Here is a 144,179-nt window from a genome sequence, read left to right as displayed (position 1 = left end):
TCAGCTTTTCATGAAGTATTTTTAGGTCATATTTTTACGAAGACTAAAAAGCACTAAGAAAATGCCAAAGCATTATTAAAAAAGAATGGAAAATTTTATATACAAGGTTAAGCTAAGAGCTCAAATATCCTCTCTACACCTCTGTCTTTTTGAAAGGATGCCAGACAGGGCTCAGTTTCATTTCAATATTGTAGATCAAGAAAAACATTTTGTTATATGCAGGGAAATAGGAAGAAATGGGAGAGACTGGCTATGTACTGAAATGCCTGCTAGTGAGGAAAGAAAATCCTTAAATAAGTTTTAAGGCTCTGAGATTGGAAATAAAACACAAAGTCCTATAATTTTAGATTGTTGCTTGGGTTCCAGGTCAGTCTTACATAGATAGAAACATATTTCCATTTGCTGGTGGCTTAGTAGCTACTGTGGGTTGGTCCACCTATTAAAGCCATGTAAAAATATCTGTTTAAAAATCATATTTTAAAGATCTGGTAAATTTTGAAACAAATTTTTTCTGTGTGTCTGCCATGTTAAGGTAAATATAGTTTTTTGAAAATTTCAACCAGAATAGTTTGGTCTTTTCAAAACATAAAATTAAGAATATATTGTTTTATTCAAATATCCATACTTCTGACAGATTTTTTCTTTCCATTTTTCTAACACCCACATACTTTACAGTTTTACATGGGAGTGGTTGTTGCATCAGGAGCATGCCATATTCCAATCCTACGAGTGCTGCTAAAATTCTAGGAGTAACTGCATCTCATATACACCCAGTGGCTCTCTGCAGCTATAATTATCAAATATTCCACCTCTACAGGGCATGCCCAAGCACAAGGCCAAGCACAACTCTCCCTGAAACTGCCAAATTCCACATAGCCACACAAATGCCAGAGAAATAAAGAAGCTGTCAGAGTCAAGGAGAGGACAAGAGTTGACTCATATGCAAGTGGACTGCAAAAAGAACCCTGTTGAAAGACCTGGCAGGGACAGAAGCAGACCTGGGCTGACTCTGTAAGGCAACAGGCCAGAAAGCGAGAGGGAAATTGCAGCGTAGAATAGAAGCAATAGAAAAGCTCAGCTTTGTGTTGAAAGAAATAAAAATGGCAGCCATGTCCACACTCATACTGTTTCTTTCAAGACATATCCCTTTCTCCTGCCAGAAGCATTGTCCCACCGGATGTACAGTAAATGCGTTCCAGAAAAATGGTCAGTCTACACTAGAGCCTCATTGTCATCTGCCACTCCCTCATTTTTCCTCTAGTGATGGTCTGGTTGTAGGCATATGTCTACCACAGATAAACATCACTGTTAACTGATGCAAAGACTGTGATAACAACTCAAGGTAGTTCTCTACAAGGCAGCACTTCTGGAGGCTTTTTTTCATTTCACTTTTTGAAAACCAAGCAGGTTTTCAAAAGAAAAAGAACATCTCTTTTTTTTGTTTGCAAAGTTAAGGTTCCAAAATGAGGAAATATAAGCATTCATCAGTGTATAATCATAATTCGGTCCTGTTGTCTACATAAGGAAGCTACCTTCACAATTTCACAATCATATATTTTCCTCCTTCACAATACATTATTCAGCACACATACCTCAAAACACTCTGGGAAGGCAGGAAAGCTCTGAAGTAAAAGTGATTATTGTTGGTAGCACCCATAATCTTCACAGAGACTGGGAGGTGTATGGCAGAATAAGGGACTGCAGGAGAAAAAGGTGTGGTCAGGGTTGAGGTTGAAAGCTAAACTGAATTCCTCTCTACCACGTATTTTCTACCTGAAACTGGAGAAGTTACTTGAACTAATTTTTTTTTTTTTTCCAAACGAGTGAAGGCTGCGTGTTAAATTCTGGGTCTCTGAACTGAAGTGTCAGCTCCAGTAGAAGAAATCTCATTGGTTCACAGCTGTAATTGAAGTTAGAGCACGCTACACTTTGAAGGTATGAAGTTCAATTTACTCCTGCAAATTCTAAAGCATGATTTCCTGCATGTCTTGGTATTGTCAGAACTGCACATGGTGTTAACAAATAGAACTGTACTGTCTCAGATGAGGCTAATTGTTTCTATTAATCATAAAACCTCCTGGAGGTGATAAGTTTTGCTTATCTCAGGGGCCTCTGTAAAGACAAACTACTGTTTTCAAAGCATTTAGGCACTGTAGAAAAGCACAGGTCATCTCAAAGCACGTGGTTTCTTGGTCATCAGACACAGTCCCTAAATGCCAAACAGAATAATGAGGCTTAAACAAAACACTGAAAACATGCTGTTTAAGTGAGCACTGTCTATGTCATGCACTAAGTGAGTCTGGGTTTCTGGGAGGGTGAGGAGAGAAGCAAGCATGTTATCATGCATTGAAGAAAGCATTGTAATCAGATGTATAAAGAAGGTAAAATTATGGAAGGACAGAGAAACCTGCCTCTTCTATTTCCTACTTTTTCAGTGTTTGATTTTGGGACTGTCATACTATTCTTTTCAAACTGTATGTCTATGTAATGATCAGTTTATTTCCCTTCCTAGTTAATTTCAAGTGGTTTGATCTAATTGGTTCTTATGATACTTAGTGGGGCACCTAGGGATATCTATCACCAGGTTAAAGACAGTGTCTCTGTGGGGAAGCCAGCAAATAAGCAACAGGGAGAGAGAGTACTGAGTATTAAGCTACTGAGATGAGTATATTCGCAGATGACCAAGGGTAAGGAGAGAGGAAAAAAAAAAAAAACAAACCAAAAAACCACCCCAACCCCCCCCCATTTTCCCTGGAATTTCCTGATTATTTACCAAGCTCTCATTTGAGCAAAACAACTTGTACTAGCCAAACTGGCTGCATCCTCTAGAACCTCAGTGCTGGCAAGATAGAATTGAATGGACACCACTTTCATCTTTTGGAGCATCTCTCACCAACAAACATCTTATCTCCTCTCAAGTATAGTAAAGCCTCTTGTAAAAGGGCTAAAACTGCTTTGCCTGCACTCAACCATCTCTAAACAAGCTTAGAAAATTCTGCTGTGATTTTCTCCTCCAAGGACCAATTTGACTCTGTGTAATAACATAACAATTTCAACTGAGTGCAGATCCAGACAATAGTTTCTACACCACACCAGACTGTAACCAGCATTCTCTCTAGCTGAGAATGGGAAATTACACCAAACCAGGAAAATCTTAGCTTCTGCAGGTGTTTTAAATGTTTTTCCCCTTAATTAGCATCCACTAAAGGCAGAGCAATCATGTTACATTTTGGTAAGAACCCACACAAAATATGAACTAGTAAAGATTCCTATGATTCAGACATACACTGGCTTTCAAATAAAATCCTGAAGCGGATATAAGAATTTGAAGTTTTAAAGGAATTAAGGAATTAGGCTAGAGAACCACCCAGTGTAATGTCTTGTCCTTGAGTGAGCAAGACGTGACGCTCTAATAGGGAAGGGAGGAAAACCTGTCAACATCTACTCTTTCAAATACCAGGAATCAAGCTATTTGTCTGTTCTACTTAAAGAACTCAAGACAACTCATCTAATGCCATTTCTAAAGTACTTTTCAAGTGAGTGTGATTTTTTTTCTTAATTAAAAAGGCGTTCATATTCCAAGCTGCCAATCCAGCATTACTCAACAGAAAATTAATTAACTTAGTAGCCTCTAATAGTGAAGTTCACTTTTCTGTTAGGTTTACTTTCCACTCTAGCAACATTTTATTTTTTATTTCCTGATTGCTATGTTCCAAGTACCACCAGTTTTGCCTCTTTAAGAGACAGGAACTTTATTTTAGTACCCTTCATATCTGATAGCTAATGATGCACATGTTTTTGCTGTTGTCTTTTGACTGGCATGAAACAAATGATCTTATGATGCTGTTTGGCTTTTGTATTGGATATACTGTACAATTTACATCTCAACTTTAAAACTACCAAGTAAAATACAAAACACATCAATTTCATTTCTCCATCCACCAATTTTACACAGCAAAATCTAGTCAATGTTTATTGTATGGGTACTTATAATGGGCAACAATGGCTATTTATTTAGCAGCCCATCATCATCAATTGACTCTAACTGCAGGCTACATTTAAGGATAAATTTGTCTGTCACTGCAAATACAGCAATTGATTGAAAGCATATTGTTTTGACAGGTGTTTATTTCAGATGAATATACGTAAGAATTTAAGGAAGAAGAACACAGTGACTTAGAATCTGACCAGAATTCTGGGTCCTGTTCTTAAATGCAAAGGAACATTCATAGGAACGTTACAGCAAGGTAGTCATCAGCACTCTGTACCCAGTTGATTTAATCCTGACTAAAGCCAAATGCACAGCCAGATGGGCAAAAAAGGTGGAGAGCCCTTCTCAGAGTCATGGGCAGGATGCAGCAAATTAAACTAGGTCCCCTGTTAGTCATCTGCACCCCAAAACTTTACTGCCCATTAGTCAAAAGCTCCTTATTCATGGGTGTTAATTACTACATTTCCATGGCATAAACCTCCTCTTCCCAGTCACACCCAGAGCTCTTTCTCTCACCCAGGAAATAAGCCACAAGCAGGATGCTTTGCTGCTTTTCTGGTTCCAACAGTACCTTATTTTGTAATGCATACACTATAATTATTGCTTGTTTCTGGCTGTTCCTGTAGTAATTTTCCAGCTAAAAAAAATTTCCAGAAGTTTATGATGCATTGAGGGGAAAAAAAGAGAAAGTAGGAAACAAGTGCTTATTTCCTCAAGTGCTAATGATCCTAACTGGTCTTTTTCTGCTGCTGAATATTTTAAAATAAAGTTTGCTTTGCAGAAATACAAAACCAGTCCCCAGATAGATGCATAGACATTTTGGTACTTGCAGTCCCTATGCTATTATTTCCCAGGCTGTTTCTGTGTCCTCTTGTAGGCTTGTATATTGTTTTTCGGCTTGCATCAGAAGCATTAAAGCATGTGGTACCCTCCTCAGAACAAAATCCAGAGTGATGTAACTCTTGCTTTGCTCTTTCAATTGCTCTATGTCCAAACACTAGCCAAAAGCAATCAATCCATGCCTAGAAAAATAGAATCTTAGATGATGATTTGCATGCAAGCTTCTCTGGAGAGAATAGGCGTAATACATGTTAAAACAAAGTGAATAAATGCAGAAAACAAATTGCAGATGTCTCTTTCATATAAAGTTGGAGTACAGAGGAGACAAGATTTGAGCGAGCTTGATCCAGTGAATTCATATTTCAAAAGCTGCTGGTTGCCAAAACAGTGTGCATGTGTTAATTGGGACCTCTATGTTGGTATTTTTAATCTTGACATACCTGCAGTGTAATGCCAGGTATATATCATATAACTGTGTGCTGTTGCAATTTCTGGTCTAGTTTGCACAGGTGTTTGGTTCGTCTCATTTTGCCTAAAAGCAAACAGAGAATGGTGTTAATAAAAATATGAAAGTGTCCTAGAACAGAGTAAGAGCTTTAAAGACTGAAAGTGTCTACGTCAATGTCTCCTGAATCATGTCATTACAAAACCTATGAGTACTTTATGATTAATCCAAAGCCCAGAATGCTCCCATTGGCCACAACAAGAGCCACCTTTGCAAGCAGGAAAGTAAAACTAAAGGCAACCCAGCAAGCTGAGGCTTGTTATTTCTTACAAGTTGGTTATGGTGATCCTGTAAGGGTAGAATTAATAACTGAGAAGTTATTAATTCTGCTGCCTCTGCCTGCTGTGACACTGAGGCATACCTCCTATTTTATAACTCTCCACTCATGTCACGGGAATGTTTACAGGACTCGCAGCAGAGCAGACTACATGTAAAGACAGCAGTGGTCTGCTAGCCTTCAAGCTTGCATAACTCAGTTTTCCAGATATGGGGGAGACATTTTTTAAGCAATTTAAATGAAGGAAATCAGTGTTTCTAAGTTAACAAGCACCAAGCCTGGGAAATCCCTGCTGTTCAGTTTCCATCCAGTAACTCTCACTAGCTTCAAGACAGTCAAGAGCCATTTCACAAGTTCTTAGGCTGAGATTTACCTGAAATTGAGAGCTAGAACAAGTACTTACTGTATTCATCTTGAGCACACCATGACTACAGTAAACGGATGGGGTTTTTTTTTTTTTTTTTGGCAGAATAGTTATGTCAGTGAAGCAGTGAAAGCCACAACAGTATTTAAAAACTAATGCTTATGTTCTCCTTACAGCCATTTTAAGAAAAGCTTTAATTTTTTAGAAACCTAGTTCTGCCTCACTCTAATTTTCATATTTGCAAGCGACAAGTGTGTATCATTGTCCATTTACACACAAATCACATGGACAGTATGCAGGCAGGATTTTTTTCAACTTACCCAGTGGTTTTTTTTTTCCTTCTGGTTTATATCAAGTGATTACTGCAGACTTAATATAAGCAAGAAATCCTCTCTCTTCTATTAAATAGCACACACACCAATATGCTCTCTCACACAGACACACCTTTCTATTGTAAATTCTTCCAATAAAATTATACATAAATAGAAGGAGATATAATCCTGATTTCTTCTGATCACTTCAGGTAAAAATCTCTAGTTAAAAAGTTTCCAGAAATTCAGTGAACATACCTTGGACCCTATAGTCTAAAGAAAAATAATTTTGAAAGAGACAACCTCATGTTTTTATTCTATCATTTAAAGTCCTCTAAAATATTACTACTTATGATTTATTAATTGTGATACAAAGTTGCTTTTTCACAAATTGTAGTTTGTATAACACAAAGAAATATTTGGGTTTGGTTTATGGAGTTATTCTGTACCAATTTAAGAATTACTTTTGTGAGCCCAAACAACTGGGAAAGTCCTCTGAGAAAGGAGTTGTCTCTTCCCTAGTGCACATTCATCAATTAACTATCAGAAAAAATATTAAATGGTTTGCTAAATTGCTCTCTTTCTTAAATAGTACATGTATGAATAATACTGGCATGACTTACAAGCCATGTATTCATTCAGGGTATTTTCTGCCTGTAGACAGACAGACGCACACCAATAGTCATTCAGCCTCACATCCTCCAAGCTTATTCAGAAGACAACCAGGCACATTTGGAAAAGAAAAGACAGCTGACTCAGTGAAAATGATCAGATTTCCAAAAATTATTCCCCTGTTGTAATAGAAATTTCTTTAAAGGAACAAACGAGTCATATTGCTGTAGCAGGACAACATTTGCATGCATTGTAGCTATGCAGTATAACCATGGAAAACTTTGTGGCAAGGGGATAATCATGCTTGTTTAACTCATGCATACAGGTTTTGCTATTATCTCAGTCTAGCTCTACACAATTCAACTTCCCTTGGTTTCGCTTGCTGTGAGCTATCACACACAGTACAAGACAAATTCCTTCACTGGCATGTATTGCATCTCTGGCCATGATTATTCCACCCAGAAGGACAGACAGTGAAGCCAAAGTGTACTGCAATTCCCTTGGCCCTTTCAAATGTTAACTTTGCTAATGCTACACTTATAAAAGGAACAGCTGCAGAAAGTGGCATCAATTGTTTAGAAGACAGGACTTTCACCTTCTCCCACCAAGTGTTATGCCTGAAAGGAAGAAAATAAGATATTTACACCTTTCATTTGCAGAAGACATCACTTCACTTTGCAAAACATGCTGCAGGCAGGAGGGTTATATCTACTTTCACTGATAAATGTTTGGCCCTTCCTTTCTCTGAGACTTGAAAAGGCAGAGCACTGATTCATTGTGAGACAGCAAAACCAAGAAATGGATGCTTACAAAGAACCAGACCAAAACATAGACTCATTCATACCTCAAAGACAAACCAGAAAGGATTCAGGGGGTCTCAGCTTAAGGGTGTGATCATCAAAAATCTTATCTCAACTTTTTGATTCCATGTAGACCTATGGTTTGTGCCAGTAAAATTATTTTGATTTCTGCCACTGAATATGCTCAGAAAGCCCAAATGCAAAATTCACTGAGATCGCAAGAGCTAAAAAGTGTGATCAGATTTCTTATTGGTGGGAAATATTGATTACTGTTCACCTAACACTGACAATAAGATAATCTTTATTTATGGGAAGTAATAATTAATAAGGGATAGACTTACTCCTGAGAACCACTCCAGGACACCCTTTCACATTAGCCTCTCTGGATGACTGTCTTTGCTTTTGAATATTGTGTTCTGGGCTACCTAGTGGCTCACTCAATACAGGTAAAGATAACCAGGTGCCAGTTTACCTTCTGGTCTATCTATGGCTTTTTCCCTGGAAGGGTGAACCCTTGTCAGAAGAAAGGACTGAACCAGAGTCTTCTACTGTCTGAGCAAGTCTAAGTGTCAGACTTCCTTTCAGAGGAATGCATGCTAAAAACCCCACCACCACTGAACCAGCATCCTGACTGACAAATTGGCCTCTAAACTCTAGAAGGTTTCTTACTGGGAATTTCAGGTTTTCATATACCTCAAGTCATGACTAAAGTAGAATTCCAAGCCCAGGAAAAAGGACAGATTTAAGAATTACTTCTCTAATGGCCTCTATCAGTCTGCTTGAACAACCAGGCTGGCTTCTAGCCCAATTCTCCATGCATTGCAAAATGTGTAATATCCATAGGTTCCTTTTTTTAACTGAGAATTCTGTCATTAGCTTCCAAGCTTTTCAGTAATTCTGACAGCCTAAAAGACTCAGAAATTACAGGGCATGAATTAGGAATATAAATGCTGGTACTGTGACAGCTATGTGCAAAAGATATGTGGGAAAATCTCTCATAAAAACATACACCAAAGTCTCTCAGTCTCTCTCTTCCTTCTGAAAGAAACAGTGAATTGGATTGCCCTGTTTGGAATCTCGTATTATCTCAAAATCTGTAAGGCAAGAGTGTTGCAAGTCAAGAGATGCCTCATTTGCTTCTTCATAATGTTCAGATGCTGTCTGCCAAGAAAAAATTACTTCTGGATTCCAAGTTCACTGGACAAGACCATTACAATCATAATAAGAACCTGATGAAAACCTGTATTCTTCCATCATGTGTAGCTAATATTTGCTCCATAAGACTTTACTGGAATGAGAAACCTCCTTGCATGCACCTCTGATCACAGAGTCTGGGAAGCCTCACATCCTGTTCTCCTCATGAGGACTGGGTTCTTCCTCTTATGACTTTGAGAAGGAAAAAAACAGTTTCCGAGTTTTGTCACCTTCTGTGCAATACTCTATTTCCCTCTGGGGTCATATCCACATTTACCAGCAGCTCCAGTTGAGAAATCAGATAACATCACTAGAGCATGATCTCCTGATTATGACCTGATAGATCTATTACATCAGCAGAAAGCACAATATACATGCAGACAGACATCAGCAAACGTTGCATTGTTGTCCATGGCTGAAAAGTAGGTGAACTGAGGCAGCATATCTCATCCTGGAAATGTAAGAGTTCTGGTTTTTTAAATGCATGTCCAGCTTGTCCAGCATGACATTAAGCCAGTGGAAGTATTAACCCATCTCTGTTTTTGTGCTCATGTTAATACTGAGGTGCAGTCAGCATTTCAAATAATTAGTTTCAAAGGAGACGTGATGTGCATGAAGAGGAGCTATTAATGTTCTACTTTCTTTGCTTACAGCAAAACTTATTGGTTTCACTCAGCTTCCCTTCCTACCTAGCTTTCATGCCATGCCAGTGTGAGGCCTTTGCTTTAAAAAAAATCTTCCATTGTCTTTAGAAATGTGTCTGGATGATCAAAACAAACACCAAAAAAGAAGGTCCTGAAAATTCCTTTACCAAAGAGATCTCACACTAACTGACCTATTCCTTTGGTGTTGACTATTCCTTTGACCTTATTCCTTTGGTGTTGTCAACTGATGACCTATTCTGTGTACAGAATGACTTATATCCTAGATCACCATGCATGAATACTACAATTTGCTGAACCATTAAAAACCAAAAACAAATTTAGATGACAAACCAAATAATTTCTGGACAGAAGGGGCACACTGGTGTTCAAAAGAGTTTCACCATTCATTTAAACTAGTAGTTATGATAATTCTGTCTTTTCTTATACACTGCCAGGCCAGAGATTTACATAGATAAATTATGGAATGAGGTGTCACTTCTGAATGAGTTTACTCTGAAAACAGTGTGCGTTAAAGATACTATGACATAGGCTGAAGTTTGAGCTAGCAACTTGTACAAGATATATATTGAAAAGGAGAAAGAAACTCATGTAGCAAATACAACCATCAAACCATTTGAGACTGAAAATTCAGTTGCTGAACACACTTTGATTCTCAGGGCCAGCTGCTCTGAGTGACTTTAGTCACCTTTGGAAGAACATTATACAAGAAACTCCCTGAAGTGGAAAGAAAGCCACACACCTCCCCAGAACTAATCAGGGGAGTTAGCTATGCAAACAAATTTCATTAGTTATCAGACTGTTTTGGATAATTAAGTCTCATGGGCCAGGGTATAATCAGTGGAAAATTCCCACCCTCTCCCCTCCTCTGTGTATAACTTTGAATAGACACCTCATGTGTCTTATTCCTGTTTTACTTTAGCTCGTCTGTCATACAACACTACTGGAAACAGGATGCAGAGGTGAATTGTTATCTCACAGGTTAAATCGTTAGACTGTAAAGAAGATACCAGAGCTCCTGTCCCAGTGAACTTAAGCTCTCTGTGCCTGAGTATTTTTGTACCCTGAAAAGACTCTGCAAAGATAACTTAATTTAACTTTATGCCCAGAGGCTGGGAGCCACAGAAGAAACTAGACAGAATACTGGTCTAGTGTCATGTAGGTGAAGGTCACCCACAGTTTTTGATCAGTCTGCAGACCTGCCAGCAGACCAGCAGGCAAATCATTGCATCAGGATTTTAACTGAGACCATGGGTCAGTTGCAACACAGCGGGAGGCTGCTAATCTTTTCCTGTGAATCAGAATTAGGAAAACAGTGCTTTGAATGAGACCAGCTTTGCAGTTCTGGAAACAGACCCAGTTGCCAGGAATGAAAGACAGGTATCAGAAAAGAAGGTAGTGGAGAAAGCATAAAACAGTAACCACAGACTTGTATGATCAACTAGATAGGGAAACACCTGAAGATGCTGTAGGGTTACTGTAACTAACTTCAAGGCAGCTGCATCCACACCAAGCTGAAAAAACTTGTTCACCCTGCACCTGCAAATGATCTCAAGCAAAAGAGTACGTAGCCCTGAACTTTGGGACTTTGCCATTATCATATTTATAGATGAAAATCCATAATTAAAAAGAAACCCTGAAACATTTGGCTTTATAAAAATATGCCTTAATGGCAGAAAATCAGTGAAGGAAAAACCCTACTCTGACTTGTAGTATTGGATAATAATGCATTAAAAAAAAAAAGACATCCTATTCTAGACTAAATCCACCCTGACAAATAAATATGGCAAAAAATCAATAAGGACTGTAAAGAAGATGCACTACTAGAAATATTTTTTCCAAAGCGCACTTATGATATTAGATCACTACCAGTAGATTTCTGAAAAATTGTCAACTGTGGCATCAGTCCGTACACAGGGAGGAAATGAGCAATCCTCACCTGTTCTTTAACCAAAAAAAATTTTCTCTCAGCATTAATAACTTTTCAAAAAAAACCAAAACAGGCTAGAAATTGTACAGCTTGATAGCTGAGAAACTCAGAGCCAAGATATGCTCCCTTTATTTTTATCTGATTTGATTACTAATTTAATTTACATTCTAAGAAAACTTACATGGCAAAAGTAAGCATCCTTGACATGGGCCTTATTTCTATTATTTAAATCAATATTACACTAAATTTCTGGTAAACCATACAGCTATAATTGATTCATATTACAATAAGCATGTTCTTTATGTCTCTCTATACCAACGTCTATAGCACGTCCCCAGGATTAACAGGCTTTGCGAGTTGTAGGAAAGTCATTTCAGACACTGATGGTTCTTCATGAAACAGCTCAGACTTTCAAGCAGTACAGAGGAGTCCAATAAAGGAATGTCCTGCCCAGGGAAACACGGTACTTTTTCTAATGGCAGCTGCCATTGAGTCATCAAGCAAAAGTGGTTAGGGAGAACATCTTTCTCAATGCCTTAAACTTCAGTGATTCAATGACACCAAGTACATAACATGTTGCTTCCTTTCAAAAATTAACCACAAAGCCCAAAGAATATTATGAAAAGAAATAATGTAATGTAGAAACTGTATCTAGGGGTGACAAACCAGACAGACTTGTGATGGACCAGCTGATGCATAAAAAATGCAAAATAGCTAAAAAGATTTCCCTTTTTATAATACTATTTTTGTATATCATAATGAGTTAAAAGTCCTTTTTTACTTAGAGCATTCTAGAAAACATGGCTTGGGCAAAACCTCCATGAACCTGCTAGCTAATAAGAATGGTGTTTAAATTGATTGTTCAACAGAGTCTTTTTACTACATATTGCTGAATATATAATTAGAACAAAAATTTAGGCTGAAATCTCCCAGACAAAGTCAATAGATCTGTGCAGGGTAAGATTAGTGGAGAATGAACCCTTTGTCAGACTGTAAAAAGGGAGTTATACATAACAGCTCAAGGAGTGCCTCTTAACTTAGTGTAGAAAAACTGTATTATTTATTTGAATAAGTAAAAAAAAAAAGTAGAAATAATGAGTGTAAAAAAGAGATCATAATATGCTTCCTACAAAATGAGATCACAGCAGTGGCTGGATACTACTATCTGGTTGTTATAGTAATGGGTGTTTTCAAAATGCATAGTTTCTGTGTTACAGTTTACACCCACTGCTTTACCAAGAAATCTCCAAAACTATATGTTCATACTAATAAATAGCATGCAAGCAAGTATCTGTTTGGGGAAGAGGGGAGAGGGTTGCTTTGGTTTGGTTTTTTTAAGTGCAGCAGCCTCCAAGATGGATCTCAGCAGCTGCTCAACAGCAGGCAGTAACATGGCACAATAAGTTTGAAACAACCCAAACTGAAGCTGTACAAGGAGCTTTCTAGGGAGGCTGGAGGCAATTAATCAACCTGGAACATTTCCCACAGCATGGTTTGCTATACAGCCCCTTCCCAGTCCTCTGCTTATTCCACTATTCTGCTGACTGGCTTTGTTAACTTTCCAGCACAGTCTTAAAAGCCAATCACTGTAGTACATTATACAGGCTTGGAAACTATTCAGTGCTACTATTTGCACTGTGCAAAGAGAGGGAACTTCATCTCTCCTTTCAGATGGGACAGTGTAGTTAAAATCTTGGTCAGATGTTCAACTTGGAAGAGATTTAAAATTAACATTCAAGTATGAAAGATTTCTCCTAATAACCCGTGGAAAGGACTGGAGAAAAAGATACCATTACTAAAATGGCAGAAGACCCAAGGATAACTATACTTATTGTTGACATGAGTGAAAGTCACTTGCTTCATTCAAATCCTCTCATATTTCACACAAAATATAAATTTGAATAGGCAGCACTTTGACCAACAGTAAAGCTGAGGCATAAAATAAGAGTGGGAAAAAAGACTTAAAAATGAAAAGAGAAGAAAATAACAGTGGAAGTGAGTGTGTTGGGAGAAAAAATTGGAGAACAGAGAAAGAAAAAAAGATAAATGAGACACACTAAGGGGAAGAGTAAGAGGAAGAAAAAAAAAAAAGAAGAAAAGAGATCAAGAGATGAAAGCAAGGCCATGGGGAAAGGAAAGCACAAGATAAGGCACTGGGATTGAATAAGACAAAGCAAACATCACCTGGAAGACCCTGGTCTTCCTAATGGATCACAAGCAAGTTTTGTAAACACTAACAGCTTTACATGTTCTACTAAAAGTGCAAAACCATCTACTAAATCTTCTACATATTTTTTTCCCAGCTTAATTACTTAGCTGGCTGACTACCAAGTGAATCTGCCATTAAAAAACTGTTGTCACCGTAAACCACATTAATCTCTACAACAGTGAAGCTGTGCAGTCTACCAACTAAATTACTGTAAATACTTTATATACTGTATATTGTTGACTGGAGAGTAAATACTGTATACAATGTATGAATATACATGGCTACATAGTGCACCCTCTCTCAAGGGTTACCCTCACTTTAGCACTGACTGTCACTCTAAATCTGTACCTATTTAGTGATGGCTTTGTGAAATAAAGTTTTTCGAAGTTAAATTTCCAGAGGTTGCCCTAATCATGTCAAAATATATAAGCACAATAAAGGTCTGTAACATTTCATTTTGCTCCAAAGGTATTCTTTTGACTCAGCCAATAAAGCTTTCCAGGATATCTCATCATCCACCAGGCTGCTGAGAGGGAGGGGTACAATTTTTTGAGAGCGCTCTTGTGTTCTCATTTATTATGTAGCTTCTAAAACAGTTTATAATGGCAACGTTAAAGACTGATACTTGGCAGTTACGTATACAACTTGAGGAAGATCTTGTTGCATCATAACCCATCCCACACTTGTTTCCTTGTTCTTGAAGAAGTAATAGCTGTCCAAGAAAAGAATGAACTCCTACTATAATGCCCTAAAAATAAATTTGGATTTATTTTGCCTTTTTCCAGGCATAGTGCACTTGAAAACTCAGTGTATTTCTTCTTACTTAGGCCAGTTCTGTGTGGCCTAATATTTCTCAAAAAACTTTTTTGAATCTAAAACCTAGCAAAGCAGAAAGTGACAGCATCCTGAGTTTGCTATACCTCTGGTTTTTATAACGGAGATCTAATGCAGAGACAAAATTAGACTGGTTCTAGTACACTAAGTATACACAGGCAATTACGGTAAAAATGAAAATTCATTTGTTAAGTGAAAAGATGGGTACATTATAAATGGATCTCAGACTACATTTCCCATCTATTAAAGCAGCATATAAGAAATTAACACAACAGTAATTTTGAAAGGCAAAAAAAGTCTCTGCAAAAGATGAGCTGGAAGGCTGACATTGTGCTAGGAGAATATATTTATGAAAATACAGATTAATCTTCAATAAAAGTTGAGATAAACTTGAAGAAACAAAGATAAAAACTGAGATTAAGAAAAGACTGGAACTAAAAGAGGCTGATCTGGAATTCAGGACACATTTTAACCTTGGTAAAACTGCAGCAAGGGAGGTTGCACATGGAAGACATAGTGCATTGAGCTCTTCAAAAGCTGCACTAAAAAGTGACTCACTCTTGGGAGCACCAAGGGCCAGAGCAGTCCCACAGGGACTGAAAACAGTGGGCAGAGCCAGGTGCTGGTAGTAAGTGTTTATCGACACTCCCAGGCAAAGCAAGTGATGAATGAGGTACAGGCCCCATCCAGGGAGTCCAGTCAGGAGCAGAAGACAGGGCCAGAAACAGGGCTATAATGTACATCCAAAGGGTCTGTTCCAGGAGACAAGCTGCCTACAGCCAAGGTCTGGTATCTGTAATTCACTTTTCTTGACAAATGGCTTTCTGCAGTCTGAGAAGCTTCATGAGGAATATGTTATTTAATATGCATAATTCTGGAGCTATTTCTCCAGGTAGGGACTTTGTTCCAAATAATTTGCCCAACACAATTATTTTCTGCATCTTCTCTCTATACTGACTTCTTGGTCAACCTGAGGCTGTTCCAAGGAAGTATACACCCTCAGAAATCTCATTTAAGCACACTGAAAAGGGTGGGTTTCCTTAAGAGTTCTTTTCTGGACAGATTTATACAGATAATGTCTTCTGATAGTGTCCACTAAGGTCTTCAGCAATACTGTACTTATGATTTACCACGGCTCCTTTGGAGGTACTGTGTCATCACATAAGCATAAGATCCAGCCAGCAAAATGCTTACGGATGCCAGAGCAGAGGAAAAGAAGAAAACTGCCTCAAGGGAACAAGATAAGGGAAAATGAAACTACTGCAATAGCAGAAAAGTGATATGAGAAAAGAATACCAGGCAGTCTGGAAAATAAAAATAAAACACTAGGTACACAAGGCTTGCTGGAACTGCAAAGGCCGGCAAGAGGTCTGACAGGTAGATTCTGCAAAGCAATCTGCAAACAAACAGAGGCCTTATGGCTCGTTCCATACAAATAAAAAATGAACGACCAAAGAACTGTTCTTTGGTTGCTTTCAGCAGAAATGTGCCCCTTGTTCTGGCTTTCTACCCCTAAACTCAATGACCCCTCAGAAAAAGATCAAGTTGATAGCTATTGTCTTGTTTTAGTTGGAGCCAACAGCCACAAAGCTGTGGTTGATCATCATATGTTTACCCAGCAGGCACAGCAAAGCAAGCTTCTGTTATTTCTGGAGTCTATGAAAACTACGGAGAAGAGCCCGGTGTTTGTAGGTCATAGTGCATTTTCGTTCTTAGAAACTGGAAATTGCTAGCATGCCATCAAACACATTGGCATATTGTAATAATTTTGCTGCTGAGACAAGAGCAATGACAGCACTTTTGTTTCTTAAAAACAAACTTTAATTAATGATTCAGTCAGATGCAGTAGCACTGCAGTAAACAGCAGAGAAGAGGCCTATTAGTTATGAACCACAATGGAACTTTTCTCAAGAAGAAATAGCAGTGTTTACCCTCTCTCTAATACACTGCTGTTTTTTCTTTAGCTTATTCACTGCCATAGGAATGAATGTGGTGCCTTAAAGATAATGGTTATTTTTGTGATTTGGTAGTGGATCTAAATGTCAAGGATGGAAATCCTGACTTTCTTGAAGATTAAGGATAGTAAATGTTTTATTCTATTATGTGCTAGAGATAAAAACAAGACCTGTGGAAAATTCAGGTCACAATAAGAAGCAAGTTTCTTCCAAATCTAGGGGACAGTTGTATTACAGGCTTTGATTCCTGTTTCATTCTCCCCATACTAGAACTTGAAAACTTATGAGTGATGTGTCTAATACCTACACCCCTACTTAGTTGGGGGCTCTCACAAATGGCTTTCATTTTCCAACCAACCTTTTCTGCATCACTCCAGCTGTTATAAGGTAACACAGTAAGTTAATACGTGGATTTTTTTAATCAGTCTTTGGTATCAGCAGTTCTCTTCCTCCTATGTCATTCTGCCTTCTGTCCCTAGTGCAGGAAAATTTAGACAGTTTTCCACACCCCTTGATGCATTCTAGAAAACAGAGCTTACTTTACATTAAATTGAACTGAACTTGCTTGGTGAAGTAGGTGCTATAGAATATTTTAACATCAGAATGTGAGGGTACACCTGCTTAAAATTCTGGCATATTCATGATAAACAATACACTGTGGAAATGCAGTGTGGAAGGTTACAACTGTTTCCAAAGCTCCAAAAAGAATGACTGATACCCCACTGGCATTTATCATGCTACCTTAGGGATGACATATAATAACATGTATTTGGTTATTATAGAGAAAAATCTTTCCTTCTCAAGTACCCACCCTACTGCTAATAATCCTGAAAAGATTGTCTTCTGTGTAAAATCCAGATTTTTTTTTCCTCCAGCTAAAGACCAATAGCAATTTTATAAAGAATCTGCCATACGGGGGATTGATGCCTGAATAACAGATTTGACTCTCTGAAATGTCAGAATTGAATAGAATTGCTGGAGAAGGTAAAGGCAGAGAATCATTGAAATACAGTGTTCTCATGGTGAATACACAAGTGCACAGCAAACCACACTATAGCAAACAACTTTTGATCAAGACCACTGGGCCTTTCTGTTAAAGGAAAGTCAGGTTAGACAGGTTGCTAGCATTTGGTATTGGCATCAACATATGACACTGTGAGCAGAAACTCATTTAGGTTCAGTAGCTCTTAAAAATGGAAAGGGAACTATGAAGATAAACCATGGTTTTGTTGCCTATAGCTTGTTAAAAAGGATTGCAAGAGATGCTCACTTGGGAGAATCTTTGCTTCTTAAACCATGCACAACTGTGTATCAGGGAAAGCAGTATATCTTTCTTTGCAGGTTTGTCCTCCACACATGGTGGGGCGATGTAGCATACTGCAGACATCCCAGAGTGGTGTGGAAGGCAAAAACTATACTCCTTTAGACTGAGAGAAACCGAAGAAGCTTCTTGTATCTTTGCTCACCACATCACACATGTACAAAGGCTTAATAGACTGACCCTTATTGCTCATATCTTTCTAAAACATTTCATCCAAATGATACAGGCAAAGACAAGTGCTTGTATCTCTTCAATATGTCTGAGGCATAAAGATGTGGCCTGATTCTTCTGGGATTTTAATTAAAATGATTTGGAAATATTTTCCTGTTCATTTCCCTGCGGAAACAGGCCTGTAACATCTGGAATGAATACCATATGCTCATGCCAGTGTTCAGAGGATAAGGCATCTGAGGAAGTTCTCCACCGATTCCTGGAGGAAGTTACCTTTAACCCAATACGATACTTATGCCTAATGCATTACACACAAGGCACCAAAAGAGCTGAAGTATATCAGCAGCCAAAAAAATAAAAACTGCAAAATAACAAACCATTCAGTGTAGACTGGGTATCTGGACTTAATAACTTGCCATTTTCCTCTGAGCCACATCAAAGTAACCTCTCATAATGCTCTACAATGTGACAACAGAGGGCTACAACACTCACACAGTGACACCACTTTATGGAGCAGAAAAGAGGTGCAGAATCAGTGCTATTTTCTTTGGAACTGAAATGGTTTTGTTTTTATTAAGTACATTGTAGTCAAGGAGGCATTGTTTTCCATCAACATGAACTGAAACAGTGCCTGGCTGGCATCCCAAGCACAAATTGTTCTTGCTGGGTACTTGAACTAGACCAGACAAACCACTGAATAACGTCATCTCTATCCTACTGATCACATATGCACTGAATAGAGTCCACATAAGAAATCTCAAAGACTTATTGCATTATTATCACAGTGGCTGGAGTGAAGGCAGTTGTACAAATGTTAACTTTTACTGTGGATAAAAACCCATGCAGAAGGGGCATGGAAGATAAGTGCTTTGTTCTGGAGCTCACTCAACAGTTCCTGAAACAGAGACAAGTTTGGCTGTGAGTCACTGAACAGCTCACTTCTTCCTCCATTCACCAGACTTGCTTTGCTTCCTACAGTGCCATCCAGTTCACCTGCATCTCCATTTTCGATACCCATCTCTAGTCTCTGGCATATGTTCCTCTTCTTGGAAACTCCATAACCCTCTTCAGCATGGTCTCCTTCTGCAACCTCCTATCTCACCTGCCAGCATGTACTCCCCCTCCAGACAATTTATCTTCCTTGGAATGTAATAGGAATTACATGTTCGTCTGTTCTAAAAATCAGGCCTCATAGTCTTCATTACATGACTGTTTGTATGAATTACAATCATGTTAATAATTGTTAATTCTTATTCCAAATAATAAGTTGGAACAGTACTGGGAAAAATCTAGTGTATGGCCTTTTAGAATCATAGAATCATTTAGGTTGGAAAAGACCTTTCAGATCATCCAGTCCAACCATTAACCTAACATTACCAAGTCCACCACTAAACCAATTAAGGGTAGAGTAGCAACCCCACACCTCATGGCTTGGTGGCTGGATCATTTATAATGAAAGTAAAAACTAGGAATCATTAAAGAGGATAATAATAATTTTATAGCAATTCATTTGCCTTGGTGTTTGAGATCAAGGGCATTCGTTTGATGATGTCATGTTCTTGGTTTAAGACAACAAACCTAGTGTGTTGTAATCAGCATCCACATGTACCGGCATCTCTTGCTTTTTTCTCTACTGTTTTCCTGCTGTAGTGTCAGCCTACTGTTCACTAAAGAAATGTTTTATTGTGCATGTGCAAAGTATTTAGAAGATGGCTACCTAATTATTCTTAGGTCTTGTAAAGTCATGTATGCTGGGAAAAGTCCATTTCCTTATAGTAGGATTTTCTTCTTTATTTATGTCTAGGTTGAGGGCTTTTTCATTTAAAAAAATAAAAAAATGCATATAGAGGAAGTAACTTTATTTCATATTAATTTACTATGTAATGGAGTTATCCTGAGGAGCACTATTTTTATTTCCAATCTAAATACTCAATAAAGGAGTCCAGTTGTCTTCTTGGCTGGATGTGTTTGCTATGAAATCAGAGCACACTTCTAATTTATTGTTTGCACGCATCTTACCCAGTTTTAGTAGCAGTTACATGTTTTTTAGTTCCTGATTTTAAAAAGTTACCGTATTTTCTTTCATATGCGTCAGTAAATCACTTGGTAAGCAGGCAGTCTTGAAAATTTGGGGTGAGATTGTTAGCAGTTTGGAGTTTCCTGGGCACCTACACTTGAAACTCAACAGTCATCTGTAAACATTTAGCTCTGTGCCAGGAGTTACTAGACAGAACTTTCCTCCTCTTTGTTTCATGATCCAAATCTCCAAATTATAGATAACAGTAGTTGATGCTGAGGATTGGATCAGATTTAATAAAAAGTGAAGATGAAAATGTCTCTTTCCTGCTGTTTCTATTTCATTGAACTTCAGTTCACTGCTATAAATGATCTGAAATCTATCAGAAAGGTAATCAAATCAAGCTATTCTCCAACAAGTCCTTTATTTCTCATTTTGAGAGTAGCGTGCAAGCTGATTTCTTACCTGTGTATGAGGCAGCCCTCTGTCAGGAATGCAGAAGTGGTATGTAGCATGTGTATCTTTATCTTCAGGACATGCACAGCTACTGATGTTATTAGAAACATGCCTCCAAGTCTAAGGAAAAATTGATTCTTTTTATATCATACATTGCAGTGAAAGTACAAAAGGTCCTGTCAAAAACCAAACATTCAATTAAAAAAAAAAAAAATCATTCAAGTTAATTCTCTAGGGAAACAAGAAACAGCAAGTCAAAACCTAACAGTGGTTTCTCTCCATGCTTATTCAGTGATGTGACTCAGTGATGAGAGTCCACTGTTTACACACAAGACTCAGTGTTATTTTAGACACCTTTGGATATCCCACATGGTCTCTAGCTGCCACTCCTGAAGAGCAGCTCTTGTCCCCTGTTGTTTTAGCTTTTTCTTTTTCTTTTTGTTTTAAACTAGGTGTAAAGGGCCACCACAATCCCAACATGCACCTTGGGGGGTAAAAAAAAAATTAAAACAGTAAAAGCAAATTATAAATCATGCTAGCTTCAACAATGCTGTATTTTATATATCTCTCAGTAAACAGCTTCTAACAAAGTGATTTGGCAACAGTTACAGGTACCCTGCTCTAAATTGTGAAACACAGTATATGCTTTACATTAATGAGTCCTGCTTTAGTGAATCTTGAAGAATTAAAACAGTTTACAGATGGACAAAGGAATTCTTTTCAAGGGGTGGCAAATCCTGCTGGATTACAGTGGGTAGTGAACAGTTTACAAAGGAGGAAATAAAGTAACCAAGTGTATTTGCTCCTAGGTATCATTTCAACTGTTTCATCATTTTTGTTTGAGCAACAGATGCAATGTTGCAATTACTTCCTTCAAATGTAATCAGGACAGGTTTCTCTTAGGCCTCCCCCAATGTTGTACCTAAACACACATACATTGACACACATACATTAAAGCAGAAATGTTGAAGCTTCAGCAGGGGAATTGAGAAGCCTGTCTCTGTTCATCTTGTAGCCCGAATCTGAAAGGCTTTAACAAATGTGGTTGAAATTGCAGCTAGCCCTCTTTACCAGTCCATGTCAGCACATAGAGAGATATACACATGCACAGGCACATGTGCAAATTATGCACACACGCTTTAAAAGGAGGTCCAAGAAGTAAAATTTCCTTTCTTAAATGTATTATGGAATATTAAAGTTTTGAAGTATTATTTTCTTCAGAATTTGCTTAAGACAATTACCTGGACAGAGATCATCTGCTTATACTTTATGGCTTAAAAAAAAATCCAGGCATTTCTTGATAATCAATAAAATAGATATAATGCTATACAAAGAAAGATGTTCAAGTACAGGTGAAAAACACTACTTTCTTTTGACTTTCTTTCATCTTTTCTACCCTGCACAATAGGGATTGTCTTCCAAAATAAAGATGTCTTCCTGCAATTGCCAAAATGTAGCATTTGGCCAAAACACCTCTCTCTCTCTCAGCTCAGATCTCACTTAATATTCAAGCCATGTGAATAACATTTAAGACACTTCTGATAGGTCAATTTAGTTTCATAAGTTTGTAGTGGCATCAGTGCCACCAGTAAAAATGCAATTGCTAATCTCCAGGTAAACAGTGAGTATTGACCTCCATAAGCAATGTTCTTCCCTCCTAATACAGCTAAGGGTGTCACAGACTAATGATTAACACAGTCATTATGTCAACACACAGTAGGGAAAAGCTGTCTTGTTTGAAAACAAAAGTATTAACACAGCAGTAGTTCTGTTGTGGTAAAACTGCAACCCTTTCCTTTGACTTACAGTCAATGAAACTAGCTGCATTGTGGCTACAGGCACTGGAATGGAACTATTAACAAAAATCTGGTGAAAAGGCGCGAATAATCACATTTCTTCTCCTCTGTTAGTATTATCCATTTCAATAAGAGGGCCTAGACCCTCTGTTTGTGGCCTTCCTCTGCAGCTGTCAGAGTGATTGAAGCCTGTCAGATAGCATACAAATATATAGGAAAAAGCAGCCAAGGAGGTGCCTTAGAGCATTGTTTAGGAGAATTTAGCACATCCCAAAATGTCTCTTCTGCTCCAGGCTGGGAGAATCATTAGCCCTTTTTATGGGCTTGAGTAAAAGATCACATGCTTTGAAGACTATGATAGCTAGATTAGGTTCAAAATAGGAACGGGCAGAGGGAGGACACCTAATCTGCCTGAAAAGCTGTAACTCTTCTATACTTATTAACAGGGAAATGCAAGATGTTATAAGATGTTATGACCAACCTGATCTCCTTTTATGACCTGGTGACCCACCTGGTAGATGATGGAAAGGCTGTGGATGTCATCTACTTGGACTTTAGCAAAGATTTTGACACCGTCTCCCACAATATTCTCCTTGGGAAGCTGGCAGCTCATGGCTTGGACGGGCGTAGTCTTCGCTGGGTAAAAAACTGGTTGGGTGGCCGAGCCCAGAGGGTAGCGGTGAATGGAGTTAAGTCCAGTTGGCAGCCGGTCACGAGCGGTGTTCCCCAGGGCTCTGTTTTGGGGCCAGGCTTGTTCAATATCTTTATCTATGATCTGGATGAGGGGATTGAGTGGACCCTCAGTAAGTTTGCAGATGACACCAAACTGGGTGGGAGTGTCGATCTGCTGGAGGGTAGGATGGCCCTGCAGAGGGACCTGGACAGGCTGGATCGATGGGCCGAGGCCAACTGTATGAGGTTTAACAAGGCCAAGTGTCGGGTCCTACACTTCGGTCACAACAACCCCATGCAGCGCTTACAGGCTTGGGGAAGAGTGGCTGGAAAGCTGCCTGGCCGAAAAGGACCTGGGGGTGTTGGTAGACAGCTGGCTGAACATGAGCCAGCAGTGTGCCCAGGCGGCCAAGAAGGACAACAGCATCCTGGCTTGTATCAGGAATAGTGTGGCCAGCAGAAGCAGGGAGGTGATTGTTCCCCTGTACTCAGCACTGGTGAGGCCACACCTGGAATACTGTGTCCAGTTTTGGGCCCCTCAATACAAGAAAGACATTGAGGTGCTGGAGCGTGTCCAGAGAAGGACAACAAGGCTGGTGAAGGGTCTGGAGCACAGGCCTTATGAGGAGCGGCTGAGGGAACTGGGGTTGTTTAGCCTAGAGAAGAGGAGGCTGAGGGGAGACCTTATCGCTCTCTACAACTACCTGAAAGGAGGTTGTACTGAGGTGGGTGTTGGGCTCTTCTCCCAAGTAGTTAGCAATAGGACGACAGGAAATGGGCTTAAGCTGTGCCAGGGGAGGTTTAGGTTGGATATTAGGAAAAATTTCTTTACGGAAGGGGTGGTCAAGAATTGGAGCAGGCTGCCCAGAGAGGTGGTGGAGTCACCATCCCTGGAAGTGTTCAAAAAACGGGTAGATGTGGCACTTGGGGACATGGTTTAGATTAGTCTACCCTTGATTGGCTTAGAGTAGACTTGGTAGTGTAGGTTAATGGTTGGACTGGATGATCTTAAAGGTCTTTTCCAACCTAAACGATTCTATGATTCTATGAGTCAGCAGTGTGCCCTGCAGCCAAAAGGGCCAACTGTGTCCTGGGGTGCATCAAGTACAGCATGGCTATCCAGTCAAGGGAGCTGATTGTCCCACTACACACTGCACTGATGCAGCCCCACCTCAAAAACTGTGTGCAGTTTTGGGCACCTCAATATAAGGACGACATCAAACTCTTAGAGTACGTCCAGAGGAGGGTGACCAAGATGGTGAAAGGTCTCCAGGGTAAGACTTATAAGAGGCAGCTGAGGTTGCTTGGTTTGTTCAGCTTAGAGATGGCTGAGGGGTGACCTCAACACAGCCTACAACTTCTTCAAGGAGGGGAGGGGAGGGGAGAGGGAGGTGCTGATCTCTCTCTGGTGACCAGCAACAGGACACGAGGAAATGGAATGAAGATGAGTCCAGGGAAGTTCAGATGGGACATTATGAAAAGATTCTTCACTGAGAGGATGGTTGGACACTGGAACAGGGTCCCCAGGGAAGCACCAAGCCTGTCAGAGTTCAGGGAGCGTCTGGATGAAGCTTAGTCACATAGTTTAGTTTTAGGTAGTCCTGCGAGGAGCAGGGAGGTGGACTTGATGATCTTTATGGGTCCCTTCCAACTTGAGATATTCTATGATTCTATGATCCAGTTCTGCAGGAAGTGCCATACAATGACCAAGGTTTCCATCTGATCCTAATTCCAACAGATCAAGGCAAGTTAGTGTTTACTATTCCATCTTTATTCATGTCAGGTGCTTTCTGAAACACTTCAAAACCAAACGTCAAACCATCAAGCTATATTTGTATATAAATTCAAGAATATCTACATACTAAAATAGCTCAGTGACTATATTTACACTTAAAGAGATCCAGAAAGTCAGAAAACCAGGCTGCTCAGTCTGCCCTCTGCTGGCCTTTCTGTATTTCAGTTTTCCCTTTAAAACAAGTCTTTCATTGACTGAAATGGTTGAAAACAGTGGCACCATCAAGGCTTATACCAAGCAAATCCACCGGTGAGGAGTACATCAGTACCTTGATTCTCTATTTCTGAACAATGATTCAGTGAACAGCTCTATGTGCAGAGATTAACAGGCTGATTAATATACTTTCTTGGAAACAAATTTTGGATAAATATGCATGTATTTCTGGCAATTTACAAAATACAGCAAAAGGTAAAAATGCACTTCGTGCACTTTCCTGTAGAAGAACATTTCATTCTTCATGCTACATTACTATAGTCAGAAAGGAAACTGATAGGAGACACACTGAAGATACTTCTGTGTTGTGCTAACATCCTTTAAAGCTACTGCAGCACTGCTCATCTTCCTTGGACCTTGAGATCAATGTCATGCTCATCTTAGATATACTCCTTCTTCTGCAAGAACAATACCTAGCTGGCTTATTTTTTAAATAATTGCTAGGACTTTAAATGACACATTCTCAAAGGGTTTGGCCTTGCCTCTTAAAACCATCAGAGAAATCTCTACTCAACTCTGTCAATTTGTCTGAATTTAAAAAGGAAACATTGATAAATTAGAAGTTTCTAAAACTTAACCTAGTACGCAAAGACTAAAAGGGAAGGATCAGAACGTTTAAATTACTTTGGAAGGGTTATCAAAACATTAATCTCATTTTATTGGACTATCATTTAGCTAATACTCGGAAATTTTAAGGAAAATGAAAAACCATCATCACCATAAGCATACAAACAAGAACATACACTGAACAACCATATTTTTCCACCTTTCTTACTTACAAAGTACTCTGTGACTATTCACAAATAATTCAATACCTCCTTAAACAAAAAAACAGAAATGCAAACAGCAGTCTACAAACAGGGATTGGGGAACAGGAAACTGCAGGTGCTGGGACACTTCTTAAATGATAATGTTTGATTGCCTATTAGCAACCTTCAGGGTAAAGGAAACAATAGCTATTTATTTCTGATCCATGATGCACTATAGTACTAGATGAGAATCTCTTCTGATCTGGGAAACTCAGACAAATATTAAGAGTGAGTGGATGGCTAGTTAAATTTTATTAGTTGTGCTGCAGTACTTCATAAGAAGTGAAGGGATATTTTATTTCAAAGCCTTGGAAAAAAAAAACATTCTCTAATTTCAAGAACAAAATAGGATGAATCACAGCAGTTAAGGCAAATCAGCCATGAACAAGAGGCCAAAACCAGCCCTTCCACAACTTGAAAGTGGTACAGAACATAAGTTGAAATATTACCTACACAAAAGGCAGCAGAAGTTACTCTCATCACTAGAATAAATGGTCCAATGATATAATATTTTCTAACCTTGCAGCAGTACAAACAACTATGAGAATTAAGCACGAAGTGAACATATAGCTCAAGAGTAGTAGTGTTCATAGAATCATAAAAATGTTTTACACTGGAAGGGACCTTTAGAGGTCATCTAGTCTACCCCTTCTGCAATGTGCAGGGACATCTTCAGCTAGATCAGGTTGCTCAGAGCCCCATCCAACCTGACCTTGAATGTTTCCAGGGACGGAGCATCTAATATGTCTCTGGACAACCTGTTCCAGTGTTTCACCACCCTCATTGTAAAAAAATTTCTTCCTTCTATCTAGTCTAAATCTACCCTCCCTTAGTTTAAAACCTTTACCACTTGTCCTGTTGCTATAGGCCCTTTTTTATAAGCCACCTTTAAGTATTGAAAGGCCACAATAAGGTCTCCCCGGTGTCCTCTCTTCTCCAGACTAAACAACCCCAACTGTCTCAGCCTGTCCTCATAGGAGGACATAGGCTCCAGTCCCCCGATCATCTCTGTGGCCCTCCTCTGGACCTGCTCCAACACATCCATGTCTGTCTCGTACTGAAGACTCTAGGGCTTGACGGAGTACTCCAGGTGGGGTCTCACCACAGTGGAGTAGAGGGGCAGAATTACTTCCCTCGACCTGCTGGTCATGCTTCTTTTTATGCAGCCCAGGATACGGTTGGCTTTCTGGGCTGTGAGTGTACGTTGCTGGCTCATGCACAGTTTTTCATCCACCAGTCCTTCTCAGCAGGGCTGCTCTCAGTCCCTTCATTCCCCAAGCCTGTATTGATACCAGGGGCTGCCCTGACCTAGGTGCAGGACCTTGTTGAACCTCAGGAGGTTCACATGGGCCCACTTCTTGAGCTTGTCCAGGTCCTTCTGAATGGCATCCCATCCCCCAGACATGTCAGCTGCACCACTCAGCTTGGTGTTGTCTGCAAACTTGCTGAGGTTGCACTCGATCCCACTGTATCATCAGTGAAGACATTAAAGAGTCCTGGTCCCAATACAGACCCCTGAGGGACACCACTCATCACTGATCTCCATCCAGACATTGAGCCGTTGACCACTACTGGCTGGATGTGACCATCCAGCCAATTTCTTATCCACTGAATAGTCCATCCATCAAACCCACCTCTCTCCAATAAGAGAGAAGGATGTTGTGGGGGACCATGTCAAAGGCCTTACAGAAGTCTAGATAGATGACAACAGGTGTCCTAATCCCATGAAGGATGGTTTCTTGCTATGCTATGCTCTTGAAAATAACTCTCACATAGTCATAGCAGTTCCATTCAAATTCCCCCTGTGGTCCGTGTCCTAACAGTTTTCTTCTAAAAAAGAGCACCTAACTTGCAGTAACATTCAATGTCAATTTACAATCCTGCATTCAAGTTATATAGGGTCATCCAACTGTGTGAGACAGAGGGCTATTACATGTATTAGTCTGCAAATGACACCTCCAACAGTACCACTCACTTCAAAGAATGCTTGCTCTTGATCTAGTACTACCACAACAGTTTAGTGGGTTACAGAAAGGGACAGCTTGGTTGAATACCAGAACAGAGCCTGTCTCTTATTACAATCCGTCTCCTGCATTCTTTTCTAGCTTACGCAGCTGTATGGACTGCATGGGGTCTGGAAACAAATGAAAGAGGATTTTGAGATAGACATAGACATGACATTCGTTGATAAGCAAGTCAACGATGTGCATTCTTTGAATACTTCAGACAATGCTTCTACATTTTAGGAAGGGGGGTGAGCAGGGAATCATTACCAACAACGGAGACCTAAGAGACCCAGTTAAAAGCGAAGATAAACACAGTTGAATTAAAAAACAAAACAGTATGAGCTACCAGTTCAGTCACCTATACATCTTTTAGTGTCATGTAACCTGATTGCTTACGGAAAAACTGCCTGCTTGGCAAGAGGACTCCTTGTAACATGGCTTCATTCTGCCAAAAGACAACACTGGGATACTTTTCAGCTCCTCAGTCACCAAAGCTGTAAAATGTGTAAGCTGTCATGTTTGCCACATCTCAGCTGTGCCTTTTCTTATGCAAAGTTTTTAATTCTATGCTACAGCTTTTCAAATCCTTGAAGCAGAGTGGTTGTGAAAGATACCGGATTGTCCACCTGTGAGAGCAAAATTCTTCTTCATAAAATTCTAAAGCACAAATTATAGAAATTAAGCTTCCCAGTGGCTGTTCCTGGTCTTGCCCATTTTTGGCTAACATACAAGTAGATTAACCTTACTCCGATTAACCCATGTCTGAAACTGCCAGGATAAACTGAACAGTACTGAAAGGGGCTTGCAATGAGTACTTCTGACAGAAAGAGACCAACCCATCTGACCAGTTGGCACTGGTCATTGTGCAACCATTATTTACTATGTGCATTATTTCCACTGCTTTCAAAGAAATTACAATAATGCACAACATTTTCAGTGGATTTTAGGGAGGAAAAAGTACTTGTTATGGTCTGATGTAATCCAGGACAAAAACTCTGTAGAAAAATGAGAAGTCATACAAGAAAATCCAAAAAAGGAAAAAATAATAAAAATAATAAAATCAGTTTCAAACCTACAGGTCACCACCATAAGACTATTACACCATCAATCCTAATGGCACTTTTCTTTATTTTCTATAACCTTATGGCACAAATTATTGCATATGAAAAACACATCAGGCATGACACTTAGTTCCAACAATTCTGAATAAGTTTCCCCCAACTCACTCTGCAATTGCATATACTTTAACATGATCAATATGCAACTTTCTGTACAACACAGCACATAAAAGCACGTGTTTAGACTTTCCTTCTTGGATTATTTGTCATATTTATGGCTTCCTACTCAACTTTGAAATTCTATTGTATCCAACAGGACTAATCATTAGTTGAAATAAGAGTGTCTACCGTATATTGTATGGATGGAGATGAGCATGTGGACAAAAGAATTAGGTGAAAATAGCACTGATCATTCACTTTGCAGGAGTGAGGTTCTTTCAGGGACTATGTGTAGGAAGATTAATTACAGAAGTTTTATGTCATAAGGAATGCATTGCAGGAAAAAAGATCCCAAAAAGTCAAATATTCTGACAGTGTAATTAGGGATTAAAGTGTGACACACAGCTCAATACTTGCCAACAGTCACAAAGTCCAAAATAGCTACCCTTTATTTTTTTCTAACTACGCCTCTTGCAAAGAAAAATTATATGAAGAAAGTAATTTTCCCCAAGCATATCCTAGAGGCAAACATTTCCAGCAGATGTTAGCAAAATCCTTAAATTTTTTTTTGTTTCTTGAATTCTTCAAGACAGTGGGTGTCTTCATGGTATTTCTTGCTTAGGTATGTAAAAAAAGATCTTGACAGAAGACATTTGAAAGGATAAAACATGAAAAGTTATATTTTTTTCATCTGTGAAATTTTTACTTCAAGGCAAATTTGCTTCAAATGTAAGCATAACCACTTCATATGGTTGACTTTCTGGCTCATTTTATCCTTTGCCCCCATTCCCAAATCCCTAAATTCTTCAGGAAGATAGTCAATGTTTTATTTTAATCTGTATGGGCAACTGTTTGTTGTCTCACTTCTGCTAAAGTTGCAGATGTTGCCAAATGGTATGATTACTCTGAATTAAGGAGACCTGACTGCTATCATGTCTGAATTCTAGAGATTTCCTTCACAGGCTGATGACTGACAAATCACATGCATACATCTTTATATCAAATAATAATGCTGGCAAGCAGGCAGGTGTCAAGAAATTAGAATTAAAGCTTGTATTAGCCTTACTGAGATTTGCCTAATTCAAAAGTTGTAAATGTTTATTTAACCTGGAGAAAAAGTCGCATTGTCTTCACCTGTTTGTGTTGAACAGGAAAAGTATAATGTATGTACTAGTACCCACATGAATCAGACATGATAAACATTCTATACTTACATACAATAGTGCCTTCCAGTGGCTCCAAAAGCAAAGCATACTGACTCACACTACATGAACACACATACATGCAAAACTATAGTTGTACACATCAGTCATGCAGCCCTTAACTGTGGCCAGACAAATAGTAGGATATACAAACGCTGGGGAGCACACAACACTAGACCACCAACTACAAGAACGAAGAACAGTATATCAGATTTTAAATGTCTGCAAATTCTCTTGGGCAGAGCAAGATTTTGCTGTGTAAACAATGAGAACTTCTTGTACGTTATTAAGGACACTACATAAATTGGTGGGGTTTTTTCCCCTTCAAAGTAATATGGGATTAACAAAGAACTTTGGAAAAATTCAGGGTTAACCATCTAAAATGGTAAATTAATCTTCAGCACCCAATCTTGAATATAATTTATTAGTGAGAAATTCCTGGAAATAGAGAATGGATATGTCCATTATGGCACAGTAAACTAGATTTGGTAATCAAAATCTCTCCCTACTGTTAGATTAGTATTTATGAAATTTATGATATCAGAATAAGCCAAAGAAGCAAACTCATGTAGCAAAAACTCTAAACTAAAGTTTTTGTCTTGCAATTAGCTTTTTACTTATGGCAGCAGCTCAGCAAACAAGTCCTCCAAATCTTTAAAAAAGTGCTTGCACAAACTAGAATAAGACAAACTCCCAGAATTCTACTGACAATTTATATTCTCACCAGGTCCTGTAAATGCAGTTATTTCATTACAAACACATACAGTACATGGTTCCATATTTATATATAAGAAAACAAACAATCTACTCCTGTTAATTTGAACTTCAGGCCACTGCACTTAAGCCTCCAAGTTACAATTCAATGTACACTGACTATGAAACACTTTCTACTTACATCTTTATTCTACCCATGCAAAGAACAGCATTAATCAGCAAATATTCAGTGTGCAAAATTTGACCTTTCTTACTGGAACCTCTGTAAGATTAAGAGATCAAAGCTAAATTTTCATCACAATACTGCTGGCACAATTAACTTGGGTTTTAAGTTAACCACAGTATATCACAGAGCACCTGAAAAAAAAAGTTTATATTTTACGGTACTGAAGAAGATATCTGAGATGGGGCAACTTCTAAATTTAAAAAATGTAACTGTCTCCAAATTAAGTCAAAGAAAACCTATCATTAATTACTTTTTTTTTTTAAAACACAAAATGTTGTTTTCACTAGATGTTGGTTCCATCAAAAACTAAAAATCAGTGATGCTGAGATTCCATCCTTCCATCCTTTAGGGAGAATGCATTTATTCAGGCAAGTTTATCCTCCTCTCTACCCCTCTGCAAGGCATTAGATTATGCAGTTATCTTAAAATACTGGAAAAAATGGATGTACCTACAGTTTAAAAGTGTTTTAATGAGTTCTAATTATACAAACGAAGCTGTGGATTTCACCAGATTATTTCATATTTTGAGAAATTACTATGATCTAATTTAGCCTTTCTCATAATTTCCTGTCATTTCTTTTCCCCATTCACTTCCACAGTCATCTTGTTTTCTTCAATGTAGCTTACAGTAAAGGAGAAGATAAAGAACAGTTAAATCTGTGATGTAAATGAAATTATGCCAAAACTTTTTCGGTTTGTAATGTCTTTGTTCTTATATAGGAAGCCACGGAAATATCTGTCCAAAATCTTATAAACCTTTTTTCAATGTAATTTGGATAGAACAACATGCCAGAAGCATCTTCTGAAAAATGAAAAACAATATAACTCAGTTATCTCAGTATTGACCAGGACTCATAGCAGCACGTTGCTCAGTTATAATTCTTGCTTTCCTCACTCTAAAAGCTAGATATTTAGCCCTTAAATAAACCATCCCATCTCAGCACAGGAAAGACCCCACCTGGAGTACTGCGTCCAGCTCTGGAATCCTCAGTACAAAAAAGACATGGACCTGTTGGAGCAGGTCCAGAGGAGGGCCACAAAGATGATCAGAGGGATGGAGTGCCTCTCCTATGAGGACAGGCTGAGAGAGTTGGGGTTGTTTAGTCTGGAGAAGAGAAGGCGCCAGGGAGACCTTATTGTGGCCTTCCAATACTTAAAGGTGGCTTACAAGAAAGATGGGGACAAACTTGTTAATAGGGCCTATAGCAACAGGACAAGGGGTAAGGGGTTTAAGCTAATGTAGTATGTTAACTTGAAAGTCTTTTAGCTTTACAGTATAAAACCTGGTCATTGCAAAAGACTAAAAGCAGGAAAATGAATATTTTTTCATGTTAATTCAATAAATTAAATATTTTAACTGTCCATCTCACAGTAACTATTTACTCATCTACACAGAAGAACAACCCCAAGTACATAACAGTTATCTATGTTGTCAAAACAAGAAACAATCTTCACTGAGTTTAACACAAGGCAAGCCGCACTGGATTCTCTATGTTGGCTTTCAAGGTCTCCAGAAACCTTGAAGCCAGTTCATCATCTACCACTCGCCCATCACTTGAAAGAGTCACTGTCATGAGTTGATGCTGCTTAAGTTTCTCATTCCCTTCTTCGTCTTCCACAATCTTGAGCTCTGGTCTTGCTCGGCCCACAGCTAGGATGCAGGCCTGCGGAGGGTTTATGACTGCAGTGAAATCATTGACACCAAACATGCCCAGATTGGAGATACTAAATGAAAGAAAAAAAGAATTACCAGTAATGTCAGAAATTATATATCCCCTAGAAGAAATAATCTATATTCAATGACTACTATGACCTAAATCTCTCCCAAGGCCAAACCCATTAACTTTAAAATAGATCTGAACTGGATTTCAGTTGGACACATTCAGATTCTCAAGATTTTGGCAGTTACAACTAATGCACCTTTTTAAAAGTCTTTACAGTAATATATCCTTGCATTGCACACACTAAAGGCAGAAAGTAGGACACGAAAGTGGTATCTTCAAACAAACTTTGCCTGTCCCTGTTCCAAGCCAAATGTCTTTTAGACTGAACCTCACAACTTTAAGTTACAATGGCTGCTGATAATGAAGTGATATAATTTGGGAATCACTCAGGCACGGGAAATCCTCATCATGCCTTTCTCCCTTGAACATTTTTGTCTGTGTTACCAACTGGGAAGTGGTATATTAGGAAACACTTGGACTCTTTTATGACAGATTGTCTATAGAGAAAACTGGCCCACCATCTCATCCTTTTTGTTACAGTTACTGCAAAGAGTGGAAAAAAGATTAATCTATAAAATCATGGAATGGTTTGGGTTGGAAGGGACCTTTAGAGGTCATCTAGTCTACCCCTTCTGCAATGTGCAGGGACATCTTCAGCTAGATCAGGTTGCTCAGAGCCCCATCCAACCTGACCTTGAATGTTTCCAGGGACGGAGCATCTAATATGTCTCTGGACAACCTGTTCCAGTGTTTCACCACCCTCATTGTAAAAAAAATTTCTTCCTTCTATCTAGTCTAAATCTACCCTCCCTTAGTTTAAAACCTTTACCACTTGTCCTGTTGCTATAGGCCCTATTAAAAAGTTTGTCCCCATCTTTCTTATAAGCCCCCTTCAAGTACCGAAAGGCTGCAATAAGGTCTCCCTGGCGCCTTCTCTTCTCCAGACTAAACAACCCCAACTGTCTCAGCCTTTCTTCATAGGAGAGGTGTTCCACCCCTCTGATCATTTTTGTGGCCCTCCCCTGGACCTGCTCCAACAGGTCCTCATACTGAAGACTCTAGGGCTTGACGGAGTACTCCAGGTGGGGTCTCACCACAGTGGAGTAGAGGGGCAGAATTACTTCCCTCGACCTGCTGGTCATGCTTCTTTTTATGCAGCCCAGGATACGGTTGGCTTTCTGGGCTGTGAGTGTACGTTGCTGGCTCATGCACAGTTTTTCATCCACCAGTCCTTCTCAGCAGGGCTGCTCTCAGTCCCTTCATTCCCCAAGCCTGTATTGATACCAGGGGCTGCCCTGACCTAGGTGCAGGACCTTGTTGAACCTCAGGAGGTTCACATGGGCCCACTTCTTGAGCTTGTCCAGGTCCTTCTGAATGGCATCCCATCCCCCAGACATGTCAGCTGCACCACTCAGCTTGGTGTTGTCTGCAAACTTGCTGAGGTTGCACTCGATCCCACTGTATCATCAGTGAAGACATTAAAGAGTCCTGGTCCCAATACAGACCCCTGAGGGACACCACTCATCACTGATCTCCATCCAGACATTGAGCCGTTGACCACTACTGGCTGGATGTGACCATCCAGCCAATTTCTTATCCACTGAATAGTCCTCCCATCAAAGCCATCTCTCTCCATGTTAGAGAGAAGGATGTTGTGAGGGACTATTGTCAAAGGCCTTACAGAAGTCCAGATAGATGACATCAGTGGCTCTTCCCTTGCCCGTTGAGGTAGTCACTCCATCACAGAAGGCCACTAGTTTGGTCAGGCAGGACATGCCGTTGGTGAAGCCATGCTGGCTGTCTCGAATCTCCTCCCTGTCCTCCATGTGCTTGAGCATATCTTCTAGGAGGATCTGTTCCATGATCTTCCCAGGCACAGAGGTGAGGCTGACAGGTCGATAGTTCCCAGGGTCCTCCTTTCTTCCCTTTTTAAAAATGGGCACAACATTCCCCTTTTTCCAGTCACCAGGGACTTCACCTGACCAGACAGTCACCAGACTGCCATGACTTTTCAAATATCATGGAGAGGGCTTGGCAACTCCATCAGCCAATTCCCTCAGGACTCTGGGATGCATCTTGTCAGGTCCCATAGACTTATATATGTTCAGGTTCCTCAGGCAGTCCTGAACCTGATCTCTTACCGTGGGAGGGACTTTGCTCCCCCAGTCCCCGTCTTGTGGTCCATCCACTCAAGAGGTGTGGGAAGAGAGGTTGCCAGTGAAGACTGAGGCAAAAAAATTTTTTGAGTACTTCAGCCTTCTCCTCATCCACCGCTACCAGTTTGCCAGTCTTGCTCATCGAGGGTATGCACTTTCTTTCACCTGCCTTTTCTGGCTGACATACCTGTAGAAGCTGTTATTATTATTCTTTGCAATCTTGCCAAATTCAGCTCCAGCCTTGCCTTGACCTTCCTGACCCCGTCCCTACACAATGGGGCAGCATCCCTATACTCTTCCCAGGATGCCTGTCCCTGCTTCCAACTGCCTGTGCATTTCCTTCTTGTCCTTTAGTTTGACCAGCAGGTCTTGACTCATCCATGCCGGTCTCTTGCCTTCCTTTGCTGACTTCTTATACCTGGGGATCAAAAGCTCTTGCACTCTATGGAAAGTGTCCTTAAAGATCTGCCAGCTCTGTTCTGCTCCCTTGTCCCTGAGGGCAGTTTCCAAGGGGGCCCTATTGACTAATTCCTTGAATAGCTGGAAGTTTGCTTTCTTAAAATTCAGGGTCCTGACTTTACTCTTTGACTGACCCATATCCCTCAGGACCGTGAACTCCACCAGTGCATGATGACTGCAGCCCAGGCTGCCTCCAGTCTTGACTGTCACTGATTAGCTCACTTGCGTTGGTGAGCAACAGATCCAGTATCATATCCTCTCTGGTAGGGCTGCCTATTACCTGGCTTAAGAAGTTATCCTCAATGCATTCCAGAAGTCTCCTGGGTTGCCTACCGCTCACCGTGCTACTTTTCCAGCAGATGTTCACGGTGGCTAAAGTGACCCAGGAGGACAAGAGCCTGTGAGCCCGATGCCTCCTGTAGCTGGAGTAAGAAGGCTTCATCAGTAGGCTCCCCTTGATCAGCCTGTAGTAGACACCAAATACAAGGTTCCCTTTGTTGCCTCTGTCTCTAATTCTTACCCTTAAGCTTTCAACCTGCTCGTGGCGATACTTCAGAGACAGTTCTTCACAGTCTATCCATTTCTTGATGTAGAGGGCAACCCCTTCACCCCTTCTTCCTCATCTGTCCCTTCTGAACAGCCTGTAGCCATCAATAGCCACACTCCAGTCATGGGATTCATCCCACCAAGTTTCAGTAACAGCAACTAGGTCATAGCTTTCTAGCAGCATGGTGGCTTCCAGCTCCTCCTGTTTGTTGCCCATGCTGCGTGCATTGGTGTAGAGGCACTTCAGCTGGGCTGTCAGCCATGTCACCTTCTTAGAGGAACACCCCTTAATTCCTTTGAGGTATTTCACTGATGTTTCTCTGTTGGCTCCCGTGACCTCAGAAGCCCCTGTCTCATCTCCAGTCACTTCAAGTGTGCTCCAGTGTAGCCAGCACGTCTCAGAGCAATAGGCTGAGGGACCTCACTAAGACCCCATCCCTCTAACGCTGGCGCGTCATCCCACAGCTTGTCATGCCAAGCCTGATATTATCCCCCTCCCCCTTCAAGTTTAGTTTAAAGCTCTGTCAATGAGCCCCACTAGCTCACGAGCAAAGACCCTCTTCCCCCGTTGAGAAAGGTGAATCCCATCTGACACCAGCAAGCCTGGGTGCCATGTGGGCCATCCCATTATTGAAAAACCCAAAATTGTGACACGGCCACATTGTGGCTCCAGCCACGGAGCCATGTATTAATCGACTGGCTCCGTCTGTTTCTTCCAGTGTTGCTGCCCACAACTGGAAGGAGAGAGGAAAAAATAACCTGTGCTCCAGATTCCCTTACCAACTGTCCCAAAGGTCTGAAGTCTCTTTTGATCACCCTTGGACTACACGTTATGGCTTCATCACCACCCACATGGAAGAGCAGTAATGGGTAATAGTCCAAGGGCTGTACCGGGCTAGGAAGTTTCCTAGTGATGTCCTTAACCTGGGCCCCAGGGAGGCAGCAGATTTCCCTAAAAGGAGGGTCTGTCTGGCATATTGGACCCTCTGTTCCCCTCAGAAGGGAGTTGCCTACAACTATAACCTGTCTTTTCTTTCTCATGGAGGTGGTCATGATACGGGGGTAGGCCTTTCTGACCTTGGCAACACCTCTAGTGTAGATGGACCATCATCCCCATCATCCATTGACTGGCCTTCCACATTCAGAGCCTCATACCTGTTGTACAGAGGCACCTGGGAAGGCAAGGCGGGCAAGGAGGGGGTTTGCCTGCCACCCCAAAGCATGGACTTGCCTCCATTCACTCCTTTCCTTTAAGCTACTGTCTTCAGCCTGGTGGGGGGAGGATACAGGATCCCCTTGATCTTGTTTTTTTTTCTGGTGGCTGTTCCTGTTTCTGTCTCAGGGAGGGTAGAGCACAGTTCCACCAGTCTATCTCTTTCTCAGACTCCCTGATGGTCCTTAACCTGTCCACTTCCTTTCACAGCTCTGCCACCAGGCTGAACAGATCATCCACCTGGTCACACCTCACACAGCTGTTCTCACTACTGCCATCTGTTACCAGTGAAATGCCCACAGTTATTCACACTCAAGGGGCCATTTGTGTTGATGAAGACATCCACTGCTGCATTTCCATACATTTTTTCTGCTGAAAGGCTTAGAGATTTTTTTGACCACTCCTCCCAGTACGAGAGCCACATACTCCAGACAGCTGGAACCCAGGCACATTAATACACATTACAGGAATGTTTCTGCAGAAGTCTGTAGTATTATTCTCATCACAATCATATCTTCTAGAATAATTTAACATAAGCATTCAGAATTAGCTTTTTAAAAATTGACAAAAAGTGAGCTAAGCTGAAGTTTATATAACAAAAAAGCTTCTTGATGATACTGTGTCATAAAAAAATATAGTACATTAAAACTTTTAGAAACTTCGGGAGTGTAAAAGTCAGCTGAGAAATTAATTGTGCAACTGTGTTACTATATGCTAGTGTTTTACACATGCTATTTATTTCTCATCACTGAGTTCAGTAGCTCTTTTTGCAGAGTACATTTTACAGACGAAAATATTTACTAAATATATGCTACTATTTAAAAGTGATCTGCTCAGTTTTTAATGTTTCAGTTAAAAGTCAATTATAAGAGTTAACACCATAACTTTGCTGTAACTTTTTTTTTTTGCCCCTTTAGAGACATTCCTCTGAAGAGTGAATTGAAGACAAATGGGACATCACTGTCTGCTGCGATACCTCTGCCAAACAACTCCTTTTAAAACATTTATTTTAAAACTATTATCATGGGTTTTCCTAACTACAGAATGCAATTAAAAAAACCCCACAACATTCTTCTGCAATTAGGAAAAAATAGGTGCAAAAGTAAAAGTCATATCAGTCTCAGTATGAAAAACATGAATCTCACACTAGGCTAAGATGAAAGAAACCTGTACCAAGATAATTTTTTCCCCCTGATACAGGACACTCAGCCTAGGTTTGGCCCTCAGAATCATCACATGGAGCATCACCCTACATGGAGCAAGATTTTAAAAGGCAATGCATTAACACAGAGTGGAATAGCTGAGGATAAACCATTTCTGAACCCACACTGCATGTATTAAATGCTGCTAGAGAGTTTTACCTAAAAGATCCTCCCTGGTACTCTTCCGGTAACAGTTTTCCATCTCTTGCTTTCTTTGCTAGAGCCTAAGGAAAATGAAAGAAGAAAAAGGAGAGAGAAAAGAAATTAAACTGTTGTAATAGACTAATTCTTTTTACTTCAGTAAGACATTATAAGTACCATAAAGCCATTAAAAAGTCATCTGCTTTTGGATTTAGGGAAGCATCTCAGCAACATTGCTGTTGTAGCTGCAATGAGTTAGCAAAGAGACCAGGACACAAAACTTCATTTTCTCAACAATACTGGCTGTTCAATAAAAGCTGTTCTCTCACCTTACAAACCTTGCTCCAGTTTTCACAATGGAACCACCATTCTCCCTGATGTTTTTAGATGATAAAAAAAAAATGTAGAAAAATACTGATGAGACAAGTTCACAGTATTCTTCTTAACATATTTGTTTAAAGAAACTGCCATGTACCACTTCAGAACTTTCTAGCAGATGGAGAGAATGTATTTCTTCCAGCTAAACATTCAACTACCTTAAAGACCACCCTTCCTGTGACCTCCATTTCATTTGTGAGACCTATCTACTTCTAAATATAATGGAAGAAACTGTCCACAAACATTTTGTTCAAAATACAGCCCAGGAAGTTCATACAATGTTCTAAGATAAGATCACAGAGAAAAAGAACCTTATCCCCACCTAGGATGTTTCTAGTTCAGAGGTGTCCTTAGATGGAAGCAGTGGGAATACGGGATGAATAATTCTTACAGTAGTTGTCACATAAGGAAGAAAGGACTGTGTGGACCTCAAGAGAAATGGCACTCATTGGTGGGTCAAAAGCCAGTTATTCAGCCACCAACCCATTCCTAACACCTTGTGAGTACCCAATGGAAAAGGTGGCGACTGTAAATGTGTCAGATGACTTCTCCATCGGTGCCAACCTTTTCAAAACAAGGAGCTCTACTGGCAGCAGAGACTGAAGTGGGAATATATGCAGGACAGATGATCTATCCTATTCATGCATGTCCTGGTTTCGGCTGGGATAGAGTTAATTTTCTTCCTAGTAGCAGGCATAGTGCTCTGTTTTGGATTTAGTAGGAGAAGAATGTTAACAACACACTGATGTTTTTAGTTGTTGCTAAGTACTGCTTATGCTAGTCAAGGACTTTTCAGCCTCCCATGCTCTGCCAGGTACACAAGAAACTGGGAGGGGGCACAGCCAGAATAGTTGATCCAAACTGACCAAAGGGCTATTCCATACCATATGACGTCATGCTCAGTACATAAACTGGGGGGGGTTGGCCGGGGAGCAGCGATCGCTGCTCAGGAACTGTCTGGGTATCGGTCGGCGGGTGGTGAGCAATTGCATTGTGCATCACTTGCTTTGTATATTCTTATTGTTATTATCATTATTATATTGTTATTATTATCATTACTATTTTACTTTATTTCAATTATTAAACTGTTCTTATCTCAACCCAGGAGTGTTTCTCACTCTTACTCCTCCGATTCTCTCCACATCCCATCGGGGTAGGGGGAGTGAGCAAGCGGCTGCGTGGTGTTTAGTTGCTGGCTGGGGCTAAACCACGACAATGCAGAATACATTTAGTGATTTTGGCTTATATCATATGTATTCCGCAGATGGAAAAGCACATGGAAAATGTCACATTGTGACAATTGCAGCATTATAACATTTGAAGACAAAAATAACTGTTTCCAAAAGCACAGTCAGGGAAATAGACTCAGGTCTGCTTCTGGGAAGACTGATAAAAGCAACACAGTCTGTTTATATTTTCCTTCTTCTGGTAAAAATAATAAAACTAATAATAGTTTCCAATCATTTAATTATATTAGGAAAATTTTGGTGGAAGTAAATAAAAAGCAAACAAAAAGAATTTATGTCATCACAACATAAAAAAAGTGATATATCACATTTGTGAAACTTTCTTGGAGAACGTTATTCCATGAATCCCCCCTGTTTTCTAGGCATTTTCCATTCCCTTTTTAGGTATTCTACCACTGTTTTCTAGGGTTTTTTCCATGTTCCTTCTAGGAACTGACTAATTTTTTAATTTTTTTTTTTTTTTTTTTTTCATGTCTAGATTGCTTTTCCCAGGAATTGCCCATTCTGCTTTCCAGGGATTTTCTATATGCATTCTATGAATATCTTGTCAAGCACTCAATTTCATTTACCAAGAGATAATTTCTATGAAACCTCACCCCTGCCTTTAAGGACCAGAGTCAGCAAGTGGAAACTATGATTGAATTGACTTCTTTTTGTTTGCATGTGGGTGGAGGTAGTCATTACGAGATAAACTTCTGCACAAATAATGCATTGGTTAGTAGCTATAGTTGTGACATGGATTAATCCCCTTTCATGTTGTAATATAACTCTGCTGGTCATCGTAACAACTGTCTTCCCTGTATACATTTCTAAACACCTTTCTGGCAAGGGTTCTGAAAGGCCACAGTAGTTTAACAACTGCAATGACTTCAGCTTCGAAATAAACACCAAGAAGTTGAAGAGAATCTCATTCTAATGAATCGCCCCCTAAATAATTCAATGTTACACCAAGTTTTATGAAACTTTGTCACCCTTATTATGAATTTAAAAGGATACACTGAATTTTATTTTAGGCTTTTATTCATCTCTGAATAATTAGTGAACAAGAAGGTAATAGCCATGGGAACAGTGTTTACACAAAAGGGTCAATATAAGTGTAATGCATATGTGCAATTGCATTAGTTGAATGATGAAAATATGGTGCTAGGATGCACACGACCTGGAAAGAAGTTAAAATTAACATGCAGCAGAAGGGGACGTATATAGGCAATCTACACAAAGAAAGCGCCTGCCAAACTACAAGGAGACTGGTAGGGAAGCAGCTGCAGTTTCAGTTTGTGCCTCCCGCATGTGCCTGTCAGGTACATATTTATTGCAATTCAGTGAAGAAGTTGAAAAGCAAAATGATGTTGGTGTGGACACCTGCAATCTATGTGACCCAATGACTTTCATATTGAGTAGCATGACCTATGTTACACACATTCCATTTGAAATGAAAGGGGAATGCTTACTTTATCATAGCTCTATTAAACATAACGCAAGTCTACATTCCCCTCATGGGAACTACAGGACACTAGTTTATGGTAAAAGAGGTTTGTAATACTGCATCACAGTGTCACAGGTATTGGGGATGATAATGAAAGCACAACGTATACTTCACTTCTCACAATGCTCCTCTTCTTGTCATTCTATCTGTATGAGGTTTAACAAGGCCAAGTGTCGGGTCCTACACTTCGGTCACAACAACCCCATGCAGCGCTTACAGGCTTGGGGAAGAGTGGCTGGAAAGCTGCCTGGCCGAAAAGGACCTGGGGGTGTTGGTAGACAGCTGGCTGAACATGAGCCAGCAGTGTGCCCAGGCGGCCAAGAAGGACAACAGCATCCTGGCTTGTATCAGGAACAGTGTGGCCAGCAGGAGCAGGGAGGTGATTGTTCCCCTGTACTCGGCGCTGGTGAGGCCACACCTGGAATACTGTGTCCAGTTTTGGGCCCCTCAATACAAGAAAGACATTGAGGTGCTGGAGCGTGTCCAGAGAAGGACAACAAGGCTGGTGAAGGGTCTGGAGCACAGGCCTTATGAGGAGCGGCTGAGGGAACTGGGGTTGTTTAGCCTAGAGAAGAGGAGGCTGAGGGGAGACCTTATCGCTCTCTACAACTACCTGAAAGGAGGTTGTACTGAGGTGGGTGTTGGGCTCTTCTCCCAAGTAGTTAGCAATAGGACGACAGGAAATGGGCTTAAGCTGTGCCAGGGGAGGTTTAGGTTGGAAATTAGGAAAAATTTCTTTACGGAAAGGGTGGTCAAGAATTAGAGCAGGCTGCCCAGAGAGGTGGTGGAGTCACCATCCCTGGAAGTATTCAAAAAACGGGTAGATGTGGCACTTGGGGACATGGTTTAGTCTAGTCTACCCTTGACTGGTTTAGAGTGGAATTGGTAGTGTAGGTTAATGGTTGGACTGGATGATCTTAAAGGTCTTTTCCAACCTAAACGATTCTATGATCATATCACACAATAATGTAACAATCTCAGCTGACCTTCCTCCTTGGCTGGCTATTATATTAGTAAAAGGAGTTCACAACACATTTAACATGAAGTAAGCAATATGGACTGGAAAAATCTTAAAAACATCCAATTATGAATGTTTTGTGGCGTGACTCTTACACCTTTTTCTGCTACAACTTTGTTCACTGTTCTCCTCTGCCAACACAGACTATTATAATTTCTGTAGTTTTTGGTAAATGACAAATTTACGAAGTGCAGCTTATGTCTAGTTTTGGGACTGTTTTATGCCCTAGCAGCTACTTCCGTTGCATTCCTCAGATACTTTGATTAGCACTCATTAAATGACAAAAAAAGGACTGTGTTGGGGCATTTCATCATTCATTGTATTTTTGCCTGCCACAAAATACTTCTCTGTGGCTGGCAACAACTGCCATAAATTCAAGTCAGTCTAACTGGCACCTGGTCTATGCAAAATACTGTTCATTAGTCTGAGGTGTTTAATGTTACCTTTTGGGTGACATTCCCAATTGATATTGAAAAAATGCAGACAGAAGTAAGTGCCATAATATAACTGCACATAACAAGCAGCTACAAGCAAACTTCTGGGAAAGAGGGGAATAAAAAAAACCCAACCCCTCCAAAACAAACAAAATCTCAAACCCAAAGACCAGAAATACTAAAGAAATTAACATTACCGAGCTTTCCCATGAGGATTAAAGAAATACAATTGCAGAATTCTGTACAGGTTTATTTTTCAAACAGTCCAGCCAGCACTCAACTAAACAACATGACGGCTAAGTTATTGTTAATTAAAACCAAACAGAGTTGCAAAATTAATACTCATTTTGAAGTCTAAGAAACATTGAAACTGCTTCAGATCCATTTTGAAACTGCCTTTACTATTGCTGATGTGTATCTGGGTCATGCTACATTTTCTGCTACAAAAAACTACATAGCTGCTATATTCCTCAGCCTACTGTACATTTAAGACCTACTTTTGCAGAAGCAGCAATTTCCTTTATTCCCTTAGCAGCAACATCTTTGATGATTGGTGTAATGAGACCTCGGTCTGTTGCCACAGCAATAGAAATGTCAATGGACTGCAGCTGCCTGCAGACTTCTCCATCCCAGGTTACGTTCACATCTGGCATTTGCTATGAGAGAGAGTAAAAAAAGATAGCTGTTAAAAGAACAATGATGCAATCGATTATCAAGAAAAAGGAAAATCCTTTAAGGCACTGTCCTGGTTTTGGCTGGGATAGAGTTAATTTTTGTCCTAGTAGCTGGCATAGTGCTGTGTTTTGGATTTAGTAGGAGAAGAATGCTGATAACACACTGATGGTTTAGTTGTTGCTAAGTACTGCTTATGCTAGTCAAGGACTTTTCAGCTTCCCATGCTCTGCCACGTGCACAAGGAACTGGGAGGGGGCACAGCTAGAATAGTTGATCCAAACTGACCAAAGGGCTATTCCATAACATATGACATCATGCTCAGTATATAAGTTGCGGGGAGTTGGCTGGGGGGCAGCGATTGCTGCTCGGGAACTGTCTGGGTATCGGTTGGCAGGTGGTGAGCATTTGCTTTGTGCATCACTTGCTTTGTATATTATTATCACTATTATTATATTGTTATTATTACTACTACTACTATTTTACTTTATTTTTAATTTCAATTATTAAACTGTTCTTATCTTAGCCCAGGAGTTTTTCTCACTCTTACTCTTCTGATACTCTTCCCCATCCCATTGGGGTAGGGGGAGCGAGTGAGTGGCTGCATGGTGTTTAGTTGCTGGCTGGGGTTAAACCACAACAATCAGAAATGTTTAGCCTTTCTAGGCATTTACCATATAGCTAAAAGGTGTGATCACTGTGCAATCAAGAAGGTATAGGTAACAAATCCATGGCAATACCAAACTGCTTCAAATTTACATTCGTTCATTGTCACACATAAGTACATTGCCTTGATGATGAGGGCAAACTCCCCTGGATAGTTTGAGGATCAAGCATGTGTCCCCCTTAATTATCCTTCTACATTACAGAGATCTTTTCCAGCTGTTAGTGATCAGAAAAACACACTATTTCTTCCTGAACCTTAAAAATACTGGTCTTCAGGCTGGTCAGAGGTCCCACCTATGAGTTATCCTAAAATTAAGTGCAAACTGAATTTAAACCAAAACCACTCCACATCTACATGAAACCATCACAGTTTGTTTTTTTTTTTTTTTCCACAAGTTTGGAAATAAGACTAATTTTATATTATGTTTTCCAAGTGATTATATTTGAGACACTCTGGACTAAGAGGAGACAGGTCCAAAGCAGGGGAGAACTAAAGAAGGATCTCTGAAACCTTTCAGTTGCAAAAAAATTCAGTGGCACTGGGAGTGTTTTTCAAGCAGAGCAATCAACAAAAATTGGAAGGCGATGTATCCAGTTCTACCCAGAGAACATGCAAATAGATTATGGAGACTGTGAAGCCTCTGTAGTTTGGCATGGAATAAGTAGACCCTAATGAAATTTAAAATCTTAACTTCAGGATGTATTGCAGTCTTCACTTTTACATTGACAAAGGGAACAATGACAATTCTTAGCAATGAGCAAAGATTGGTTGCCTGAAGAATTTTTAATTCAAAGCAGAGGTTACTGAATATGCCATCAGAATACAACTGAGGTAATACACAAGATTAGTATAAGATTTGGATAAATATTTGTTTATAACTGTAAGAGAAAATAAGATGCAGCAGCGAAGAATAGAGGACTTATCTTGCCAAATGCTTTAGTCTGCTGACAAAGCTTCTACCATTACCTGCAGACTGTAGTAAGTAGACCTTTACTAAGAAGTTCTCATTTTTATAGTCAACAGCATAGACAGTGTAGAGAATTTTCCATGGAGAGCTTAAAAAAAACTGGCAATAAGTGATAAAGAATTACAAGCTTTGCTATGATCGCATTCATATCTCCTTATAGGGTCACAAAATACTTCTCTTGTCTCCTTAGTAGTTTACTATAAAACGTATTTTTTTTCAAGTCAGTTATTCACTTACCTTCAGAGTAACTGCGGTTGCCTTGATAATAAAGTCATTTACAGATACTTTAATGTCATCTGCAAAAAGAAAAAAGACAACAATCATTGCTCATAAGATTTGTGTATCAGCATTTGTGTGATGACAAGATTCCAGTGACTCAGCAGATTTGCTTCCTTGAATCATTGCCAGAAAGTAACTCATCTTCAAACTACAACCATAAAAGCAAGAAAACCTTTCTTCTCCTTGGGACAAAAGGAGTATCATCAAGGAAAAGTCTCCTGAGCAGAGACATTCTTGCTACCTGTTACTAGAAGGTCCAAAAAGCTGCAAACTTGAGTGTTACTACTCATTCTTGTAAGTAGCAGCCTGTATGTGTTTTATGCTTTACATATTTACTGTCTATGTAGAAGTCTACTGTAGGATCTAAGTATACAGAGACAATACTGGAGACTACTGTTCTTTATGTGGCGTGATGCATAACTTGAATAATTGCAGACATCCACTTTTATTGAGCTATGAATCAGAAGTATGTTATTCTCCAGGGATGTCTGGGGCCTTGTAATGTAAGAATTAGCAAGGTGAAGGCATCTATCAATCCTTAAAATGAGTTAACAATATATTCTAAAGAAGGCTGCAAAATAACGAGTGACAAAGTTGTCAAATTAAAAGCAAAGCTACACACACACAAAAAAGGCAGCATTAGCCAGAAGCAGATAAAATAACCTTGAGAGGACTGGATTTTTTCAGTGTGAGCCTAAGAAATACTGTGTAACACTTAGTACATTTGCTTCCTTTCCCCAAAAGCTCAGGATAAAGGAGGGATGGAAACAATGGCTATATTTGTTCTGCATTATTTTTTCCAAGTTTTAGGAGACTGAAAGTACTAACTAAAATCAGGACAGACAGAAGCAGCAAAGACTATAGATACAATGCAGAATACGCCACAGTTGCTACAAGATTATTATGAAGATGCATGATATTTACACAATATTAAATGCATCACTCTTACAACAAACAAGCTACATTACCACCATCATCACTGCTGTCAGCTGAACAGATCAAGAAGTAAAACTACTTCATTTTCAAGTTTGGTTTATGGCATGTAATACACATACCTTTAGAAATGCTTTTGTAAAGGGAAAATTCTTTATAAATAATCAAGTGAAATCTTAAGTGATCATAAATTTGGAGAACGAACCAAGTATCCACTTACCACATAACTGACCTGCAATGTTTGCCATGATTAGCAATCTATGTATAAAAAGAGAGCCAGAATTCTAATGTTGCACAAGGGAATTTGCAAGTACTGTGTTGCACTGACAGAATTTCACATCAGACAAATCTGTTTCTTGGTCATCAAATATATTTTGTTATTTTATATTTTGATTTATATTACATACCTAACCCTTGGCAAAAATGTCTCTGTCCACTAAGGGGGCACGAATACAGTGAAAATATGGGACTACAGTTAAATGAAGTATGTCTGATAATATCTTACCCTCAGTCATTGAAGTTTACAGTAGGGATAAGTGCTATAATTGTTATATTTTACCCCCAAAATAATGAAGCTTACAGTAAGGAATGCTGCATAAAGCTTCCACATTATGTCTCATCATGTAGTAGAAACCACCATCATTCCGATCAGGAGAGGAAAAAAAAAAAGCTACGAGGACCATCTGTGCAATTCAATTTTATGCAAAGACATATGACTCTTTGCCACCCCTACATTTTTAAAAAATACTCATTAAGAATCCACAGCAGCAGGAGATGCAAAAAATTTTAAGGGAGCATTCCTAAGACAGTTTTTTACTTGATTTCTTACGACCTGCTGCTGTTTAGAGAAAACATCAACATTATGAATTGTCTTTGACATTAACTTGTGAATAAGATATCATTAAAAAAAAAAAATCAGGTAGAAAAATTACCTGAGTACACTTGCATTAAAAAGTAATCATTCAAAACTCCAGTGAAAGGACAAGCCACTCCTGCATGACCATCTAGAAAATCTGAATATACCAGTCTAATTTAATTTAGGATCTCATAAATGGATAAACAAGCATGGGCTAGTCACCAGTACATAACAGTAGCCCTCCAATGTCAGCATTCTAGTTCCATGTGTACAGCTCTGTGACACTAAGCTGACAGAAAACTCACTCACAGGGTAACGCCTCAGGAACAGCCAATGACCATCAAGTACTCTAACACTCCTGGAGGGCTTATGTCTTGTGCTATAATGCCACATAAAAAGGTCTCTATGTTGGGATACCCCCAGGAAAAACAAAACAGTCTAAATTGCTAGAAATACCCGGTTGCAAGCAGATCTTTTGTTGTATCAACAAAAACATGGGTCAAGGAGAGAAAAGAGAGTATCAACTCCTTTGTCAGACAGGTATATCACTACATGAACACTTATCTGTGTCTAAAACCTAGCTGGTGCCTCTGTATACAGAACCTTTCAAGGCCAACTTCATGAAGTTAACCTTGAAAACCCTCTTCTACACATCCACGTGATAACCCATTCATGTAAAGAAATTTAACATGGACCTTGAAAATAGTTTTTGGCGTTGCACTGTGATAACAGCAAAGCTGTTTTTTAACCTTGCCCCAGAGACAAAGTGTTCAGTAAATCAAAAATCCTTCCACTGTTGAGCACTAGCGTCTAGATGACCCAACTCAGGGAATGCTATTAAAGATTTAAGCTGGACGAGGTGCCACATATAAAAGCTAGAGTATCATTCCAGGGTGGTAGGCGTGATGCACCAACAAAAAAAACCCACCTACCTACAGCTGTATCTGGAACAATTCAGAGTGAATATTGGATTGCTAATGTGCCTGCCTTTCCCTGAAGACATTTGAGTTATGTCGGTCTTGTCATACCAAACATTTACAGATGGGACCAAGAAAGCTTCTGCAGACCTAGGCATTCTGTCTAGGACAACTACAATACCATTACTTTGGAAGACACGCATACAGCACCCACCGCCGCCACCCCCCCACCCCCAAAAAGCCACACCCCCCAAAAAAACATAAAGGCCAAAGATTTCTTTCAACTCTTGTTCTACTGCTACTCTCCATCATGCTAGAAAAACCCCAACAAACAAAAACAAACTCATAAGAAGAAATAAAGACAGGTAAACAGCACCAATAATGTTTTGGTCAAATCACTGAAAGATTTTATCATAATTTCCTTGAAGAACAACTAATTGTGGATCATCACCCAAAGCTACAGTAATAAAAAAATACTACTCTAAAATTACCAACTCACATTGTGTCACTGGTCAGAAGTATTTATGTGACTTTAGAGTCTGTATTTCATTGACTTAAAACTGACAGTTGTCTCCTGAGTGATAGAAAACCATATTTTGCTCTCTACCAAATTATTTATTACAGAGAAGTTATTTAATGCACATTGTGCAATGAGTACTTTGCACCTAAGAAGAAAGGGGCACTTGAAAGTGTATCTCTCCCTGGGATACCAAGAAATGCCAACTCCTACCTCCCTGTGCTTTTGTACAAGTGCCTTATCAATGAAAGATTCACACCCACCCATTTTCCAAAGTTCAGTACCCAGTTCTTTTCTTTCAAGAACTGAAAAGGGATGTGACATGAGGATATCTATTCACAAAACCACAAACTGTTTTATTACTGCTCGTTGCTAGCTAGAAAAAAACCACACCCTCTCTGACTCTTCTCTTATCTGACATCAGTCCAAACTGAATCTTCTACCTCTAGGATGCTCAAACACATTTCAAGTTGCAGATACCCCAAAAGATCACCTGAAACACTATTTGGACTCATCATTTCTGTAAAACCAACGTGTTTTCTTTTAGATTCGCTTGAATTAATTTCAATTACCAGTAAAGCTTCAAATGAAAAACAAGCTTTATTTTTATAAATCATATTGATTAAAATACTTGTTTCCAATTATGTATAAGAGAATAAACTTAACATTAAAAAAATTTAAATATACATGATACACATTTTTTCCAAGCTGTCATTCAAAGTTTCTCTAAGACATTGCTTAGCTACTGCATTTTGACAGAACCACACCTCAGGGGAACCATCCTCTAGAACAGACCTCAAAAACTGATTGTGGGACCCATCAAATTCACTATCCCAACTCCAGAACTACTTACATTGAAAGCCCTCCAAGCTGACACCTTTTCTTCCTTTAGTCTTATTTCCTTCTCATTCTTATTTTCAAGAAATGCAGCCTTCAGATGTACAGCAAGACATTGTAACAACTGCTATTTCCTCCCCTGTCAATGTTTCAAGCTCTCTTCCTTGTCAGATTGGATTAAGTTCTTCATCCTTTCAAGTTTTATTAAACATAGCCCTACTTACTACCTAGAAACTTTAACTTAAAAATGTCCTCTTAACTCTCTCATGACTTTTCAAAGTCATAACTATATTTTGCTTTGAAAGTAGTAACTGATGATAACTGAAGTCTCAAAACTGACATAAATGCTGAAGATAATTTAGAATTCTAAATGGTAGATTTTTCTTTAGTATTACTATCACACGCAGCCTCTGAAAAAATTGTTCAGTAAAACATTATGACTCAAGTTGAATGAATGTGCAATAATTGATGATTAACAGTGTTTCTCTTTTTACAGCCTAATGATCCTTGTGATTTGGGGTCAGTTTTCTTGGCTAGTGTTCAGAACCCTGTAACTGGCTTGTACAACTGTGAAGATATTTGTAGCCTGATTCGGTGAGTAAAAGTCTCTAGGTTTTTCACAGACCTTAGAACTTGCAGCATTTCTCAGAACTGGACCTAATTTGTGCAGGTTAAATAAAGTCACAGCAATGTCAGCAACAGGTGGCCCAAGCTTTCATGCTCTTCTCTGAATGCTTCAATAAAGGAGAGGAAAGCACTTGGTTTCTCAACCAGTACAGCAATAAAAATGTAAATTAAAACTATCTTGCTATGCTACACTGAATGCAGACTGCACATGGCTTCAGAAAACTATCATTTGAACCTGAACCTATAAGCTTTCAAACCATGACAGCAATGAATAAGCTTTAGAACAAAACTTGAAGTGCCACATGTCACTGCCTTAGACCTATAAATATTCACTTTTCATTATTGTGGTAATGTCTAAAACAGCATATACTATTAATTCTATTTCTACTACTTGGTGTAATAATGAGGATACACATGTAAAAGCTGAACTATTGAGAACAAATGATTGAAATGGTACCAGAAAAAAGGACTAATTGAACAACACAAACAATCTCCCATGGATTCTTTTTGGTGTACCTTCCTCTTGTGTAGACAGCTGTATTCTCCCATGAATATCTTTAGAAACAAACTGTGGTCTTTAAAAAAAGAAGTATTGTAGGAGGAAAAAAAAGACCCTGTTTCTCCTCATTATAAAATAATGGGCCTTCGGAATTTTTTACCCAAGTAACAAACTTAGTACCAGGCTATGAGGTCTATGTGCGCATGTCTTCTTCAGCCAACAGAACTTCACTACTTGCTTATGCAGCCTGAACAGTGTGGAAAATGAGGTTTCATAAAATGGAATGAATGATGAATGAAAAATTTATGAAGTGAGAGAAATTAATCTGCATGCCTGGAATAGTATACAAACCTTGTACATATCGAAAAGTCAAGTTTTGTAAACAAATAAATGATTCTTTCACCAGCATAAATAGCTAAGCCTATTCAAAGAAAAAGTCATCAATATTTTCCCAATTTCATTTGAAAAGGGATCTCTCCTCTAAAAGAACAAAAAATAATTTAAAAAGCTATGCCTAATTAGTTTGGCTGCAACTGATAAAGCAGACACCAACTGATCTCAACTGATTTCCAGCAGATAAAACGCAATAGATGTCATGTCATTTTAGGCAGAAATAAGATACTGTCAATTCAATAAACAATACTGCTAACCTCAGACACTAGAAACAAATATTATTCTTTGTGAAGAATATGCCACATTTTATAGAAATTTAAGACCAGAAGAATCACTTACAGATACTGCAAGTCAATCACACTACATGACCTTGACTAATTTATCAAGTTCTGCCTTAAAATCAGACCAACTTCTTGAGAAGGCTACTCTTCCTGGACAGCTGCAGCCAAACCTCATTTCTCAATGTATCAGAATTAGTCAGAGCTCCATGGACAAGCAGGAAATTGAAGGCAGGCATTGCCCCCACCCAGGCCTGTCTCCCTTCCCCTCAGCTACTGCTTCCTTACTTAGCAACATCATCTCAATTGTTCTTGTGTAACTGTTTTACAGGTCTGATGCCAAAATGTATCAGTGGATTGGGACAGCTTAAATTAACTCAAGTTTTGGCATCAGAGGGAATGAAGATACTACAGATACAGAAACATGCAGCACAGTTTTCAACCATTTAATCTAGCTTTTCTGTGAAGAAAAGTATCTCCAAAAAATCTAACCTCTGCAAGTAGCTTAGGAAGTAAATCAAGATGGAAGATGTGACTGAAAAAGGACAGTAAAATCATTCATTAATTTTTTCCACAGCTTACCATATTGATGACAGAGATATGGTCTTGCTGAGAAAAATACAGTCTTATAGTGCAACTGCTCAACAATTCTCTCTCTGATCTTATTCCATTACAGTCCTTTAAATTCTTGTTCAAGATGTGTATTTAATGGAAAATAGCCTTATAAATGTGATGAAAAAAAGAAACATTACATTATAAAATAATTTTTTCTCCTCAGGCTTAAATATCTCTGAGTCAAAAGACAAAATTTTTAGAAAAGCCTCTATCTTAAGGTGAGTTACTGAAGAGCAATTTGCCCTAGATTAGCACAAGTCTAACCTACTCAGCTGTAAATCTGGTTTGATCAAATTAACTTACAGATGTCAAAGCTTTATGAAAACATTTGTTTCCATATTTCTGACACTGGTATTTATAAATAGATTGCACTGTGTTGGTGTCCTCTTTACAGAATATTAAACCAGCTACCAAATAAAAAAACCACAAGAAAAAAAAAGAAAAAAAGAAGGAAAAATGCTAGTAACTGCAGGCAATCGCAGGAACTGACCTAATATAAAACAATGCTTTCCTAAACAGTTTCCACAGGTTTTGGTTTAATACCTTCACAAACTATGTAATTGGAGCCACTTCCTGTAGACAACATTAAAATCAGTATATTGACCAAATATTTCTAAATATAATAAAATTTACTTAACTAATAAAAGTAATAAAAAAATTCATTTGGTTTTTTTACCCAATGAAGTAGAAGTCCTTAAACAAGAAGACACTAGGCAAACAACACTTTTGTGATAATTTGCATGAAAATGAAGTACCTGCCTGAAGAGTGTTCTATTGAAAAATCCTCTTTTTTTAAATGCATGTCATATATATTTTGTTGAACTGAGATTTAGGAAAGAAGATTCTATTCTCCATAGTTAATTTTGAAACTATTAAAACATCCTGTTGCCCAGTACACTCAGCTGATTTTAGCAAAAACATAGCAATCTTTAATTATGACCTTAAAATTGAAGAACTTTTTTAGAAAAAGTCACTTCAGTGAATACAAGTTGAGACAAAAAGGGAAAATTTAATTTCTTAATCTTATACATAAACATTTCTGTATAAATAAGACACAGTGGACACGTTTTGAAAATTGGGATTTACACAAACATATATATTGAGATTTATAGCTTTTAATCCAATTCTCAATGTGTATTTTAAAATTATCCAGTTTTCTGTGGGACAGATTTCTACTCCAACAGCTTAACATATCTTTAAGCATATATATAAATTTCAGTGACAGAGATAACCCTGCCTCCTTCACATTAGTACCATTACTTTGCCTTCAAGAGGAATTTACCATACATTGGTTGGCATGTGCTAAAAACTCGCCTTCTTTCCTCACCATGGATAAAGCCATTCTCACCCAGAATTTGAGAGGTTGCATTAGCTTTCCTTTTCCAGTAAATTCAACAAAGAGGCCAGCAACACTAAATTTTAACATTGTACCTAGAAGGACAGAGCATGAGTGCATTTTAATTTGAAGCTTCCCCTATTATCTTTCACATGAATAATTTGAGATTTTAACCAACAAGAAGCTAAATATTGCTGCATCTGGATGGAAGGAAACAAAAACCTACCAGACAATGCATAGTCCTGTGTTAAATTGCAGTTGTGGCAAGTAACACCTGTGTCTTCCTACACCTTTATAAGTTGTCCAATTCAGTAATCACAGGGAACGACAGCTCGAATCCAACATACAGAATACTGAAAAAGATTATTTAAATGCACAGTGTCCTGCCTATACAAAAATCTACACCTCCTGGGCAAGATTATGTAAACAAGACAAACTATGCATTAGTACCACATGTTACAGTAAGTCAGTTTAATCACTAACCTTTGGCCAATTCTTTTCTTAATTTCAAAATCGCATCAATGTCACAGTCAGCAGCAGCATATGCATGAGGTATAGTAGTTTTAGACTCTGTTAATCTCTTAGCAATAACTCTTCGGATGTTGCTAGCTGGGATTTCTATGAACGTGCCCTGAAAGAAATCGTATACTGCATATTAAATATCAAGAGAGCAAACATACTTCCCCTTTGCTGAAACAGTGCTCCAGCATTGATGCATTATCATCAGTGACTCCTGCTCACTTTCAAATATCCCCTGGATATCAAAAAGCAATACATTCCAACTACTGAAATTAATATGATTAAGACCATTGAGTGTTCTAGTCTATTCCATTTAACTTGGATCAACACAACAGGTTTTATAGAATACAGTTTCACTTTACAGTATAGAATTCATCCTACTATTCTAGCAGAATGCTTCAAAACATATATTTCCAAATATTCAGGCATTAATTCTCAGCCAGAGTATATATAAGCACTGTTCCATCTGCCAGACCTGGCATATTGCTCAGAATATACTTTTTTGCATTTAAATGATAATAGAATATTTCCTCAGTAAGCTAGGCTTTTCCAGTGTCCCGAGTGGTTCCTTAAAACAGGCTTTACTGCACATCTTTTTTTATTCTTCCCTCTCCTTCCAGATACATTCAGTAATGTTTCAATGCAGAAGTCTTCCCAACTTCTTCACAGAAGCAAGTCAACTTTCAAGGAATCTCTCGAAGTATCAGTGACTACAGAGAGCAAGTGATTCTGTAAAAAATTATTTTGTGTACCTAGTCTATAGCACATATACTACACATACTGAGTAGTGCTCAACACACAACAAATTGCAGTATGTATGTTCTAGTGTAATCACAGAAACATTTTCTTGCTGTAATAGAAAAATATCTAAGTTTGAGTCTGTGCTTTGTTTGGCTCTTTGTACAGTGAAAAAAAAGCAGCATTTTCTGAATATTATGAATTGTAGCTACAGTGTAACCTTTACGATGAGAGGAAATGCCCTCAAGCTGCGTCAGAAGAGGTTTAGGTTGGATATTAGGAAAAATTTCTTCACAGAAAGAGTAGTCAAGCATTGGAACAGGCTGCCCAGAGAGGTGGTGGACTCACCATCCCTGGAGGTGTTCAAAAAACATGTAGACGTGGCACTCTCAGACATGGTTTAGTGGGCATGGTGGTGTTGGGTTGATGGTTGGACTGATGATCTTAGAGGTCCTTTCCAACCTTAATGATTCCTAGTTTTTACTTTTATTAAAAAATAATCCAGCCACCAAGCCAGGAAACATGAAGTTACCACTCTACCCTTCACTGGTTTAGTGGTGGACTTGGTAGTGTTAGGGAAATGGTTGGACTGGATGACCTTAAAGGTCTTTTCCAACCTAAATGATGATTCTATGATTCCATGATTCAGCCTGTAAAGATACTTCAAATGTAGTTCTAGGGCCAGAAAGGTTTTTTCCCCCATTTTTCACAAAAGCTTTTCAATTTCTACTCATATGCACTTTGGCATGGGCATTTATTCTTTAAAAAATAATTTCTGGTATTTCTAACATTTCAAATTAACATAGAAACTGTATTTAGGTGCTAGAGTTTGCAAAATCAGTCTTCAAAGCAACCACTAACCCCTTTCCTGCCTTGCTTCTTGACAACTCATCAATGGACATTTACACATACTTATATTGCAGGAAAGAAAATTAATGAAGTACAGTAAAAATAAATCAGGATTCAAGTTTCTCCAAGTCTGGAAATACACACTGACATACTGATCCTGCAGGGACTGAGGGAAAGGGTGTATTGTTAATTTCCAAACTAGTGGCATCTACTTGTTTGGGACTGAAATAAAACTGCTACCTCTCTGACTTTCCCCTTTCCAAGGCCTGCAATATAAATTTTTTCATGGCTCCAATTTTCAAGTTACACAAGGTAGTGTGCAGACCATAACTTCAAGGGCTCTGCAGTTTGAATTACACTGCTTTAGAATCACATAAACATACTAAAAAGTGCACATGACTGGCCTTAGCATCTGGGTGGCCTTAGTTTCCTTTATCACTCCAGTTCTGGAAATCTCATATAGCTACTTAAACAGCCATAGCAATATTTAGCTGTAGCAATGTTGAGGACTTAACAGAAATGTTACCAGTGCAGCAGGTTGTCCTGGTGTGGAAACTGGTGGAACTGCTGGCCTTGGATAAGCAGAAGTCACAGCTGTTGTTTGCAAAGCAGAAGGTACTGCAGTAGGCTGGGGAGGAGCTGGAGAAACCACAGGTTTCAATCCACTGGGTTTGCCCTGCTGCTTCTCTTGCAGAAGTTTAAGAGCATCCCTGGTGATTAAACACAGTGAAATACTGAAAACAAAGAAACCATTTCAAAAATTCCCAAAGTATTACTACTCCATCACTTATTTTAATTAATTGGCCACTTTGTGCATTTAAATTTCTGTTGTCAAACCAAACATTAAGAAGGCGATTATTATTAACTGATAGGAATTTTGTGTCTCTTGTGATGCTGTTTTAGCAAATTCTCATTAACGTCTGTGAATAAAAGGGCTTGAATATGCAGTAACAGAAAACATTTGTGTTAGAGAAGTATAACATTCATCATCACTAATTTTGAGTGTACAAGGTAACTTGTATCAGAGTACACTTACTTAGTCTATAAAGTCTCAAAAGCTGTTTCATCTGTTATATTTGTAATCATTTGAATTTGATGTAATTAGTCGTCTCACAAAAAATTTAGTACATTTATCATTCATTTCCCTGTACCTTTCTGATATAAATATGCACAAACAGGTGTAGAAAGTATACAAGTCCATACTTCATAAGCAATTTGAAAGATAGCACCACACTAAAGAACCAAAGCCAAAAACTGAGTAACATCTAACCTCATCTACTCTGTAAGCATTCTCCCAGGGTCTTTATACTGATACAGCTCCCACCACAAAACCTCCCTCTTGTGGGCACAGTATAACAGATGTAAGTAAACTCCCATCCTTAAACTATAGTACCACATATACCCTAGGGTGCATTGTATTTATAAAGCAACATGCTAAAGATTAGCACCTACAAGTCTAAACAGAAAAGTGCATTTACACCATCACTGTCAATTGCAAGGGAAATAACCTATAGTAAAATTTCTGTTTGCAGTTGTAACTGTACCTACACTAGCAACTTGCTAAAAGAGCTGTGCTCCAGATCTGATAACAAAAGACTGTATCATATACTCTAGATAAATCTCTATCACTTCATGAAGACATCACCACAGCATATACACAAAAATTTATGTACACAAAGTTTTATTACATAAACTGGCAGAGGAAATTAAAAATAAGTGTAAAAATCAGACTACTTAAAACCATACCATGGCTCCAAAACATAAGCCATAAATACTTGTCCTGGTTTCAGCTGGGATAGAGTTTTCTTCCTGCTAGCTGGCATAGTGCTCTGTTTTGGATTTAGTAGGAGAAGAATGCTGATAACACACTGATGGTTTAGTGTTGCTAAGTACTGCTTATGCTAGTCAAGGACTTTTCAGCTTCCCATACTCTGCCAAGTGCACAAGGAACTGGGAAGGGGCACAGCCACAATAGTTGATCCAAACTGACCAAAGGGCTATTCCATACTATATGACGTCATGCTCAGTATATAAGCTGCGGGGAGTTGGCCGGGGAGCAACTGCTTGGTAACTGTCTGGGTATCGGTCGGTAGGTGGTGAGCAATTGCTTTGTGCATCACTTGCTTTGTATATTATTGTTACTATTCTTACTATTATTATTATATTGTTATTATTATCACTACTATTTTACTTTATTTCAATTATTAAACTGTTCTTTTCCTAGCCCAGGAGTTTTTCGCACTCTTACTCCTCCGATTCTCTCCCCCATCCTACTGGGGCAGGGGGAGTGAGCGAGCGGCTGCGTGGTGCTTAGTTGCTGGCTGGGGCTAAACCACAACAGTCCTTTTTGGCACCCAACGTGGGGCACGAAGGGTTTGAGATAATAACAGATTAACCAGACTGTATTAAGGAATCTGTTAACAGTTGCTGGTCACAATATTAGTTCATCTTATCTGCACCATGCTCCTTTTTTTGCCGTACATGTTAAAGACTGGTGTTGGTTTTCGCAGTTTCCTGTGCTCTGCAGTGGTTAGTGATGTTTTGTCTGGGAGACTTTTTATTAAAAACACTGACCTTGAGCATTATTTGGTATTTGCGTTTCGTACTGAAGCCATTACAGTACGTCGGGTACCACCTCATGGAGAGAATTAGCAATTATACCTCAATTATATGACAATACTAAACAACAAAGCTATCCAATTTCATTAGATTACTGCCTCAGTGAGAGTATCCTTGAGTTACAGTCAATAGTTTATGTGTTATTAACTTTTTGTAGAAAGGACAAAATCTCAGAACATTATGCATTCTTAGTTCTTCCTAACAAAGTAGCACTCCAGAACCAAGAACTGAAAACTAAAAAGCTCTGTAGGTTCTATATAATGCCTTTTAATGATTGCTGATTTACTTCAATTTATTTTTTAGCTTCAATACATACTTCAGCAAGTGATATTAAAAATAATTAAAAAAGAAAAAAAACCCTGAGCTCAGGATGTAAATTTGTCATTATTAAAGTTGTTACTTGGTCTCCCAAATTAACACATTAGCCAAAATTTGTTTTAAAAATAAGTGTTTAGTATTTAACATAACTACTATATCAGGGAAAAAATTAAGATTTCATTGAATGAATATCATCCCCTAGCATTACAATTTGAGACACACACACAAAAAAAAAGTAACTGCATGACCCAATGCAACCTTCCTAGTTAACATATTAGAAGCTATCAAAATTAACTTAAGGGTTTTAACTTGGCAGTCGCAAGACAGACCAGCTGCTCATTATATTCCATAATACATAAAATAAAGCTTTTATAGCTTCTTATATATTTTAAAGCTAAGGAAATGCTTTAAAATTAAAATTACTTCCAACATATTACGCAAATGACAAAAAACCAGATGGTCCTACCTATCATAGCCAAGTCAAAACGCTTTAATAATTTTGGTGGCTTGTAGTCAAAATTGAGCTTATTTTTAGATTAGAAGATTCACTCATGAGTTTTTGAAACTCATACGTGAGTATGAGATATAAATATATATAAAATATACATATATAAAAATCACATTTCATATATATTTATATTTCATATACTATATAAATATTTGTTATACATACATATAAAAATAATTTTCCTGGTTTCAGCTGGGATAGAGTTAATTTTCTTCCTAGTACCTGGCATAGTGCTGTGTTTTGGATTTAGTAGGAGAAGAATGCTGATAACACACTGATGGTTTAGTTGTTGCTAAGTACTGATTATGCTAGTCAAGGACTTTTCAGCTTCCCATGCTCTGCCAGGTACACAAGAAACTGGGAGGGGGCACAGCTAGAATAGTTGATCCAAACTGACCAAAGGGCTATTCCATACCATATGACGTCATGCTCAGTACATAAACTGGGGGGGGTTGGCCGGGGAGCAGCGATCGCTGCTCGGGAACTGTCTGGGTATTGGTTGGCGGGTGGTGAGCAATTGCATTGTGCATCACTTGCTTTGTATATTATTATTACGATTGTTATTATATTGTTACTATTATCATTACTATTTTACTTTATTTCAATTATTAAACTGTTCTTATCTCAGCCCAGGAGTGTTTCTCACTCTTACTCCTCCGATTCTCTCCCCCATCCCATCAGGGTAGGGGGAGTGAGCGAGCGGCTGCGTGGTGCTTAGTTGCTGGCTAGGGCTAAACCACGACACCACCACCAATTCCACATGATTTAACCTGTCAAGAAAAATAGGTACAGCAATGTTATGACTGTCATGGATGCAAGACTGCAAGCCTACACATCAGTAGAGTTGGAGGAGGCACCAAAGCAAATCAAATTAAACACATTTCAGTACAAGTCAGGCAAACAGATATTTTATTAGAACTGGAAAAGGAAGGGGTGGACACATGTTTCCAACTACTCTATAAACTTCTATCAACAGAGGATAGTAATGGAGAAAGATGAGAGAGAGAGGTAACAAACATGGAAGAGAACAGTCTGCTCCCTAGAAAAGACACCAGAGTTTGGTAAACATTTATTTAAAAAAATATGCCTTACCAAACTGTTGTTATTAGTAGTATGCAGATTCTGGAAACTCTGTTACACTTCAGTTTACCGCTACTACAGAAGCATGTAGTCTTTCCAATTCATGTTAGCCAAAATCCAAAGAATGGCCAAAGTAAACTGAGTATTTTGTGCTCAAAATATACTTTGAAACGGACAAGTCAGAGGTTATACACACACCTAAAAATCACTAAGGATCCAATGGTGCAACAGGAGATGCACAGATTGACACTAGCTTCCTCTAGTGGCAGTTATGGTTACTAAATTGTCCCAATCCCCTTTCATCTGAACATCCAATTAGTCAATTCATAGAGGATCTCCTGGAAGAAGGAAAAAGGTGAGCAGAGAATGTCACATATCAGAAACTTGCAGCTATCAGACTTACTGCACTATCAATTTTATAGAAGGAACTCATTCCTCCATAATGGCAGCTGACAAATTGCACACAGCATAGATCGCACTGAAGTCTGTACTCAATGCATACACATGAAATGACTCTGGAAAACCACTACTACATGTGCATACTGTGCCTTATTTGCAAGCTTAAAATGCAAATGCCTGAGCAGCTCTGAAATCCCAAATGACACTAACTTAGTTACAGCTCGTAGAAAGTACAGATGGGAGGAACACGGCCTCATTAAGACACAGTTATTATTGGTAACTAGCCCCCCCTCCTTTTTATGGTTGCATTTATAAATACCTAGATCACTAGTAAATAGGACAAGAAAGGGCAGAAGTAGCCTGAAACAATCAACAATTTAAACATAGCTCTCCCAAACACAGTGTCTGAGCTGATGACTAGGAACATGGTGCAATCTTTGATGGAAGCTGTGAATTACTTTGTAGTGACACACCAATTTTCTAGTATATTTCTGAAGAAAGCAGAGGATATTGCTTAAAAATAAAAAAAGCTGCCACTCCATAAAACAAAAACAAGCAGGAAGACAACAGTAATTCAGCCTTGCACAGACACACAAGAGGAATGAAGTATGAGCCTACTAAGGGAGTAGATTATGACAGAGAAAGCTATTAAGTGAAAGCTCCTATTGCTGTTAAAAGTTTTACAATTAATTGAATTTAAAGATAGAAAGTCATGAGGGAAAGAATCTTGCTTGCTTATGTAACTCACTATTTTTCTTTGTTTCTTGCAATCTGGTGAGCGTGAGCCCTGTTCAATAAGGAAACTCGGAGTTTAAAAGTGAGAAGTGAACTTGCAACACTCCCTCAAAGAATCAACTTGAGGGAGTCTACTCAGAAAAGAGACCATGAGTCACTCAGCTCTAAAGCATGGAATGTATTTTAACAGTAATCTGAAGTTAGCAGAAGAAATATTTCCTGAATATCTGTAGCAGCTCTCTACAAAAATCTGCAAACATTTTGTTTCAAATTGAACATAACAGCAGAGCCTGTAGGCATCTGGAAGATTAACACCATTTCAAAACAATGGTTAAAAACCCCCCAGACAGTCTGTATCTTAAAATGACATTTCAAAGTCGAATCTTTTGTATGGAAGAAAGCAGTTTTGAAAAAAAGATTTTGTTAGATAATTCTTATAGCTACAGGAGAAAAAAAAAAAAACCCAAACAAAAAAAAAACAAAACCAAAAAAACTTTGCTACATCTCCAAGACAGCTAGGGAATGTTAATTAGGTAGCTCAAAGTCCTAGAGGGTTTCCACCTGCCATAGCCTAGTAATGCACCACAAGTTACCATTACACTTACATAATTAAGAAAAAACTACCCCTGATAATTTGCCATTACATAGCACATTATACCTATTCACATCCTTATTTTATCTCAACTCAGCCAAAGGCCATAGGAAAAAGTTTTGGAAAACCAGTAGACTTCCACTGTCTGCTTCTCTGGGTTCAATTCCCAATTACACCGACCTGGTTGTCTTTGAATGGAACTAAAATTACAGCAGCTAACAAGGTCTGTGTAGGTGAATGATGGCATTTGTCAGAAGGAGTAATTTTACTGAGAACAAAAATAAGCATTCCTGCCAAAATCCTCATCTCAAATAACACATATGTTAATGTGAAGATAATGCACTATTTCAAGGCTAAGGGCTCTGGATCTACTACAACATGTTTTTAGACACAAGTTCCTCACTCCAAGGCTTGAGTGCCAATCATTACATCAGAATACTCAAAAACTACAGTAAGCTACTAGAAGCCTGATCATAACAAACCACAGATTTGTAAACAAATATTCTTTAAATCAAAGACAGAGGAAAAAAAACAAGGATGGGAGAAAAACAGAACTCTGGATTTCTTACCATTACACTTCATTGCTCTCCCCAGTCTAATATAAATCCTGACAGACTTCATAACTGAACTTCAGTGAAAGAAACAGAAGATCTGAACTCCCCAAAGAAAAGTTGATGAAACCAGGCCACTGGTATTTTATTTTGGCTCTGAATACACCTCCGAATAGCAAAATTCTTGAGATCCACAATGGGAGCTAACAGTGGTGCCTAGGAGTTGATTGCCACCATTAAGCTGAGCTGCAGGAAATGTAACACCAGTACCATGCATCTCAGATGGGACATAAAAACAAAAAGATTTTTTTTTTTTTTAATTAAAGGCTTCTTACAATATTTCCTAACCTATTCTCCATATTTTCTCAACAGGTTTTTCGGATTTAATTAAGCCACTTGCCCATAGAAAATATGGAACAAAAAGTTTTCAGCTTTTTAAATAAATGGACTTTTCAAGTTCATGGATATTGCTCAAAGGAAGAAATAAGGGAATATGAGGTTGTAGCTTTATCGAAATATCTACATACTCTTTAGTGAAGACTCCTCGAGGTCCAGAAGGTGTGATATTGCTTGGATCTAGTCCATGTGTCCCCACAATGTTGCGAGCTGCAGGACTTAAGCGAACCCTAAAGAAATAAGGAGAAAAATAAACTATTTAAACAATAAGATTAACTTATTTCATTTAATATATATCAAAAGAAACTAGACAATATGTGCTCTATTTCAGAAGCAACAGCTGGGGAAGAAAAGAGTTCTATACAAAGGCTGTGATCCTAACACTGAAGTCAGATTATGCCCCTTCACCAAGCTTTAATGCAAGGTTGAATTTAAAAACAAAATAATGACCTTAAAGAGATCAAAATAAAGAGTGGAAAACTCATCTCCAAACTTTCCTCTTACAGCAGCGATGCAATATACTTGTGGATTCTTCTGGAAAATGGTCATCAGTGAAGAACCAAGTACATTTTTTAAGACCAGCTTGTTATAGTAACATTAAAAAATGAGCTTTAGGAGCTCAGACAAGAGGGTTGCTCATCTCTATTATTTGTCTGGCTAGCTGTAATTGCATCATTAATGCAGCTTAATTCTAATTATAACATTACTTTTGCCCTAGCTTCAATTTTATTTTATAGGATTGATTTAATGGAAAAGCAAAAGCCATACAGATGTAGTTGGATAATTCATTATCTGCTTTAGAAGACTAAATATTAAGCCCTCCCACACTCAAACATTTTGATCAGCAAATACCTAGGATATACTGTAACACTAGTAAACCTGTACCTGCCATCTTGACCTAGGTCTGGTATGCTAAATAGTAACATTTCTGCCTGGAAACAGAAACATTGATCAACTACAAAGCACAGTACATAGTTACAGAGCATCCAGCGCACCTTAGAATGATTTGCTTTCTGAAATGAGGGAAAAAGCCAACATGTGGAGGAGAGATTTCAGAATTCTGAGATACAAAAGCAGCAACATTTTCATAAAAGAATAAACACTTGGTTTCAGGTCTTTTCACAAAGTCTCCAATTCATTATTTCCTAAAGCAGACTATATTTGCACTACATTGAGTTTTAAGAACTGTCCATAAGCCCTTGCAAAAAAAAACCATGTCATAAATGATCACTTGATTCCAAAGATGCTGGCACATCTCTAATTAATAATTGCAGTGAAACAGACACACTTCTGATGTTCTTTGGTACTAAAATGCAAGTCTTAACTTTCCTTGGGTCATCCCCCTACTACAGACAACATTTGGGCCTCAATTAGTTGTCTCCCACTTGCACGAGAAGGGCCTAAATGCTGACAGCAAAAGTAAACATAGCAAACCAGATAGAAAGGTAATGAGGTTTGGGCATGGGACCACCAAAAAAACAAACAAAAAAACCCCAGAAAACCCAAAAAACCCCAGAACAACCAAAACCAAACAGTTTGCGTAGCACATGTTACCAAATTAACTTCCTATTCTTTTCTTTAATAGGCTGTAATTTTACAGCTTTTGTGTTACCACAATTCACTCGGAATAAGAGTGACAGCTCTAGATAAGGTACATCCTGTGACACAAAACAGCGATTTATGTATTACTGTATGTATTACTGTATGTATTACTGTAACACTTTGGGGTTTATTTACTCCTGCTCCAAGATGTTTGCAATGCTTAGAGTACCCTAACAAATCAAAACAACAACAAACTAACAAAGAGCACGTAAATCCACAGTTTTGAGTTTTTCACATTCCGCTGTTATGAAAATAAGAAATCTTTTCTGATATCAAAAGTGCAAGAGCTTGGAAGGGGTTTAGAGTGAGAATCATAGAATGGGAAGCATAGAATCATAGAATCATTTAGGTTAGAAAAGACCTTTAAGATCACCCAGTCCAACCATTAACCTAACACTACGAAGTCCACCACTAAACCAATTAAGGGTAGAGTATGCCATTTGTTTGTTTATTTTTTCTCCTAAAAAAGAAACAGAAAACAACTTATAGGTAAACCGAGCATCTGATGCATAAGCATTAGTATCCATCATATATACACACAACGTCTTCTTAATCCAAGCTTAGAATCCCTCATAAAGCAATTGTACGTCAGAATAAAAGCACATCCATAGAAGGTGTTCTAATAAAACTACATTCTTCAAATTGACTTACTGGGCTCACAAGCAAAGAAATATTCTGGGCAGGCAAGCTTTATTACCTCACACATACTGAAACACTCAAACTAACAGCTTAATACTAGGTAAAAAGGGACAAAAGATTCTTCTTGGTTCAGCTCTACTGATCTAACTAAATAAGAGTTCCATTTCATAACAAACATTGAAACTTACTGCAATTTTCCAGGTTGATGTTCCAGTTTAGAAGGGGCTGAAACTGAAGTACCTGCTGGAGTTGAGGTAAGCACAGGCACTGGTGGGGCCAGAGAAGATGGATCATTACTATCAGCTGGTATTTCAACTTGCTTCCAGTCCTGTCCTTCCTCTACCAGCAGACCAATTAGTGAGCCCAAGGGCACATTTTTGCTTCCTTCTTCCACCTAAATTTAAGGCAATGAGAACATTAAGTTACATATTGTTCTGTCTAGACTAATATGACTAAAAATGGTAGATGCGAAAATTTCAGGCATATTAATGACACTTCATCAAGAAAATACATCCCATTTTATTCCTACTATTAATAAGATGACTCATGACTGAAATTCATTACAATTGCTATTATAAGGTGAGGAATATTAACTTATGCTCCAAAATCCCATACATTTAAAGTTAGCATTCAGAAATCAAAGCAAGCAAGTTAGAGACTACTGAGTACCTCCAAGAATAAAGTCACATTAGCTACTCAAAACAAATGTGGATGCCTAATCTTTGCAAACAAAGCCTGAAAATTTTGCTGGACACATTGAGCAGATGTACTTTGAGGTATGTACCCTGTATCTAGCAGTGTTACTTTTTGAAATACAAGCTTGTAAATCCAGAAGCTAAGGGAACAGACAGAGACCAAAACCCCACAACAACAACAGTGACCCATTACTTCTTTTTGAAAAAGATAACATTCACTTTCCACTAAGTTCCACCTCTAAGTTTGTCTATTTTAACACAACTGGTGCCAAATAACAAGTCTGTCCACCAAGGTGATAGCACTTATGTGGTAAATCACTGTTTCAAAGAACATCTGAACAGAAACCTTACAGAAAGATAAATCTAATCTAATATAAATATAATCTAATTAGATTGGATAAGGGCAATCTATTCTAGAAGTTCCTTTCAAAACAAAAAGATATTTGTATCACAGCCAAAATATCTCTTTGACACTATGGTAAATAAAGGTACGGCAGTCATGTTAACTTAATAACCTAATGAAGGGCTCCTCCTACAGTTTCTGAAATGGTTACAAAAGTACAACTCTTCAGTTTCTCAAAAGCAATAACATTTCCGGGGCAACAGGCCAAATATAAAGATAGCCCTTTAGGACCACAGGTAGTCAAATACGATTTAGACTGTACCAGCCCAAACAGAGCTGATTTCCTAACATAGGAAACCGACATTCTATTTCCACCATAAAGCCATATTGCACATACATTTGCCTCAAATGGAGCTGGTATGTATCTACAATGCTGACAAGAAAATGCAAATCACTATCATTTGAAAAACCCAGACAGACACACAGAATAAAAACATACATAGTATCGGGTATCACACTGTTCTTACTACCTTATTGGGTTTTCTAGGCAGTTAAACACTGATGAATAAACCAGAGTGCTGTAAAGACTTTAATAGGCAGATGAAAATACTAGAATGTTATTACTCAGGTAAGATTGTTGTCTGCACACTGTTAACTCCACTGACAGCATGTATCAGATTTCACAGGATTACCCAGCTCCCTCGCTACAAGGGCCAACACTAGACCTAAGGAAGGAACAGCAGAGGCAATTTGTTCTCAGTATGTTCCAATTAAAACATCTCACATTTACAGTTTTGTCAGTTCACTTCTTTTTCCCCTCCATGAACACTAGGTAAATTCTAGTGTAATACTTCTTTAAGAGTATTTATTACATGAAAAAAAATATTTAAGACAGTTCAATATTTCTTCTTCTGATATCTTGATGCATTCTTCTCCATTAATATTCTGAAAAACTGCATCTGAGAGAAGGAAATTTAAGAGTCCATCAAGATTTGATCATATTTTATTTTTATTGAGATGACTTTAAAGTACTTGGGGATGACAGAATACCAACCAAAAGTTCTGCACTGATTTGTCTAAGGCTAAAAGATCCTATCACAGAAAGGTTCACTGATAAACAGATTTGTAAAACTATGCATAATTGCAATGTTACTACCATTCATAATCAAATAAAACGACAGCTTGAAGCCAGTACAAACAAAACCTATCTAACCTAGTCACTGAAACACAAAAACAGGGAAAAACAAAAGAAAAAAAAGCTATAAACCTACAAAATACTGAAGTTAGTCACTCTAATAGTTTTATAGCATTATCATACTTAGCACCGAACAAGGTATTTAGAAAAACTATGTTCATCAGCATAATACTCAGATGTTTGATCCATACCAATGATGACGCAAAACAGAAATGTCCCCCAAGTTCAAAATACTCCCCATAACATATTAATATGCAGCAGTTAACATTTTTTTCCAAAACAAGAATAAACCAGGTATTTTGGCATGTCTTCTCTTTCCTTTACAAAGGCTTGCACATACAGAGAACACTTTCATATTTATAAGCAGTCTACATATTGTACCTGAATAGACCAAGAAGCACTGCAACATGCCTGTGGTGTCAAGTCCTTACCACAATGTTGGTGTCAGAGTGCTTTAACGGTGCTATGATAACACATGCAGAAATCCAATAGGGATGGTCGAGCCGTCAGAAACATAACACAACACTTGTACTAGATAGGGCTTTGTTTATAACCCAGCATTATACAAGCATTCAAAGCCATCAAAGCAAGCCAGTTGTGCTTCTCATGTTCACCATTCCAAGACAGTTATGTGAAAACTCCAGCATTCCTTATTTTCCAATATAAGTTTCCAGCCCAGATGACTGCAGAGTTTATACTTTTAAAAAGCGTACGCATGTATTTTTTTAAAAAACATGTTTTTAAACACACAGCCTTTGCAGGTCAGAACTAGAACAGACAGAGAAAAATTATTATTTTGCTTAACTTTTCATCTCCTGGATTTTTGAGTCACTTCTACAGTTTCATAATTCACAATACCAGAAAACCTCTCTGCATAAATCTCAATGAACCCGAGAATCTCAGATGTAGAAAGAGCTGAAATAAGTAGGTTCACAATACTTCTATTACTGTGTGTATACATAGCCAAGAAGAGTCAAAAAGATCCTAACTTTGCTGACAAGCCAACAAAGCACAGGTGAGCCATGACAGGGAGAAGAAAATTGGAGGAGATGAAGTACACAGAGGAATAAAGTTCCCTCAGACCTGTTGCCACTGCAGCACAGTGCTTTAGTCACTAACACACATATATCGAAGTAGATGTTTATTTCCAACACTGGGAAGAAAGGTAGATGGAACTTAGGCTGACTTGCTCTGCAGTGGAAGTTTTATACAAAGTAGTTTCAGTTCATACCTATTCTCATTTTGGTCATGAATGAGAAAATGGTAATGGATATTAAATCCAATTCTTAAACAATCATTCATCATCTGGTTTTGGTCCAAATTGAACTAATAAATATTTTAGGAAAAAAAAAAAAAGTCAGGTTAATTTAAGAAGCAACTCTACTGAAAGAATAATTATCATTCTGAAATTACCCTTCTAGTACTTTCATTCAGTCATTTAATCTTTTACTGCATTTTACACTGAATCAGACGTGACCATTAAAAGACCTATTCAGACAGAAAAGGAATATATGCATGAGTATCTATTTCACTGTTAGCCTGCTCTTAAACCACACATACTTACATTATACAGTCAAGAAAAAACAAGAAGGGTTACAGAAGTTGAATTAATTTAATCTAATGAACTTTCTATTTTTCAAGGTAAAAAACAAAGCATTAGGCAGTGTGTTTATTTGACTCCGTTTTCCATACTGAACTCAGTCAAGATGGTGCAGAATTGTAGTTGGCAAAAAACATAAAATTGTTGCCTCATTTCTTTTAGGAAGTGAGTAAACTTCAGCCAGATGCTGGTAACTCAGACACATCAAACATTCTTAATTTCCGATCAACTACATCACATCTGAAATTTTTGAGTGGCCTTTGGAAGGACAGTCTTTTTTCAATAAGAAGGCATTTCTCCATCCACAAACCTGAGATAGCTTAATGTTATAAACCTTACACAAACGTCTACTGAGCACCTAATATATATGTGCAGAAATATCCACAGGATACTGCAGAAAGTCACCTAAGGATCATACTTGAACTGGGGGCAGGGGGCGGGTGGGAATCAGAAAATTTCTGATCTTATTGCTCCCCTATTATTTCAGTTGCCAAAGCATCAGGTTTCTTCTGTACTTTTTAGGAGACTGAATAAAAGCCTGTTTGTGTATCTATTCTGTACACTAATACTTAAGCCCAACATTTCTAAATTCCAAAAAGGGGGATTAAAAGAATACCTTACAGATTGGGTTTGCATAATAATCTGTTCACATTACTCCAGTAAAGCTACCTCTTTTCCCTTAATCTGAAAGACTTTAGTCATTTTTCACCTCCTGGCATTTCCTTCTCAGACCCAGCTCTTGGCGTATGATTGTTATTGGATGATGTGAATATATCTTGGCTAAGGCTGAGTGTCACTGCTCAGCTGTGATAACTGATATCACATAGTTGCTGGACAGTCTGGTTTTGATCTATCAAAAACCATGCCACAACAGCAATACACACAAAGAAATTTTGGAATTTGGAATAAATTTGGAATACAAGACAGGAAACAGGAAAACACAGCTTCTGAAATACTAATGCTACTTGTAGTGATCATGAATTACTATTAAAGAAACTTCAAAACTCAGTATTGGAGTCTGCTATTCTTAATGTCTCTCTGGCAATCATTCTTTAATACTTTTGACAGAGACAATCCCCATATCTCCTCTTCACATAATCTAACAAAGCAGTATCTGTAAATGCAGAATAGGTACGTCATTTTTAAAAAAATGAAGAGGTTGGACAAGTTTTTGTCAATGCTATTAGAGCAAAATAATTTTCAGAAACATTCAAAATTGGAGAGAACTAAGAACAGTGAAAGCATCACTCACCCAGCAATTATTAAAATAAATATATGGGGACTAAAAACCCATTTAAAAATATGACTGATGTGAGATTTTGTCCGGGGATAGTAGAATAGATTCTCTGAAACTTATTAGATGTGTTGCTCCACAGTTGAACACAAAAACTCAGAAGTTTCAAGGTGCTACAAAAAAATAGAAAATTTGGGAAAAATTACTATTTAGCAATGTAATAAAAGAAAGATTTACAAAACTCTTACTTGTTTATATAAACTAGTATTTAAAATGCAAGTCATCTTGTAGAAATTAAACACTAACGGCAATTTCTTGTAAGCCCTGACAGACTTCACTTGCAGCTGAGTTCCATCTTATATCACTTCTCCTCCTCACCCAGCCCGCCACCTATTTTGATGCTTTCAGTTTTGCAAAGGATGTTCCCTTTGCTTATACAAAAAAGCAAGATACTAAACAGACCATCACTTCTTAAATGCTGCCACACAGGAAACTATTCTCCCTTTTTTTGCAAAGGATAACTATGCAAATACATGCTGTTGTAAGAAAATGCAACTGTAGCAGAGATAGGCAACCTAGTATACCAACGCAAATGGCTTTTGTAATAGCAGCAGAAACATGCATCTCAGTGTGCATAGGGTAGAATTTTCTCTTGCCCACTGATAGCTCCAGGAACTATTCATAGAATCATAGAATCGTTTAGGTTGGAAAAGACCTTTAAGATCATCCACTCCAACCATTAACCTAACATTACCAAGTCCACACTAAGCCAATCAAGGGTAGACTAGACTAAACCATGTCCCCAAGTGCCACGTCTACCCGTTTTTTGAACACTTCCAGGGATGGCCATTCCACCACCTCTCTGGGCAGCCTGTTCCAATGCTTGACTACCCTTTCCGTGAAGAAATTTTTCCTAATATCCAATCTAAACCTCCCCTGGCGCAGATTGAGCCCATTTCCTCTTGTCCTATCGCTAACTACTTGGGAGAAGAGACCAACACCCACTTCACTACAACCTCCTTTCAGGTGGTTGTAGAGAGCCATAAGGTCACCCCTCAGCCTCCTCTTCTCCAGACTAAACAACCCCAGTTCCCTCAGTCACTCCTCATAAGGCCTGTGCTCCAGACCCTTCATCAGCTTCGTTGCCCTTCTCTGAACACGCTCCAGCACCTCAATGTCTGTCTTGTACTGAGGGGCCCAAAACTGGACACTGTATTCCAGGCGCGGCCTCACCAGCACCGAGTACAGGGGTACAATCACCTCTGTTCAGTCAAGAATTTTCGCTTTCAAGTTCATTCCACTGATCTTGTTACATTCCACTTCTCAGTTTCTACACTTTTTCCACTCCTTTCTCTCCCAACATACCAACTTGAACTAAACATTTTGACAAAGGGTTTCATAATGTTACACATACAGCAAAACAATTTCCCATAATTTTTAATTTATTGTACTCAAAGTTCTTCCAATTCACCTTATTGTTTAATTATTGTGAAGGAAGGGAAGAAACGCTGCAATACTCCACCAGCATGGAAATGAGACTGTTCTGAAATTTTCAAAAAGTGAGGATTTTGGGAGAGAAAAGCAAAAGAAGTGAAGAAACAAAACTTTATTCCTCCCAAGCAAACCACAAGGCTAAAGTCTTGTGAGGGTAAGAAATACAGACTACTCTTTACATGAGTTCTTTTCTTTCAAATGAGGCATAGACTAACCTATAAGCACCATGAAAATTTGGAAAATGTGGTTTGCAACAAAAAGTATATTACAGCTTTATTAATGATTTCCACACACAAGAACATCAAAAGATCATTACTGTATTGCTGGAAAGTCAAACGTTCAATCAGCACAATTTCTCTATATGTATCATTTAGTCTTTAATAACATGCTCACTTGTATTCCATTTTCTATGAAGCTATATCAAGATTGTACAAAGCAATAGAGTTTCGTCTCTAGGACATTCCTGCTTCATCATTTTTTGCAGCCTTTCATTTATGGTTGGCTTTTTTAATGATATTAAAAATATATAAGGCAAAGAACTGAATGGGAAGTATCAGAGACAACTGAATCTTGTCCTGGAGAACCGAAATTTAGTCCTTTCTGTTACCGAGTTCCCACACAATACAGGGGCAATCATTTAAAACCAGACTTTTCATATGAACATTAATGGCACATTCTTTTTGTCTTGAATGCAGGAGTTGAAACTGCTGTACAAGTTGAAGTATGAAAACTTGCAGTTGAAACTACAACAGTATTTAAATACCAACCCCAAGAAAGACAAAAGTCCTCTGTGTTCACTACAACAATATGGTGGGTAAGAGTGGCACCACACAGCTGCATAGTCATGCATCCCCTCTGCACGAAATCATGCTGGGCTGCACCTCAGTAAAGGCAAATATCCATGCCTGCTGTATGGTGTTAATTTCAAGCCAGGTTCAACAGCACTTTGTAGATGCAATTGGTTGGCCAAGCAACTGAGTGGTATGCAAGGGTAAGGAGCCAGAGAAAGGCAAACACTACAATGCTGGAAACCCAAGTTATTAAGCAATGCTTCAAGACACAAAGGATCCTTTGAGAGAAAGAATACAAGTGAATTAATAGTCTTGGAACAACCAAACCTGATATACTGCGTGCCAAGACAGCCAAAGTGTCTGTCAAACACTCTTAGAGTTAAGACAAAGTAACAGTACTAACATTCATTTTAACATGTCTACCACCAAAAAAAAGCTAAAGTTGCGCAGTGATTCAAGTAGATTTCTTCAGTATCTTATGGTTCAAACATTACAAAGCGTGTCATAACTTTTCTAGGAGACACTAGCTCATAGGTAGGATGTCTAAGTGTGGCAAGAAGCTCTTTATATATTAGTATACACATTAAACCTGAGAAATATTATGCTGCAGAACCTTGTTTCCCCATTTAGCTGCCTATTTGACTGCACAGTTAGATTTTCTTCAATTGTAATTGAGCAAGTTGTTTCATCTTAACCAAACTGCAAATTCATTGCAAAATCATATTTAAGATTATTCATGTTTATATACCCAGTTTCTAAAAGGGAAAAAGATATTGATGTTCGTGTTGGAAGTGCTAGAGGCTAGCTGACAGTTTAAGCCTTCACAGGATAAATAAGAGAACTCCACAGATTTGGACGTTGTATGGGGAAAATTTTAGAAAAAGTGGTGAATACTGAAAGGGAGGGAAAATCCTTTCCCTGTCTTTTACACAATAGTAACAACTTTCATTCCCCTCCCTAAAGATAAGAAACTCTAAAACACATTTTCCATTATACATATTTAATGGACAAGAAAAATATAGTCTCCCTTAATTTTTAAGCATCAATATCGGCTTTCAGAAAATGTAATATTTACTTTTACACAGAAGCAGCAACAGAAGGCCTCAGAATTACAGCCCCACCCTTCTAAATTATGATGAGAATTAACATCAGGTCATTTTGAAATAAAAAACATTTTTCAAAAATGTTAGAAAAGAGGAGGAGGAGAAAGGCGAAGACACAGAATTTGACTGGCATTTTTAGAATACAGTATGTAAAGAATAGCACAGGACTTGCAAGCAGACCTTAAGCAATGCAGGGTTAGAACTGTCCTTCATCCTGATCTCTGTAGTCCAGTTGTTATTGCTTCCATCTTGGTACAGAACAGGATTTAAAGCCAAACATAAACAAGGAACCCAAACCAAGCATTATCTCTGTTATATATGCACATACACACAAACACTCCAAAATGATGCTCACAGAACTTCAAATTCATTCCAGTTCTCATTCTTTAAGCCTAATCAATCTAATTTTAAGAATACAGGAAATTAATAATTCTAAGAATTGTCCTCTGGCTCCGCCCATCTTGTATAATGCACCATCTTCAATGGCCAGCACAAGATAATCTAGCACGGAGATCACACATCCCGGGTAGTACCATCCAAAATTCCATATTCCAACTAACTGATCGTAACTTGTTTTTCTATAACTCAGAGTAAGAGATGTCATAAACTGCAATATTTTGTGGACATAATTCACAAGGTGAAAAACATACAAAACTACGTAATTCAATGAGGTTAACTGAAAATCCATTAAACATATATAGAATCATGTACCCGTAGTCTGGTACATGTACGAAATAGAGCAATTATTTCTCACTCAGAATGCAAGTAAGTGCATTATTCTAAAAGCTAAGCAGAAGGAAATTTAGTCATCTAAACCAGTTTTTGAGGCAATATGCTAAACTACAGTCTGAAGAGAAGTTATATCATCCTACTCAGAAAGGCAGAATCCCTACCAGTATTTTAGCCAATATGCCATCTTCACTTGATTCCATGGTAATCACCGCTTTGTCTGTTTCAATTTCACACAATGCATCTCCAGCATTCACCATTTCACCTGCAAAATATAACAGAACTTAAGAATACTTAGCCTAAACTTCCTTTCAGATCTATTTAACCATGGAAGATAGATATTTATCCATGTAATACAGCCAACTTACATTCTTTAATATACTCTATAGGTAGTTGATCCCCCATCATTATTTATCATATTATAACTTCCATTTCCAAATAAAAACACTAAGATTCAGAGACACAAACTGCTGCAGCAGAACATCAACATCCTCTAAAGACTGATGTTTACAGCAGGTTTTCCAAGAGGAAGTACACAACACCATCACTCAGTAACAGTGTCATGAATAAAATCTTGAGCCTTCCATATTCACTGCTAGCCATAAGTCAAAGCAAGCTATTTAAAACTGTAATTTTTTAAGACAATGGTTGCAGGCAACAACATCGTTAACTAAGTATCACAGTTCTCTAGTTTGTATCTACACTATTAAAGATATTGAAATAAAAAACTCAGGAACTTTAATCTCTTTGGAAAGCATGTCTGCAAGCTTGTTTCCTCAATTTCCAATATAGTTAAAAAAGGTACTTTGTGAAATAAAAATATGCACAAGTGTTAGAAATTGCTTTCACTACATTACACAAATCTATGACTAATTTTGAAGTATACTCTTCCTCTGCTTTTGAAGAATATCTATATCTGCTAGCACATGACAAAGATACTATGGATCTGGATTTTTTCAACAGATCAATACTGACTAGTTGGCCAACATTAAAATTGAAATTACATTGAAAAACTTTGAGGTAACTGAATGTTTCGGCCTCCAACAAAACATGACAACCTTTTCCTTACAGAGCACTGAAAAATAGGGACAATACATACAAACCTAATACAAGGCTACAATTTTTGCATGAAGTAGAATTTTAGTATTTTCCCATTACCAGAAATGCTGCAACAGTATTATCTGTCTAAGCATTTAATTTAACTCCTGATATCACTCTCTGTTGTACTTAAGCATCAGAATAAACCTAGTACAGGTTACCACCTGTATTTAAGTAAGAGATAAACATTTTTTAAAATAATTATTTCCTGTTTCAGGACTACCTGAATTAGAAGGGGAAAATGAAGCATTGTATGGTTAATGTTGTTAACGTAACGTATGGTTAATGGTTGGACTTGATGATCTTAAAGGTTTTTTCCAACCTAAATGATCCTATGATTCTTGTGATCTCTGCAGTAGTAAACAAAGGAAACATTCAGAGCTCAGTCACTTACATAGTTTTCTAAGTCATAAATGTTCCTGTTACAGAACTTGGCAGGGGAGTACACAAAGAAGCACCTGATCTTTTGAATTTCATTATCTAATTGCCACACCATACTTTGCAATAACTAGAGCATAAACAGTTTATAACAGGAAGTAAAAATTCCAGGCTCTATACCAGTGTTTTCATTCCACTGGATTATTAATTCAAGTAGCCCATATATGAGATCACTAGTTAGGCACTTCATAGATGTTAAGAAATCAAATTGTTGGGCAAATTCTGTAACCTACAGAGCTAAGACAGGCAAGCAGAAAGGAGCTTAACTCCATATCTTAATTATTCTCCTCTCCCAACCTGCAATCAGACTATAAGTGTTCTGCACCATTAATAAGAAATCTCAGTGCTAAGCAGCCTGCAGCAGTAACTCGAACAGTGCAAGCTAGCCAAAGCAAATACCTTCATCCATGTGTGACATATCTCTTAAGTTGGGTACATGAGGCTGTTCACAGAAAGCTAAGGATTCCTTTGCACAGGGAAGGCAAGAGGAAACGTCTTCAGAGAGCTGAGCAAACCACTTTTCCACTACTTTTTTTGTTTTCCTTTCGCTGTTGCAGCCAAGAAGTGGTCATAAGGTTGGAAGGCAATTGATGAAATGCAATTTTAAGAATATTTCATAGCAGTATTCAAAAATCTCATGTGTGTTTCAGTACCCAAGCGCAACAGAAAGGATAATAGTTATTTTCATTACAGATTGCAAAATCTGCGATAGCTCCTAATCAATGCCCACTTTGATGTCAATTACAAATCAGCTTTCCCAATACATAGGATTGGAAAGAACACTTTTGCAGAGCGTATCTTTGCTCTTACGCTTTCTAATGAGAGCACAGTATTTGCAACAGAAGTTGCCTGAATGGCAGCTCTCTGAGATTATATATAATGTCCTTGAAAAATCTTGGGTGGGGTTTGTCTGGGTTTTTTTAAATGATTATGTTCTCACACTAGGCTGAATGATTAGGATCTCTACTGAAGCCAAGTTTCCCTCTAGGAGATCACACCCAATTGGCATTCAATAGCCTATGCGCTCTGGTCAATTACTGACAGACAAGTATCCAAATCACAAGATACAAACTGTGTTCCTTGATGTAACTCTTTGCAAATCAAATCAAAGTTGACTGAGCATAGAGACTTAAGTCCCTGGAGGTGATGTCTCAGAAGGCGGCAGTTACACTGCATGAGGAAATTGCTAGCACTGTTGCATATTCCGTTTCCTGCCCACAATAACAAGAGGATTTCAGTCTCCTGGGCTGTCAATCTATCATCTTTCATCAACATTGAATTCATACATAATAAATACAAATTTTTAGAAACACAGTTATATTTTTATGAGAACTTTATAACCCACAGAAATCAATATGAAACTGTGTTAACAATGAGAAGAAAATAGTAAAGCTGTCAATTAAATTCAGCATTTTTCTTTGTGCAGTACTGAAATCATCTGTCCATCCTGTGAAACCATAAAATGAAAACATTAGATATTTACACAAAGAGCAGAAAAATTATCAAAATAGTATTCTACTGAACCCTGCTGTTTATACAGTGGGAAAAACATTTCATATGCAATCATCAGCTTTCTTTTGTCAGTTGCTTTAAAATATTTATTTTCTTGGATATAAGATTATCAAATATTTATATTCAGTAACTCCACTACATTTAGATGGCCAACTCAGTGGAGGATCATGTAGTCATGAGCATCCCTTGCAGACAGGAGTATAAGCATTAAATCGCTTTGCTTTTTTCTTCAAAAATTATCTTCAGTTTTTTTAATGTTGTCATTACATTTATTTTCCAGATTGTCAAAGGAAAAAAAAAAATCCATAGGAACTAATTATGGTCACAGATGTGCCAATTAAGACAATATACTATATTCAGTTTTGGTCTTGTTTCTAAATAGAAAGCAAAGCAATAAAAATGCTAAAACAGTTTTCTGTCAAAGTCCAACCATCAATTAAGATTTTATTTTAATTTAATTAAAATAGGTGTGGAGCTTTTTTTTCCTTTTGTGTTGGGGTGGAAATGTAGTGGAAAGACCAAGAAAAAACACTGTATAGCTATTGTGTCCTAAGACCTTTTTATGAGGAAAACTGATTCATTCATGTTGTGGAGCAAACTGGAATCTACTTCAACTCCTATCATGCTCTCTTCTTTGCTTTCTCATGCAATTTTGAATGCTATATTTATTGTAAGATAGACTACTGTTGATTTGTAATGTCTTACAGTTATTGATAACTAATGAATAGAAAAAGGACTTTGGATTGTTCCTTTCTGCAGTCTTGGACTTGATGCTTTACTAACTGAGGCTTCAAGTTTCAAGAACATTGGTGCAATTACTTTTTACAGGCATAGACTGCCATACTGTTCCTATTAAATTCTGCAGAAATTCTTACTAGAAGTTTTAAAAGCAAAAGGTCATGTCCACTACTGGAGCAACAAGTTGCCTTCCAGCCACCTCTCAAAATGTATTCAAAATGTTTAAAAGCAAAGTACTCCAGTAACACAATGATGGGGGCTGTATCAACACTTAGAGGGTAAACCAAAGAAAACAGCTTATCTAGGCAGAATAGTCAAAACACACATTTAGCTCATCAAATTGTGCCTATCAACAATAATATACCTTAAGAGATTTTCTTTTCTCCAAACGTGTTCATCTCTTTAGCAAATTTAAAAATGTCCGAGAACAAGACATATCGCTACAGTCATCTAAAATCTGCACTGCATCCTATACCAATGGACAACTGCTACCTGGAATCCAAAACTATAGTCAAAATCCAGTTTTAATACTAAATTGGAGAGAGGAAAGGGTAGGAGGAGAGGGGAGAAAGGTCTCCTGACAGAACAGGGACTGTCGATTCTTCTGCAGATCATTTTTCATTTACATGCAACCTATGCAAAGACAAAACATACACTCAGACTATTTATCTAGCTGCTCCAACATATTTTAACAGAAGTACATTACTTTTCAGTTGTCAGAGCCCAGAGAACCTAAGATAACCAAGGCTGTTAGGGCTTTTTTTGGAGGAGTAGTTTGGTTTCTGGTTTAGGTTTTGGTTCGGCTTTTTGGTTTTTTTTGGAAAGAGATTTCCCCATTTGGAATTTGGGTTAGGAAAGTACTTTAAATTCTTCTATCAGGTTTAATTGTAGACTGTAATTTAGATATTTAAAAAAGTAAGCCTTGAATAGTAAGTATAAAAATACCATATGTTTCATGTTAATTTGTAACACAGCAGAAAAATGAAATGGAGACCCTCCCCAAAGTCAAAGGCTCTCAGACTTCCAAAGTTACTGATCGGCATGACAACACTGGGAATTAAGAACACCACACATGCACACTCACACCCTGGAACAGCCTAATGGAAATTTTTCAAAACTATGATCAATGCAACCTTTTGGAAGGCAACTAAAGGAACAATGTTTCAAGAACCAACAATTTCAAAGCGGGTATTGTTCAAAAAGACAGTATACATACACCAAACGCTTTGCTTCAAAATTTTAAGGTACAACCAGAAAGAACGATCTTATTCTTACGGATTTATATAGCTGAAGAATTACAACAAACATGGCCATAGAAAATGTTATTTTACCTTCCTTTTTTAACCATTTCACAATGTTTCCTTCTTCCATTGTAGGAGAAAGTGCAGGCATGAGAATTTTAATACCAGGTGTACCTGTAAAACAAGCACATGATTATCTAGACTAAATACTTTTTCAGTATAATTATTTTCTCAGTTAATTGCTTAACACAAATGAAACTAAAAGTGCATGAATCTGAAAGACAGTTGAACAAAAGATACACTACGATGCTCTTCTTTTAAGCTTACATACAAGCATGCACTCCCAAGAGCACCAAGGAAAACAAGGCACTAATTACAGAACCTATATGTTACACAGAGAACAAGGGCCAACTTGAGTATGAGGTCATAAATAATACAAAGTATTAAGAAAATTAAACTCTATCTTAAGTAAAAATATGATATAGAAACTCTGGATCTGATGAAGACAGGAAGATGTGTTTTGTTTTTTTTTTTTAATTTACCCCTCACTCCCAAAATGCTATAAATTTCAAAGCTGAGCCAGCTTATGGATCAGGGGCATACAGAATCATAGAATCGTTTGGATAGGTTGGAAAAGACCTTTAAGATCATCTAGTCCAACCATTAACCTAACACTACCAAGTCTACCACTAAACCAATTAAGGGTAGAGGAATAATTAATTTCATGTTTTCTGGCTTGGTGGCTGGATTATTTTTTAAGGAAAGTAAAATTAGGAATCATTAAGGTTGGAAAGGACCTCTAAGATCATCAGTCCAATCATCAACCCAACACCACCATGCCTACTAAACCATGTCACAAAGTGCCACGTCCACACGTTTTTTTGAACACCTCCAGAGATGGTGACTCCACCACCTCTCCGAGCAGCCTATGTACTAAACCAAACCACATGTCCTTTTTTGGCGGCTTTCCACACATGGCCCTGCATATGCTTAGTTCTGCCTCTGTCAGGGTCTCTGAGCAAAACCTAAGTTAAAATGCTGTGCCACAGCCTCTCATTTACTCCAGGACACAAGTGAATGAGACAAGTCTCAAAGACTTGTCCTCTCATTTCCTGCTTGCTTGGCAAGAAAGGAAGTCCGAACATAACACTTGTCAGATATAAGCAAGCCCAGAGGACAGAACACACACAGACACATGCATGCACATGTACCTCAGTCCTCAAGAGAGGCCAAAACTGCTGCAATCACGAGAAATTGGGTGAGAGGTATTGATATGTTCCCTGCTGATGAACAATGATGTACTACAGAGGACAGTACAACTCCACCCCCAAATTCCTCAGTTGTATTTACCCTAGTTTTTCTTCCTAGTTATGCAGTATGTCAGCAGTATGATTATGAATGTATGACCAGAGTACCAGCCAGACAGGCATCCTCTCTTCTGTCTCAGAGTACTTACCCACCCTCAGGCTTCTAGTCATAGGCATGCAAGTGTGAGGACAGAACAGAGTGTAAATGTGCAGAACATATCGAGCCAATTGTTAGAATCCCTTCCGACTCTTAACCAAAGGCTAGATACTTATAACTTGATTATGACCTCTGTCTTAATGCTGAACTGCAATATTAAGAGCACGCCAAGGCAAAGCCTGTACTCCCATTCCCCCAAAGTTCAAAAATTAAAAAAAGAAATGGGAATTCAGAGTCCTGAATCAGATCAGAAGTTTTATTGGTTTTATCAAAATCCACCACAAATGCTACATCCTCCTTTCTCCTCTTCTTTGCCACAGGCTGTGGAATTTTTTCCAGATTACAGATTAAGGCATATCTTTTAAATTAATAAAGCCCCCCTGATCCTAGTACTCCAGACACTATCGGTCCACCTCTTTCACCGATAAACTTTTCCAATATTTATTTACCCTCTCTGCTAGGAAACTATATCTACTTTACAGACTGAAATTGCCCGATTTCAAGTTTCAGTGAGAGGATCTTACAACTCTGTTAAAAAGCTTTAAAGATTTCTCATTACAGAGATCCTTCTCATGGGTAAGTGTCTATATACAGAGAGCAGGTAAATTGTTAGCCTTTTCTTTCCTTTGGCCAACCAAATAAAAAGATCTGAAAAGTCCAATGTATTTAAGCAACACACCACCACCACCTCTCTGGCCCTGCAACACCATGTACTAGACACAGCTAGCAGATCAGTTCAGTCTGCCAATTGACTGAATCTGCTTAGTAAATCCATACACAGAGAGAAGTGGCATTGCACAGCAGCAAGCTGCATATCACTTAAGTGGGATTCTTCTGAGGACAGGGCTCATGATACAGCACATTCCTTGGCTTCATAGCACACTACATCTCTTGCAATTTGATCCAGTACACCAAAATAGTATTCTGACAAAGCTTGTAATAGAAGAGATACTATCTTTCTGAATTTTTAAGGACAGGTATGAAGCCAAATATATCTTTTTACATACTATTTTGTAAGAGTAGTTTACCACTACCTGACTGATTTTTGAGGCTCTTTCTTGAACTATTACATATGAATCTGTATTCAATTACAGAACAGGAACAGACGCATAGAAAGCACATTGTATACAACAGCAAGAATCAACTCTGCTTTATATTTCCTTTTCTCTAATACCCAGCATTAAAGCTTACTATCATTCAATAGGAAACAATACCACATTTCTCCCAGTTGCTGTATTGCTTAGAGTAAGCAGGAACAGCTTTAAAAACTTAGAAACTAATCCTTTTTTTTTTCCCCCTCATTACCCAGAAGAAAAAGGGAAAGGAAAAAAGCTACAAGAGTTTTGAGCTGAAAAGCACGTGTCACCTAGAGTGAGAATGCTTCTCATCCTTACTTCCAAGTCCTAAGAGTTACCACGGTTAAGATCTCAGAGAAGACAAAGACAGATGTAAAACCTCAATTAATACACAATAATTTAAGGGAATTAAAAGTGTCCACCCATGTTCCGTAAATCATTCATGTTAATACATTCAATAAATATGACCTTGTCTTTCTCATTGTTACAGGATTATTAAAGAATAAATCATCACACTTGTAAAAGAATGTAGGTATTCAACCATAAATATTTCAAAGGTTAGGTAGAATTAAAGACATTATATAGAAATAATGGAAAAACTATTTCCATTGTTTCCACTATTATTTAATCTCTCTTCCCACACCTCTTGAGTGGATGGACCACAAGACGGGGACTGGGGGAGCAAAGTCCCTCCCACCGTAAAAGAAGATCAGGTTCAAGACTGCCTGAGGAACCTGAACATACATAAGTCGATGGGACCTGATGAGATCCCGGAGTCCTGAGGGAACTGGCTGATGTAGTTGCCAAGCCACTCTCCATGATATTTGAAAATTCATGGCAGTCAGGTCTCTGGTGACTGGAAGAAGGGAAACATTGTGCCCAGTTTTAAAAGGCATATGTCCTGGTTTCAGCTGGGATAGAGTTAATTTTCTTCCTAGTACCTGGCATAGTGCTCTGTTTTGGATTTAGTAGGAGAAGGATGTTGATAACACTGATGTTTTTAGTTGTTGCTAAGTACTGCTCATGCTAGTCAAGGACTTTTCAGCTTCCCATGCTCTGCCAGGTGCACAAGAAACTGGGAAGGGGCACAGCCACAATAGTTGATCCAAACTGACCAAAGGGCTATTCCATACCATATGACGTCATGCTCAGTACATAAACTGGGGCGGGGGGGGGGGGGGGGGGGGGGAGTGGGGGGTGGTTGGCCAGGGAGCAGTGATGGCTGCTCGGGAACTGTCTGGGTATCGGTCGGCAGGTGGTGAGCAATTGCATTGTGCATCACTTGCTTTGTATATTATTATTATACTGTTGTTATCATTACTGTTTTACTTTATTTCAATTATTAAACTGTTCTTATCTCAACCCAGGAGTGTTTCTCACTCTTAATCCTCTGATTCTCTCCCCCATCCCATTGGGGTAGGGGGAGTGAGCAAGCAGCTGCATGGTGCTTAGTTGCTGCCTGGGGCTAGAAGCTATGCTAAGGCACGTGGAGACCACAGAGGTGATTCAAGACAGCCAGCACGGCTTCACCAACGGCATGTCCTGCCTGACCAAACTAGTGGCCTTCTGTGATGGAGTGACTACCTTAACGGGCAAGGGAAGAGCCACTGATGTCATCTATCTGGACTTCTGTAAGGCCTTTGACAATAGTCCCTCACAACATCCTTCTCTCTAACATGGAGAGAGATGGCTTTGATGGGAGGACTATTCAGTGGATGAGGCATTGGCTGGATGGTCACATCCAGCCAGTAGTGGTCAACGGCTCAATGTCTGGATGGAGATCAGTGATGAGTGGTGTCCCTCAGAGGCCAGCATTGGGAGCAGGACATCAATCTCATAAACAGCGGGATCGAGTGCAACCTTAGCAAGTTTGCAGACAACACCAAGCTGAGTGGTGCAGCTGACATGTCTGGGGGATGGGATGCCATTCAGAAGGACCTGGACAAGCTCAAGAAGTGGGCCCATGTGAACCTCCTGAGGTTCAACAAGGTCCTGCACCTAGGTCAGGGCAGCCCCTGGTATCAATACAGGCTTGGGGAATGAAGGGACTGAGAGCAGCCCTGCTGAGAAGGACTGGTGGATGAAAAACTGTGCATGAGCCAGCAACGTACACTCACAGCCCAGAAAGCCAACCGTATCCTGGGCTGCATAAAAAGAAGCATGACCAGCAGGTCGAGGGAAGTAATTCTGCCCCTCTACTCCACTGTGGTGAGACCCCACCTGGAGTACTCCGTCAAGCCCTAGAGTCTTCAGTATGAGGACCTGTTGGAGCAGGTCCAGGGGAGGGCCACAAAAATGATCAGAGGGGTGGAACACCTCTCCTATGAAGAAAGGCTGAGACAGTTGGGGTTGTTTAGTCTGGAGAAGAGAAGGCGCCAGAGAGACCTTATTGCAGCCTTTCGGTACTTGAAGGGGGCTTATAAGAAAGATGGGGACAAACTTTTTAATAGGGCCTATAGCAACAGGACAAGGGGTAATGGTTTTAAACTAAGGGAGGGTAGATTTAGACTAGATAGAAGGAAGAAATTTTTTTACAATGAGGGTGGTGAAACACTGGAACAGGTTGTCCAGAGACATATTAGATGCTCCATCCCTGGAAACATTCAAGGTCAGGTTGGATGGGGCTCTGAGCAACCTGATCTAGCTGAAGATGTCCCTGCACATTGCAGAAGGGGTAGACTAGATGACCTCTAAAGGTCCCTTCCAACCCAAACCGTTCCATGATTCTATGACTTTTTTTTTTTTTTAAAATGTGAAATGGAAACATTGTTAGCAAACCTCTAATAACCTCAGCAGCCATCAACCATCTTGACATTTTAAAATGCACCAAAAGCAGGAAGCAAGTTATTTATTCTCAAAAGTCGCCAGAAAAGCAACACAATCAGGATCACGCTCCCCAAAACACTTTAGGTGTGGAAATGAGCCCAGTGTATGCATGGGTCATGTTTCCAGAAGACTGCATGAGGAAATACACGTATTTGTCTCAGCCTTTCCATGGTACTTAAATGCTTATCAGTTTAATATTACTCATTAGTGTAACGCTTAGAAATGTATCCAGACAATGTTCTTCATAACAGTGGCAATTCCCATCTGAATTACATCCAAGGATTTTCTTTAAAAAGTTTCTTCTTGCAGTCTCTCATCTTGGACCAATGCATAGAATAATGATGTTAATAATGTGTATTATTATGTGAATGCCTACCTGTGTTCATTTACCAAATCATGTTTTGTCTATGATCATTTTCAAATACTACAAATTAAAGCATGAGTTCATAATTTTCTTTACACTATTTATGTTCACTCAAAAAAAAAAATTATAGATAACAGCAAGTAGAAAATAATACACTACCCGATGCAGAGAAGTGTTCTCTGTTTCATTTGTCTAACTTGCCAAATCAACTTTGACAATCAAAACATGATTTTGAAGTCATGTCCCACAAATACCTAGGACTATCTAGAACTAGTGGACATACTTCACTGAAAAAAGTGAAAGCATTACACATTTCTAATGAGGAAAAAATTAAGTTTTTAGACATGGTGGTTCACGTTTCACTTTAGTAAAGAGTCACTTGATCCATTTTCCAGAATATGCTCCATACTTTGGCATAAATGCAAAACTGAGCAACAAATTTGTGCCACTGTAACATTTTCCCTTTCGTGTTACAAGCAACTACCACAAAACATACCATCCATTCTCATCCTTTGATCAAGTTAGGATAGAAGATCCAGCAGCAAGTACACATGAAGTGTGTAAAAAAAAAAAAAAATAGGACACAAAGCAGAAGGAAGAATCCAAAAAAAATCATGGCACATGTCAAATCTGAAAATGACAAACTGCCATTTTCTATACTACTGTGCCTCACTGCAAGAACAGTAACTGTAATTGAGGAGCAGCACTCAAACTGACCTTAGAAGGTATATATGACTATGCCTTTAATAGCCAATACAGCAGGCTAACATTCTTCTCAGGCAATTAACGACTTATTACTAACAGTCACACTGAAACAAAACCACACCACACAGAATAAACCTACTTGTCACTAGATAAAAACTTTGCAAAACCTCTATTAAGTGGGATATCAGACAAGTACTCACAATGGTAACTAAAAAAATTCTTTCCTTCATCCTTCCCCAGCTTTCCACCAGGCACGGAATATTTGACTTGTAAGGCCCAGACAACTAATAAAGACATGTTATTATTACATAGAGGAACTTTTCTGCTACCTGAGAAAGACCAATATATCATATAGCTCAAAGAAAAATTCTTTTTTGGAAAAAAACCAACAGCGTACTGCTACTCCTATTTGGGAGGACATGGGGAGCCGAGGGCTGCTCAGCAGCTTCGGCAGGCAAGAGAATATAAACCCTCTGAATGAGATAGTTATCTCCGTATCGCCCATGTAAATCTGAGTGCTAGCAGAATAGTTCACTCTGGATCAGAAAGCAAAACAAAAGTAAAGACTGTCCATCTTTCCACTCCTAGTCCCATGATTTATGCTGTAAATAGAGTATTATAACTCAAATAGCCTTCTTTCCTTTCTCAACCTACGGAAACACTTAAGTGTAATTCTATCCTCATGAAGTATGGATATTCAAGTAAGTATATACTTGAAGTATATGCCGCAAGTATATTTAGAAACTGTAAGAAAAATAAAGTTTAAAAACTAGCTCTATGCTTCACTTTCTTTGAAGATGCCTGTCCTGGATTCAGCTGGGATAGAGTTAATTTTCTTCCTAGTACCTGGCATAGTGCTGTGTTTTGGATTTAGTAGGAGAAGAATGCTGATAACACACTGATGGTTTAGTTGTTGCTAAGTACTGATTATGCTAGTCAAGGACTTTTCAGCTTCCCATGCTCTGCCAGGTGCACAAGAAGCTGGGAGGGGGCACAGCCAGAAGAGTTGATGCAAACTGACCAAAGGGCTATTCCATACCATATGACATCATGCTCGGTACATAAACTGGGGGGGGGGCGGGAGGCAGCAATCGCTGCTCGGGAGCTGTCTGGGCATCGGTCAGCGGGTGGTGAGCAATTGCATTGTGCATCACTTGCTTTGTATATTATTATTATTATTGCTATTATTAATAATATGTTGTTATTGTTACTACTACTATTTTAATTTATTTTATTTCAATTATTAAACTGTTCTTGTCTCAGCCCAGGAGTTTTTCCTCACTCTTACTTTTCTGATTCTCTCCCCCAACCCATCAGTTGCTTAGTTGCTGGCTGGGGTTAAACCACGACAACGCTAAATGCAAGACCTTGCAAGTTGCAGGTAACAAAGTTTATTACTACCTGGAAGGCTGCTAATATTTTACCTCAAAACATAATTAGATATAAACATTATACTACTCTATGTGGTTATTTCATTCAGAAGAAGAACCATCTCGCTGTAAAATCCTGCAAATTGTCCCTGCAGACTTAAAACAAATTGCAAGACAACCACTGATCTCACAGATGTTTTCCTTTAACCTGTTCACTGAAAGTTCAACATACTGCCTAAATTACAAAATAATCTGCATATGGAAACATGTTGTCTCCCAAATGGATTCAAACAAAAAAGAATTTGACAGATACATCATAGGTCTTAATTTTAAAAGAAAATAACAGTTTACTTATAGTTGCTAAGTGATAGCATTTGAAATTCTGCTGTATTCTCCCACATGGGAGTTACATACATTTTCAATCTATGTTATTGTTTGTGGTAATTATAGCTAAATGTTGATTGTTAAATAACAACTAATGTATATTGAAAAAAAAAATTTAACATGAATTATTTAGAAAGTCATTGCAAACTTCTAGTCACCTGCAGCAAGTCATTCAGAAAAAACACGCACATTTTTATCTGAATCAGCAGAGAGCTGAGAAGATTTTAGCTCTACAGTGGAAAAATGCATCCAGTTTATTGCCCCCCCTACTCCCATACTCACCAGAAAAACTTAAAGATCTATTTCTAGGCTGCTTTTGCTGGCATATCACAGAAAGAAAAATACTCCTGACACTGAGAAAATTTTAGGGGCAGAGGACTTACGAGAACACTAAAAAAAAGTAATAAATTATCTCAAGTCATTTTTAAATTGGGCTTTACTTCTCCCTCAGCATCACCTACCCTCATCCCTTACTTAACGTCGCAACGCCTCCACATACACCTGCAGCAGGCCAACAGCACTGATACCCGACTAACAACGAAGGGTGCAGGATCCAGCCCATCACTCACCCAGTAGCTCTCGGGTCGTATGCAGACGCCTCCAGCGTCCTCGAGCGGGGAAAGACACGCCAGCACCCAGAGCTGGCCGCCCCCCCAGCAGCAGCCTCGCCACCCCCTTGCCGCCGCAGTTCAGCCACAAGGAAGTTGCCATCTTGCTACTCCTCGCTTCCCTGCCCTCCCCAGCGCCGGGGCTGTCTATCTCACTGCCTGAGCAGAAAAAAAGCGGCACGCCCCCACATCCCGCGGCCAAGTCGCTTCAGCGTGGAGGAGCGGCTTCACCAAAGCCCCCCACCCTGCCACTGGCCCACTGCCGTGGGCGCTCAGCCCCTCGCCTGCTCGGGCCTAACTGCCTCTATGACCCCAGGTACGAACAAGCGCCTACCACAGACGCATCCGCACCTCTCAGCGCTGCCTGCCTGTCTGCCCCTGGGGGTGCCCCCACATCTCCTCTCCAGCTACTCCCGCTACTGGCCCTTTCCTGCCCTCCCGACCTCGGGGGCGGGCGCGCTGGTCTCTCCATTCCGCCCCAGGCAGTCTGCCTCTGCCCCGGGGTAGGTCCCGCGCGGCCCGCTAGGGTATTGCTCGGGTCGATGCCCCACTGTGGGAGTAGGCAAGCGCTCGCACAGCCCCGGAAAGAGGTCCCCGAGAAAGGACCCCCGCACTCGCCGTCCGACCGGCACCATGGCGGCTAACAACCGCGACACAGCACAGGTAACGAGAGGCTATGCGCAGGCGGCGCCTGCCCCTGAGGCGGCGTGGGCTTTAAAGGGGCGCAGGGCTTGGCAGCGGGGCGGGCGCGCACGCCCCGTCCCGACAGTGTCCCATTTAAGCAGCCGCGCGGCCCACGGTAGGGGTTCGCCATCTCCTGCAGGCGGGGCCGAGTACCCCAGGGTCCTCTCTCCGGCTGGGAGGGACTTCGGGAGGCCTGAGGCTGGACAGCGAACCGGCAGCGGCCTTGCCGGTGTGCCTGGGCCCTGCCGTGGCCACCTGTGCCACCCCGGACGCTGCTGGCAGCCCTGCGCTCTGCCTGCGTTCAGCCTACCGCCTGGCTAGGGGCACTTTGCATCAGCGGGTGCTCCAGGATAGCAGTTCGCAATTGCAGTTGTTCAGGCTATTCTTGTAACCTTGGTAATCAGCTAGTAACCTTCATAGTTACTAATTAGCAGAGAATATAGAGAAGTTATGAAATTTACTGCACTTCTCAAAATGTTGACAGCTGACAGTCTGGCTGTAGTTACAGGACTCGTGGCCCTATTTATTTATTTATGGTAACTGGGGTTTTTAGTTTGTTTGGGGTTTTTTTCTGTGTTTAATTGTTTGGGGTTTTTTGTAGTTTGGGAATTGTTCATGACTCTAAGTCGTCACAACTTGAACATCAGTCAGCAGTGCTGTGCTTTATCAAACATGCTAGAGCGTATGGGAGCATCACCTGGACAAGGCTTGAAATACCTGTCCTGTTTGTATGTGGAACTGGTCAAGAGACCAACCCAAGCATCAAGAACAGTGTGGACCAACAATAGGGAGATGAGAATCATCAGCAGATGATAATAATAATAATGATAATGTGGCCTGTCAGAAAAGAGGAAAAAAATAAGGAGCAAATGGAGTTGTCATCTTAATTTGTAAAATGTTTTCACAGAGATGAAAGGGAAGAATGTCTTCTGTATGTCCATAAGTGTTTGGTAAGAGATAACAAGCTTAAATCTCAGCAAGCAAGGTTTAGGTTAGACATTAGGAAAATATTTCTAACCTGGGACAGTTGAACAGGTTGCCTAAGGAGTTTGTGACTCACTGTCATTGGACGTTTTAAAGATGAGGTTAAAGTAGGAGCTTCCAAACCTTGTCAAACTTGCCCCTGGCTGCCGTCTCCATCACTTCACCTTCCCTGTCTCCTGCCTGAGAATCATTGCCACTGTCTTGCACCCATGCCATTTCTGCCGTGCTGCTGCCACTGCCTCCCCCACGCCTGGTTCTGCAAGTCCAAGACCAACTGGAAGCTTTTTCCTGTGGTATGCAGCCCCCTGCAACAACTGCAACAAGATGCAAATGGTCTGTCTGTCTGTTCAGAGGGGCTGCATTAAACAAAGCCTCTGCTTGCTGTGATTCTAAGGACCAGGAGACAATCTTGAGGGGCTCACAAAATCCCAGTTCCCCTTTGCTTAAGTCTTACGGTCTTACTTTAGACCATCAAGGATCACTCAGTCTTCAACTTTAGAGTCACTGTGATATTGGGGTGAGGGGAGAGAACAGTGACAACACCACTTTTTTCTTAATGTTTCAGCAAAGGTATTGGTACTAAGTAACTACCTGCCTACCAGTTTTGGTATGTGCTACTTATTTTTTGCTTTTATTCTCTTTATTCTGTGGGTGTTAACAGAATACCTCCCCTAATGTGGGTTCCTGCTGCTAAACAAACGTTTCTCTTGGAAATGTCCTTTCATGGGCATAAATGACTAAGCTGAGCAGTAGAGCAGCTAATCACTTGTCATTTTTAAAAAACTAGTAAAGCTTCCAATTACTCCAATTAAAAAAAATTCAAAACATAAAAAAGGCACACCATAAATCATCAATTTCAGTTGGAGGTCTGTACTTACTATAAAAATTGACAGTCTGTGACTTATAAGCAGAGTAGGAATCCTCACCACATTGCTTTCCTATCTCTTCATTACAATTATTTCTTTTTCCCACCTAAAAAGACTCCTTTTGCATTGTGCAATCCTTGTATGGTACTGAAGGTGTTGTAGAAAATAAACTTTTTTAAAGGATCATGACATTATTTTTGCTACTTTAGTTTATTTGATCCATTTCTATTCTAAAGACAGATTTTAAACAGAAGTCCACCAGCTTATTAATGGTACTTTTCTCATTTTATGTATACAGTGTAGCACAAATCTGTTTGACCACATCAAACTTATCACCATGCGGCTATTCAAAGAAACCTCATCATACTACCCATCAGTATGAAATATCAACAGTATGATTTCATCTATGCAGTCTGTGCTTATTTCTGAGGAAAATATATGATTTATAAGCAATTTATGAAATGGAGATACGTATTTCAGGCACTGTTTATTTACTATGATATCTTAAAATACCCACATTGTAGTTCAGTTTTACACCTTTTGAAAATTATCCCCAAAACCTTTAAAAATATGTTTGTTCCACGAGTAGCCTGGGTCCACCTTGATTTCCATTATATTAGATCCACATTGTTTTCTGGGTTTTTGGGTTGGAAGGTGGGTTTGTTTTGGTTTGGTTTTTAAATCATATTAGGTACAGTAATTTGAATAAAACAGGAAAAAGCTAATTTTGCTTGAGCAACCACAGTCTTGCAGAATACAATAATAATTTTTGGAAAAGATTTGGCTGCTGGAGATATTCTAAATTTTCACTGAATACTTTCAGTCAGGTTCTGTTTAGAAATTTACCGGCAAATTTGTTTTCAAAAGAATAATTTAATGGATTGAAAAATTGGTCAATTCTTTTAGTTAGAAATAGTTAGAAATTTGTGGAGTTTTCCTTCATACCTAACAACATGTAGTGGTGAAAAGCACTCACGTTCTCCCATGAATACGAATTTTGCAGTAAATGTCTATATTCATCAAACAGGGAAAATATGAAACAACTGTAGGAGTATTATAATCTAGGGTTTTTTATGACTGTGTACATTCAATAAACAATAGCAACATAAACCTGTTTAATATAAGTTTATTCCATCAAAAGTAGAAGAGACATAATTTTTCTTTGAAATGAAAAATACCAGAGTATTACATAGGTTATAAATACACGGTGATATCATTTTGAATAAGAGTCAAAACCAGATACTGTGGGACTCAGTTTTGTGACAGGTGAGTAGATAAAAATTACATACAGCCATTAATTCTGTGTAAGTAAATCAGAACAACAAAACAGGGACCCATAATTTTCACATACTATGCACTTGTTTTGTATTTGTAAACATATGACATATGCACTAATATTTTGAGATTCACAGTACATTGCAGAGTCATTAGTATTTAAGGAATATTTAGGTAGTCAGAGTATAGTTGTTGTATATTACTATTTTCAGTGGCAAAGAGCTGGAAAGGAGTGGTTTCATTTTCAGCTGTCTGAATGGGGAAGATTTCAGATTTTTTTCACTGTAAATGTAGGAGCTTGCTTATTTGGCCTGGGGTCTTTTTCCTTCATGTACTCTTGTATATGCTGTTCTATTTGTTTCAGGTAGTGTGAACGGATGAAGGTTCATGGTGCTTTAAAAATTTTAACTTCTTACATAAGTTTCTAGGATTGCTGGTTAGAGTCTTGTTTCTATCACTTGAGATGAATAAACAGATGATTTATTAATGTATTAAAAGAGACTGTAAATAATAGAAACAAAGTCAGGGCAGGCAGGAATAGCATCTGAACTGAATCCCAGTTCTTTAAAGATAATCGCTTCAGAAACAAGTGCCATTGAAGAATGTGGTGCTATGCTATGAAGTTTGAAGTACTCATCAGGCTTAATGCATATATAAAAAGAATTATTTCTTTTCTGCTGTAGTAGCAGAGGACTGTATTTGGTGACCTAAGGGTTTAGCCTTCCTAAAACTAATCCATTTTTCTATTGAAAACAATGCAAGGAGCACATCTGTTGTGCTTAATTGCTGATTCCTGTCACACACCCATATAAGAAACAAAATCAGCTGTATTACTGTGGTAATGTGGGTGGAAATCTTACCCCATCCCAGGGAGATAAATTGATGTAAATAAAATTACTGCTCTGTTTCTCTAACATTTGATTCCTTACTTGATATTTTCAGATGTATCTTTGTGAAAGCACATACGATTTTTATTTTTACACTGGTATATGGGGGAAGACTGACTTTTTATTCTCTCAGATAAGCTAAAAGAAATACTCAAGACAACATGCAAATGCATAAATTCAAGCACACAGCATGAATTGAAGTAGCATCTCACAGTTTTCTCTGTGTACACTGGTTATATTTCTCATGTAAATGGTTCAAACATTCAAAATTTTTGTTTTTCCAGTGTAGTACTCACCAAAGACTGCTACCTGTTAGGTACAGCTTTCTTAGTTTTATATGTTCAGTGCAGAATAATGTTTAGGATTTCCAATAAATAGTTTTGGCTTGTACTGTAAAGCCATTCTGGTTTAGATTAACTATGAATGAATCTCTGACACTACAGATACCTTTGGTTAATAGATAGATATAGAGATATTTATTGATGTAATAAGCAATGGAATATTTAAGAACTTTTTTTCCTTCTGAAAGAAATATTAAAATAATGCAATTTGCTTTCTGGCTAAACTGCATGTGAGGTAACCTCACGTTGTAGAAATGTAGGAATGTGAAGTTCATCCAATAATGTGCCTATGTTTTCTATAGTATTTTTGACTGCTAATGTAAAAATATTATATAATAGAACTAATAAAGTCTGTTCTACTGAAATTTGTAAAGCAAGCAAAATAAACCTACAGAAAACTGATTCAATGGGAAAAGTTATTAGTTGAGCTTTTCAAAATGGATAATGTTAGATGCATTTATTTTTCTTTTTTTTATGGCAATAGCCTATGATTTCATCTCGCTGATGTAATACCTGTGAGCCACTGCACTTGAATAAACTTGAGATAAGACCTTTCCTGTGAAGGATAATCAGATGTGCATTTTATTTGGGAGTTTTGCTTGATTGTTTCAAGGTGTGAGTGGCCCCTGCAGAGTGTAAAGGGCATTGTGCAAACACGCAGTCATTTTGTAACTGAAGTTCATAAGCATAAATTAGACTGTCATACAGCAGTATGAAAGTACTACCCCTTTAAACTCAGTTTCAGAATTTAAATTCTTAGTTTTGTGATGCTTCTGATGGTTTTTAATTTATTTCTTTAATTTATTTTTAGGAGAAGTTACATCCAAGAAATCTTATCCCAGAGCTTTGTAGACTGTTTTATGGTTTAGGCTGGGTAACAGGAACTGGTGGAGGAATCAGCTTGAAACATGGGTAAGTAAAGATGGATGAGGAAGATTGTGATGGTTAGAGAGTGAGAGGATGGCTGTGTTTAGTAGTTGGTGAGGGCATTTCAGTTCCATGAAAAATGTTTGAAAGTCAAGAGTGAGAAAGAAGGTCGAGGCGGAAATGAACAGTACACCAAATTTAACCATACAGAAGGGAGGTGGCTAGTCTGAATTAATCGTTGCATTCCCTTCAATGGAGGGAGCCAACTTCAGAGTGTGATTTTTTTTTTCCTGTCCTTTTCCTATCTTTGTTTAAGGTAGATTAATTGTCTTTAAGGAGCAATGTATTCCCCCTTTTTCATTTCATTGACGACGGAATTTAGAGTCGGTTACATCAGGCACACGGCTTTCAAATGCCTGTGGTTAGATGAGATGAATCCGACCCTAGGCATTTTGCAGGCAAGACATTTCCTTTAAGAAGGAAATTACTGTTCTACTGAGATAATTTCTAAGGAGATATTCTTAACATATAATTAAAGCAGGACAGGTAACAGCAAAACAATTTTTGGTGTGTATCCACTACTAAAGAGCACCACTTCGCTTTTTCTTTTGCTTGTCTCCCCCTGTTCATACTTTCCAAGCTTTTAATGCAGACGGAGCTCCTCTCAGTGGCCACTGAAAAAAGAGAAGTCTTCATTCTGCAAAACAGTTTGTACAGTGCCTGCAATTCTTGCAGTCACAGGGTGTTGTGACACTAACTTGAAAGTGTCTGACTTCTCATATTTCTGATGTACACTTGCATGAAGACACAAACAGCCATTGCTATCAAATACATGAGAGAGATCTGAAGTAAAGGCTCTAAGTGCTAATATTCGTGCTGTTATCATGGCTTTGTGCAGGTCATTTCACTTCTCTGCTTGATTTTGCAATCAAAGCAACAGCAATAATAATAATGAGAGGAATGGTAAGAGGGTTAATTCTTGTTTTTAAAGTTCTTCATCTATGGAAAGATCTTTCTAGCACTAATTTCTCATCAGTAGCTAAATGTAGCCTATTTGTCATTTCAGTGCGATTCGTGTTGGTTGTGGCAAGGCAAATGGTGTTAACAGAGAATACACTATCGTAGTACAGTTTTCCTCAGAAGGTCTATAACTTGGTTGCTCAGACTACACAGAAATATGTATTTGAGTTGGTACCAATATTGTACGTGGTCTAGCAATAGTAATCTACGTAGCTGTACTGTTTTATACCAACTGTAACAGTAGCTATGTTTCAAAATTAATAGCTATGAGGCAGATATCAGACTAGCTTAGAATTGTTATGTAGGAAATAGCGAAAGAACAATTGAAATTTGATTGAAATTCTAACAACTGGTCTTACCAGCTAATCCTAATCAGCACTACTCACTGTGTAGTTCATATCAACTACTCAGAATAAAAATGCCAATTTGGACATGGGATAGCATATTAAAAATGGATCTAGAATCGTTCATCAGGTGTCCTGTATTTCAAAGGCTGTATTTCATCATCAGATTTTCCCTTTGTGATTAATTTCTAAAAAAGAAAACAATTTGTTTTAAGAAAAAATGCATGTCTTTCATTAGCAACCAGATTACCACTTGATTTCTCAATATGTTGCACTCTCAATCATCTTGCTCATGCAAAGGAATTAAGACTAAATTAATGCAATGTTGGCAGCGTTAATTCAGGAATGTTAAAAATTACAATACGTTAAAGCCACATTTTGATGTGCTTCACGGCTTTTTTACCACAATGAAGAGTACATCATCTTAAGAGTTGTATTTGTGGAAGAGTTAGAATCATAGAATCATAGAAACATTTAGGTTGGAAAAGACCCGTAAGATCATGAAGTCCAACCATAAACCTAACACTGCCAAGTTCACCACTAAACCATGTCCCTAAACGCCATGCCTTTTAAATACTTCCACGGATGATGACTCAACCACTTCCCTGGGAAGACTGTTACAATGCTTGATAACCCTTTCAGTGAAGAAATTTTTCCTAATATCCTATCTACCCAATGTAAACCTCCCCTGGCACAACTTGAGGCCATTTCCTCTCATCCTATCACTTGCTACTTCGAAGAAGAGACCAACACTCACCTCACTACAACCTCCTTTCAGGTAGTTGTAGACTCTCTAAGGTCACTTCTTGGCCTCCTTTTCTCCAGGCTAAATAACGCCAGTTCCCTCAGTCACTCCTTATCAGATTTATTCCCTAGACCCTTCACCAGCTTTGCTGCTCTTCTAAGTGCTCTTGTCCAGAAATATAAATACCTCATGGTCCTTAGGAAATATATTTGTAACTTGACTAATTATTCACTAGATGTCTCTGTGTGCCTGAATTTAATATGTTACTGTTGGAACCAAATAGTGATTACAATTGAGAGAGATAATCTCACTTTTTTTGCTATTATTGAAAATATTTCAGATACCATCTTAAAATCAATTTAATTTAAATCAATTTTTTATAGTCTTTGTTCATGTAAACCTTGCAAGAAGTAATGTACTTCTACTTGAATTTCCATCATTTAATTGTATTGAATGACTGTTATCTTTTTATCAATACAAATACATACATAAATGTGTTAAAAACATGAACTACACAGTTATAACAAAACCCAAAAGTATTTACATTGTAGAATACTACAGATAATTAATATTGTTTATAGGTAGTCTGTGGATTTTTAATTAATAGATTCATCACCTGTTTCGTCATAGATCAGTATCTGCTTGCAATTTCACTTGTTCCATTTTTATTCTGAATTCTAGGGATTTGACTTTGGAATTATTGCAGGGGGAGGCTGTGTGTTTTTCTTTGTAGGAAAAATAAGGCTGCACTTCCTATGTGTGTTTCAGATCTCTTGTCAAGTTGATGGTTTTGTACCCCTGCAAGTTAGAGATTTCATATTCCCTTGTATGATTTGGTTCTATTTTGAAAACCGTAGAATCATAGAATCATTTCGGTTGGAAAAGACCTTGAAGATCATCCAGTCCAACCATTAACCTCCACTACCAAATCCACACTAAACCAATCAAGGGTAGACTAGACTAAACCATGTCCCAAAGTGCCACATCTACCCATTTTTTGAACACTTCCAGGGATGGTGACTCCACCACCTCTCTGGGCAGCCTGTTCCAATGCTTGACTACCCTTTCCGTGAAGAAATTTTTCCTAATATCCAACCTAAACCTCCCCTGGCACAGCTTGAGCCCATTTCCTCTCGTCCTATCGCTAATGTCAATCTATGGAAGGAGCAAGAAAGTTATTAAATTATGAGGGGCGAGATTTGCTGTTTCCTTTTCAGTGAATCCAGAGCTCTAATGCCCGTGCAGTTGAAAACCTCGTGTTTATCAGTTTTCCCTCTCTGTAACTTTTCTTAGGAATGAAATCTACATCGCTCCTTCAGGAGTCCAAAAGGAAAGAATACAGGTACGTTGAACTGTATTTTTTGTGCACGTCATTTACCTGGACTTTAGCAAAGCCTTTGACACAGTCTCCCATAGCATACTCCTTAGGAAGCTGGCAGCTCGTGGCTTGGACAGGCGTAGTCTTCGCTGGGTAAAAAACTGGTTGGTTGGCCGAGCCCAGAGAGTAGTGGTAAATGGAGTTAAGTCCAGTTGGCAGCCGGTCATGAGCGGTGATCCCCAGGGCTCCATTTTGGGACCAGCCTTGTTTAATATCTTTATCAACAATCTGTATGAGGGGATTGAGTGCACCTTCAGGAAGTTTGCAGATGACACCAAGTTGGGTGGGAGTGTCGATCTGCTCGAGGGTAGGATGCCCCTGCAGAGGGACCTGGACAGGCTGGACCAGTGGGCCGAGGACAACTGTATGAGGTTTAACAAGGCTAAGTGCCAGGTCCTGCACTTGGGTCACAACAACCCCATGCAACACTACAGGCTTGGGGAAGAGTGGCTGGAAAGCTGTCTGGCTGAAAAGGACCTGGGGGTGTTGGTAGACAGCCGGCTGAACATGAGCCAGCAGTGTGCCCAGGTGGCCAAGAAGGACAACAGTATCCTGGCTTGTATCACAAATAGTGTGGCCAGCAGGAGCAGGGAGGTGATTGTACCCCTGTACTCAGCGCTGGTGAGGCCGCACCTGGAATACAGTGTCCAGTTTTGGGCCCCTCAATACAAGAAAGACATTGAGGTGCTGGAGCGTGTTCAGAGAAGGGCAACGAAGCTGATGAAGGGTCTGGAGCAGAGACCTTATGAGGAGCGACTGAGGGAACCGGGGTTGTTTAGTCTGGAGAAGAGGAGGCTGAGGGGTGACCTTATGGCTCTCTACAACTACCTGAAAGGAGGTTGTAGTGAAGTGGGTGTTGGTCTCTTCTCCCAAGTAGTTAGCGATAGGACAAGAGGAAATGGGCTCAATCTGCGCCAGGGGAGGTTTAGATTGGATATTAGGAAAAATTTCTTCACGGAAAGGGTAGTCAAGCATTGGAACAGGCTGCCCAGAGAGGTGGTGGAATGGCCATCCCTGGAGGTATTCAAAAAACGAGTAGACGTGGCACTTGGGGACATGGTTTAGTCTAGTCTACCCTTGATTGGCTTAGTGTGGACTTGGTAATGTTAGGTTAATGGTTGGACTGGATGATCTTAAAGGTCTTTTCCAACCTAAACGATTCTGTGATTCTGTGATTTTACCTGAGAGCTCATCTTGAGATGGATGAAAGTACCTTTGTTTAGAGTTTAATTTTCCCTATGTAAAGTTAAAAACCTGTTATACTACTGAATGCCTTATTGAAACAACTGAGGATTTCACCCAGTACTCCACTAGCATGCGTTTCAGTGGCCAGTGTAGATTAGTCTCGATGATCTCTTTGCTTCAAAGTAACAGAAAACTGTGAGATTCCAACACTACTCAAGTCCAGCTTTATTCTTTGTCAAGCTTGAATGGCTTTATAGCTGTCTGGCTACAGTTTCATGTTACTGTGGCACATACATAATTAAGCATTAACACCTCATCTCTATTTATTTGCAGAGTGATTACATGTCTTTGTCTTGATATTCTCAGTAAATAGATGGGCTCTCCTCATGAAGAGGTGACCTTGTCTCTCTGTCTCCTTTCCAAAAAAAACCCCAAAATATAAGTGGCGGGGAGAATAGTAAATCATAACTATTTTATGACAGCAGGAACTCCCCCAGAATAGAATAATATGTGGAAACGATTTGTTGTTTTATAGATCTGAGGGTAAATACGACGAGAAGTGAAAGGAATCTCTTCACTGATAGAAACTTGGGGTTTCGTAGCAGTGCTCGTTGGGGATATTAGCAAGTAAGACAGGCAAAGGCATAACATGAGAAGACCATGATGGTCTGTTCTTTGCTAGCAGTAGCAGTGGATTGAGCTCAGTGAGTAAGGAAATCTCTTGCAACTGTATTTCCTGCTGATTTTTAAAATACCATTGAAGAAAGTTTTATTGTTGCCCTGAACAATTCTTTGTACTATTGAGAGTAGCTCATTGATGCAAAGGTAACATTCATGTAAAGCTACTAAAAGCAAGGTTTAAAAAAATTGTTCTCCAAGTTAAATATATTATATGTATGTTTAATTCATGTCCCTTGTTGGTTCTTTAAGGGAGGAAGGAAAAGTACATCTACATTTCTTTTTTTGAATCAGTTACTACTTTTCCTTTTGATCTGTTGTCTGTTATTTATAAGGCTGCTTATTTATAAGGCTGTCTACTTTCTGAGAAAATTTTAGTTTTACAAATAGCTGCTTGGCAGCAGTCTGAATAGAAGGAGTACTTAATTCACATTACACAATGTCAGTAAATAGTATTAGAAGCTAGAATAAATGCAGTGCATTACAGCACTTTTACAAAGTTAAAGTCAAATTCTATATTAAATATATGGTGTATATATTTGTCTCCCTAGGAGACAATAGGGAAACAACTATTTGGTCATCACAGGTCAAAATAATTTCCTCTTTCTTACAGCCAGAAGATATGTTTGTTTGTGACATGAACGAACAGGACATCAGTGGTCCTCCACCACACAAGAAACTAAAGAAAAGCCAGTGCACACCTCTTTTTATGAATGCCTACACCATGAGAGGTGCGTAGCAAATGTTTTTAGTTCAGTTCAGTATATACACATCCACAAAACTGAAATTCAATACCATATTCTTTATACATGGAAGTTACAGTGAAATAAACATGAAACTATAAAATAAATTGATTTGCAAGGGAATATGTACAATAGAATTTTAGTCTTCTAATGTAGCTATACCTGTGATCATCTTTTCGGCACTAATTTTTAGTACAGTATATTAGTACATTGTGGGAGGAGCTGGGGGATTTACAGCAGTTTTATACCAGTAGTTTTGCCTATTCAGCAAATGTTTTAGATCCTTTTATAACCATTGGCTGTGATCAAAGGATCTAAATTACAGATAGGTGAAAAAAGTATGAAACTTTTCTTTTGCAGGTGGACAGTAATAGAGAGCTTTTGCTGTTGTGTAAGATTTACATCTGTTACTTTAGAAAGGATTTAGGGAGTGTCTTCTGATCTTCCCGCACAAGAAGCTTACATCTGTACCCGAGGAAAACTGATTCCATACTTTTGGCAACCTTGCAACTTTATAAGTAAATTATAATTATTGTCTACCTATCTTTCCATCATGACACAATAAGATAACAATAAATATTTTTTCAGAGAATCAGTGCATAATTGACGAATAGTACTAGCATAAAAAGAAAGTAAAAGACTTTAAACTTTCATCTCACAAATAAGTTTGGGAATTCTTTAGAATCTCAGAACTCGGATAAAATTAATAGAGTGTTTCAGTCATTGCAGTATGTAAAGAAATGTACAAATAGTGTTTCTCCTTGAATTTGTGCCAATAGTTTCTCTCCTGGAATTTGTCACTAACTAGTTAACACTAGTGTCCTAAGACAATCCATAATTATCATTTATAGATGACTAATTTTCTCGTACCTTTACTTAGGTTGCTGTATGGTTTGTCCTCTAATACAGTAGATCACCATTTGCTAAGATGCGTAGCCAATGGAAATGAATCAAGTATGTGAATGAAATCTTCTTCATAGACACATTTTAAAATTCATTCTAAAAATACATCTTTTTCTTCCTTTTCTGTTCTTAGGGGCAGGTGCAGTGATCCATACTCATTCCAAGGCTGCTGTTATGGCTACCCTTCTTTACCCAGGGAGTGAGTTCAGTATTACTCATCAGGAGATGATAAAAGGAATCCAGAAGTGTACTTCAGGAGGCTATTACCGGTACTTCTCAATATTTAAGAAAAGAGGCATGCTATTTGATCATTTGTTTTCAGCAATATAAATAGATGACAAGTCGTTTGAGTTATGTGCGTTAAAGTGTGTAATATAAAGTATTAGGAATAAGAAGTAAAAAGACTTCTGGAATAAATCAGTCACTGGCTTTCCCTAAGAAAGTCTCAAGTCTATGGAAGAGATCTGAGATAAAATCTTGTAATGTCAAGGCTACTGTGGTCTGTTGAGCTACAGAAACAAACCAAATAAAGAGCTATGTCCTGACAAATATCTCAAGATCAGAGATCTTAACACATCTATACAATGTTAAACTGAAACTGGAGCCAACCAACATTACGTTGGATTGATAACATACAAACTACATTTGGGTGGACTTCGCATATCACTGCCTGTGCTAGTTTAGGGCATGTTAAGAGAGTAGAGGATTTCAGATTTTACTTGACAGACTTTGAAGGAAAATTCAGAATAAACAGCTCATTAAAGATAATGTTATTACTTTTCAAGGATGAGCTCTGAGGTAAGTGCTGAGTTATTCCAAATTATGTGTGATGGCTTGTTTTGAGGACTCCACCCACAGAGTGTTGAATTGGGATCTGCAAACAACATTTATATAATATGTGACAATTAGATGAAAAATGGAAATGCTGAACTCTTTCCACTTTTTGATGTTAATTTTTGTAACTAATTATTACCCTTTGGCAAGGGAGCAAGCCCTATGTCTGGCATGTGATTTTACGCCTGGGCATATTTTATTCAGTTTGGGTTGACTTGACAGCTTCACCTTCTTGTCAGCATTACTATTTGTATTTTTAATGTTGAAAAGACACTCCTTATATTGAATTGTCTAACAACACTTGTTTTAAAAAAAACAAAACAATTTTCTTTTTTGGATATGCATTTTGAATTCTCAAACATTCCTAAGTGTTAGTCAGAAGGCATTGTATTTATTGGGTTCCATATCTCTGAGTTGTCCTGTGTCATCCTGTTAACTTAGTAGAAAAACTAAAGAAATCAAAGCTCCAGATTACATGGTTCCTAAGTACATAGTGATCCATACTAGACCGATTACACTGTCTTGCCTCACACAGGGCTCCCCATTGAATTCAAAAGAAATCCAATACAGGATGTGATCTTTCAAAAAAAGGATTGACACTATATTGTTTCTAATTACATAAACCTTTTCTGGAAGCTATCCAGGAAAATGCTGCAGATAGACTATTCAGAAGTATTGTTGGCCTAAATATCCCAGTGATGCCAGAATAGTTTTACCTTTGACTTCAGTGGAAGGAGAACTAGATCTGTAGTAAACAGCTTTGGAAGTCTCAGACTGTCCCAAGCTCATTTGGCCTCACTAGTAGCAAACACTCCAAGTCTAATTTTAATGATCAGAATATTTAAGAGTCACAGTAAACCTACAAAAACCACTGAATTTCCTTCATTCACTATTTTTATAGACTTTCTCGGGAAAGCATCAGCATTGAAAACTGCAAGGGATGAGGCTTTTTAATTTTCTGAATATCTGATTTGAAGTACAAACTATTATTTTTACCACTGCTTTCTCTCTGTGTTTTATGAAAGTGAGTACTACTAGCATCCACTCATGAAATATCTATGTGATCTCAATGATAAATCTGAACCTGAACTGGGGACTTATTAAAACTATTTAAACAAGTTTCTGCCAGTGTTAATTAAGGTTCAAACAATGCCAAATAGCCCAGTCCTCCTTCAGAAGAAACTCTTAGGCAAGTTCCATTCAGTAACATGCATCATCTTGTCTTTGAAACTGGTGTTCTCAGGCTCTCACATATTGCATATAGCCCACCAATGACTCCATCACAGAGAATTTATTTTTCATGTGTTGACTCTACTTTCTATTTATACGCCTTAGCAGGACAATCTTATTTCCAGGGGCTTTTTGGACTACCTAAATTATTTTTTTTCTGTTCTCCAGCAAACAGATTAATTTCCTTCTTCATGATGTGATTCTTTTAAATAATTTAATCTGAGATAAAGCTTGTAGGTGATGCCAGTACAGGATGAAGAGATTCTGAAAAAGTTGTAAAGGGACCCAACTACAAAGAGTATGTGAACAAACAGCTACACCTAATATATTAAAGTGTTATTTTCTTCTTGTGCCTCAAGTGTAGCTCAGGTATTGCCAGCATAGCATACGTTTGGGAGTGAAAGATGTGCCTGAGAGTTCTTATGTTACAGCGTGACACACAAGAGAAGAGTGTAAAATCACTAGTGTTAAGAATTTGTTAACATCTTTACATAGTCAAAGGAGACTCTCTTTCTTAGGGAGAAGCTTCATACATCGAAACACAGTGGTTTTTTAAATACATGAACATTCACTTTTCTTTTAGATATGATGATATGCTAGTGGTTCCCATTATTGAGAATACACCAGAAGAGAAGGATCTCAAAGAAAGAATGGCACGTGCAGTGGAAAAATACCCAGACTCTTGTGCTGTATTGGTCAGACGTCACGGAGTTTACGTATGGGGAGAAACTTGGGAAAAAGCCAAAACGATGTGAGTACAATTTAGGAATATGGTATCTTTTGCCATTACACCTCAAAATCTTAATGACCTTAATGTCATGTGTATTTCCAACTCCTGGACAATGATTCAGAACATTAGGTTCTGGCCTCACTGAATGTGTAGGGAGCTTTTGGGTTCATCCATGATTCCACTGCTTGGTTTTCCTTTTATATTGATGCTGGCTGATAGGGTTGCCAACATTTTCCTTTCATGTGGACAAGTCCCTCCTCGTATGAAAGCTGCAGGCAATCTCTGCTTTTGTATGACACCTGCCAATACTGATTGCGTAGTCTTCCCTAGTCCCATTTTTGGAATTTACTTCTTCATTTGCTGTAGCAAAAATGCTGGGCACTTTCCATACCGCAGTAATGGTAATAAATGATAATAGAGCTGCCCAGTCAGACCATCGAATTGGTGATGTAAAGCTCAAGGAAGAAAATTATTAATTTTCATAAAACATGTTAAGACTTGAGCCTTACTTTACATTTCACTGTTTTTTCCTTTTAGGTGTGAGTGTTACGATTACTTGTTTGATATCGCAGTGCAGATGAAGCACCATGGGCTAGATCCTTCAAAACATCCAGCAGGAGAAAACGGGATCTTGTAAATGACAACAACATTTATATTCAGGTTTGAATTTATCTGTAGAGATGATCTGTTTGGAGGGAGAGACTACAGATTACACCATCACTTCAGTCTGCTTTCCCACTCAGGAAACTTCAGTATTGCACATCTCCCCCACTCCACTCCATTACCGTTGCAATTGTATCTATGTCTGAAATAATGCTCCTTTACCACACAAAGCAACAAAGAGACATGTATTAATAGTATGTCCTGTGTATACTTTAGCACCTATGTACAGCATGGAGTGCAATTGCCTTTTAAAACTAAATTGTATAAAGCATTACCAGAAAAAGCCAACAGAGAAAAAAGACCCCAGGCTAGTAATCTATACAGAGGTGCCTGAACACGCGTTTTTGTTCTTCAGCTTACAGGATCAGGTTTGATTTCAGTCCATCTCAGTGGTATTACTGATGTGGTGGGCTGGGTTATTTTTTTTCCTTCAGCAGAAATGGCTGGTTGCAATTTGATTAAGTTACATTGGTTAGTGTCACCTGTTTACCTCATACAGCAAATTACCATGACTTTCTGTTTTCTAATGTAGCAATGATTGATGTTTTGAAAGTTTTCATAACAAATATTTTAAAGTAAAAGCACATAGATAATATGATCAGGCAGTACTTTACATGAAGAATCCCTGAAACAATTCTCACTTAAGGAATATGGTATGGCAAAAGCTTGGTATGGCAAAACACAGTGGTAGCATAATGTTTCAGAGTCTGGGACACTTCTTCCTGAAAATCCAAGCAAGTTTAAAGATACCAGTACTGCGATTATAAAAGAGTTGCTACGCCAAAGTGGTGGTCTAATTAAACACTATAGGCTAACTTGTTGCACAGAGTTGGCCCATCAGATAATCCTCTCCACCCACCACGTTTGCATCAGAAGAGACGACAAATGGCTGCTCAGGCAGCATGAGCCCAGAACAGACAAGTACTTGGATCACTAGACTTTATGCCCACACTAGAGGAGGAAGCAGTGGGACAGGAGGCTTGCTGTCAAGTGAGTCTCTGTGTGAACAGGTATTTGGAGTGCTGCCACCACATACAGTGATGAAGACACACTGGCCACCACACCTGCACAGAGCTATCTCATGGTCTGCAAACACCATTCTAAAATTGCTCCTCAGCCACTGCAGTTGAATAGGTTGGGCTAACATAATGGCATTAATATTCCTTTGCCTATTTCTTATGACTAAATACCTAGTTTTAGAAGATTTTCACTTTTATCTTTTATCTCCTGTGCAGGTTTCTTACATGGTGATGGGAGTTCCAGATTCCACCTCAGGCTATTAAAACCAGAAGGGGGTGCTGTTATACTCGGCTGATTGATGGATGTTAGCAGTCAGTTTTGACTGTTAAACACATCCAAGAAGAAAAGGAGAGTTAAAACAAACAAAAAAAAATGCTGAACAATCATTGCTATTTATGAATCCTGTCAAATACTACAGTTGGAGGGATGAAAATTCAGATGCAAAATAAGATTTTGAAAAAAGCTATGCAGAACTAATGTGACATTTTGTTTGCATGCTTTAAAAATTCATATTTCAACAACCTGCATTTGTTGATCCTGCTCTACTGCTACATCATTTAACTTGTTCTAGGTCTCCATTTCTGGAAGTTATAGTAGTCTTTATTCTTGTGGAAAAAAGTGAGGACAACCCCTTAATTAGAAATTAGGTATAAAGTTTAAAGCATTGTTTGAACTGTTGATTCATTCATGCTGTGCAAATAGTTGGGTTTTTTTAAATTAAGCCTGTAGCATGTGTATTTTTAAATTCTCTTAATTGTCATTATAATGAGTAGGAAAAACATAATTTTATAGTGTGCATTTGGAAGTTGTTACTGAGAGACTGCTCTGGGTCTTGTCTGGCTTTTACCTGTTTAAATTCATTCACTTTCAGTAAGATTTTGTTTATTACAGCTTTAAAACAGCTTTTTATGACCTATGATTAGCCAGCCCAAGGTAGATTTAATCAAACTGCTCATTAAAATATAGTCTCACATATTTATGTATCTTAGTGTCTTCTTTCAAAATTTGCTGGAATGGCCCCCCAGTGGCACCAGGCTAAGCCTTGACTGACCAGCTTTCTGATTGAGTATTGAGACTCTAGTCCCAAAGGTGAATTGAGACAGGGTAAGTGCCAACTGACCTTGTTTTCTGCTAGGGGCCATGCATTCCCACCACTTCCCCTTGCATCATCTCTGGCACTTTTTTGAGCTTCCATGAGGTGAATTAACTCTTCAACCTAAGAGAAAACTATTGCTGGAGTGGGGGGAAGAAAATTATTATATTGTTTACTAATAAGCCACTGGTAAAGCTGTGAATTAACTCAGAGGGGGGTCCGAAGAGAACCAGAGCTGGGGCAAAAGAGGAGATGGCTGAAGCCAGAGATGGCAGACAATATTTTCCCCATTTCATGCAGATGACTATTCAGACTTACTCGGCTACTTGTGGACAGGCAATTGCTGTGGATGTTCTGAAGAGTTCAGAAGGCACTGAAATCTGTGGCAAGTATTCTGCTAAACCAAGAAGTCAGGAAGAAACAACTTATATTTTTCACTCATTAATGAACATTGGCTTTTCTTTAGTTATGTATGTCAGACTAATGATTATAGTGCAACATATGCCATTGATCTCTCTAGTTACTGGTAATTGCATTGTGCTGAACCTACACAAAAAACATCCTGCTTTGGCTTGGTGGGTATTCATGTCCCCACATAATAGTTTGTAACTGGGCTCTGGCAAAACTCATTTGCAGTAAGGCATTATGGTATAAGCCAAGCACCTGCTGATGTGATCCAACCTGCTGGGTACCAGCTGTTTTTAAGCAGTAAGATGTGGTCACCTGTGCCATGACAGCCTGGTGTAGCCACCAGAGTTGTTGCTGCTATGCTGCCAGTTTATCAGCAACCAGATAGCTCTTATCTCCACATCCTTGTAGCAGCTACAGCCTGTGTTCTGTGCTGTACAAAAGAGCATGTTCAGCATACGCTGCTACCAGCCCAACAGCAGCTGTCAAAGATGATGTCAAGACCACAACGGATTAAGTTACCACTCCACAGGAATATTTCATTATAGAATGATCTACCATCAGAAACTTGCTGAGTACTCATCTACCAAGATAACATACCCTCACCTCACTGGGATGCTTCAGATTTTCTCAACAGGAAATACCTAAGCTTTGGTCTCAAATCTTGCTGTCCCTGTCAGCCAGATATCAACTAAAGAATTGTTAAAGGAATTACCATGTAGTTCAGATAAGCCTCCTTTTTCCCACTGATGACTGGACTGCAAGACTCACTGACATCAGTTACAGTGAATTTAATTGAACAAAATCTGCCATTCTATTCTTGCATTAAAGGAATAACCATATTTAGTTCTTTTGTGGATTTCCTTACACATTTTAGGAACACAGGCATAGCATTGACTGTTTTATGGTTTATGCCATTGACTTTATTTCTGAACTCCCTTCTGAAATGCTTGTGCTATCTGATTCTTAAAATTTGTAAAGAGTAGTGGTGCTATGCTGACAGACTGGCAGGTTTCGTTAAGATCGGTGTCTTGTGACCATTAGGCACGTTTGTCCTTCCCTACTGTACGTAGTGTTGTATGTAGTTTAAACCTTAGGGCAAGGGTGACCTTAATTATTGTGAAATAGTTGTTATTGCTAAGTTACTGCAGGTTGTTGACTATATGTTTATTGATACATTTTTTCATTATTGGACACTTGTCTGCCAGTGGCAAATATTTCGCAGTGACTCCACATCTTGTGAGTGTATGTGGATTGCAGTAAGAACTTGGGTGAAAAATGTTATTTTTTAGATCAGAGAGTGACTTTGGACAGTCTGCATACTCCTCTGCTCCACTTAAGCACAAAACACATCTCTCAAGTATTTTTAGACTTAAGTGGTGCAACGGACATGAAGGGAAAGCAGACTGTATTTCCATTAGCTTTTCTTCCCTACGGGCATGCTAATGAAAATACTTCTTGATGTGACAATCCACATAGTCTTGAAATCTAGTTGCCACCTATTGACTGTGACATTTAACTCTTTATTTGAACTGCTAGATTTCTGCAAAAAGTAAATTCCTGTGGTGTTCTGATGATGCTGTCAGAATAGAACATTGTATCATTCCATAATACTGATGTTTTATAAGGAAAAAGATGATTTTACACTTGGTGGTGTTTTGTTCTGCATGTATAATGACAAACTGCAAAAGAACACTCACAAGGGAAGGTATTTTTTGCCAAATATATTCCTCTGGGGTCATGTTAATTACAAATATTCACTTCCTTATCCAGCTACAATTTGCCACTCTGTAGTCTTTCTAAAATCTGTGTGAAATATCAAATTTCTATAGTAATAGTTAAGTTCCTTCATAAGATTCCGACGCTCAGAGTCCCATTCAGTGGTATGGAAATGAGATAAATACACTCTTCTCACATCTGTTTGTGTGTGAACTCTCTGTTGAGAGCTCTGTGTGAACTGTTGAGAGTGTGAACTCTCAACAATCAATGACTTCACAGCTTTGATGGCTTCATAAACTTGTGAAATGATTGGTGTTTCCCAAAGTGTTTAGAAACCTCTTACAGTTCAGCTCCAATTACGTAGAACAAAAATATGAAAATTTCCCATATGATTTAAACCTTCTAAAGTCCCATCATTTTTAAGTCTAGATCATTTTCTGATGTGAATTGTAGGCCAATAAGCTAGCTAGATATTTTTATACGTTTGCAGCAAAGACTTCATCTCCATCAAAGCCGATTATCTAGGTTTAGTATCACCAGATAGGCCCACGTAAAAATGACAGAATTCCCATTGCAAGTGGGTCATCCAAAATACTAATTAACTTCCAGTATTTCCCAGTAAAAGTAATTTCCTAGCAAACATCCTACTTGCTTTCCAAGAAGGAAATAAAACTGCAGAATACAGCATCTTGAAATGTTAAGCAATAGAGCTCTAACTTACAGTAAGCAGTTATGATGCCAATACAGGTCCTCTAGTGAATGCTGTAATGAACAACTGGCATGCTATTTCCTTTAACTCTGAAATCATAATTTAAAAATTAACATCTAAAAAAGCCTACTGACTAGTGGAACAATACAAATAAACCTGTAGTCTTCCCCTGAATTCTTTTTTGCCACACTTTTTGGCAAATATGTCTGTAACGAGTTTTTGCCATTTTACAGAAGGTGGCAAATTGGCAAAAACAAACCTGGAGTACTTTAGATTGCTTAATTCTGTATCAAGGAACAGAAGAAAATATATAGTTTGATATTAATGCTTCTTAATTTCAAAATTGTTAAAAAAACTCTGACCTGATGTAAGTTAAGGTATCCCTAATGAAGGGAGTTATCAGTCATGTACTCTACAGATTCATAAGCAATAAAGAAATTAGAATAACAGAATCATAGAATCGTTTAGGTTGGAAAAGACCTTTAAGATCATCCAGTCCAACCATTAACCTAATGCTTCGTTTTTGAAGCCACTTTGGATTTGTACTTACCTTTTGTTATAAGGGGAGGTGAACCCTTGCAAGGCTTTATTTTTGTTTTCTTTCCCTTCATGTAAGGTGAAATAAAAGTTGTGCCATACAGACCCAGGCTGTGTCCAAGGACAGCCCTCTGAGCCACGGTAGACTTTTGTAACAGAGAATATAGAGGTGCCTGTAACTGCTCTTTGCTACCAGCTAATCAAAGCTTTCTTAGAGGTCAGTGAATCTGTATGTTTGGTTTAATTTTGAGTCAGCTTAATGTTAAAAGTTTAATGTTACTCCAGAAGAATGCTACCTGATAACATTTTTAAAAGACTGAATTTCTAAGTCCCTCAGTCTGAAAAAGAGCTCTCAGGCATTTATCCTGGTACTACCCAAGGATTCACTACATAGATCAGGTGGAAAATGAAATCTCACTGTTTTCTGGTTGACATCATTAGCACAGGGACCTGTTTCTGCTAAATTTGAATGCTAGTGGTTCAGCATACTGAGTGCAGCATTACAAATTATTTGGAGGTGAAACCTCTAGTGGAGCCAAAACAGTTGGCTATTTCTTAGGATTTTAATCTATTGAAAACAAAATCAATTCCAAATAGTATTTTTTTTAATTTTTTCTATATGTCTTCAGACTTAATCTAGCATCTGCTAGATTTTGCTAAAGCAATCAGAAAAAAATAGTGACTGACTAGTGCTCAATACCAAAAATGGACTGAGCGTGTTTGACTAGATGTGATTTAATGGGGAATCATGGAAATCCATGTTGCCTGAATAGCATTTGCAAACACCCGCTTTCTTTGTACTTACGTATGTGTGTTGGGCTTTTTTACTCTAAGATACTGTGCTATTGTACTAGCAAGTTTCTCCCATCTATGACAGATAAAATTGCACAGTTTAACCTCCAGAAACCAGATCAACAAGAATTTATTTAAATATTTAAGCATAACTTCTCTCTCCTTAATGAGCCTCAGATTAGCTCCAATTTCTCTAATGGTAATTTCTGGTAATTACAAACAGAATACACTGGATATAGAAGAAAGAATAGGTCATACATTTAAAGCAAAGAACTGGAAGTCTAGATTTTGTGGCTGATTCAAGTGTTACCTTAAGGTCATGCCTTGAACAGTTCACTTTGATGCGAGTTTCAAAAGAGCTTGAATGAATCAGATACTACCCTAAATCCCACTGGAAAGTTAGGTGCTTAATTTCATTAAGCTCCCCTGTAACTCCAAGGATTTAGCTGTCTGTGTTTCAATTAGGGGGGTAAAAAAGAAAAGGGGGGTGGGGAGCACCTCGAGTACTAGCTGCCAACTTACCACTAGTGTATCCCAGATTGACATCAAATGCTTAACTGTTTTTTTTTTTTTTCCTAAAAAGAAAGATGACCTCTTATACTAGAAACGCTTAGTTTAAGAAAAAGGTTACCTAAGATAATTTCACCTAGCAGAGATTTACAAAAACAACAAATCAAGAACTGAGCTTTGCTGCTTACTTAGAGATATACGTTAATACTACCACAAGTAACACAACACAATTTTTGTGACTTCAGTTCTGCCCCTCCCAAAGGATACCAGCTGTCTGTCTTTCCAGATGAAACATCTGATTCCCATTCTTAAGTTCCTGTTCTCCAGACAAAGCAGTTTACCTTCACAGTCCCCATTTTTGGTGCAGTTCCTGAAAACAACATCACTGCAATATATTTAAGTATGTCTATATGTGTGAAGATGATGGCAGACTACCTCGGCTCAGCAGGTTGCTGTGCATTTAACACTAATGATAACATTTCTTTTATCTTCATGCTTTGTCTCATTTCCATGTTTTATTCAGTTTTAATCCTGCTTTTCTGTAAGAATTTTTTCCCTCCCCTGTTTTCCTTTCTATATTTGAAACCAAATATAAATTTAATACAATTTACATTCTGGATGAACTTTCAAACCCAGGAATATTTTTGTGTTAAGAAGCTTATCTCTTTCCTGATCCGTCTGCTACATCCCTGACATATCCAAGCATGTCCTGTTATTTGCATGTTTGCAAAATTTTGGTACTTAAGCAGTTAATGTGTCTTTTGTACCTCAAACACATTAGGATTTTGCAAGGAAATGTCTGCTGGTTGCAACAGTATATGAGCAAGTATGAGACTAATTTCCCGTTAAGAAGTCACTACATTAAAAGGATATTTGCATAATCATAGACTAAGATAATGTAGGGAAAACCCCAGAGATAATTCGGATGCCAGGATTAAGCCAAGCCCAACATGTAATTTATTTGAATGCATGAAAGCTGCTTCTTATCATTCACTTCTATCTCAAGTCCCCAAGCACTTTAGTTGGCAGAAGCAGGCTCTAACTCCTCCTGGCTAATTCATTATCCTCAACAACTTTTAAAAGGGTTATTTTAAGTTTAACTTAACAGTCCCTGCAACTTAATTCATACAGTAAAAAAAATTATTCTTTTTATGACGTGTCACATGTTCAAATTCAAGCTACTGCATCTTCTTGGGTCATTTTATTTAATGGCCTCACCTTCAGGATATGATAACTTCTGAAATATCACATGCACCACAAAAACAAGGCTTCAGGACTACACCTATGAAAAACATAGCCAAAAACAACAAGATTTCATAATGTGGGTAGTTTTTTTCAACTTGTATATAAATAAAGGAGTGTCCACATAGGAGTTTAGCACAAGGGCCTCAAAAGAAAGTGCATTAGCAATTAAAAATCAAGGCACTTAAATGTTACTGAACAGATTAATACTTAATCAGCGCTGGAGGTCCCTCACTTCCATTTTAAATCCAGTTGCATGCTTTAAATTTTTATTTGGAGAATCCCATTGCCAAAGTAAAGAATTTGTCACACTTGTCACCTGATACTTCCTGCATGTAAAGATGCTTAGAGGCTTATGGCTGGGGTGCTGTAGAGGTGTCTGAAAGGTTATTTTTACTCAACTTGGATGAGTAAGCTATTTGAACCCAAAAGTCCAGTTGTCAGAAAAAAGGAAAAAAAAACCAATCAAACAAAACCAAGGCTACTGTCATGCTTGCTTGCTATGGTTAAAATGAATGGGAATAGAAAGAGATGTGTAGGAGTAGGAAGAGGGCAGCTGCTGTTTCTGAAAAGCAATAGAGGGAGGAGAACCCATTCAATAGCATTTCAGCGAAGCTCAGTTTATCAAGCCTCAAGCCATAGCATAAGAGGGGAATAATGCTTCAAGTGAGGGAAGGGCAAACATTATTATAACAAATCATTTAATTGTAGTAACGGCACGAAGAGAGAATATAATTAAGGTCTCAGACACCTAAATAAGAAAGCCTTTAGTAGCAGTGGTAGCAACATTAGTAGATAAGCACAGTTAAACAAATACAACAATGACCACTGTCTATTGCAATTGAAGCACTACTAAAACACTTTCACTGTGCTAGAACATAGTACCATGTTTTACTATACTTTAACTATGATTAAAACAGCACAATCCTGGTAGCCTGAATAGTTAGTCCAATTTTATTAATAAAAAAAGTCATATACTAACATACATTAAGCTGTATTGTCCTGTTTGAAATTTCTAGTCCTCAATAAGGAAGACTGCTATATTTGAAAGAGAAGGTCTAGACCTTTTAAGCAGTTAATACAACACAGATTCCTCCTAAATTTTGGAGATGTTAAAAACAAAACTACCACATACTGAAGACAAGGAATTAATTCTAATTAGACCAGAAGAGAACAATGGCCAATCAAGTAGACAATACTTGATAACTTAGTATAAATGGAAACTCACACTGCACAAAATTAATTACCAGATAAAATGAAGTGACAGTACATGCAGCCTGTTCCCATAGGGAGACAAAGGATGGGAGACAGTCATCCTAGCTATATTTAAGTTTAATGTCTCTCCACAGTATCTAGTATATGTTTAACTCTAACTTGATAAAGTTTCCCAGGCTGCAACACTGAGACCAAAGTTGTGGCATTATGCCATATAACAGCATTATGCAAGTCATGAGCTTTCCCTAGTCATGTATGTGGAAATCTACATGAAGAAATTTATCAGAAGGCTTAACCTCTGGAAAAAAAAAGAAAGTATTTCCCAAAACTACTTTGCTTACTTCCTTTATTATTAATGATAGGCCATTCACAGCTTCACTTCCAGAAATCTTCCAAAGCTCTGTAAATCTCTGCAACATTCCTATCTGCCTTACATATCTTTACAGGTCTCTGATTTTTTTTCCTTATACCATATCCAAAATTGATCCTAACAACACAGGGGATAGTTTTACAAAGATTTCTGCATGAAATAAATGTCCACACATGAGAACTGCTTCAGGATGAAAGAAGGAATACAGAATATTCATATGCAGTAAAAAGTTTCCACCATGAGCACCCGGGATGAGCACAGGATTCCTGAACAGAGGAACATGGTGCAGATGAACAGGAAGGAGAAAGCTAAAAACCATAGGGAATGGGTGTTAAAATCCCAGAAATTCAAATTAATACACCAGGGAATGTAACATAAAAATAATCTTGCACATTAAAAAAAAAAGAGAAAACACATGTTAGAGAAAAGCAGCCATGAAGACCTCAAGAGAAATGTCATGAAGTTGACAAAGTTAAATAGCTAAGTGGCCAGACTTAGCCTTATGCTACAGATGTCACCTAGGTCAAAAGATTTCCCATTACAGGATTAAGTTTATCACACAATAAGCTGTAAGACATAGATGCAGATTTAATGTGTTCAGAAGCTAATAGAGAGATCAAGAACTTTATGGTCCATCCCACAAACATCAGCTTAGTTACAGTTGTAATTATCCTCTCCTTTAAAAAAAAAGATACTAATAATTGACTCAGGATATTTCTCATTTGCATATTTTATTGAAATCCTTAAGCTACTATTTTGTGTTACAGTTGACTGAGGCAGATTAATTTTTGGGTTTTTTTTAGAGAATGTTTTCATCCTACTTTATCGTGAAGTATCAGTCCAGTAGAAATTACAGAGCTCAAATTCCGCAAATAAGAAATTTTTCAGAGAAATAAAGAAAAGACAGCTGAAGTGCAGCAGGGATCACTGAAATGCTGTTAGCCAGGAGAAGTTAAAATCAGGATAGTTTCATGAGTTGTATTTTCACACCTTGTCAGCTGTGCACTGAAATTGTACCGTTAATATTACTAATGTCTATAGACGAAATTCTCACTCTCTTCTATGCTCTTTACATTGGCTAAAAAGACTAAAATGTCAAAAAGGCTAAGATCAGGCCAGAGATAATTTCACCGGGGTGGACACTAATGTATGCAACTGAAGCCTTCCTTGCAGAACTCTTGCAAGCTCTCCATTAGGGGCTGAGCATAAGACAGTGATTTCGGGAGCAGAGGGTACAACACTTCCTCAGGATTTGCAGATGTCCTTGGGAATTAGCTTCTGTAACCCATACAGTCTCTTGGGACCATCTAAAACATCCTATTTTGTCATTTCAGCTTCAAGTGAGCACAACAGCAGTATAAAATCACAACAACCTCCCCCAAACTATGACTTCCATGCTTGAGTTCTTAGAGGATAAAGGTGGGATTTCCCAGTTGGGTAAAAATCAGTTCCTGTTTAGAGAAGTAATATCAGGTCCTTGACTCATCTATGATCCACCTAAGCTCTGTAAAGGTTTTGTACTTCCTTATGCATCTTTCAAGCACTTATAACTTGAAAGTGCTACCCAAACAAAAGGAGGTAGGTTTCTGATTCCTGTAATGGACTTCCTTGTAAAAACTTTTGTATTCAAAGGTGTAAGAAGATCTACATTTTCAAAATACAAGCTGTATGTGAAGTAGAATAAGCAACCAGTAGCAAACAACATGAACAGTAAGTCTTTAATCTTAAGCTATATCTGGGTATTAGACTGAACATAGCAGAGAGGAGCCTCCTCATATTTGAGAAATCTCAGCCTAGAATCCATTCCTAAAGATGGATGCCTAAGCACTGTCTCTGAAGAAAATGCAACCAGAGATTACTAATTTATTCCTGAGGAGAAGGAAGTACCAGCTCCTACAAATTGTACCCAAGCAGTTAATGATCTCATTTAGAATGATGAAAACCTAGTACCTTTGCATAATGAGGAGGTGCAACCAAGTTTCTCCCATCTCCATGAAGAAAACTTCAGTTATTCTAAATTTGGAGGGATTACTCTCATTCCTTCTTGCTGAAGATGCTGTGAAACTATTCACTGGCTCAGAAAGAGACAGCAATGGGCACCTATGAATCTTCAAGCAACCAATAGATCATTTACATGGGGGAGTCTTGAATTCTAATCTGTGTTTAATTTATAGATAAATACTTGAATCTGTGTCACACTTTTTTTGCTTGAACTGGAGAAAGATGAGTCAGCAGAAGGAAGTTAAAGTACTGTCACTCAGCAAAGTTTTTGTCAATGGGAGATGGAGATATGAAGACCCCCCAGCAGAAGAAGGAATTCAAGTGTATTGGACATTTTTGAATGAGCGTCATTTATATAACATGGGATATAAAAAGCTACTTTTCTATGTCCCTCAGTTGCGAGAAATATTTTATTCAGAGTCTGACCCAGATGTGCTCACAGCCTCCAAAGATATATCAAGACTCTGGTGGCTGAAAGGGCTTAGGTTTGATGTAGGTGATTGGTTACTCAAGGCTTTTGGTGACTGCTCTAGGAGAAATTTAGATGACAAGAGAAAAACCTATGGATTAGATACCTCTAATAGAAATACTTAAGATGCTTGAGAATAGTCCTTGATGCTTGAGATGGAGGTTTGAACACGCACTTTAGAACAAATCTGAAAAAAAATGAGCAATTACAGCTTCCAGACCTCCTTTTTAACAAAAACTTCTTTTGCTTTCCATGATTCTTATAATCTTCTTTTGGTCCTGAAATGGATGACAGATGCTTTTACCAATCATTCATCTCACCAAATTTTCATCTTTCAAATTAGTAACCTTTAATAAACACACCCCTGTAATTTGCATTGATAATCCTTTTCCCTAGAAGTGTGGGTGTTGCTGCAGGAACATGTCCAAAGGTTGCTCTCCAACGAGTTACTACCAAAAAAAGCATCATGTCAGTAGCTATTATGACTCAGTAATAGATTGAAATCTCTCATTATGCATTAATATGGGATAACAGCTCCCTTAGAATTTCCATTAATAATGAAAGATCTTAATGAAATACAGAGCAACAGCTGCTGTGAACTTCTAGTAGATCCTATTTCTGCAAGATCTCCATATTGCATTAGCACTCAAGACACTGCATCCCAATCTTCCAGACACCCAGGTAAAACAATAACAGCTCTGATTCAAATGCTGACATGCATACAAATGAGTAAATGTGATTTCAAGACAATACAGTAACAGAGATATATTGTGCCTTTGTGTATATGGTAATCTTGCTGTGTTAAATACTACATTGTTCTGACTAGAAAGGGGTTAAGCTCAGCTGAAATAAAAGCAGAAAAAGCCCCTTTGAGTGTGTTCTATCAGAGTAAGGGAGTTTGTTGTACCCATGTAACAGCGTCATTGTAACTGGGGAGCCTTCTAGTCTCTAAACAACTGACTTAACATTGATAAGTTTTTATCTTGGAATAGGAGTATCCACTTTAGGACCTGAATAAACAACCTCTTGTTCATGCCCTACTTTATTTTGATGTTGATCCTTATGTAGATCAACTGTGGTTCTTTCTGTCCACATGCAAGCATGGGTGCTAAAATCCACTGGGAAAACCTATTGGTTCAAAACTGCTTTCAAGAAAATTGACCAAAAAAATGGTTCTTTAACTTCTAGAAAGTCTAAAGTTCAATTTTCTCTTTTATCAACCAAATACTCATTTACATGTTAAAAACTTAGAATCTAATTATTATTATTATTAGAATCATAGAATGCTTTGGGTTGGAAGGGACCTTAAGAGATCATCGAGCCCAACCCCCCTGCAGTAAGCAGGGATTGAACCTGTGAACTTGGCGTTATTAGCACCATTAGATGCATTGATTATTTAATTTCTATTCTCATTAACAGAAGCTGATTCTATCTTGCTTTCAGAAGTTTAGGTTTGGAGAGTTAGAGGTAGTAATAACTCAAAGTGACAGGACAGTAGTCCTTTTGCTTTGTAAATGAGATAGAGCTAAGCATATGTTTCACCATGTAACTCAAATAATCTTCCCCAATCATTTACCACAGAGGAGGACAACAAAACCAAAAAGACCATTTGATCTGCATTTATACATGTCAGTCAAGTACCTCTTTTCTTCCTCCTTCTCCCCAGTTGTGCATCCTTCCCCATTGCCCTGCAGCAGAACATGGGTAGAATTCAATGAAGGCACTTACTCTGTTTTTCCCCATTTATTTCTGAATAAGCTATGATAACTGTTGTCAGTAATGTTTATGGATGTAGTAGGAGTAACCTTTTCTTGCTGTGTTAGTTTGGGATTTTATGTGCAAGCATTTTTCCAAAATGTCATTTTGTTTGCACACCAGTCAATTACGTGATTACTGGAAAATAACAAGCACTGAAAGTGTTATCTTAAGTTAAACAAGCAAGTTACTGCCATTGCTGATAGAGTCGCTGAATAGTTACCACCAAATAATTAATTTGGGTTTTTTTTTTTTTCCACAGTAACTATGCAATTAACTTGTGTGCCTAGTGTTATTTCAAGATGGGTGTACTGTTCAACTTATTTGAGTTATGCAATACAGGTGTTCTGTTGTTGATGAAACATCCTGTAACCTGAGATCATTGCCACTGATTTGGGTGGAAAGATATCCACTCAGCAAAGTGGCCAAATGTTAGTAACCGTAGAGAATAAACTGTTCTCTCTGGAAAAGTACTAAAGAAAAGAGAAAAGAAAGAGCACACAGAGGGAAAAGGTGTGTTAAAAAAAAACCAAACAAACAAAAAAGATGACTGATAGCCTTGTATCAGTGGGACTCATGAAAACTCCTGTTTTTCTGGATTTTAGTAAGGTTTTTGATACTGTCCCTCACAGCATCTTTCTGGACAAGTTGTCCAACTCTGAGGCGAGTAGGTTCATGGTGCACAGAGTGAAGAACTGGCTGAATGGCAGAGCTCAAAGGGTTGTAGTAAATGGGGCCACATCTGGCTGGCAATGAGTCACCAGTGGTGTTCCTCAGGGTTCAATTCTAGGGCCAGGTCTGTTCCATATATTTATCAACGATGCAGGAGTTGAAAGCACCATTAGCAATTTTTGCTGACGATACCAAACTGGGAGGTGCTGTTGACTTTCTTGAGGGAGAAGAGGCCTTGCAGAGGGATCTAGATAGATTGGAACACTGGGCAATGATTAATGGCATGAAATTTAACAAGTTCAAATGCCATATTCTGCACCTGGGACAGAGTAACTTCAGGCACAAGTATAAACTGGGAGATGAGTGGCTTGAGAACAGCCTTGAAGAAAGGGATCTGGGGGTGCTGGGTGACAGCAGGCTCAATATGTCAGCAGTGTACCCTGGCAGCCAAGAGGGCAAACTACATTCTGGGGTGCATCAAACACAGTATAACCAGCTGGTCAAAAGAGGCGATTATCCTGCTGTATTTAGCATTGGTGTCACCTCACCTTGAGTACTGTGTGCAGTTCTGGGCCCCACAATTTAAGAAGGATCTTCAGGTACTGGAATGCGTTCAGAGGAGAGCAACAAAGCTGGTGAAAGGACTCAAGAAATGTCCTGTGAGGAGCAGCTAAGGACTTTGGCTTTGTCTAGTTTGGAGAAAGGCGGCTGAGAGATGACCTCATTGCTCTCTACAGCTTCCTGAGGAAGGGAAGTGGAGAGGGAGGTGCTGATCTCTTCTCCCTGGTATCCAGTGATAGGGTGCATGAGAACAGTTCAAAGCTGCATCGGGGGGGATAAACTCTGAGTTGATGTTAGGAAGCACTTCTTTACAGAGAGAGTTGTCAAACACTGGAACAAGCTTCCTAGAGAGGTGGTTGATGCCCCGTGCCTGTCAGTGTTTAAGAGGCATTTGGACAATGCCCTTTAATAATATGCTTTAACTTTTACTTAGCCCTAAAGTGGGCAGGCAGTTGGACTAGATGATCATTGTAGGTCCCTTCCAACTGAAATATTCTGTTCTGTTCTGTTCTGTTCTATTCTATTCTATTCCAAATGGTCTCAAGCCTGAAAGCATCTGGCTTCCTTACATGGGTTAGGTCAAGACACTGACTGGACAGAGCCGCATTTTCCTTATCCATGAAAGGAGGATAAAATTCCTTTCTGCTGTGCTTTGTAGATTGCGACCACCATAATAGGACTTCGTGCTTAATTGAGAGTGCTTAAGTGCAGTTAATAAATAAATATAACACTGGGGAAAGTGGAGAGGAATATGCAGTAGAGAATAAAGGAAAGAAAGGAAATGAAAATGGAAGAAGCAGCCTATTGAGAAAGTTAAACATGACAAAGACTTAAAGATATCAAGGGGACATTAAGACATACACACACACAAAAAAAAGAAAACTTTAGAACAAGAGTATCTAAAGGGTAGAAAAATAGCAGAGCTTATAAAAACATTTACTTTCTAAATATGGCTGATAATAGAAAAAACAGTGGCTGTGTCATGAAACAATGAGTACCCTGTGGCAGACCATCCATTTCCCCCATGCTGGAAGAACAAGTTTTTTTCCTCTGTAATTGCTTGCATTTCTCTGTGGTATAGCGAAACATCTTGGACCATTCTGAGATAATAAGAGCTCCACAGCATGGACATCCCCAAAGAGCAGAGTAGGTGCCTGTGAACCTGGGGGCGGGGTGGGGGGAGGAATTAAATAAAAAAAAGAATTCCTATTTTGCAGAAGAATAAGAAAAACCCTTGAGGATCAGCTAGTATTCCCCCTTTCTCAGGATACTGCATTATTTTGTAAAAATTACATTGATGTTTTCCAAAGTGACATCTAATTTTATCTGCCCATGTCTCATTCCACATGTCCAGTGCCTCTGTTAATTCACACAAATTCCTTGGTGCAACAACTGTACATGTGAAGAACATACAAAAGCTACACATAGGTTTTGGTTCAAAAAAAGTGATCCAGTGAGGTACTGTCTATAACAGATTTCTTGAAGACAGAACACCAGCTTCAGTCAGCTGAATAAAAAAGGTTCAGTACAAATTACTTTGTTTCATCCCTGGGGATGGCTAATCAACAGCCTGGAAGTAAAGTCCGGGCCCTGACTTTTTAGCAAGTCCTACAAGACTACAAGATGGAGCAATCAGGCCAGCTAATTTAGAAATACTGATGTATGGAGTGGGGAAGGATGAAGATCTAGACTGGGTCTGGAAGGTTTTATTAAGTTACTGCTGCACTGTGGAAACACATCTATATCTTCCTCCCTTATCTCAGGCTAGGAAAAAAAGTGACACCCAAGCATTAAGAAAGTGACTGTCCTCAATTTGCGCAAACAACGAATAGAAACAGTCCTATAAACTGGGATATTCATGTACAGTATGCATGGATTTTTTTCATACAGGGCAAGTATATAAACAAATTATTCCTTACTTGACCTAGGGAAACACCACGCCCACTCTGCACACAATTACATCTTTTATGTTCTGCATGAAAGAATATACTGCAAATGAATCTTAGTACAAAGTTTAAATAAGGTATTACCAAGTAATAATTAACCCAGCCTGTCATTTATTATGATTAGACACTAAAGTAAGGTCAGTTTCCTTTAATACTTCTCAAAGAATGTACTCATTTTAGAACAGGTATGACCAGTTACACAGAGCTCTCAAAAGACATTCTCCTTCTGGCTTAGTGATGCACTGTGTATTCATTTTTATTGCTGGTTTTGACCCAATTATCCATATCACAGCCAAGGTGACATGCTAAAAGCCAAGTCACACTGAGGTTATGACCCAGAACTTTCACCTGTAACCTCTCCTGTCAGCTTTAACTAAGGAGCTCTTCATTTCTGTGATGAAACACCTTTCACTGCAGAACAAGATATGCTACTGTGGTTCAAACGTGAGGACTCCCAGGTTACATTTTACCCCTAAGCTCCATTAATGTGGGAAGCTTTTTGTGTGCAGGTGGTCAACCAGAGGTTAGTAACAACCAATAAATCAGACCTAAGTATGGAGAAATTAATTTTCTATGTAGTAAAAAACATCTTACAATGGAAATAGTTTTTGTTCTAACTTCCTAGTCTGGATGGCTTATTGAGAGCAAGCTGTGTAGACATACACATGCACAGTTCCCCAAATCCTTTAGCACTCCTCCATATTACTGGGCAGGATTTGTCTGGTGACAAGATTCTGTTGTGGCACTCCAGTGCCTTCTCCGCTGCTTAGTTCCTCCCAGTGCACTGCAAATCACCTACTACTGGTCTTATTTTCAGATTTTTGGGTTAGAGATAATGCTAATCTTACAAAGTTATTATTTACTATTTGTATTATAGTTGCACCTAGAAACCCCAAATGAAAGGATTTAATTTAATTAGGTGTTTTGCAAACAATAATAAGAAAGAGTTCCTGCATCAGAGACCTAACAGCATTCTTATCAGCTGGGATAAAGGCAATGGATGGAACAGATAAACCACAAGGTGGGAGTGGGTTGGAAAGACTGAAAAACTGTAAAGCAAACAGACTTCACTACAGCTCACTACTTGCCTAACCGATGGGAGTGGTTTGCAAGCATCACATCAGAAAAAGGTTTTGAGGAGGGATTTAGAGGAGGAAAAGGCATCAGCTTTATGGATTTTGGCAAGGACCGTTTTCCGCTGCTAGATACTGCAGCAGAGAAAAGATTTAAGGCTTCTCCCTATCACTGAAAGAAACACAACTGCTTAAGAAGTTACACTAGGTGACCACCCCTCACTCTAATAAATTAATTGCTATAACCTATGGTGAAAGATGATTTTTCTAATTGAATAAAGCCCATATAACTTCTATAAACTGCAAAACAGTTTTAATTTTCATCTCTTGTGAGTATATATAATTATATCCTCCCTTTGTTGTTGTCTATCCTGAACTTGATCATGTTCCAGTAGGGCTGGAGTCCAGAAAGCATAACTGTATGTTGAAATGCAAATTGCACAATAACCATCATCATAGAGACTTAAAGGGAAAAATATAAGATTTGTTATAATCTCATATGACTTTACAGGACAAAAAGTATTTTGTGAAATAGAAAATATGACTGCATTTCACAAAAATCTCAAGTCTTTTCCATTGTGGGTTGACCAAGATTGTTTCTTTCCCACTTACTTTTATGCTTTCAGTGGAGACAATTGCAGTCTGTGTTAAATACAGTTATTTGGGAGCTGATAATTAATGTTACCTGATTTATGTTGCACTAAAATAAACATCTAAAGTTAAATCAAGTTAAACTCTTAAGAATATAATAATTAAGCTATCCTGAATTGATGTGTGTGCCATTGTCAGCTGCAAATCCTTTCTCCCTCTCCATGCCCCACTCACACTGACTCTCCAGGATCCCAGGATGCTATTCCAGGTTTGACTGTTCATCCATTAGCCCCACATCCCTGGCAGGAGCCTCCCTCTCCCACCAGTCAAGAACTTTCACTCACCTGGTCACCTTTAACCAAATACTTAAATCAAGACTAGATTTGTTGCTCAGGTTCCCTTTACTGATGTAGCACAGTAAGTAATGAAGCATGATGCCAGTCAAGCTTTCAAGCATCTGAGTTAAAAAATTTGTATGTAAATCTCCTCTCCCCCTACCCCCTTCATTTATATCTAATCTGTTCCTTTTACATTTTGCCATGCATTTCCTATTGCTTAGCTTCTGTCATCAACCTGCCACACATTTTTCAATTGATTAATGACTTATCCATACAATATCCAGTCATGCTAGTTCCAGTTAATGTCTGCACCATGTGTTCATGCAGTAAGTATTTGAAGGCTATATTCAGTCATTTCCTGGCTTTCACGTCCTTATTAAAAGACAAATACAAACCCTTTGATGGACTATAAATAGCCTGCTAAATCACCTCCTCCCTAGCTATGCAGTCAACCTCTCAAGCACCCCATTACTTTAGTTGCACCGTTCCAATAATTGTCTCCTATTTTTTCTAGGCCTCAGTTACATTCTTTTCACTGATACCTATAAAGTCTTATTTCAGGAAACAGGAAAATTAACCACAATATTTATTTACATCCACATAAAATAAAACTTAGCTAGCTAGAGTTGTTAAAACACCTGGCACAGGTTTAGAAACATAATTACAATATCATAGAATCAGCTGCTCTTTCTCTCCTGTATCTCTTCCATCAGCTACATATCATTCACTATTTACTGAGAAGATTCAGTAAAGATTAAAACTCATCCTAAACAATATCTATTATGCAATCATATCTTTACCTTGCTGCTATAGCAAAGCATCTCTTGTACAATCTTTGGAAAGAGGTTATGGGGAATAAGTAAACAAATAACTTCTAAAAAGAAACATTAATGTCTTTTATCATGAAGGCCAAGATTACTGCACCCATGGCACAGTTCTGCCACTTCTATTGCTCAGAAACTACTTTCATGCAATTTTGAGAAATGCATTGAACAAGTCTACCCTTCCCACCAAGTTGAAAAACAAAGAATTAATCAGCCAAATAAGATCTAAAATAATTCCTATTATATACAATTATCTGATAGGTAGCAAAAAATATTTTTAAAGGTCAATAGAGATGTGGAATGCAGAATTAAATACTGATTAATCAGGATAGGAATGGTAGTTGATACAAGAGCAAGTTAACCATGTAGTGCTGTAAATAATTAATACTCTTGTAAATTTAACATCCATGAGTACAGCAAGAGAGCCATATGTTCAAAAAACTGGACTATTTTTATATACATGGATGAAAAAGTATGCAACAGTGCTCTTCCAGGCAGTCTGTCAGGCATTCACTACTGCCCACATAATAGTTGCTGGTATAATTCAACAGGTAGCCTTACAGTTTCACCTAGGACACTTTCAGGCCAGCCAAGTTATTTCTGCTGATCCAATCTGGGTTTGCAACATATTGCATTTTGGCTGTTATATGCTCGGAAATGCAGGAAAGCCACAGCAAGATTTTAATTGGCAATTAAGTACACAAGGAGTTTTCCAAGAACACGTATTCTGTACGTTCATTTTAGATGTCCTTCAGAGGGTGGGAGGCTGGAAAAGAACTCCTAGGTTAACATTAGCACTAGCAGGACTGAAAATAGGAATGATGTATGTGTCAAAATGTACACCTGAAAAACATGAATGCAATCCAGAAACCTTAGTAAATGGGTGCTACATGAAACTTAGATTAATAGAGCAACTGTCAGTGATATTTAAAAATCAGCTTTTTGTGAAATATTGGCTACATCCAAGTATACACACTCTTATTATTTCTTTTATTAGTAACAATTTATTCTCCAGTGGGATTAGTTATGATACTTACCTGTAATGTGCTTTCCAAACTGGCTAATCATTCCCTGCATCAGCATAAAATGTTGCTATATTTTCTCCCTATTTGGTGGTGGAAAAATATGTGCAAACATTTCTCAGTAACATTAGTGAAACCATGAAGCCTTGATGTAATTAAGGATTGGAGTGTGAGAAAGACTCTCCAGGCCTGCACTTGGACTGTATCACCCAGGTCCTCTCAAGGGACTGAGAAATTTGATTGATTGCTTGGCTGGCTGTTTGACTTCCCTTCTAAATATAAAGTTTAGCTACTTCTCTACAAAACCCAAGATTCCCCCACCCCCCACCCCCCCTTATTTTGTTTTAAGCCAGCTAAAACCAAGTATCTGTCAATATGCAGTTCATCAAATAGCAATGTGAAGCTTTGGTATATCAAAGGGCAAGAGATCATAGAATGGGCATTTGTCTAAAATGTAGCCAGATTTTCCACAGAGCTCATATAATTTTTTCGAGTGCTCCACATCCACCTCTATAGGCAAATTTTCAGAAGTGCTCAGTCATGCATGCTAAAAGTCTCTAAGAATTCTGCTAGTTGTTTTGGTTCTTAAAAAGAAGCCAAGCTTTCTGGAAAGCCTGTCCCCTTTGAAATATTTCTGCTAAAGTATATTACAATATCCCTTGGTTATTATTTTGGGTTCTATATGTATCTGTAGATCTCTACAAAATGATATTATTGTAAACCTGATTTTTTGTTAAATGAAAGACAAACACAGTTACTTTGGAACATAACTCATTTTGTTATTTTTGAAATGGCTTCCTAGGCAGCCTTGGTATGAAATACTTCATCCTTGGTTTTTGGAAACGTTATATCATAAGGACATATCATTTTCCCATTGAATCTATTTATAAGGCAGGCATTCTATTTTGTTCCATTTTCACCTATATCTTCCTAAATGGATACCTATTTTCCCCACTACAAATACTGTGACTTTTACAAAACAGAATTACCTCTGACGTGTTAATCAAATTGTTCTGTTGGGTTTTGGAGTACTGCAACTCCATTTTACCAAACCCTTACTTTTGAATAAAATATGGAGAACAGCCTCAGAAAACAGTGCTGACTGTTGTAGTTATCAATAAGAAAACTCAAGAAACTGGAAGAAAAATAGAATACAATTTAATAACAGGGTCAAGTGGAAGGTGGTACACTTACACAGATGTGTTCAACTGTACAAAACCAGAATGGGGAATGACTGTCCAGAAAATAGTTGTGAGTACATGGAGGCAGGAGATCTGTCTGAGCACAGGCTGCACTTGAGTAAACATTATGCTGCCACAACAAAAAATGAGAGAAGCCAACATCACCCTTGGATGTGTAAAGCAGAGCACAGCCTGATAGACACATGAAGTATCTTTTTTCAGTATTAGTATGACTTTAGCTGGAATACTTGAGCCTAGGACTGGGAACCCCACTTCAACAAATATGGCATCTGGAAGTGACATAGAGGAGAGCAAGAAGAGGCGGTCTTCAAATGACTGTAAGAACTAGAGCTTGTTAGCTAAAAAAAGATAAAATAAATGTTCACTACACTTGCTGTTGCAAAAAGGGTAGGTATTATCTCTTTATCAGTGACACCTCCAGATGGGAGGAGTGTAACTGCAAGGTGATAATCAACTCTGCCAGAACTGTGAGATACATTGGTATATTTTAGGGAGGTGCACCAGTTGGTGACTGAATTATCAAGTGCCAATGGAGGAGAAGGGGAAGGCTCAGTGCCTGTTCAGCAGTAGGAGTGCGGAGAAAACAGGAGCACTGAGCAGGAATGAAGCATGGGGTCATGTCAACAGAGTTAGTTGTACCACCAGGCTCTGAAAGTAAATCCCCTTAGGAGATGTCACTGAGGTGATCTCGTGTAGGCATCATGACCAGGAAGAAGGGTATTTCCTGTGGAAGACTCCACTTTTCATATGGATAATGCAGCAGACTGCACAGTGTGACTACCAGTGGTCATGTAATGTTAGGTATTTCATCAAACAACAGAAACTTTTCAACATTTTATGAAATGGCTCTCATGATATTATTAAATTCTAAAGTGTTTTAACACAAGCCTGGTTTAAGCATGCCTTCTCAAGTTGTTACTCCAAAGACCATTTTTTTCAGGTTTATCATTTAACAAATTAACAGTGGACAGGAAAACAAAACCCAGAGAGGGAAGGTAACTTGACAACGTTCATCTGACCCAAAACCGGAGAAGTCTGTGCTGCCTTTCAAAGCTCATGAGACATTTTTCATGCTGCCACCTTTTGCAGGTGCTGTTTCTGCTGAAAAGTGTACATCAAGCGTAGAAAGAACCCCAGAAGACTACCAGTACAAGATTAGTTTCTGACTGGGTATAAAGGAAAATATATTTCAATGAGAAAATGGAGTGTTCAAACAGGTTACCAAGAAAGACTGGAGAACACGTGTCCTTGAGGGCTTTCAAGACCCAACTGGGCAAAGCCCTGTTCAACATGATAAGCATTCATAGTTCACCCTCTCGATGGGGGTCAGACCAGAGACCTCCTGGGGTCCCTTCCCACCTTTATGACTCTGTGCTGACCCTATGAGTTCACCTTTCTTCAAGGCTACCAGCCTTGGAGATGACTTTTCTTCTAACTGGAAAAGAAATCCATTTGAAAGAGAATGCTTCATTGGTCAGTGGGTACTGTGGGGGCATTGTCTGGGGTAAGCATTTCATGAGTACACGTCTCTGCGCATGAGTGTGTCCATGTACAGACATACATGTGGCCACAGGGCAGTGATCAGAGGCTGCATTCAAACTTGGAGATTCTCCAAGGCCCAAACCTCCATAATTTAGATAGACTTCAATGAAAGATTAAAAGAAATACTTGTGTATTGCTTGGCTCAGAACACCCAGGAAGGAGAGGAACTATTCCGAATTGCCTGAGGGAGTTTACAATTAGGAGCAATGGGGTAAAGTCAGGTAAAGAAAAACAGTTTGAACATCAGTAAAATTTCCTAACTGCGAGTGTTATTAGACTGGAATAATCTCCCCTAAGGGAAGCAATAAAAATGACATCATTTGCCTCTTTGCAAACTAGACCAGACAAAGCACTGGGAAATATACTGTGGGGAATAATCCTGTAAAATGATTGCACTAATTTTTCCCATCTATTCTTTCTTCATAGGATTGCTTCATACATGGAATGTACCATACTCTTTTTCCTGCTACTTTATTTCCTTTCCTGTTGGCTGAGTAAAAAAAAAAACCTGAAGGAAATGATACCATTCTAACTGAAAAGTTACATATTAAGAAAATTTGCATCTTTATTTAAAAAAGACATCTTTTCTCTTTAAAATATAACCAGTGATAGACACAAGATCATATTCTCTAGGATAATGACACACTTCAGTACACTAGGCAATTAGGTTTGCCTTAAATTAATTATTGTTTGACATGCTGCTCATACAAATACTCTGTGCAGCAGGAGGAAGTCAGTTTGACCTTAATTATTGACTGTAAATAATCCCTGAGTTGTAACTAAGTAGTACCTTTTAAAATGTAATTATTGTAGTACCAGAGTTACAGAGCTCATTGATTTATAATTACTTAATTGTTTATTAAACCACAGCTGTGATAGGTTCATCATGCCTGCATGCACTAGCCTGGAAACTGATGAAGTGTGGCCAAGAACTTGGACTAACATTATCTCCCACAGCTAAATGGCTAAATAACCATTCCAGTCTAGTCAAGGTCAGTAGCAGTTATCAGATGGCTGATAGACTGTGGGAAATGAGCTGGTCATTTCAGTACACATCCTTCAGAATAACAAGGAGGGAAGAGTGGGATACAAAATATAGGGTCCTGAGCTCTCACCAGCTAATTCAGACAAAAAGCTACTTCTCTCTGAGTCTGATTTTACACTTTTAGGGTCATAAAGTATAATGCACTACTGGAAGCACTGGCAACTGTGCTACTGGGAAACAGATTACCCATGTAATTATGAAATTTTCTCCTCCTCCTAAACACAGGTCATGCAGTTGTTTGCACACTTGCATGCAAGGGAGAGACTGTCATTTTGCTTCTCATGTTCACCTTAGCATTTCAGAGAAAGAGTCCAAGCCACAGACATGGTCGTCTTGTCTTTAACATATGCAGTTCTTTCTCTGCCACTGTCTGGTAATCACCATCCAGACCACTCTGTTGTATTACATGTATTTCTCTATTGTGAGTGGGAAAAAAAAAAAGGAGATGTAAATAATAAAGCATTTAAAAGTAGTCAGCAATGACACACTTTCACTTAAGTTGTAAATCCTACCCACCAGAAGAGTGGAAAAGTCAACACCTTTCTCAAATTTAATTCTAAGAAACTGAAATCCTGCATTTTTTTTTTTAAAGATCCTACTATATTTTGCTCAAAAGAAAGAGGTATTTAGAAATAATCTGTGTGGATTTTATAGCATTAGAAGTTTGACTTGGTTCAAATAAGCCTTGGTTCAAATCTTTTGCTGTCTTACAGTGTAGCCAAAACCATCAGCTAAGCAGCATATGAATTCTGTGAAGTAGACCCTAGAAGGAATTGTAGAACTACAAACTAACTGCTTAAATAACCATGCTAGGCATAAAAAGTATTCACAAAGCATGTCTCAGGAACAAGAGATTATGTATGTTCTCAGTATTCATACAAATCTCACATATTTCTTAAAAATGCAATGTATTTTGAAAGCTAGGGAAAACTTCTTCTGTGTTACACCATTAAAGAGGTTTCTACTATGACATTCTTCAGAGTATGCCCAAGACACTGAAGGTGAGAATGAAGATTTTTGTGCAAGCTGTACATATAATTTAGAGGTTAAAGCAATTAACCCTTTAAGAATTTGAAGACCCTGTTCCAATCTCAGGTTTTCCTAGTCTGTACAGCATGGAGGGAAAAAAAAAAAAAAATACCAGCACCATTCATCTCAATTTCTGCACTTCTAAAAAGGGAATATTAGTGATGTACGTTGCCCTGGTTTCAGCTGGAATAGAGTTAATTTTCTTCCTAGTACCTGGCATAGTGCTGTGTTTTGGATTTAGTAGGAGAAGAATGCTGATAACACACTGATGGTTTAGTTGTTGCTAAGTACTGATTATGCTAGTCAAGGACTTTTCAGCTTCCCATGCTCTGCCAGGTACACAAGAAACTGGGAGGGGGCACAGCTAGAATAGTTGATCCAAACTGACCAAAGGGCTATTCCATACCATATGACATCATGCTCAGTAGATAATCTGGGGGGAGTTGGCTGGGGAGCAGTGATGGCTGCTTGGGAACTGTCTGGGTATCGGCTGGCAGGTGGTGAGCAATTGCATTGTGCATCACTTGCTTTGTATATTATTATTATTATTGTTATTGCTATTGTTATTATGTTGTTATTACTACTACTATTTTAATTTATTTTATTTCAATTATTAAACTGTTCTTATCTCAACCCAGAAGTTTTCTCACTCTTACTCCTCCAATTCTCTCCCCCATCCCACTGGGGCATGGAGAGTGAGCAAGCCGCTGCGTGGTGCTTAGTTGCTGGCTGGGGCTAAACCATGACATAGGTTCACCAGTCAGGTTACATCTAAATTCCCCATGGTAAATGAGACTAAAGAAATGCAAACTATTCTAGTACTGTACAATTCAGATGGAGTGATAATGCACTGCTTGTTATTACCAACATTCCACAGCAATTAGGGAATTGCGGCAGAATCCCAAATCTATGGGAAGAAAATCAGCTTGCCTCGAAGTGTGGTCCTGTCCCATCACATGACTGAAAGCGTAGGATTAAAGGAATCACTATCTCAGTGTTTCCTGTGCACTTTTTAGTTTTTAATTGAACACGTTGTTTTTTTCAACTGACAGTTATGCAAATACAACACAGGTCCTTGCACTTCTGTATACCATCACTAGTCAAACTCTTTACAGCCAAACTCTGGTCCCAGTTCTACCTGCACAGACCTATTCCTTTCAATCTTTCTGTGATATATCAACAATAGGCAGAGAACAACTTGCTTAAATGCAGGAGCCATCCATTTATGAGTGTTGATTCCCTTGGTAAGGCCATAAGCTCCACTTATCTCTTCTGCTTTTTCAGATACAGCATGAAGAAAAAGCACAAATAGAAAAATTCATTCATTCACAAAAGTTTCATTTATCTTCCTTAACTGCAATGCCTACTGAACAAAAGTATGTTTACATTGCTGGCATCTTATGATTTTCTTCTTCTGTGACCCACTGGCATTTCTTATCTCCCTAACAAAACCCCCACCACATCAACACACAAGGACTGTGAGCACTCAGAAATAAAATTTTCCAGGTCCACAGTAAACTCTTATACTGGGATAAGTTAAATAACATCTCCCGAAAAAATTCCTAATAGAAGTCAATTACTAATTCATTCAATAATTGTATTTTTCCCCCACTGGGCAAAAAGGACACAGCAGTGAGGCATTCTCCAATTTGGTTATAAATCCCTGCTCCAATATTTAGCCTATATCTAGGAAATTCTTTCTGCTTCTGCATCACCCTGTCTGACAAGGAGAAAACTTTTCTTCTTCTTTCTCATCCCATGTGGTCATACAGGCGTAGGGTCCTGCACCTGTACGATCTTTAATAACTGTGTATGTGGAAAAACAACAAATGTATTGAAACAGTCCTCTATTGATGGTGAGGCACATCCTTAAGGAATGCTATTCCATATGAGGCAATCAGGCAGAGTGATTGCTGAAGGAATGTCCACGAGTGCAGACAGAAGGGCAGTCACACTATATAGTACAGTCCTAAGCTTGTGCAACGCATGTCCTAGAGACCTGCCCATTCAAACTCATCAGCAGAAGCTTGCTTTCTCCTCCTCCAGTACTGCATGAACTCACTCCATTTTTCAGAAACATTATCTATATATAAAAATAACCTGTGCACAAAAAGCTACCAATAAAAAAAATTTGAATTATAGTAGTACCAACAAGGTAGGGCCTTAGTTTTTTAAAGGATTTGTGTACACAACAGAGACAGCCCCTACACCAAAAAAAGTATGATCAAAGCACAAGACTAACTCTGATGATTGACAATCTTACTTGAGGACACCAAATACCAAATAGAGACACCTCCCTGTTTTTCACTGCTTACTTCATCCTCCCAGAGGGGAGGTTCTGCAGGCAAGATGCCCTGTTCATACAGGATGTATTAGTACAGGGTCTAGCACATTTTTAACCCTCTTCTAATTGATATCTGCAAGTAATAAAATACAAATTGGTGTTGCTCCTAATTAAGTACATCTGTTTCCACCCAGAGCACTTTTCTGTCAGCTTGAAGGAACACCCAGGACTGGCAAAACAGACGCCTTGAATTAGCACAGAAGTCATAAGTGCTGACATGTATTATATAAGCAGATTGTCCCACTTTTCCACCCACTGAATTCTTGTTGCTAATCTAATTAATACCCTCTGATTATTTCAGATGGTCATTTGGCAAGTGACAGCAAAGATAAAATGCTCGGGTATCTTGTGACAGGTACTTGTTTTTTGTCTGGCCCATTTCCAACACACTTTTCTTTGTTCTGTTTCTCTCTTCCTTTTATCTCCCTCCTTACTGTTCACCCCTTGCAAACATGGTGCCTCTGCTTCCCAGCTTTTGGGAGAAGTATTGAGATACAAAGAACCTAGTTGAATTGGAAGCCCAATGCATCTCTCTCTTTTCCCTACTTTTTTCAATTTATTGCCTCTGTTCTCCTCTGTGTCCCTTCCCCTTTTGCATCCCTTCTCACCTCTCCTGTCTCCAATACTACCTGCTCCTCACTTTGCTTGTAGGCTTTTCAGGCAGCCCTCACAAACACATCCACCACCCACTGGTACAGGGTTGTTCTAGAGGATACAGCTAGGGCTTAGGGCCATGTTGGGCTGGGTATAACCCACAGGGCAGGAGGACAGTCCTCGCCTAGAGGACTAGAGATCGTGCAGACTAAGTATTTGAAGACACAAGGAGTGAAGCAAACAAGGAGGATGCAGGTTTGGTACATGGTAAAATATTTATGTTTACTATATGTTTGGCCATTTTCATGTGTTCTGGGAACAATTAAGAGGCACTGAAGATGTAGGGTGGTGCCTCCTTTGCCGAGCACAAAGGGGATATATTTTCCCCTCCTCATTCTCCTACCCCTTCACCTCAGACTGAGACTAAAGAAAGCCATGAACAACCATGGTGAAACAACCAGGGAAACTACTGGAGTTTTTGGACTTGAGATGATCTGGAAATTTTTATTTAGCATTAACATATTTTCAGTAATAAGAGCACACACCAGAAAAAAAAAAAAACAAAACCCACCAGGTCCTTCTGCCAAAGAGCTCTCTTCCCAAGAGAAGGGATACCAAACAGCAAAACTCTGATTGTAATCCAAAAATTATAGTTAGCTAGTATGTGTACATGTGATAGATCTTACAGAAAAGGCTCTTTTAGAGGTAGCAAGTGAATGGAAGCAGTGCTTTAAAAATCATAATGCTTATTTATGGGGGAAATAAGAAAAGCTGTACAGACACAGGAGTGTGGAAGCAAACAAGATCGTCTCTGCAGAGTGGATGGGTTCATGAAAAGCTAAGGACATAGCAAAGGGAAGGGGTGAGTGGATCAGAGCTCCTTTGAATGAAAACCTGGTGATTGTCAACCTTTTATATCCACCATTCCTGCATGTCTCACAAGTGACTCATCTTCTCCATTCAGAAAACACTGCCTGCATAACTAAGACTAATCTTATAAAATGTCTGATCCAAATTCCACCTAACTCAGCTGGAAAAAAATAAAGAAATTGTGAAAACATCCCAAAAAGTTAAGCAAGGTCCACTAAGGGAGTGCAGAAAATAAATCCAGTTACTATATTTTTTAACCTGAATTTCAAGTATTCCAATGGCAAGGAAACAGTCATAGTATGACTAAGCAGGTTTGTATGAAAACATAGCTCTTGTATTGTAAAAAGGTCTTTCCTTATTTGAAGAGGACTAGTACAGCTGTGTACTTTCATTTATGCAAACCCTACTCTAACAGAGCGGAATTCTTTAACAAAAAGGCTTGAGAGATAAAACGCAAACTGTACCAAGACAAATATTTCACAAAGCTCTTGTTATGTTGGAACAATTTAACATGCTGCTAGCAATAAATACAGTAACTGCATTCAGTCAGACAGAAAAAATAAAGACCAAGGACGTGAATTCTTTATCATCACAGGTCTTATCAATGCTTATAGATCAAATGCATTCCCTTGTTAGTTGCACCATCCTATTTTCTCTTTGGGAAGTCACTAGAGGGCATCATCAGCTACTCAATCTTGCCTGCAGACCAGGTCAGACTGTTCATATACTACCCCCCAGAAGCTCGCCAGGGAACAGGATGGGTGCACCCATCATATGCATATCACCAACATGTCCCAGGATGGGTGCACCTTCCCCTTCCCTGCTGCCTGTAGGATTGCCCTCTGCAGAGGTCTGAAAACTCAGCTTTCCAGTTGTTCCCACAGCGCTAGCAGAGGGGAACCTGCAGGACACCATGAAAATGGCCTACTTTGGATCACAACAGAGACAAGAATTCAGGTGTACTTGGCTGTCAGCAGCACCCTTTAGCATTCAGCACACACATCAGAGGAACCTGGACCAATCATCTCCTGGTTAGAGTTATCATCTGCTTCTCATCCACCCCTGCACAGCAGCTCCCTCTCAACTATCTCTTAAAAATGGCACTACTAAAGAGAGATGTCCATCAACTGCCTAATACTCTCACTTCTTTGTAGGGTTATCTGTAAAAGTGCTCACATAGTGACTTTTCCAAATTGCCCTGCCAGTTTGGAAAGATGAAGTGCTGAATAGACCATGAGAAGATTAGTAGCTTTGTTAGACTGAGGGCAAGAATTGTAAATATGTCTACTATGCAGCACTCACATAACAACACAGGTCCCATTTTTACACTAGCGCTCTTACAGTGAGCGTGCCAGTGGAAAGATCTGGGTGTTGCATTAACTACAAACACAAGGGAGAAGGGCCAGCTGCTGACATGTATTTGCACACAGCTGCTTTACCCCCATTCTTATTTATCCCTTTCTCTCTTGCTTCTTGTGCTTCCTAAAAAGTCCCAGGTGGGTCATCTCCATGGCTTGGTATTCATGACCATAAGCACAACCCCCACTGTCCCAGGATTTCTTAATAACAACAGTACTTGGACAGCTTTGCTGGAGGTAAAGCATGCACATACGAACTGTGAGTCAGGGAGCTTCTGAGCCCTCAAATCTGATTATAGACACTGCTACACACATGCAAATTCACACCAGGGTGAAACCCAGGTACATGCTGCCCCCTGCATATCACCACCATGTCCCAGTCCCACAACCCAGGAGTGGTGTGGGCATGATGGGGCCACGGGACTCATGTTCCCCTGTCTGTGCCCAGGCACTGCACAGGGAGCCCCTGATCCACAGCTAAATGCAGGGCAGGAGAGTTTTCTCTCATGCCTCATTGCCTACATTTTCCAAATTAATTTGTTCCATGGGTGGAAAGCTGTAATGTCTTGAGAAGGGTCTTCATCCATCAGAGGACTTGGAAGGAAGCATCCCTTTTTTCAGGAAATGAGAGAGTTCAGAGAGACCATGGACAAGTGACACAATGGCTCATTGCATGCAAAATACACCTATGTCTCACCAGGGTCTTCCAAGAGAGCTTTGGATAATCTCCAAAGCCTGGAGCAGTGCAAAAATCACCTGAAGTTCCAGTTTCAGAAACACCTGTTATACAAGGAACAGGTCTACAGGTCATAAAGAGTTTGTGGCATTTTGATTTTTACCTGGGATTTTCCCTTCAAAGGGTGGGCACCTGGAGCTGTTCTACCCAGGCTGACTCCCAAGTGCGTGCTTTTAGTTTGGAAGGAATAAATCAGCAGTAGATGTATAGCCCTGCACTACTAGCACTGGTGTACCTGGTATCATGTGCAAGGGAACAGATTTATCAACTCGTTAGCAAAATAGATCAAATGTTGGAAGCACAACAGAAACTGGAGGAGGGGACATAGATATTTATCACTAAAAAGGTGGAGGGGCAATGCTATAAAAGGAGGGTAAGGTAAGTAGGTAGGTAGGGAAGACAAGGGGAAAACGTTGGAACTAGATCCCAATTAAAAGGGTAGTATATTCACATTGGGGCACAAATGATCTTGTTAGCTGCATTGTCTGAGGCTTGGAAAAGATTACACATTTGCATTAGAAAAATCAAAGAAGTGGACTCAAGTGGGGTCATAAGTCTTAACAGTTTTGGGTATCAGAAACTCCAAACCTAGTTAAAAAACTCTGTGAAAATTTCATGGAACTTTCTGTGATGAAAATTATCAATGTTTTCACAGAACACAAAGAAAAAATCACTTTAAAGCAAAAGCTTGCTTTTTCCTATATATACTGGGTAACAAAGGTTTCCCTGGACTGGAAAGAATGGCTCCTACACCTCTATGTGTACATACAATGGGAGGATACTTGGTGATTATTATTCACTAAAGCTCCAGTACTAGGCAAAGTTACAGTCTGAGTCACTCTAACAGAAACCCACCCATTCCCAGGCCTAGAGCGCTTACTCACAAGCCAGCATTTAGATATGCAAATAACAACATATTGTTATCAGCAGCTTGTCCAATAATATTTCCTTTGTTTCATCAAAAAGGCGTATCAGTTTTGTACAGTTGGCAGTGAACATGCAAAGAGGAATTTGAAAAAGCAAGACCAGCCAGAACAACAGCCTCTGCCAGTCTGATTGCAGGCATCACTGATGTCAGATGATGCATCAGAAGCTTAGGGTGCTAATGACTTGTTGATGTCTTTAACATTATGCAGTTATCCCTTAGCAGATATTTTCATGCTAGGTATTGTTTTTATAGATGTTCCCATATTACTCACGAGCTGGAAGTTTCAAGGGAAAATTTTGAAAACAGGATGAAAGCTGGAGGGGACAGGGAAGAAGTGAGAGAGAAAGCTTGTCTGAATCCTCACATATAGAATACTTAGTCCAAAACACAGAAATGTGAAATACCTTGTCCTTGGTCACAAGCCTGTTACAGAATCAGAAATATAGGACACCTGACTTCACCTTCTCAGCTACAGTCATTTGTTTAAATTCATGTATACATATATACATATAATTAGCTGTAGTCTTTGAACATAAGTTAAAACATATTCAAAAAAAAGAGGAGAGAATTTGAAGTAATAGATCTAACTAAATTATCATCCTGAAATAATCTGGCTAGTTTATCTTCTTTGGGTTTTTGTCTGTCTTTCCTTTACAGATTTGCAAGACAATTTTTAGAACCTAATTAACTTTTTGCATGAAGATGCACTCCTTTCATTTTGGAGAATTAATCACATTTAATCTGCAGACACTAGCCATTATAGCAAATCTGTCTGTCCACTATGACATACAGATTATGAGAAAATAAATGGAAAGTGACATTCACATTAGCCTGAGAGTGTTTTTGCCAGCCATCGACTGGCTTTTCTAGTTACTATGACTTTAGCCCATCATCACTTTCTCATTATAACTACCCAATTGAGTAGTTTAGGTTGCCAAGTGGTTTTTCCAGGTATTTATTATGACAGTAATGTTTTTTATGTTTGAAGTTATCAAACCCCTTCTGAGTGAATTGCTTTCTTAAATATAGAGTATCTTGCTGTCAGCTAGAGACTGGCTGTTTGGGGCAGTTTTGAAGTCAAAGCTCTTTAGGCATGCAGGAGTACAGATCCAATTGCAAACAGGGGAGAAGAATTCCTTAATGCATTTTGGGCTGCATATCCAAGGAAGTTTGTTCCAGTAGTGAAGGTGCTGGAAAAGATGACATATTCTTACAAGGGACTTTGCATAAAACAAAAATGTGTGTACCTATATGAGAAGGCAACTGAGCAAGAATACCAATGCAGTGAAACACATCTAAGAAAGAGCAGGGGGGGAAAGAATGTGTTCTTTCTGGATAAAGCCTCTGCCAGGCACAGATAAGAAGTATGGAAAAGATTTCTGTAACCATGCCAAAGAAAAAGAGATACTGTTGTTCTGTTTTACACTTCAGCCAGAAGTGCTTTGTAGAAGTGCTCAGTACTTTGCAGAATACATGCAGAAATAGGGCTGCTTAGGAGACCATGTGTTCTAGGGTGATTTATATTAACTAAATAAAGGTAATTAAAGATATAAAGGACTGAAGCAGTAAAAACAGGACTGAGCTATTTAACCCAGTGTCACAGCTTTGTATGATTCATGAACTACTCCTAGGTAGTTAAGAAATATAAAATGTGATTCATAACTTCTAGAAAGAAAACAAGCTATTTGTTAAGAAACCTAACTTTATGATGTTCCTAAAACTAGTATAAATATTTGAATTTCTTTCTAAAACGTGAATAAATACACCCATTCACATAATGCACATACATACACATACATATATTTCCTAACTGGCAGTTAGAAAGTAGGCACCGAGGTACACAATATAAATGCATATTCCAAAAGCATTATGCAATTAGTTATAATTTCTACCAAATTTTTACCATGTATTTTTATGGCAATCAACTCTATCAACTAAGGAATGTTAAATTAGCAGGCCTTTTAAAAAAGAGAAATTATCCAAAAAATTATCCTCTGATCACTTTGAAAGCTCCTCTTCACAGGTACGTAACTGAGTAGCACACTAAATGATGACTGTGGAGTGTATTCACAACTCTTCATTAATTCTTCACATGCAGCTCATTTACTCCATCAGTTAGGGGCTAACACTGACTGCACTGCAAGTGTATGTATGTGGTGGGGTTAATATGAAAGCCACTACAACACTGTGAATTACCAGGTCATTGCACAGCACCTAGGAAATCCCTGATTACAGCTCACAATTTGGTAATGAACCAAACATATCATTCTGCAAAACAATCTGTTAATGAAAAAAGTGGAAAGTAATCCTTGTTTATTCATCTGGGCATCACAGCAGGAAGAGATAAGTGTTCATTTCCATGTGATCTGGGGTTTTTGTTAAATCTTTTCTTTTTCTTTTTCAATTTCTCCTACACATTCTGCTGCTAAATATGACTATTTCTCTTGGTTTGTTGGAAGGTTTTTTTGCATTGACGAGGTACAGTATGTGAGTATATATAATTATAAAAAGTCATGCCATTCTGGGACTTGGTTTAGTCTAGTCTACCCTTAATTGGTTTAGTGTGGACTTGGTAATGTTAGGTTAGTGTTTGGACTGATGATCTTAAAGGTCCTTTACAACCTAAACAATTCTATGATTCTATGCTTTATTATGAGCTGCTTTAAAGTAAACATAAAATGAACACCAAAGAATTACTATCAAAGGTAATTACCATAAAATAATGTTGCTTGACTATCAAATGCTGTGATCAGATATTGCTACAGTTGCCAGTGCATTTGTAGTTGAACTATTCAGGTATTATGTGGAAGTAATTTTCCTGGAATGTCCATCTGAAGCAAACACTAAATTTCAAAGACTAGCTTAAACATGGATATTCCAGCATTTCTTTCAGGGTAAAATCATGACACAACTATGCATCATAGTTAGGTTTTCCTTCATCCTATGTTACTCACATTTTATTGAAGAAGAAAAAGATACTTTTAATGTATGTAAGCACAAAAAAAAACCCCAACCAACCTCTATTGATCTATTGATCATATTGATTTCTACAATTATTTTCCATCTTGTTTTGCTTCAGTATTTCATGAATAATTTATAGCAATATTTCTGACATTCCTAGATTTGTTCCATTTTGATTGCAACTACAAAGTTCCCTGGAAGAAACTGAAGCTTATATTTTAAAATCCTTTATGTCACATGAATATAGAAGCTACTTCTAAAAATGCAGTGGCCCTTTATATGGTTGCTACTATGTCTGACTCCACTGCAGCCTTGCTTGCTTTTCTTTGCCACCAATTAACAGTTGCAGCTAAAGGAAAAGGTCAGGTTTTGCAAGGAATCTGCAATGGGATGTTCAGCTTTTTCTTCTTTCACTGGCTAAAGTTTCTGTTTCTCTTACTACAGCCTAAGGATAAATAGTCATAATAAAAGTACATATTCTGATTTTCATCCTGGAAATTCTGTAGAATTTCATAGCTAACCTTTCTGTAAAAACTTTACAAATCTCTGAAGCTCTGCTACAGCAATATCATTCTTTTAAATTCAGCAGGATGGATTACAACACCCTACCAAAAAAAAAAAAAAAAAAGGCATTTATGCATGACTTGAAAAGATAACAGCATCAGTAAAATAAAGGCAGACCTACTTCCAGAAAAACATGCATAGTTACACAAAACCTAAATTAATTATATGCTCATAGCATTAGCTATGGAAGATACTCATGGAGGTTGTCTAAGCTGCCTCTCTATTTATAATATAACCAATACCAGAGCTGGTAACCTCGTGTGGTATCTATTACTCGGACAACTGAAATTCCTGTGTATTGAGCACCTGCTCTGAATTATCCTCCAAACCTGCTTTGTTTCAAGAGGCCTTTGTAATAGTAGAGCAATTAGCCTCAGTGTTTTCATACAGCAACAATGTCAGCCCAAGAGAGGAAGATACACAATGCAAATGATGACCTGAGGACTGAGGAATTTAATAAGCAAAAACACTATATGCAAACTCTGGTGGGTAGATATTCCTCTAATATGTATGAGTGTTGGGTTTAGAGTGAGATGGAGTGATCTCGCTGGAATAAATTGTTGCATAAATGTGGAACATCCCTCTTTGGCCTGCTGGATTCGGACAGCCCAACTCTGGGCTGACACGCGACACTCTGACCCTGAAGCTATTCTGCGGATACTCAGAAATACAACTGGAAGAAAGCCAATGGTCCAGTTTTTAGCTGCAGTCAAGGCATTTAGATGGTATGACATAAGCGTTTGCATTGCATGATAAAAAGTGTTTGTGGCATCTAATAAACTTATTGTCTGGTTCATGTAGGTACTCACTGCTGTTATTATTGTTGTGGTTAATAGTAGTAGTGCTAATATCAGAGTAGCAACTGCCAGTAGGGACTGGGCTTTGTGAAAAAAATAAATCAATTAAAAGTCAGAATCAGTCTCAAAGAATTTACATTGGAAATAAAATGTCAACTTTTATTTAGCTGCAGCTGAGGGGTTCATGAATCACCGCCACACACTGCCACATTTCAAGGCAGAAAAACACAAACCAAAAGCAAGAGAGCAATTTGTGTGCATTTATCAGCCTATTACCTAGAGAGCTGATACTCTGCCTTGTCATTGCCCCTGTTGCAGGGCAATAACCCCTGGCAGACAGGTGTGGCAGACCATCATGCTGCTAATCTCTTCAATCAGCCCAGCATGAATGGGTAGAGCTCATGAATCAGAGGTCAAAGGGTGGATGAGAGAGCATTATCTTGCTGCTACCTAGACAAATGGAGGCAGCATTTCTCCTGTAAGCAGGAACATCTGCATTGGTCCTTGCCCTCCAGAGCACAGGGGCCTCCCTGGCTAGGAAAAACAAGGAGAAGAATAAATTCCGCACCACTAGGGCAGGAAGGAGCTTTGCATTTTGCAGGGGAAACGAACCTCATGTTCTTGCCTTAAAGGCCAAAAACCCAGTGTTGCAAGCTCACCAAGGGCTCAGCTGAAAAGACAGCCTTCAGCTTGGGGTGCCCAAGTGCCATCTGGTTTTGTCACCTCTGCTTCCCCAGGACTGCAAAGCCCACTCAGTTTGCAGATCCTGCCACTATGTCCCTGCAGGCAAACTAAACCCTGCAGTCCCCAGGGCTGTCAGACTCCCTCACCCCATGCAGGCTGCTTGTGGGGAGCAGCTAGTCCTAAAACATGCTGGGAACTGCTTGAGAAAGTGGCAAAACATGTGCCAGGGATGTTGTGAGAGTGTAATGGCAGAAGTGATCAAGTGAGGAGCGTTTCTTCACTGTTTAATTTAGCAGCTCAGATATAGCCACAGAGACCATATGCATTTAGTTCCCGTCGGAGCTTCCCACAGTGATTACATCTGAGTGCCAGCTCTGTGCAGAATGGAGCAAATCCACCTCCACTGACACCCCACTCATTTCAGCAGAATTATAGGAATTTGATCAGGTGAGAGAAACACTGCACAGTTCATGCTGGCTTGTACTGTCCCAATTCTTGAGACTTTACTGAAAATACTGACTGGAAGAGAGACTGGCTATTGTAAAATTTCTCATCATACTCTCCTCTAGCCCTGGTTAGATATGCTTTCTGAAGGGCTTCCACCCAAAAATTAAAATTTTTGCTTTTTTTGTCACTACTGTTTTGCTTCAGTTTGAAATTAAAACTGAAAAGAAAAAAAAAAAAAAGGTTTGCTTCTAGAAACAGATGAATGCATAATGCTTGAACTGGTAAAGAAAGAGGGGCCTTATCTTTATAATCAACTTGCCAAAATTCATTTTGCAGTAAAATTATTCTTCCTCTAATTCTGCCTTCCCTTCTTTCATTAAACTCACACTGAAATAACAGTCTTAATCCCCAAGAAGCATCAATATTTTTGCTGCAAAGTATTGCACAACTTGTGGTATGGACTAATGCCATGCATTAGCCATGAAGCAAGGTTTGACGTAGCTAAAGAACATCACGTACAATGCCACATTTTATCAAAACCAAACAGCAGAACAATGCACACAAGGCTCTCACAAATATACCAGACCCGTCAGATTTCAATCTGATAAAGTCAATACAGGGAAGAAATATAAGGTACAGTCTGTCTTCATTAACACAGAAATAGGCCCAGCAGTTACACTTTCCCTCTGCACCATGCTCTTAACCCAAAAGACTTGGGGACCAGCCTCTTAGGCTGAAACATTGGGAGTTTGGAGTTTAAAGATCTGTGCTTTTTTCACCAGAGCACACAGCCCTCAGAAATGCCATGGAAGGGACTTGCCCAACTTCTCCCCCAGGCAGAAGGACCAGGTGGGGTCTTGGTTTTTTGAGACCGCCTCTCTGGAGACCTTCAGCAGGGGACTGACCTTTGTCCTCAGCTCTGCCTGCAGCTAAAAGGGAGGCACCCACACTGATAATCAGTTAGCTGGCAGAGGATTAAGGTCTGCCGTATGGCTTACTGCGGTTTTATGTGCCCCTTCTAATGAGGAAGAAATATGTTAAAGAAAAATGTGGAGTGCACCACAGGGAAAAGCTGGAGACCAGTTGTAGGGGGTCAGGCTGAGCTCTGGCCATTGGTGTTGAAGCGAGGTGGCTCACCAGTGCCATAGCAGTCTGTCGCCTTCTTGCTGTGGGTGTCAGCACCAGGAACACCGAGGACACTGGGGTTGCATCCTGAGGGTTTAGGGCAGGCAGCGCAGTGGAGACGAACCCCAGCTGCTTTCACCCAGAACTTGCAGGTCTAGCTGTGGCTGCATGGAGCGCTATGTGGGCTAATTGCCCAGGGGTTTATTCCATTTCCCAGGTAGGTTTGGCTGTTCGCCACACACTCCCAGTTCAAATGCCACCAGTACCTGAGCAGACTAAATGAAAACTTCCTCGGGTCCATCTGCATGTCCAACTGACATATTCTGTTACAACATGCGTAGTGTACCTTGACAAGTTGGGGAACTAATTGTCCATGTGCCTTTCATTGTCCCATTACAGGGACAAAAGATCTGATCAGATGGATCAGTTTGTCTGTCAGAGTGCAGGGCACCACCATGCAAAATTGTGCAAGCCAGTCCAAACACAAGAAACAACATCACTCTTAGAGCAGCAATCTACCTAACGATGTAAGAGATGAACCGTGCTAATTAAGGAGCTACAACAACCCTGGGCAGCAAGTGCAAAACCACCTGGGACATGTTTGTGCTGTACTGCACACTGCACAGGCAGTTCAGCAGAGGGGCTGTACTAATTTTGTGGCTAGTCTGCTGTGGTGGTGC

General features: G+C 38.7%; 2 protein-coding genes across 2 annotated transcripts; one reads left to right on the top strand and one right to left on the bottom strand.

Moving 5' to 3' along the window:
* Positions 1 to 32,559: 32,559 nt before the first annotated feature.
* PDHX (pyruvate dehydrogenase complex component X) lies at positions 32,560 to 79,426 on the bottom strand. The gene is made up of 10 exons (XM_075712776.1): positions 79,343 to 79,426; positions 74,390 to 74,490; positions 65,230 to 65,435; positions 62,932 to 63,030; positions 56,129 to 56,312; positions 53,980 to 54,127; positions 45,647 to 45,705; positions 43,601 to 43,759; positions 38,559 to 38,623; positions 32,560 to 32,824 (listed from the first exon to the last, which is right to left on the bottom strand). Exons 1-10 carry the CDS (start codon positions 79,401 to 79,403, stop codon positions 32,560 to 32,562), a joined length of 1,347 nt encoding a protein of 448 aa, XP_075568891.1. The 5' UTR covers positions 79,404 to 79,426.
* Positions 79,427 to 88,665: 9,239 nt separating this feature from the next.
* Positions 88,666 to 106,407, top strand: APIP (APAF1 interacting protein). The gene is made up of 8 exons (XM_075712721.1): positions 88,666 to 88,712; positions 93,898 to 93,998; positions 97,356 to 97,404; positions 99,917 to 100,034; positions 101,083 to 101,218; positions 103,597 to 103,764; positions 104,281 to 104,403; positions 105,642 to 106,407. The coding sequence occupies exons 1-7, from the start codon at positions 88,683 to 88,685 to the stop codon at positions 104,378 to 104,380; spliced, it is 702 nt and encodes a 233-aa protein (XP_075568836.1). The 5' UTR covers positions 88,666 to 88,682; the 3' UTR covers positions 104,381 to 104,403; positions 105,642 to 106,407.
* The last annotated feature ends 37,772 nt before the right edge of the window (positions 106,408 to 144,179 follow it).

Source organism: Pelecanus crispus, chromosome 6 (genome assembly GCF_030463565.1).
Source record: "Pelecanus crispus isolate bPelCri1 chromosome 6, bPelCri1.pri, whole genome shotgun sequence".
NCBI classification, from domain to species: Eukaryota; Metazoa; Chordata; class Aves; order Pelecaniformes; family Pelecanidae; genus Pelecanus; species Pelecanus crispus.
This window is presented reverse-complemented; position numbering and strand designations above follow the sequence as displayed.

Coding starts and splice junctions, on each gene's coding strand:
- APIP (XM_075712721.1), top strand. CDS start 88,683: ATGGCGGCTAACAACCGCGACACAGCACAG. Junction 93,999..97,355: donor GGAATCAGCTTGAAACATGG/GTAAGTAAAGAT, acceptor AACTTTTCTTAG/GAATGAAATCTACATCGCTC. Junction 103,765..104,280: donor TGGGAAAAAGCCAAAACGAT/GTGAGTACAATT, acceptor TTTTCCTTTTAG/GTGTGAGTGTTACGATTACT.
- PDHX (XM_075712776.1), bottom strand. CDS start 79,403: ATGCCTGCACTTTCTCCTACAATGGAAGAAGGAAACATTGTGAAATGG. Junction 54,128..56,128: donor CAGGACAACCTGCTGCACTG/GTAACATTTCTG, acceptor GATTTCTTTCAG/GGCACGTTCATAGAAATCCC. Junction 32,825..38,558: donor TACCAGGGAGGATCTTTTAG/GTAAAACTCTCT, acceptor TCTTTCATTTAG/TATCTCCAATCTGGGCATGT.